The 144,179-nt window shown below is 38.3% G+C and overlaps 11 protein-coding genes and 2 long non-coding RNA genes across 17 annotated transcripts in view; 7 read left to right on the forward strand and 6 right to left on the reverse strand.

The window, feature by feature from the left end:
* Positions 1 to 472: 472 nt before the first annotated feature.
* LOC106167992 (uncharacterized) lies at positions 473 to 36,386 on the reverse strand. Its single transcript, XM_087011741.1, has 6 exons — positions 35,643 to 36,386; positions 28,300 to 28,369; positions 26,234 to 26,377; positions 2,573 to 2,748; positions 1,702 to 1,765; positions 473 to 1,285 (listed from the first exon to the last, which is right to left on the reverse strand). Exons 1-6 carry the CDS (start codon positions 35,643 to 35,645, stop codon positions 1,257 to 1,259), a joined length of 486 nt encoding a protein of 161 aa, XP_086867867.1. The 5' UTR covers positions 35,646 to 36,386; the 3' UTR covers positions 473 to 1,256.
* Positions 36,387 to 45,997: 9,611 nt separating this feature from the next.
* Positions 45,998 to 55,113, reverse strand: LOC106167976 (uncharacterized). Its single transcript, XM_087011813.1, has 10 exons — positions 54,983 to 55,113; positions 53,603 to 53,740; positions 52,201 to 52,654; positions 51,483 to 51,715; positions 50,965 to 51,166; positions 50,185 to 50,374; positions 49,626 to 49,820; positions 48,776 to 48,927; positions 48,065 to 48,257; positions 45,998 to 47,357 (listed from the first exon to the last, which is right to left on the reverse strand). Exons 2-10 carry the CDS (start codon positions 53,687 to 53,689, stop codon positions 46,646 to 46,648), a joined length of 2,418 nt encoding a protein of 805 aa, XP_086867939.1. The 5' UTR covers positions 53,690 to 53,740; positions 54,983 to 55,113; the 3' UTR covers positions 45,998 to 46,645.
* Positions 55,114 to 56,951: 1,838 nt separating this feature from the next.
* LOC106167996 (WW domain-containing oxidoreductase) lies at positions 56,952 to 61,578 on the reverse strand. Its single transcript, XM_013546912.2, has 8 exons — positions 61,290 to 61,578; positions 61,051 to 61,109; positions 59,772 to 59,823; positions 59,330 to 59,481; positions 58,875 to 59,070; positions 58,284 to 58,469; positions 57,651 to 57,912; positions 56,952 to 57,252 (listed from the first exon to the last, which is right to left on the reverse strand). Exons 1-8 carry the CDS (start codon positions 61,409 to 61,411, stop codon positions 57,067 to 57,069), a joined length of 1,215 nt encoding a protein of 404 aa, XP_013402366.2. The 5' UTR covers positions 61,412 to 61,578; the 3' UTR covers positions 56,952 to 57,066.
* Positions 61,579 to 62,233: 655 nt separating this feature from the next.
* LOC106167763 (mdm2-binding protein-like) lies at positions 62,234 to 97,597 on the reverse strand. Of its 5 annotated transcripts, none has more exons than XM_087010470.1 (20): positions 97,397 to 97,597; positions 96,976 to 97,142; positions 96,343 to 96,485; positions 96,016 to 96,059; positions 95,336 to 95,384; positions 94,824 to 95,028; positions 94,243 to 94,404; positions 93,753 to 93,841; positions 69,406 to 69,481; positions 69,077 to 69,185; positions 67,966 to 68,505; positions 67,413 to 67,577; positions 66,557 to 66,688; positions 65,929 to 66,014; positions 65,560 to 65,663; positions 64,554 to 64,967; positions 63,885 to 63,993; positions 63,268 to 63,381; positions 62,667 to 62,732; positions 62,234 to 62,419 (listed from the first exon to the last, which is right to left on the reverse strand). In XM_087010470.1, the coding sequence occupies exons 1-20, from the start codon at positions 97,437 to 97,439 to the stop codon at positions 62,375 to 62,377; spliced, it is 2,862 nt and encodes a 953-aa protein (XP_086866596.1). In that variant the 5' UTR covers positions 97,440 to 97,597; the 3' UTR covers positions 62,234 to 62,374. The 5 variants fall into 5 exon arrangements, with proteins under 5 accessions (XP_086866596.1, XP_086866595.1, XP_086866594.1 ...); XM_087010469.1 differs by having other exon boundaries at positions 67,966 to 68,508; positions 96,976 to 97,139; positions 97,397 to 97,596; XM_087010468.1 differs by having other exon boundaries at positions 67,966 to 68,508; positions 96,343 to 96,482; positions 97,397 to 97,596.
* LOC106168000 (E3 ubiquitin-protein ligase TRIM56-like) lies at positions 69,421 to 72,037 on the forward strand. Its single transcript, XM_013546917.3, has one exon. It carries the CDS (start codon positions 69,833 to 69,835, stop codon positions 71,720 to 71,722), a length of 1,890 nt encoding a protein of 629 aa, XP_013402371.2. The 5' UTR covers positions 69,421 to 69,832; the 3' UTR covers positions 71,723 to 72,037.
* Positions 80,676 to 86,720, reverse strand: LOC147762052 (uncharacterized). The gene is made up of 3 exons (XR_015333779.1): positions 84,997 to 86,720; positions 83,488 to 83,580; positions 80,676 to 81,420 (listed from the first exon to the last, which is right to left on the reverse strand). It is a non-coding gene; the product is annotated as an uncharacterized LOC147762052 (long non-coding RNA).
* LOC147762053 (E3 ubiquitin-protein ligase TRIM56-like) lies at positions 90,120 to 92,160 on the forward strand. Its single transcript, XM_087010505.1, has one exon. It carries the CDS (start codon positions 90,193 to 90,195, stop codon positions 92,158 to 92,160), a length of 1,968 nt encoding a protein of 655 aa, XP_086866631.1. The 5' UTR covers positions 90,120 to 90,192.
* Positions 97,598 to 97,758: 161 nt separating the features above from the next.
* On the forward strand, positions 97,759 to 100,964 carry LOC106168002 (1,5-anhydro-D-fructose reductase-like). Its single transcript, XM_087010473.1, has one exon. It carries the CDS (start codon positions 97,783 to 97,785, stop codon positions 98,704 to 98,706), a length of 924 nt encoding a protein of 307 aa, XP_086866599.1. The 5' UTR covers positions 97,759 to 97,782; the 3' UTR covers positions 98,707 to 100,964.
* Positions 100,965 to 109,411: 8,447 nt separating this feature from the next.
* On the forward strand, positions 109,412 to 112,098 carry LOC106167993 (uncharacterized). Its single transcript, XM_013546908.2, has 2 exons — positions 109,412 to 110,402; positions 111,381 to 112,098. The coding sequence occupies exons 1-2, from the start codon at positions 109,577 to 109,579 to the stop codon at positions 111,998 to 112,000; spliced, it is 1,446 nt and encodes a 481-aa protein (XP_013402362.2). The 5' UTR covers positions 109,412 to 109,576; the 3' UTR covers positions 112,001 to 112,098.
* A 5,178-nt stretch (positions 112,099 to 117,276) lies between these two features.
* On the reverse strand, positions 117,277 to 119,213 carry LOC147762054 (toll-like receptor 4). Its single transcript, XM_087010589.1, has one exon. The coding sequence runs from the start codon at positions 119,211 to 119,213 to the stop codon at positions 117,975 to 117,977; it is 1,239 nt and encodes a 412-aa protein (XP_086866715.1). The 3' UTR covers positions 117,277 to 117,974.
* A 5,653-nt stretch (positions 119,214 to 124,866) lies between these two features.
* LOC106167998 (actin, cytoplasmic) lies at positions 124,867 to 129,676 on the forward strand. The gene is made up of 2 exons (XM_013546913.2): positions 124,867 to 125,101; positions 128,208 to 129,676. Exons 1-2 carry the CDS (start codon positions 124,976 to 124,978, stop codon positions 129,210 to 129,212), a joined length of 1,131 nt encoding a protein of 376 aa, XP_013402367.1. The 5' UTR covers positions 124,867 to 124,975; the 3' UTR covers positions 129,213 to 129,676.
* A 4,153-nt stretch (positions 129,677 to 133,829) lies between these two features.
* On the forward strand, positions 133,830 to 136,752 carry LOC147762055 (uncharacterized). The gene is made up of 3 exons (XR_015333735.1): positions 133,830 to 133,951; positions 134,453 to 134,573; positions 135,469 to 136,752. It is a non-coding gene; the product is annotated as an uncharacterized LOC147762055 (long non-coding RNA).
* Positions 136,753 to 143,725: 6,973 nt separating this feature from the next.
* LOC106167995 (uncharacterized) overlaps positions 143,726 to 144,179 on the forward strand; it is a 38,723-nt gene continuing 38,269 nt past the window's right edge. The window contains exon 1 of the mRNA XM_087012021.1: positions 143,726 to 144,179. This exon is cut by the window's right edge and continues 70 nt beyond it. The gene's annotated coding sequence lies outside the window, so the exon portion shown is untranslated.

Below are 144,179 nucleotides of genomic sequence, written 5' to 3' on the forward strand. Positions count from 1 at the left end.
GAAACATGAAAAGTGTAGCAGGATGAGTTGTATTTGTAAATGACTCTATGATTTACAGTAGATCAAGATGAGAGACAGAGAGAGAGAAGGACTTGGTGCAATTACAAAATGGAAAGAAAAATAAGATACTAATAACATGTATGTATAGGACACCAAATGCAATGCAGAAGGTGATGTTTTACAGATAATTACAACTATCGCGATCGCTGTGTTTTGTTTACCAGGTAAATTCTGGAAGGCCATGGAAACTACTCAATTGTCATTTTCCTTTAACACATGAAAAACATGGCATGATGAGAGGCGTAAACGGAATTATGTTTTTATGATTTACAGTAAACGAGAGAGATAGAGAAAGAGGAGAGAGATTGTGTCATGACTAAAACAGTGTTTTGCGATTTATTTTCTTTCAAATAGAGAGAGAGAGAGAGAGAGAGAGAGAGACAGAGAGAAAGAGAGATTGTGTCAACAAAAATTTTAACAGCTTAATGAATTATTTTATTTCAAATATCACACTTTGTAAAGAGTATATTTACAAATATGGGAAATGGCACTTGCATTTGCTTGGGTGCTCCAGTATTAGTCAACAGAATCACCGATGACGGTTCCGTGCGTCAGTCATTAACAAATACACTGTAAAACGCACACTGAAGAAGGCAACATAATGTAACGTTGAATTTTAACTCAGTGCAATATGTATTATTTCATTGTTTTTTGGACTTAAACCTAAAGTGAAGCCTGTGAATACCGAAAAAGACCGAAGAGTGCCGAGTACGACCAAGGGACCATGCGATGTCCTGTGATACCACTTCGTATTTAATAAAATAATAAGTTTAAAAAATAAGTAACTGTCTTTTTGAAAGGGTCTGCACGATGCGTTCATTTAAAATGAATTTTCTTGAGGCTCTGTAACAAAAAAGAACATGGAAAATTAACAGAAAGTTGATATAGACGCTTAAGTGCCATAAGTCGGGTCAGACTTGCACCGTCGCTGCCTCTTGTTTCTTTACTGGCGTTTTAAGACACGTCGTTTTTTCTGCAAACCTTTTGAATTCTTCACAGACACACTTGGTGCATGATCTACAGAGTCGGGCCGGTTATCTAGTCTTGATGTTTAATAAGAACCCAAGTTTTTATTGCATAAAGTCGTTTCTCCTGCCTGGCTCAGTAGGGGGCCTTTTCGTCACGTTTAACGTTGCGCAACTCCAACGCCACGCCAGTTCCCAGAATCACAGATGATAGTCAGATATTGGGTTTACTTATTTCGCCGTCAGAATCCTTTTAAACTCTGAAATTAAGGAGGCACAATAATAATATTATGTTTACTTCAAAAAAAGCCGTATTTGCATAATTGCAACAATACGACACAGAGGTCTTTTAAAAGTGATATTCTTAGATGACTTTGAAGTTAGGCGGTGACGTCAACGGGGACAGGAAAACTAGCAAGAAGCTTATTTTATACCAGGAAATTATATAGATGAGGGATAGTAGGATGAATAGAGAAAGACTACCGAAAGAGGATGTGGGTTTCTTCATACATTTTCAAGGTATTTTCGGGGTTTCTCTTAGACAATATTGTATTCATCACGATATGTTGATGCTAGTAGGGTTTCGTCATCCGGCTCCAAACTCTTATCACGAAATGTTGACGTTAACTCAGTAGATAAGGGAATTATATATAGCGTCTTGTGCAACATTATTTACCTGTAAAATTTACTGTGCCGTCACCGTCAACGTCAGCTTCTTGGATCATTTCACGAACCTCAGCCTGGAAAAGACAAGAATAAAGAGGATAAATTTTAAGACTGACACTGCATATCATTTAAAACATAAAATTCCTTAGGCCAACCTCGAAAGATTTTAAACCTATCTAGGCTGCCGTTAACTGATTTTCCCAAATGAAGGGAAAAAAATACAGTCAGTTAATTTATCACCAATTTAATTTCAATACCGAATCTCTACATTCATACCAGTTATGGCCTTAAGCGCTAAGTTTTTTTTTTTTTAGTAGTAGTATTTCCACTCCCGAATTACATAACACGTATTTTACGGACACTATTCAGACCCGTGACTAGAATTTTAATTTGGGGTGTTTTAAAAATAAAAGGTGGACCTTTTGTATAATATGAGAGTACTTAGACTATTTAGCTCTCCGTCAAAATTCTCAATCTAAAATTTAGTAAAGAAAAAGCGAAGTTTTTATACCAGCCACGGTTGTTAGTGCAGACGGAATGTTGATGTGATCCAAAATGACTGCCTCCCCCGGCACCCTTCGACCCTGGCTAAATAGCTGCCGTTTTTTTTTTTTTTTTTTTTTTTTTTTTCAAAGACGTGCTGGCTTTTTCCCGTCAGATATCTGAATTAAGTATTCTCAGTTGTATTTCTAGTTTCGCCAATTTGTTAGTCTCGCCATTAAACAGATTGTCCATATGGGGCATTTATTACTCTCCGATATCGATTCCAGTGTGCAATATTAACTCTGCTCTACATTTTCACTATGCTGCTGGCGTTTCAAAGCTGAAAACAGACGCTGTGTACAGCGCTCGACTTAACAGTTCACTTACATGTAACTCACCTTTGTTATGACTTCTCCTATTTTTGTTAAGACGTCGTAAAGTTCGTCTGCGTCTATGTGCCCGTCACCGTTTTGGTCGAAAACGTGAAACACGTCCAACAATTCTTTCTCCGGATCCCTGCTTTTGTTTTTTGACATCATACTTAAAAATTCGTCGAATTCTATCGTTCCGCTTCCTGTGGGAAAAAAGATGAAAAGGAAACTATTAGAAGGTTTGTAAAAATGATAGATTTTTAACGATAAATATATGGAAAGTAACCCCTAGCGGATTGTATTTTAACCTAGGCGTCTGCACTGTATATCCCCCTGCGTCGTTAAGTACAGTCAGTATATTGCACGTCAGTAAACGCCAGCATGATTGTCTTGTGATCGTCTGCAGAATACATTTCAAACCCAATGATACCGAGTGCCGCATTTTGCCGTAATTTAGTTGATCTAACGAAGAATATAAGATATGAAAGCTGAATCTATTTTTGTCTCACACCTTCAGTCTGGCATTTCGTCATACCGTTGAGCTACGCGTGTAGATGCTATAACGTTTAATAAGAAGATAAATATGTAATTGTGCTTGGGTAGGTTTATCGGCGATTAAACAAAAGACATGAAGATCGCTATAATTTCAGTTCTCTGGTGCGTGCTGCAGTTTCCCATACGTTTTAACAATGTGAAAATCGTGACAGTTTTAGATACCTCGTGCGAAAATTCATAAAACAATGCACGGTGCGTGTTAAACTTCGTGTTTGATATTAGATTACGATTTATTTAATCACGATATTGCTTGATACATCATCGCTGCGTAGGCGTCAAGCAAAAAACACACGCCCATGTTTGTTACAGTCGATTGTATCAGCAAACAAAACTAGATATTGCCTGTAAAAAACTCGTCGACATGATCCTTTTGACATAATATTCAACATAACAACTAACCTATCAATTTTTAAAAAATATATTCTAATTTTTTAAAAAATATATTTTAATAAATGTTTTAATTGGATAACCGAGAACAAATAACCCCCACCGATAATGCTTCGAGCCACGCATACGCGCACGTTTTCTTTGCCTCATCGTTTTTGCCAGAACATACCTGGTTTAAGGCACTGTCGCTCTCTCCAGCATTTAAAACTAAACTGTCCATGTATCGGCATGATTGTCGCCGAGGTCGTCATAACGCACTCCATTTCTCTAGATGTAAGTAATGTCAGTGTACTAGTACTTGGTAAATAGCTTGCTTCGACTTGAAGCGCCACAGAGAAAATGTGACACTGTCTAAAAGTGACTAAGTCCACTAACTCCAATGTGTAGCTTAACAGTAACTGAGCACCTAAGCTGCAACTAAAGGGTCCTGGTTCTGATCAGTGGCAACTGTGATCTGAGGGAGACTGGCTGGGCAGGAGTTTATATACCGTAGGAAGCATGCGCAGAAGGAGGAGATAGCTGTCTGTAAATATTCAGAGAGGCAGCCTCGCTGCTTGTGTATTCAGTGGCAAAGACGGAAGACTTGCCTTGAGATTATTGGCTCCGATGCTCTGCAATTGACGTAGGCGTCTCGCGAGACTCCTGACAGAACCATGGTTACACGATAATCGACTTGCTCAAATCACTTTCCGTCGTACGCCGCAGTACTGCAAATTAATGTCACCAGATAATTTGATTTTGGCATCGTCGTGATTGCCATCCAGATTCCTGGCCCCTGCTGTTGGCGAGACCACAAGAACACTTGAAGGCATTACCCAAAGGCTTGCCTCGGGGAAACATTCCCAAAACGATAAGTGGGATTCATCTTCAAGAAACCTTTAGCAGGGGATCTGATCGAGAATTTGTCGTCTCCTTCGAAGTAGAGGCTATCTACGTGAAGAACACTTGTGACCAAAACTTAACACGTACAAACAGACACCGTAAAAATATGTGTACATCTTCTCGAGATACAATCGGTGCCATGTAAGTATTGCCAAACAATCTCATTCTCCTTGCTGTTTTTACCTATGCAGATTCCAATTAACAGATACAGAAATAAACACAGTGATTGTTTGTTAATTATGCACACTCAGTTGTTTGTTTATAAAACACAATCCACTATCCTCGTGGCCTTGGTCCCCACAAGTGCAGCCGCTGTTATGAGCATTAAAATTGTCAACAAGACCATTGGGTTTAATTAGAGATCAGATCGGAACCACATGTATTGGCACATGTTTATTGTGTCCTCCCATGTCGTTTATTGTTAACAGATCTCTTGGAAGCAAGGAAAAAAGGAAAATGGCACACGTACGTAAATATCATCACTGTAGTCAAATAAGAAACCCCCTCCACCATTGTAACCGTCAATTATAAGCTTAGGGAACACGAGGGCTAGGATGACCCCTACCCCACCCCCCACCCCCCTGTCGCAGATTTCTCCCTGAATAGTTAACCTCCCCCTCCTCCCAGTTAAAACTGACATTCTACGCACTCCCTAATTAGTGTAATGCATCGAGATGCTTGAGACATCAACATAGATTTTTTACATGACTGCATCCCGCTACAAAGACGCCGTATAGACTTTACGTATAGGTAACGCCGCATAGCATTGTCGGTAAAAAAACGACTTCGTAGGGAAATGATGACGAAGAAACATAGACAAAAAATAAGTTAATAATAATATAATAGAGATAAAAAAAGGATAAAACTATAAAAGATATCACAACTTTCACAGCATATACATGTAGTCTATTGTACTGGTGTTATCGTAATTGATTTGAACGCTATTAATTGCTTTTAATCTCTGTTGTAAAATGTTCGTTGTCCGTTCTGGCCATCGATTATTTTTCTTTTATGTTTGAATAGCTGAACATGTATTGCATTCTTCTTTTGAATTTTGTAAACCAATTATTTGTATTGGTATACAGTATAAAGGCTGCTTCTTTCCTTGATAATGTGCTATAATCAATGCCCGTTTAGTTGCTGATATAAAACCACCCAAGACAACAAAATAATTTCGTCACATTCCCAAACCCACAGGGGGTTTCAGTGACTGTTGCTTCCCTTGGTTTCGGTTGTAAGAATCGACAGTGCGTCTTTTTCCTTCTCCCTCTGGATAGCGTGTTAGTTTGGGGCAGGTCAATTGCCCTAAAGAGTTATGGAACATCTTGTACGACAAGATATTTTTGTTTGTGGAAAAACACTTTAATTGGGGGGAAACAGGAAACGGGAAATGCGTCACAGAAATTATATAATTGTGGCTTTTACAAAGGACAACTTTGTGGTGATGTTGGTTTTCACCCAATTGGTGACATGCGTCCGAGGTGGGTAAAATCTCGATTTTTTATGGTGCTTGCGTGGCTGTAAAGTCAAGAGGTCTATCTCCTAGTTTCACATCGAGACAGCAAGTAAAACGAAGCGCAGCATTTTCCAGCTAATAAAAAGATATTACCACAAACACGACTCGTCGTAAAGCTGTAGGTTGAATCATTTAATTCTGGATCGAGAACATACGGGTATTTAGTAAGAGGAGCATGGTCAACAAGCAGTGGCAAGGATTTTCACTTTCTAGCCCAAACAACCATTGAAGACCACTTTCTTGTAGAGACGAAAAACAATCAAACCTTGAAACAAAATTGCTAAAAGCCAGCAAATCACTGGTTCTATGATGCTAGTTTTGCTCAATTTTCTTCCATTTTCTACAGAGATAAAGGTTTTCCTGTCTGTTGCGGTTAACCACACCTAGCCCTGCTATTTAACGACAGGAAGAACTAATGAATAAAATTACAGAAATCAAGGCCCAGAAAACACGAAACATCCACCAAGAAACAATATTTTCTTCAAATACAATTTTCGCGATCTTTTTAATTGTTTGTTCATCATCAAGCTGCAGAACTCGACTGCTCATAATAAGAACATTGGAGTGACCTTGGGGAAACAATCACAACGATTTCAAAGTTATTAATTGGGAGATATCTGTAATTTAACCAATTTTCTAAAAACACATATAACAACCGACCTTGATGAACTGTTAGTGTTATCATCGCTGGCAAACCACAACAACACGAAAAGAGCCCAGGAAATAAATGCAAGATTTGGGAATCTGATCAGACTTCTTGGATTGGATGAAGATTGATAGGGATAATCCTTAAATTTTACTTCACTTTTAAATTCTGTACAACACAGGAGAGGGTGGGGTACACACATTGTAACAAACTTCAATTTCAAGTGACTCAACCAGTCCAGCCCAGCCCTAAACTCCGTGATTTTGCGATATTTTGCGTTATTTGCGTTATTTGAAGAATTTGAAGTTAGGCGGGAGCAGGCCACAAACACAAACACACACATGCACACACACACACGCACATGACATATTATTCACGTCTTCATTCTAGCAACTCCATGAAACCTGGTTTTTCATACCTTTGCTGTACGGGGCGGGCAGTGCGTCGACTCACTCTTACTTTCAGAAACGAAAACTCTGATAGAGAGAGACAACAAGAGAGAGAAAGATGGAGAATTGTTTATCTAGCTGAGAGCAGGTCATTGTGATCTAGCTGTAAAGCCGGCGCCATGACGCGGTCAGATGAAGTGTTTGGCAAATAATCTTTGTGGTTACCGTCAATTTTATAAGAATTGCTAGACAGCATTGACATCAGAGTGTGTGCTACTTACAAGTCATGATTTCAATTCAAGGACATTTCCTTCAAAACAACCGCAGAGGCATACTGGAGTAAAAGCATCCACGGCAAGCAATCTTGATCAAGACAACCTTTCCAAAGTGTCGTCTGCTCACAATGAACATCCCGAATGCCTAAATTGACTAAAATTACACCAGCGTTTCAGATAAGATGTTTCTATATATTAATGTTTTTGTTTTGATTGCTTTGGTCTGGTTTGACACGGCACTACACTAAAAGAGTTGATTTCCTGTTCAAGGAATAAATATTAAAAAGATAAGATTACCTTTACGGTGCCTTAGTGCAGAGCGTGCCCACTTTGAGTGGACAACAACGGGGCGGTCCCTTTTTTACTACTTGAGTGAACATTTTGAATTTATTGAAAAACAATAACCACAATTAGTTATTTTATCTGTGATATGACAATATAAACCCCCACGCTTGCCGCGTATAGCTTATTTTCGGGTCTAGCTCTTAAGCCGAAAGTGTGATCTTTGTCTAGAGGTCATTATAACAACTGAAAGCAAACTTTAGACGCCTTCTCGTGACATTGGATGTTTTCTTTTTCAAAAAAATCTTTGCACGAAGTGATCACGCGCAGGTAGCTGACACTGAGACTTGCTTCTCCTGTTGTGTTTGTATCTGTCGAGATAAGAAATATGATCTATCATGAAGAGGGATATCGTCTTCCATCCTGACAGGACAAGCATGCTACTTGTCATCTTAAATATCCAAAGTGCTATAGCCTCTACAAATGTCACGGAATTCTTTTACAAAGTGTTGATCATGAAACATGTCGCCAGAGAGCGATTCTATAAATAAGTCTGAGTTCAATTGTTCCCCACCTTGAGCAAATAACCCCCAACTCGCTCTCAAATTAATATTGTGCACCTTTCCGTTCAACAAATCAGTTTACTTCCTTTAAGTCCAATGCAATTAATGCCGCAATACCGGACGCTACAGTCGTTTGGGGTTCTCAGTTGATTTAATCTCGTAGGTTGATGGAAATTATTCGTTTATTGTCTTCGTTATTTCTTTTATTTATTTATTCTATTTATTTATTTATTTATATTTACATTTGTATTGAAAAACAAAACATATTTGGACAGGCAAACTTATATCTAAAAGAAACGACGGAGTGAGGGAGCGAAGAAGGGAAGAGGGAAGAAGAGATACAGAATAGAGTAGAGTATTCCATGCCATTAAGTCAAAAAAAAAATCTGGGTCTAACGGGAAGCTTTTAACAAAACTCTGGATATCCAGGGAATCATTGAATCACTAAACCACATCCCCGTAAGGTTTTTATTAATGCAGCACATTCGATTGTATAATAAATTAAAGCCATGTTCTGAATCAATACAGTCGGAGAATGGGGGAGGGGGTGAGAGACAAATTCCTGAAACGTCCGTCTCTGACATTGCCTTCACGTGTCCCAGACGTCTATATATATCAGAAAAAAACTGCCAAAAATTCTAATTTCTAATTCTGGTCTTAAAATATTTCACATCAGCGAAAATAAAGAATTAAGGGGCAAATTACACTGCTTAATAGTCTATTACTGTAGCATGTGCGTTTGTAAATCTTAATTCAAATGCTTTGGTTTTACAGATTTTTGGTACATACGGCATTTCAAGTCCTTATACGTGTTTATGTGCGGGCGGGCGTGTGTGTGTGTGTGAGAGAGAGAGAGAGAGAGAGAGAGAGAAAGAGATACCAACAAATTATCGCAACTTATCCCACCTTCAAACCGCCTACATTTACTTACCAGGAAGCTTTCAACAAAAACCATACCGCCAACTATTACAAACCCCGTCGTCATAAAATATGTATATATTAAGATTGAAATCTCTTTAATACAAAAAATGAGCATTATTGAATTCCTATAGGTTTTGTTTATGTAGAACAATAACTCGAATGATACAGATTTAAAGTAGCATTGTTTTGAGTCAGCGTTCCACAGCGTATAATCATTAGACGAAGCATGGGGTAATTGCTATCCAACCATTAATATAAAGCCTAATCAACTCAAAGCATTTTCTCTGCAGAATTAAATCTCTTCCTCGTGGCTAATGCTCACTGCTTACTCACCCCCCCCCCCCCCCCTTGATGTGCACCTATTTGTCTTCAGTTCTGTTTTACAGGCTGACCACCTTCCCCAGTACTAAAATCCCAAGACTCAAAGGCGGGGGCGGGGGCGGGGGAGGGGGAGGGGGAGGGGATGGGGGCAGTTATGAGGGCTTGACGGAAACAGTGAGAAAAGGTCTGCCTTAAACCAAACTGTGACTTTTCTCTATACCATATATATAATTTTCAAGTTGTGTGAAATGCACCCTTTGCAGGAAAAAAATAAAAAATAAAAAAATCGCTCTGAAAATCCCTTGTTTACTGCTGTTATTGTGCCTCTCAAAGTTTGTTTGGAAAGAAAAAAAAGACGAAAATATGATACTTAATTTGGTCTCTACTAGCTATATAGTTTTCTAGTATCTTACAATGTGTGACGAAAAATACGAAGAATACGCTTTCTTGTGACAAAGTGGAGTTGTGTGCCTAAATGTCGGAACCAATTCCACTTCTCAATCAAACCAGTGCTGCAAATGCTTCTTAGAATGAAAAACGTTTTAAAGTGTTTTCAAATGAACGGGTCGGGAAAACATAATTACTGGTACGCAATGAGGTTTTCGAAGAAACCAAATAAGACCATAAACATCTCTCATGAGAAAAGCTGTGCACTTTAATCAAATGAATCGCAAGAAACATGAAACCACAGACTCAATTATACCACAATTACAAGTTGGTATCTGCTACATCCATTACTGTGCCGATTGAAGGTACAGAATAATGCAGAGACAATTGAATGAAACGCAATGTTTCATGTTTTTCATGTTACACACAAGGTATTTCAGCCAACTAGATGATGATAATAAAAATAATGATGATAACAATAACAATAATTGATAAAAGCAATAATGCAACAGTTAATTTATTTCTTTAAACCGCGTGAGCGCTTGTATGAGCGCTGTTTACATATACACAGTATTATCCTCAAACCACTAATATTAATCGAAATATCATAAAAAGGGAATAAAAGCTAAAAGAAACCTAAATTGCCCATAGTATTATAAGCAAAAAAGAGAGACATTCACGTTGTTCATAGCATTTAAAATAAAATTGTTGCAGCAATCTTAAAATTCCAATGAGCATATGTTTCTATCACACCATGGTACATGCATGAAGAAATGTGAAAGTTTACACACATTTTGCTTTCATTGGACGTCTTCATTTCTTCAGCGACAGGTATTTGCAAATACTACAACCCTTAGAAAATTAATTTTAGGAACTCATCTTTTTTTGATTAACCAAACATCCAAATCTCAAGAAAATATTTGGCGACATTATTCACTCTCGGGAGGTGCAGGATACATGTGTAACTTCCTGGAAAACGCGAGCTGTTGAGTAATTTGACTAGCTTATCTAAACGTCCTAACGGTTCTGCCGTTGACAGCCGTTTTGTTCGGTCCTCAGAGGATTGTTCCTGGAACTTCGCGTGGTAGCTTCGGTGAATCAAGGTAGTTAATGAGCAGTGACCCTGCTTCGGAACGGCGCATGTTGACATCTCTTGTTCTAATTTTGAACCGACGTTTCTCCATTACCTTTGACAGCGATCGATACCATTAGACAAGCCACGTCCGGATTTTCTTCATCAAAACACTCTTATGAAATAATTGAGAAGCAGTTTAGGTGTTTTGATCATCTTGTAACCTTAAGGACTTCTGTCTTCTTTGATTAATTACTGTCTAGAAAAACACAACGCATTGTAAAAGTACAGTGAGTGTAAACAGGCTTACAGTGTACTTTACATAACAATAGACCGTCAGTGGAAGTAACATGGAGAAAAAAGCATACAAAATACGAGTGATTTTGTCTTTACTTATGTCGGCCAGTTCATCGAACGGGGGGGGGGGGGGGGGAGGCATACATATAATGAAATAAAACGACACAATTCGTAGGACGACAGACAACAAAGAAGATGACGTTTTCTTTCAATTGTCCCCCAGGATTTCGCAGTGGCCTATTGGTGACATCAAACATTAGCGTCGATCACTGTTAAATGACCAGTTTGAGTTTTCCTGGAAATTTTAGTCATTCCGTTTATCAGCAAGGCACACGTTATCCACAACCGTTGAGAAAAGTATTTTGTATTTTCATAAATCAAATTTCCGAGTTCTTAATTTGTAATTACCTCCGCAAAGGAGGTTATGTTTTCACCCCTGTTTGACTGTTTGTTTGTCATCAATATAACTCAAAAAGTTATGGACCGATTTTGATGAAATTTTCAGGAACTGTCAGAAGGGGGCCAAGGAAGAGATGAATAGTTTTTGGTGGTGATCCGGATCAATAATTAATCAATAATCAATAAAAATAAAAAAAATTGCTGCCTTGGCGGAGGTCTGCGCTCTCGGAGTGCTTTTCTAGTTCTTTTTGAAGTTACAAGTGGAATTCACACACTTCCTATACAAGATTGACTCAAGATGTGAAATTTTATAGCTAAAAAAAAAAAACGATTCATAGATCGTAAATTGGCCCACGGTTTTATGTGTAATATACATTTGCAATAAGAAAAGAAAAGAAAAGTGCTATATACCCAAGAGAATTTCCAAGAATCGTGCTGCACAGGGACGTGTGGCCTTAAGTCCCATGCCTGTGGGTTGGGAACGCCACGAGATATCGTCTACACGTGCAGATTTACCTGTCATGCCGGTATCTCTGATGACGATGTTTTGAAGATACTGATATCTCTGATGATGATGTCTCGGGGATGAGTGTTATGGTAGGCGTCTTCTTAACACCTCAATATACAGATCTGCAGGCAACTAATTCACATTAAGTTATCATTATCATCTCGTTATGCTTTCTCTCACTAAATCAAGTACTGACTCGCTATTAATGAGTTATAAACATTCGAACGCATCCCTCTATAATTATGCCCTGTGGCTAATACACACCTTCTAGTAAAAGTTACGTGGGTACAAGTCGCACATCTTCGAGCAACATTTCAGTACACTACAACTTGAAGACAGTTAATTGGACAGCGTTTATTCCTCAAAGCTATAACAATTTATTTCTTCTGCCCTTTGTCACGTAGCGTAACGATGTCTTTGATTGCAGGGTCACAGCAAAGCTTTTCAATTATTTTCTGTACTGAATTCAGGACACTATTCCTTTTATCTATGTATGCCGTTAAAAGAGTCTTATGGCAAGAATGCCATCAAGTTTGAAGGATTTTAGAATTTAAGCCTAGATTTCATGTATATTTGCAACGCGGTAGCCGCACGTACGTAAATCCTTTTCGTGCGGCGTCTTTGCGGAGGTAGGCGTGCGGAATCGTATAATAAAATAATATCATATTATATTAATAATATATTATATTATAATATCATAGCAAATAATTTGGGCCCTGATTTCATAGCATGAAGTTTTATAAAGGTCCATTCCTAATGTAACTATCGTTCTACATGGATCGATACAACTCTGCGCGGACTCACGCTGAACACAACCAACCTCCCCACGCGTCGAATCTCGACCGGATGAATTGAGCCGAGATTTAATGATTGTTCCTCCGCAGGGACAACGCGTGGGGAGGGCGTGTGAGAGGCAGAGAGACCATTACAGGATTACGCGGTCTTCCTTTCATGTAGGTCCGCCATATTTAGGTCGCGGCCTAGCTAGCACTCGGCTCTTCTTGACCTGAATGGAGCCATACTAGTATGTTGGAAATTTGTTAATCTGATTGCATTCAGCGACAGTCCCCTCGGAGTTGAATAGATATACATGTACGTAGAACGATAGTTTCATTGGGAATGGGCCCTAAAACGGCTTCTACATTGAGCTGATCAACTTAAAATTGTGTAGCAGTAGGCCTACGTGCGTTGACAATGGCAATGCAACATTGGTCAAAAAAGGTTGTCCCACCTCCAGTATCATGCACTTTTATTTATAAATGGTCGCATCACAGGTGAAAATTATTATAAATACTAGTAGTGATTTTCATTCCAGATACCATAACTGATTAGTGAAACAGAAAAGACAAACTAGCGGTGAAGATATCAATAGTTCATACCATTTATTCACATTCATTACATGTATACCCCCTCAAATCCGAGTTTCAACGTGATTTTCACATAAGTAAAGAAATGCCCATTCAATTGAAAAGACACCACCAAATGTAACCAAATTTGCACACATTTAGCATTAAGGTGTGCTTGTTAAAGGCCACGTGTCTTATAGCGTGTGTGTCTACCGCGTACTGTAATTATCTCCTGCAGGCGACGCGGCCTGCTTTCAAGCGATATTATCCTGCACATATATACCTTCCAAAAAGCATTCTGCAACATGTCTACGGGCCCTTATTTGACAATCGAAGGCATACAAGAAAAAATTCCTTGATTCTTCAGCAAAACCAACTTGTTCCTACTGTTGGTTGGCCAAGTTCTGGCAGTGCTGGGGTTACTGAACCTAACATTACCAACTGATACCTCATTCCATCTGCAAGAAGGGGCTTGGGGGGTGATCCAGGCTTCACCATGACAGCACACTTGCACACAGTTCTCGTCTGGTGAGTGATTTGTTGCAGAAACCCAATGTTCTGAGGTTCGAGAAACCATCTTTGGGTCCTGATAATAAACCTACTGAGCACCCGTGGCATGAATTGAAGTGTGCAATCCAGAGAAGAAACAAACTCCAAGTAGTCCGGACCAAAAAGCTTTTTAGGAAACATGGAACAATATCCCACGTAATTACTGGCAGCGCCGAGAATTAATTACAGCTTTGGAAGTAACTGGCTCGCGCTGCCCGTAAATACGCCGTGGGGTATTCCGGGCACAGACCGTGATCACAAGATACCGAAAACAGATTTTTAGATCTTTAGAAAATAGATTTTTCATGTGAACGCAGCCTTAGACGACTTTTCGAAAATAGCCGAGAAGGATTGGTCTATCTTTAATGGGTACGCGCCGTAAATAATCTGCATGTGAGCTGTTGACATTGTCGATGGATGACAAAGTAATTTCTTTGAGCAGCAGCTTCTCTCATGACAAGTAAAGACAAACATAATGGCGATGTAGGAGGCAATACACGTCGTTTGGCATGCATTTCTTTATGACACTTCTCAAAATAGCCGAGCTTTGAAAGGCAAAACTCGTAAACACAATTAACGTCCGTGGGAGTCTCAGAAAAGAAAGGTTTTGAGTTGCAAGGGTTATTCTTATTTTGTTTGTATTGTACAATTGTATTCTTGGCCAATTATTTCTGCCTGCCCTGATGCCCGTTTGTTTTCCTGCAATTCCAGACACCTGCATGCGTGAGTATGTGCGTGTGTGCATGCCTCTTCGTCCGCGCGTCTGTCCTTCTTTATCTCTCTGTACTTGTTCACCTGTGTGTCTACCTGTCTCCCTCCCACCTGTGCGGTGGCGTAGGTGTGTGTGCATTTGTATGTTTTGTTAGATGTACATATTAAGGCACGCTATTCACGCAAAAGATTATTCTTGCTGGTTCTATTTCAACTAGCATGTTTTACATGTATGTTTTGATATTTTGGTGAGGGGACTTGTGAAGAAAGGAAATACAGTCCACACCAGGGGCGGATTTAAGGCGTCTTCTGGGTCTTCCAGAAGACGGTAAGATTTTCAAGTTTACATTGACGGGTGTCTAACATTTCCTGTCGGAAGACCGTCAGACTGTCAGATAAAGTCTCTGAAATCGCTCCTGCACACCACCCAAGTGTTGTATTAACCAGGTATGGTTGGCACTTCACACCCAGACTGCCCATGCAGGCCATTGACACAAACATGTAGCTTTTACGCTATACTGCTGCAAGGCCATGACATGTGTACCTTAGCTCCGGGAATACCAAATGCTTTCAAGCATTGGTTTGGACAGTCTAAGACCCCATTCCCGTATCTAGATCGATCTAGCAAGATCGGTCTATCTCCGAGGGGATTCTCGCTAAACTGCACTGATGTTGCTGATGTCTGACACGCCTACTGAAGCTGTTAGGGGGTAATTAACTATCGTTTAGCACATTCAGTGGGCGTGTCAGGCATCAATCTAAGGATTCCATGAAAGCAACATTATATATATATTCAATACAAGTTGTTGATCAAAGGAGTGTACGCACTACACACCTATTAACGGACTCTTGCTTTAACAGAGGCTTGTAGCCATCTGAGAAAAGAACGGTAAACAGTTTGTTCAAACAGGCTTATAGTACTAGTGATTGCCACCACGATTTTCATAAGCCCCAACTTTGATAAGTGGAAAGAAAATCGCTGAACAGTACTGCAGTAAGGTTACTACATACAGCTGATCTTATCTCCATATCTTTTTTTTCTTTTTCACATTTTATCATTTGGTTTTGCACTGGAATGGATATTGATTATGACAACATATGACAAAAATGGTATTTCTTTGGTGTGCTTTAAGTCCATTGTCATTAAAACAGAATGCTTTATATATATATGTTGCCTTGTGCATGTGTAACCACTACTCGGCTTTATACCCAATTTAACATGTATATGTGTCCCCTTGGGAAAGAAACCGGCTTAGAAAGAGATACACAACAGAAACCACGAGGCTTATAATCATCTTTCACACAAAGCAACTATGCGTAATACGGTATTAAATCTATAAACTCTCTAACCTTAGACATCTAATTATATTGGTCGTGTGAGGTACGTTTTACAAAATCTGTAATTACAAAGCTATTTATTTTATCCTTTTGTAAGAAAATAAAACCCTTTAATTGCGTGGATATACCGGTTTGTATCCTCCGGGGATTCATTTAGTCGACTAATGGAATTAAGTCAACCACTTTTAAGTGGGCTTGACGTTCGTAGAACGACTTAAAACGGGCACTGCTAAGCTGACCTCAACTAACAAGCTATCTGAGGTTAATAGGCTTATGGAGCATACTTTTTTAAGAATCGGTTTCGACAAAAGGATCTTTGATACTGCGAGGCACGATTCTTTTAATACTCGACCCATTATACACGGTGATGCATAGGGGGAACTCAAGTTTTTTCGTTAATTCAAAGCTCGGCTAATCCCACGCTTCCTCTGGCAGTCTTTGAAAGCGACATCCGAACGCTAATCTTCCCCATCGACGTGTGGTTATGTGTTACTGAAATCAGATTAATTTGCGGTTACGTGAAGCTTCCGCTTCAATATCATGAAAAGCGGAACGCTAGTCGGCTGTGTTGGCTCTGAAGACAATGCAGGTCTCTGGAAATTTAATTATGGATATGTATATTGTGTGCAGCAATATTAGCCAATGGAAAGCGTGCTCAAATTCTGTGTAGGCCTCCATGGTCTTTTGAAATGCAATAAATGGTTTCTCGTTACAACAAAGTTAGTAATAATGCTTCATGAAAACTGGAAATCCATGATAATTGCAGCATGTTTGTGTGTCTGGAGACAAGGCGTGACTTTTGAATTATAATCCACATTTCGTGCTGCAAATTAATTAAGACAAAACGCATAGCTCGCTTTATGTTGGTTTCTACTTGCATGTGTAGATACGTCAGAAGAGACAGTATCAATATTTCCAGGGATTGAAACATTCTAGCTATCATTGATTTTTTTTCTAGCACCTTCCTTGCATTTTGGTTAAACTTGACTAGCTTCATTTTTTCGAGTTCCAAATACTTAATTCTCTCAAACTTGGACGTAGCAAGTAAAGGATAACTTGTGTTGCTAGCACGTCCATTCAGCTCATCAATTAATTTTGTTATGGTTTAGTGATACTCATAAAGGATGTAAAGCAAATCCGACGTTTACTGAAAACTGAAAATATTAAGACAAAACACCAGGATCTTTCAAAGCCTTCCTTCCCCTTAGAATTATTTATCTCTTGTGTCATAAACCCTTTATCTAGTTGAAGGAAAGTCTTGGGTCACAGAACGAAACTATGCCTTGTGGAGGTTATCGTGGGCAGATAGCAAATCGCACTCAATAATGCCATGGAGCCTTCAAGGTATACCCGGTGTAACGAAACTGAGGGTCAGTGTAACAGAAAGTCCGCCCTCCGTATAGTTATAATGGTTAGGGTTAGCATCACCTAAGTGGGTCAAAATCTAGGGCGAAGCTTGCCTCTACAAATGAATGTGAAGCGGACTCCAGGGCCGTAGCCTGAGCAAAATGCCAGGGGGGGGGGGGCAGTAAGCGGACACGAGGGGGTGAAGCTACCGAGGGGGGAGGGTGTGGTGTGTAAAATTCCAAATTCCAGGGGGGGGGGCAGCTGCCCCCCCCCCCCTGCCCCCCAGGAGGCTACGGCCCTGGACTCTCTATCATGTCTATGGCAACATTCAGAATAGGGGACTTTCTAGGCCGAAGGTCAAATATGGTGACCTGCTACAAAACTTGCCGTCTAATTCGCTAATAGACACTGAATAGAAGTATTCAAGTAGGTCGACCATATTTAGCCCTCCGCCTAGTTAGTCCCCCATTCTGAATGGCCCCTATCACGCTACATCGGTGAAGCAGGCAGGGACGGTATAAATCTCCTGGAACCGTTGTCAGTTTCCCATTACTTTGTACAGGTGACACAGCCAGGTAACTCAAACCTGCAGTTATCACACGGGGCCCGGACGTCCATTCCTAGGGTCACTATTCCTCCCACAACCTTGCTAAATTCAAAACCAACTTCCGGTCGTATAAAATTGAAGATGTTGTTGATTTTTCCATTGAACTGTATAGGGGATTTTTTTTTTTTTTTTTTTTTTGAAAAACCAATGAATATTTGTTTTATCTAGTATAGGTCACTGAAAATGGGTGGGTTGCTTATTTTGTCGAAATAAACGTCGCATTTACTAATTTGAGATATGTATTTTGAAATATGAAAGACATGCACAACAAAAGTGACGTCTAAATCATTTTTCTAATCTAATCACGATATAACTACACAAGTTGACAGAAAAAATCGATCCCTCAGGGAAACAATTAACAAAAGCTTTCAACCAAAATAATTTTGTTCTACTTGCAATGGGATATGTTGTGTTAGTTTCCATGGGAACCTTCCAAGCTATCACGCCACGTTTGGAGCACGTGTTTGCCACGAGGCAACAGCTTGGCAACGTGGTAACAACAGCGTGGTTGACATATGGGCGGGTCCCAGTGTACGTCTCACTGCATATGTGTCTTGATGGTAATGTGACGAAGTAGTTGGCATTATCTTCTGCTGTTACGCGAGGTAGCACATACAACGCTTTTACCGTATATCCTTTCATGTTATTTATTAACTACTTTCTAGTTGGTTCCCGCGCCACTTTCTTTCCAGTTCTATCTCTACCTCATGCAATCTCTAGCAGCCTTCCCTTCGTTTACGTTACACGCAGTTGTATAAGCATCATAAGAGCATGTTAATCAACTCAGTTACTCTACAAAACACTCCCCGCTCCTTATACAACCATGGTTATCAATACATCACCTAACATTATGGTTGTATATAAGACATAACAAAGTTAAAAGATAAATGTTGGCTCCGTGGACAAATTTCAAAAGTCACGTTGAGCTCCATGCCTTCCTGCAAATCCCATAAGGAAAACCTCAGGTAAACAATTTAAAAATGAAATAAAAGCTCTTCCTCTCAGAGGTATGGTAATTATTTAACCATATCTTCTTACCAAAGATAAACTGCTTAGTACGCTCATTTTACTCCCGAAGGGATGTACGGGTTTAAGGATTTTATTTCTGTGAAAGGAAATCGTGAGATGCAGGTTTCTAAATGAAAGTTGTCATGTCCAAATGCTGGATAGAACACGGACTCCTATGTAAGGAACCACGGTATTCAAGTTTGAAACACATAAAATGTTACGGTTAAAGTCATGCTAATTAATCTCCGGCACCATCGGTTTATTGCATACAGAAGCTGATATGCATATATTTCAAACCTATTGCGCGCTTTGACTCGTTGATACACGTGGTAGATGTTTATAAACAACAATACAATATACATATTGTGTTGTTATATCCATTATGGCGGACCCTGGGAGAGTGAGCAATGCCCCCCCCCCCCCCCCCCCCCAAATCAATTTACTTCCTCCTAAAACTAGTTTTCAAGCAAAACGAGACAAAATTAAGCATCCCTGGACTCTACAAATCACACACAGCAAAACTGTCCTCGTCTACTAAGCTGCTTTCCTCATGCTCTGCTCAGCAACCTCCCAAAAGAATATAATAATTATAATTAATCCTGACCTGCCAGTGTTTACGGTCATAAGTCTGCTAAGATATACAGTATTACGTAGATATAGAGGTAAAATCGGCAGAATATTCAATATGATAAAATTTTTATGAGATATATAGGAAAAACAACCGACGTGAACAGGTGGATATACCTATGTGTATCCCATGCCCCCCCCCCCCCCCCCCATCTGAATATCTTTTTAAATCTCCACACATATCTCCACGTGTCTTCCACGATGTCAAACACACATCCCGTCCACGTGACTTCCGGTGCCTTCCTTTGGGACAGCCGCCATGTTTGATACGAAACCTCCCAGCAGATTAATCCAACCCAGGCAAATGGAGGAAACTGTGTGTGTCCTCACTAATAACAATATTAAGAACCATTTATGCCAAAAATATCTCCATTTCTCATTTCTGTAGTCAAACTATGGATCATTCTTGGTAAACACTCCGGGAAAATTGATGTACGGTAGTCAACTTAATACACCGGAGACTTCTTCAAAGCAATGGCCGGCGGCTAGTTAGCGACCGAGGACACAGGCTGTCCGCCCTCGATATTTGAATTCTCGGTAATCTTGCTTTGGAATGAGCGTCTGTTATCGTATGTAACGTTGCGGCTGATCAAAATTCCAGGAAAAGCTCTTGATGCACGTATTAGCACTAGTGTACTGTCATCAACCCAGAGGATTGTTTTAATTCAGAAGAACGCTGCTTAATCACAAAAGCAAGTGACGGTTAAACGATGTAGGCTTCACTTCGATAACAAAGTAATAAAGCAAAAAAACATACTATTTGGCTTGTGCCAAATGATGCAATTTAAACAAAAAAACAAACGTCACATGTTAAATAATACTGCCGTAATATGATTATTCTGTAAAAGTCGTAAAACCGAATAGAACAGTTAGTGTAACGGCGTCCCGCGTGTATTTAATCAATCAGTGACCTTTACTGCATCAGAAATTGTAATCTAAGTATTGTAAACAAGCAATCATTGTTGACAACTTGTTATTGCTTTACACAACCAGGGATGAAAAGGAAAAACGGACCATGTAACAACAAGTGTGGTAGAGAGAAAGAGATAACAATTGCAACATCGCCTAAGAATTCACAAACTAAGCAATGAAAACAATTCATGGAAGCGAAACAAAAACAAATGAAATTGAACAACACGGGAAGCTTATTACATTAGACACCTCAAAGAAAATGCTTGTCTCTGTCTGAAAAACAATCCTCAATTTCAACTCCCAAATGCACGACATTTGGTCCATTTCTCTCCGAGTAATTCTGTATTCCGCATAAAGAAGCTTCGTTGAATACCATTAAACCAAAGTATCTACCTAATATCACCCAACTCGTTGATAATTCTGGATTTTATTTCAAAACACTACGTGAAACAATTACTTTCAGTGGAATCTGTGGCTTGAAAACATATTCCCTTTCATCAAGTTATAAAAATGTCAGTAACAACAACCAACAGACAATCCGGCTGACATTATCAGCAGAGTCCCATGGCTTTTTTTATAATGGAACTGATCGCTATGTTTACGTGTTTCATGAATCCCCGAGCTTTGAACAGCTCAGAAAACAGAACAACAATGTATACTTAAGATATCCGAAGGATTTATTATGGTTCAGATAACATGTATGATGTTTGCTTGATATTCGATCCAAGAAATTGTGAGTTTTAATCTCTCAAAATCAATAGATGAAAAGTTGATAGGTCTTGCAATTCGGACAAAAGCCTAGGACAGCGAGCCCCCCATTGGTGTACGTAAAACCTTAATTACCCGATCTAATATAATACAAAATGTTAAGACACGATAAACAGGAGATGGATCGTTAAAGACAATTTTTGACATGGACACTTGCAGGATTTCACGGTGACAATTAACGTGAAACACGTTTATTGTATTCAGGTTTTTATTAAACATGAATATTCTAGGCATTGGCGCATGTGAACAATTTTCATACGTACAAAACACAACTGGCTATAAAGCAAAGACAAGGTTTATGTATGAAAGAAGATTTCAGGGTCATGGTCCACATTGAGTAATTATATCCATGCTCAGTGCATACATATTCAAGCAACTATCACGTACATAAACCTTATTTTAAAGTATCTGTATATATGATAAATCGCTCGCTTCTACATATTGTTATTACTTTTATATAATCATTATTAATTCATTTATTTATTATTAGTTAAAATAACGCAGGCGAGCACATAATGCTGCGTCGACTTGCCGCCTGCTTTCGAATTTATTTATTTTGTATATTTGTTTATTATAGTAAAAGCTTCTACATACATGTACGTACCAGTAGGTATACGTACAACTTCACTGTCATGACCATAAGTTATAAAAAGCAAAGCGCATTTGCAACATTTTAAGGTTCGATTTTAGGTTCATGATCAATACACTGAGCGATATCTCTGTCCACAGTTTAAGAACTGGGACGACGGAATCAACGTGTTTGTCTGTCAACCTTTTAAACGCCGAAGATGTGAAGAGGTAATTTCCGTCTCGGCGAAAGCTTTGACGCATTTCCTGCCAGATGACAGTGAGCACAATTGTAAGATTTCAATGGTTTCCGCGTTGGATGGATTAGTCAACAAAATGTTGCGTGCACTTGAGAAAAAAACCGACCCTAAGCTGGGTGTGCTTGAACAGAAATGAACTTTACACGCACTAGTCTAAGGCATTACAACAACAGAGGTGTGCAACTTGGCATAAACCTATTCGTTCTTTTCTGCCTCACAATAAAAGTAATTTGGTTATGTCATAAGAAGTCCTGTTTAAATGAATTTTCACAAGACAGTGTATTGGTTACCCCTTATTAAAAGCAATTTTGATGACAGCGATCATCGCGTCATCTTCAAAGAACGCACCTGGTCACCGGTACCCGCGAACCATGGTTCTGACATCAAGGCCGGAGATGGTTTCCAACCCAGGTCTACAGGATGACATATTATACCGGGATACAAGAAATGAAGTTTCCAGGGCTCTATGACGGTTATTTCATTATCAACCTCGACTAAATATAGCAAATTCCATTTACGTTATTTCGACGGATGACGCATGCAGCTGTTAATTACCAAGGATAATTAGACTCACTTTACAGTATATTATCGGAATGATAATTGGTATATGCAGATACATTACCCAAATTATTGAACAATTTCTTAAAACAACGCCACTTATAAAGAAAAGCACCATAATGATGTAGTTGGACGTCTCGCTAGTTAATTTGAGAAAATCTAGACACCACAAATCCCGTTGTCAAACGATAGTCGTTTCTAATGACAATTTCAGTTTGTTTTTTCTCTTTTTAATAAGTGCTATCATACTTTGAGTGCTAGTGTATCAGTATCATTCTCTGCCTAGGAGGGGTGGAGCCTCCCCGTCCTCTTCTGCTGGAAACAATTTGCGTGTACAACACGCGGACGGAAAGGGGTGGAGTCTATCTGCTTATCGCTGTATGTCTCAATAATACACTATTTTTTTGGCACGTGGATTTTATTGGTGTTGTTTAAGAACCTGTTCCTAATAATTTAAACACGTGTTTCCTCTATCCTAAAGGCTCAGTTTTTACAATGCATTTGACGTTGCAGGAAACATTGGGTGTGTTCTGCCGTTTTTTTTTACTGGTTTTGTGCATTATTCTCGGAAATTTTTCTTCCATCAAAGTCTGAACTTTTAACGAAGGTTATAGTTTCTGGCCATGACAGCCGAATCCGATAAAAATACATTTGTAGCAATCTTATTCCACTTGTGGTTACGCGAATAAAGCAACTACATTAAATGTGTATTTTTGCGAATTATGTGCATCGAATTTTGTTACAGACGAATGCAGCTGTACGTGCTATCTTACATGTATTCTAAGCCCTGTAACCCCCCTCTCTCTCTCTCTCTCTCTCTAATATATCTAGACGTTTCTTCCTTATTTCTATTCCATTTTTATCTTCGAGGCAATAAGTAGAAGTGGGGAGGAGTCATCTCAATCTGACATTTCCCCAGAAATGGACCGAATAACTACATCATAAGCCATAATATTATGTGGAAGATTCGCTTGCGATGAATCGAACCATTTTAACTGGCATGGCGTTCATGATGGAAATTGGAAAGGGTGCGTCTGACAAGTCTAGAACTGTGTCTTTGTTTCTTTCTCTCGGTGTGCAAACTACACGTTATCTAATGATCATCTCCCACAGCAATTAAGTACATCCCGCACGAAAAGTAGCAAGTAGCATTAACGCAGTAGTGGTGTGGAGCATATTTGCAGTAGAAACGCAGTATAGCCTACTGCAATTCTACTCCAAAAAGTACATAGGTTTGTACAGAGAGGAGCATTAATGCAGTAGATTAGCAGCATGATAGAAACATGTTTCATATATGCTAATAAGCTCCCAACTCGAAGCAAATTTGAGGCATATGTGTTTGCAGTATGATTGCAGTACTTAGTCTACAGCTCTGGAGTATCTACTGCGTTTTCGTGCGGGATGCAATGGCCTTAATACACTGCAGATCTTACCTAACCTGTCTTAAATAACTGACTGTGGCATCACGTTTTGTTTTCATGCACGTGAACTCTGGATATTTTTTCCATAGATAATAAGGAGTCTCATATTTGAACTGCTTGCACTTAAATAATAAGAATTGGACGAAAATGTTGTGCTGAGTGCGCCAAGGTGAAAAATGCTGATTGTCATTTTTGAAACACAACTTTGAAGCGTGTCAGCGAGGCAGTAAAACCCAAAGAGCCACGATACCAACCCAGAATTGATGTAAGCCTTTTAAATAAGCTATTGAGAGTTGATTCAGGATATTGTCACCAAAACTCCTTACTTGCTGCCTTACATACATTATTTTGGGTAATAGATAAATCTCCAGTGTTCAGTGACTAAATTAATTGACATTTACACATTTCATCTTACGGGTGACGCCAAAAATCGCAAAAACTGAAAAAGCGGTTTCTCATAATTCTCCTTTACCTGCCAATTTAATGACACTATTTAGTACCCCCAAACCCTGCCAGCGATTTTTCTTAAACGCCTTAGTTCAGATTCTATCGTTGATAAAGCAAAACTATGCCTTTGTTTAATAAAAATCTGTAATTAGGGGATCCTAATTACACTCCACAACAAAAGTATTTAAACCAAAACGAGGCACGGGATTGCAGCACATACATTCGCAGTCAACTCTGCCAATTTTGTGATAAAATCGTGTTCAAGGAAGTTACGATTACTTTCTCACCTCAGAATAGAAAGGTGTTAAATTGACGATTAAAGCGATGAGTTACCAATGCTGATACATTGCAATAGGAAATATACCTGGGGTAAAAGCCGATCTTTTATATTTTCAAGGAGATTTCTGTTGCTTTAAATCAGCACAAAGATAGATGCATTATTGAATAATTTGATGCAGGGAAATCCTCATTTTCGGTATCTGAATGATAATAAAGGGTTACAATACCGTTAAATAGATAGCTAATCTCTTTACTGTGACCCTGTGGTGAAATATTAAGGATGATTACATGTCTGGTAATTGTTTGCATAACTACTCAGGCACTGTCACTTACGACGTCTCTGACCTCCACCGGGGCCACAGTTTGATTTTTCACGGGATATTCATAGATAGATAAATAAACAGTCATTTGATTCTTTGCCACCCTGTAATGAAATCTATGATAATTGCATGACTAGTTGTTATTTACATAACTGCTCAGGCACTGCCACTTTACAGGCCCAAGCCAAGTCCCTTTGACAACAACCAAAACGGTTAATTGCTCATCAGTGGAAATAAAAACAGCCCCTTATGTAAAGCATGTTACTTCAGTGTGCTAATGTACTTTAGACCATGTGACTTTTTTCAGCAGACAGACAAGACAAGAAAGGTTGTATAACGAGCGTTAATTATATCAGCGTGAACCCCAGCTCCCACTGAGCTCCTGCAGAGCGAGTACAATGCCATCAGCACGCGTGCGGATTTATTGCTTCCATCTGGCCCAAAGTTAGAGGTTCGCCTTAGCAAAAATATCCTTAGATTAATTACTGCGGTACTGGTAGGGGGTACCGTCATGTAATAATCATCTCCGACAACAATTAAGTAATGACCTTTATTCACTGAAGATATTTCATAAGCTGCCTAAAATAAATGACAAAATCACGTTCGGTTATCAAACACGTATACTCGGAAGATCTTTCCAGATATAATAAGGGGTATCCCAATTGCATTATAAATATATAATAGAACCTTGTCTTTATCCACTGCTCTCTTTTTCCCTTGATATAATTTCAAATATCAGTTTACGATCTTCTTGGTGCGTTCAGAATGTGGACGTGCCATCGGCTGTTTATCGCGTACGGTTGCACCAGTACATCGTAACTATTATCAATAAAAACAATCATTACCATAACAATGACGTAACCATGACATCCCATGATGTTACCATGACATTATCATGATGTAACCATGACATTACCATGATGTTACCTTGACATATACCATGATGTTACCATTATATATATATCATGATGTTACCATTACATAACATTGACGTAACCGTGATTATATCAATACGAGTCATTTATGACACTACGGACACAATTTTTGGTTTTCAATCAAATTACCAAAGCAAAATGAATTGCTATTCATGTTCTAAGTTTTTGAAAGATGTATTACCTCCTTGATTATCCATTTTTATATAAAACAAGTCTCTGTTTTTTATCTCTGAATGCATGTAAAAGATTTGATAAGATAGATATAAGATAAATAACTGAAGTACTCACGATCTCCGTCCATTGCTTCCATAGCGTCCTTGAGTTCAAAATATGTTGGTCGTTCGCCGAGCGATCTGAGAACTTCTCCCAATTCTTCCGTGGTAATCATCCCATTTCCGTCTTTGTCAAACACATTAAACGCCTCTTCAAATTCTATTAGTGTACAACAGAAAAGATTTGTTTTAATCCAGAAAAATCCCCTTGGATATGTATGTTATGTTTTGCAACACGAATACGACTTTATTGAGCAAAATTTATCGCATGTTTATATCATTAGTGTCTTTTGAATGCACTATCCGAAAACTTGAATAGTGATGAACATCTATATATGTGTATAAATTCAATAGAATGGGTTTCGTTCTTTGAAATCAGTCGTGACATTTGTATCAATAATTCGAAAAAATGTCAATTTAGTTTGATGTTTTAAGATAAAATCCTAGCACTGGGAAGACCCAAGAGGCTTCAAAGGCAGGATTATGGAACGTTTTCTGTCAGTTTTCATTAAATCTCCATATAATTGTACTTTACTGGTAACAAGCGCTAGAAGATTACACACTCTGTACTTTAACCACTGTTGTGATCAGGTTTGTCTTTATTTCGACAGGCGTTTTGGAGACAAATAACACATGAATTTATTATTGAATATATTACTGTACATACACGTAGAATGTACGTCTTGCTGCAGTCGTATTTAGCTTCTTTTAACAACTGAGAAGAGATTGCCTCTATGAATGATATTATTTTGTCTCTTGCTGGCATCCGTTTCTTCTCCGTCAAAGAAAATTGAAAACTGTTTACATGAGCCTGAGCCTGAATAGGTACGAAAGACGTGCCTCTTTAGTCTTTTCTAGAAGAATGAGAAATAAATTTGGCCGAACATGTTATATAATAACAAAAGTTGACTTTCTGCACAGAATTTACATTAATTTTAAAATCTCTTAAAATCAAAATTGTAAATAATAAGTTATCTTTAACCCAAGCGGCGAAATAAAAAACTCAGCTTTTTGGGGGGGGGAAATTACCTACTGGAAAAAACTCACATTTAATTGATACTTTTGTAAAAAAAAAAACAAACTCAAACTCAAACTCGATGAATTATGTTTATGGAAAGATATGAGAAAGCTCGTTAGGTTTGAGGACGTGAAATGATAAAATATGGCTGAAAAAGCGAACTTTCATATTGAGGTACTTCTCCAAGAAGGCAGCCTGAGAAGGCTATCCAATGTAGAGCTTTCAGAATCAAATTAGGTCAAGGTCGAGGTCAAACTAGGTCAACGTTGGCTTTACGAACAACAACTCTAGAAGAAACAACTGTGCAACATATTAGAGCATTGGATTTCATTGCTTTTGGCTACCATGGAAACATGCACTGGTTTATGACAAGAGAATTCAATTCAGAACAGATATTGTTCTTGTCTTAATCAAAAATGGAATCTTTGAAAACTTATTTTCTGCAATTATAGCATGTTGGATGTCAATCATACATGTCAGACCTCGTCTTTCTCAACTATAAGAAAATAGACTTTTGAAGGAAAACAACTGGAAACCGTTGGTCGGATGTTTACAACGTTTTCTCAAAAACAAAAGAGAAAAGATAAAGAAAACTAGAAAAGCACTCAGAGAGCGCAGACCTCCGCGAAGGCAGCAAAGCCTCCATTCAATGCTGTTTCACCCCTAAATTTTCTATATTTTTGATTATTGATTATTGATTGATAATTGATCCGGATCATCGCCAAAAACTAATCACTTCTAAGTTAACCCATTTCTGACCTACCCTGAAAATTCCATCGAAATTCATCCCTAACTTCTCGAGTTATGTTGATGACAAACAAAAAAACAAACAAACAAACAGGGGTGGAGGTTATATGAAACTGAGAAAGGATAAGAATGAAGTGAATAAGAACAAAGAAAAAGAGAGGAAAAGGCAAAGAGGCAAAGAGTGCCAAATACCCCATCTGTGACACTGCTGTTTATATATATATATATATATATAGAGAGAGAGAGAGAGAGAGAGAGAGAGTATAAGAAAAACCGTACAGTGTATCCTTGCAGGCTGCAGGTATGTCGGCTCTTACCTTTGATTTTGTCTGTGGTGAAGCCGTAGTCAGATTTGGCTACCACCGGCATACTTTGTCGTCTTGTAGTCTGAAAAAAAAAATAATAATAATAATAATGTTAATTTAGCTAATATTTACGTACAAAATATTTATCAGAAATTTGAATACCGACAAAGCTTTAAAAAGTAATTAAGATAATAATGATAAAATAGAATCCTGAATTTTATGATGAGAAATTACATATATATAATAAAATCAACCAATTCCTTGAATGACAAAGATCACATTTCATTCAAGGGTGTTTGAAATATAATAAGAATGTTGTTTAAATATTTTGATGCACATACAGTTTAAGTTTCACAAAATTATATTTCAAAACGTGGATACATATTTTAAGGCACCTTAAAGCCAGATTTAAATACTATAAGATGCGATTATGGTATTAATCGATTATATTTCCAAACGGTTTGAAGGCGACATGAAGGCAAATATTTTAATGACTAAATGGCCTCCAAACAGAAAAAGATGAAGCAAGCAGGACAAACTTTACAACATTTGACAATGTATTTAAGAAAAAAGAGCACACAGGCAGACGGTCTCAGACTGGGTTCCCATAAACCTATTGCACTAGCAGGATCGATCTAAGGGGAGGGGATTCTTGCTAAATTGCATTCAGTTTAAGAGGCTTAAATGTCTGTCACGCCCACTGAAGCTGCTAGGGGGTAATTAACTTTTTCGCACTTAAACTAAATGCAGTTTAGCGAGAAACCCCTAGGACATAGACCGAGCTTGTTAGTACCATGGGGTATGGGAATGGTCCCTTATATTTGCTTCAGATTACGATGACGGTTCCAATAACCACTAAAATGTGACTGATGCCACGGGGTCTATACATTTTCAACAACAATTGTTTAAAATTAATTTACAACGAGTGCAAGACGCTGAACCAAGCCTTAAGATAAAGAACTAACAAAAATATCAATAACATTTATACGACACCAAAATAAGAGGCCTATGGTCAATGCCGCCGCAAGCATTCTGTTTTCCAAATTGTGCTCTTTCCTGTGATGTTATCCAACCTGTTTTTGTTTTTCTTTCTATAGTAGCGAAAATGGTCTAGCTCGTTTCCATTTCCCCTTACTCTAGTTTCATAATGCTTCCAGGGTACATTCTGCTTAAAGTCACGAAAAATCATTTTATAAGTATATAGGTTCATTTTACGTGGCAGCGTCAGGCATTGTTATTTTCATTCCTACCGTAGTAACAGCAACGCGTTTGATTAAATAGATTTCACAACTGATTTCGAATCATTGTATCTTGAAAATTAAAAAAAATTGGCGTTCTTTGGACTTCTGTACCCTGGGCAATTATGGCCTTTGTTTGTGCTCAGCAGCAATGATTTTATCCAGGGGTCGATGGTATACTGAAAATGCATAACAATACGTTTGCATATTGCCAATAGAAATTGAAGTTTAATTGAAATATGTCTGAGTCAACTGTTATTTCAGAAATTGAGTAATAGGTTTTATTTTGTGTTTTTTGCAACATTTAGACGCAAATGAAGTTCCTGGAGAAGGATGCTCTTATAATTTTATGACGGCATGCCCTTTACTTAGTTTTCCTTTCATAGGAAATTGGTGTCTACTTCAAATAGTATAATTACGATCCTTCAAAGGAGAAATATTCTAACAAGTGAAAGGAAATAATACTAATAATAAAAATGCTAGAGTCCATACACGGCTGAGACCATTCCATACGCTACTGCAATGCTTGATATTGAATCATGGGTGTTATAGCCCGAATATAAGAAGAAATGGGCTTTTAATGGAAGTAGTCGCAGTAACATTAAGAGGTGACACCATAATATTGCTATTGATTACATGTAAGAATTTGTCTGTAGGGACCCGCACGGGATGACCACCTTAGAGCGACACGGCGAGTATGAAAAGTAGACTGAAACGTCTGTCAAAGCCAATTGCGTGCTTCACTGTGCGCCAAAACACAAATATTAAAAGCTTTACTTGGAAAATGCTTTTTACTGCAAGTAACGTTTTTCCTGAAGACTATCTATTTTCGGCTGTTCAAAAGTAGTTTCTAATAACACATCCTTAAAGTCAATAACCTTAAATGTCGTGTTATTTTTACTTACGTCTACTACATAATGCATTCAAAAACAACATTAAGTGGTACATTTGTATCCTTGGATGCAATAAAGAATATATTGTATCCTAAACCTTTGAAAACATCACACAAATCAAAATGGCTTTACGTTGCCTATTGTGTCTTGGTCTCTAAAAGCCAAAACTGAGGGTGGCAACGTCAATTGCATAAAGTCCACTTTCTCATCTCTCTTCCCTTAATATGCTAAATATGATATTTGAACAATTGTAACTTCATCGAACCAGCAAGCAGCTAGGACAAAAGCACAGGAAAAGATGATGATTAAAAACGTAAATTGACGTAAATAGACTGAGATAAATAACAGAGAGGTGACTGACATAAAAGCAGATGACAGGGATTAGCTGGTGATAACAGCTGTTCGAGTGCCTCCAAGTTGTTCTACATATATTCACGCACACCATACCCAGAGATATACTGTATACAAATATAATAACTTGTATTTGTCTAAGCTTTTGGTGCTTGCACATACTTGGAAGGTATGACTCGCATTGCAAAACACACAAAAATATGCGCAGACAAATGAACAGACATGCAAAAACACATATAATACAAATCACGAAGTACTATCTAACTACTCCGCGTTATGCTTCAAGCGAGCCAGTGTCCCAAAGGTGTAGCCATCTTCTCATCGTTGGAGCCAATACATTCTTTTTATTAACATCTACCCTTGCTTCAAAATGGCAGTCCACAATACAGTGTATATTTAGATTTAATTGGTAAACTCCCACAGTGTGAATGCAGCTTTTGTCAAAAAAGACAACTTGTACTAGTGACATTCAAGGTTCATGTATATGTACGCCAACGCATACTTGGAAAGGACAGGCCATAGAAGTACGTACGCAGGTGCCAAGCTTGTTTTGACAGTATAATTTGATTTTGAAGGCTTTTATTTAGCCGATTTCAACCATTTGTTTTAACGTTCTTGGCAATGTTTTTTGACTTAAACCAGGTCTAACCTGTTGTATTTCAGAATATTTCGATTAGACCTGTTTTAAGTCAAGAAAACATTGCCATTGAATTGAAATTTTGTTGTCATGTACGGAAGACATGATCTAAAGCAAAATTGGCCTTAAGAGCAAACGGTAAATATAAAAAAATAAGATAAAATAAATATCAATCCTGCCCGAAATGAAGCAGACGACGAGAGCAGAGTTCGCGGGATGAATACAACTTGTTGCACAGATATGTCGAGAAATCGAGGCGATAAAAAGGCTAGGTTGGTTATTTTTGCTAAGGTTGATCTAAAAAACTCTCCTTTTCTTCTTAACTTATTCCTGTAAGATATCCTTCGCTGTACATTCCTATATAACCGCCTATATCAGTCAGCATCGCGTATACCTACCGGTATATTAATTTGTTTGCCAAAGGCAGGCGTTCTACAATATTGATATTATTAACTGACCCTCCGGGAACAGTGTCAAAGAAATTTCAAACTAATCAGCCGTATGTTCTAAAGCACTTGTTATTTTGCAGATGAAGGCTGCGGAGACCTTCTCATAAGTTTACAGTCTATAAAAGATCATTTATGTCATCCTGCCAGAGTTCTGCAACTACCATGAGACGGGGCAAACGCTCACTTGGTCTGGAATCCCCAGGATCTGTGTCACGGCTAAGGGGTCTTTCCCAATGGAACTGTCGGTCTACGTAGTTTGATCCAACTACGTTGGGACGCTCGATTACTTCAGATTAAGAGATGCCTCCTCCTTGAGATGGTTTAAGTACAGAAAAGCTGGTGATTGCACGAGAACGTTGGGAGACTTGTTTTAGATTCAAATCATTTAATTTGATTGCATTCAGCGATAATCCCCGCGGAGTTGGATCGTTCTACGTAGACGGTTAGTTTCATTGGGAATGAGCCCAGGGGGGAATACCGTTGGCCCTTTTAACTGGATAAGGCCACCTGCAGCTTTTGCACGTCTGGCTACGGCGTTGCCAACAAACAGAGCGGTACGTGGATTTGTTTGCCTGATGCAATAACCTTTGGTGGGCTGTTTTTGCAAAGCATATGCACTGTATATGCACTGTGCTTTGTGTTTTATTTTATTTATTTATTTATTTATTTATTTATTTGTATTTTATTTGTAAACAATTGTCTACGTTTTTGGTAGATTAAATTCACTTCCAATTACTCTAAGAAAACGTCTACAAGTTCCGATAATTTGCTCGATTTAATTAATATGGCTTCATATCCATACGTATTATGCTTCATCCTTGATAAATGCGAACAATTCGTTTAAGGTTTCGTAGCTACAAATCTCTGCATATGGTGCCTGTATACAAGTAAAGAGATGGATGAAGAGCTTGACCCGTTTACTTTTCAATACCGATAAAATATAGAGAGTGATCTTAAACGGCGACTGGCTTAATCTTTCTGCAATGCACCTAACCAGTCTTAACAATTAAGTACTAAAGAATCGAGATTGGTCTACTTGCTGCGGTAATGAGCGACGTCAATCACTGAGTGAAGAAAATAATAACCATTTCATCCCAGACAGCAGCATTTATTTAACAACAAAATGGTGTTCTGGAAATTAGATTTAGCCGCAAGCGTGGGCAACATGCAGACCGAACAGACAAGCATCGGCTGCGGGAATTAATTGTTCTGATTACCAAACAAAATAGGAAACCTTATTTAAGAGTCGTTATTGAATCATGGCCATTTTTATCTTACATTGACGTGTTTACACCAAAGCATCGTCACACATGTATTTATATACCGAACTAATGAACAATTAAGCATATCGTAAACTCACAGTATTCGTTACTGAGAAAGATTTTCCCTGACATTATGTAACTGTGCACTACTTAAACTGAGGCTGCTCAGTATATGCAACGGTATTAAAAAACATACTGTTGTAATAGGCCTAGGAAAACCCATAGACGTGGCTTTATCCCTTCACACTTGTTGTTATATATCATTCATTTATTTTGTGCTATTAATCTACTGCGGTCGGCAGATCACGTTGCTCTATGTACCAGTTTATTAATCCTCCAAAAATACATGTATGATAGACTACGTTGCTGTCGGTCCAAGGTGTCGCTGCAAATTGATTATCGAATGAAACAATATCACTTTCACGGTGGCTGGCACTTTCCAGCAGCAGAACCCTGCGTGTGCATTGAAGATGTTGCTCAAAGTCGAGGTTTGCGTATTGCGGGCTCTGTATAATTGTGTGTGTGTGTGTGTGTGTGTGTGTGTGTGAGAGAGAGAGAGAGAGAGAGAGAGAGAGAGAGAGAGAGAGAGAGAGAGGGGGAACACAGCAAAAGAAAATATCACGACTTGGATACAATTAAACAGCATATCGATTTGGTGGGCGGGTGACGAGGTTTTACCACTTTCACACCAATTTAACACCAGAAACGATTATTGCTCTTTAACTGACCAAAATGCAGCTCAAACCCAATATAGTCAAACGGCCTCCATCAGCACGCTGTATTAGGAGTAATTGAGATTGAATCTGATTACCCATGCGGCAGACCTCACGGAGTTATTGTAATGGGCGGTTAATATGATAGCTCAGTGACGCCAGGGACGCCGGAGAGATAAGAAACCGGGATCTGTAGCTCTAGGGCGACCAGGGACTTGCCACGCGGTATAGAGGAGAGAGAGGCATGTCAGGAGGCAAAGTTTGCAGTATGATTGCAGTAGTCTACTGCGCTGGAGTATCTACTGCGTTTTCTTGCGGGTGGCCAATAAAAATCTTTCAGATTAGACACTGAATAGCTTCCACGCAGGGATTATGCAAGAAGCATTCGAGTGGGTCGGCCATATTTGATCCGCGGATCTGTTAGTGCGCCGTTCTGAATGCGCTCTGAGTGAAGCTATCAGCGAGGAAGACATGCACAGCCCAAGCTATGTGCCAGTGAGGTGTATGATTTGCGATTGTCACCTTGGTGGTTGCAATTGAAAAGCATATATACTACCGGTAGTTATTAGGCAGCTGAGAACAAGTTGCTTCCAGGGAAATTCCCGTTAATGACTTAGAATTTCCTTCATTTCCAGGACTCGTTGCTTTCAATTGCCTTTTCAGTTAGTTTGTTCTTTAAAGATTCATCGTAAAAGCTGTTCATATAATATGACACAATCGGTCTAAATCAAATAAAAGACAATTGATTAACACTGAATAAAACAAGAGTTTTTTCAGTATGCATGCCACAAGTTGGTTCCGAAGAGTAATTGCTTCGATTTTTATTTCATGGGGCTTTAAAGCAGTTAACGGAAGCTCCCTGTGTGTGTGTACATGTGTGTGTGCGTTCGCGCGAGCGCGCGTGTGTGTGTTAGTGTGTATGTGTGTGTGTGTTGTCGGTTGTTTAAATACCATTAATAGGAGGTGCACTCAAAAGTATTATGTGGACGCAAAAACTACGTGTCAATGATTTCTCCTAAATATATATGGCACGGGTGTTGAGATCTTGAATTTTAGTGTGCCTCAGATAAGACTCCCTACATGACACTGAATTTAATTTAAGCCCCCCTTTACACTGGACGGCGTTCTTTCTGCGTCCTTTTTGCGGCCATGAAACTGGCATCGCTATATGGTCGTAGTAAGGAGGCACAAGCATCGCTTTGGTTGCAGAATGAAAGCCCATTGACTTGCCAGTTGTCGGCAAGTAATGTATTATTATTTTTTAATCTAAAACTGGGCCGTACTACGGGACGCAGAGAGGACGCCGTCCAGTGTAAAGGGGGCTTAATTAGGGCATTCACTGCAATAAAGATCTAGGGGTAGGCCCATGCCACTCCCTTGTGAAGGGTTCGGCTAAATACGTAGCTGTGTTCTTGACTTGAATACCTTATAGAAATTAAGATTTAAAAAAAAACTCAAGGAGGTAATACATTAAACTTGCACATGTCTGGCCGAGGGCTGGCTAACCCATGTTGTCATGGTAACCAATGCTATCATCTATGATTCAGATAATAGTTTTTCTTGGACGGTTCCTTCCTCGCGTACGGATAATAAAGCCCATGCCAAGATAATCAATACTTCTTAGTTGTACCATCCATGTTCAGGGCCGGGTGGATGTGTAGGAGGGAGGTGGGAAGGAACGTGCATAGTTGGGTGCTTAATTAGCCAGGTCAGGATAGGGCAGCATCAGGGCGGTCACCGTTCATTTTCTTATTTTTATCTTTCTTCTAAAACTCCCAATTTCCTGCTAAACCAACTATGCCCTAGACTTACCATTTTGTCTCGGTCGCTATGGGTTGTACACGTGCCTTGCACCGGATACGTGGCAGCCGGGAACGCTTCCTATTCCAACCGCCTCCTGCAACCTGTTTTTTTGTCTTCGCCTCGCCTGGTCGGATGACAATGTATTCCTGATCCTGTTTCTTTTTTTCGTTTTTTTTTTCCTGAAGGCTTTTCTCAGAGCTCACAGTGTCTTGGTCTTCAACGTCTTAGAACTTCTATTGGGGTTTCAATCCGTTTTACTTGAATCCTTTCCTAAATACCAATCTGTTTTGTGATGAATAACTTCTAAGTTTTTATTGTTTTTGTATTTTTTCCTTTTCTAATCCTTTCCCTGCCAATCTGTTTCGCATATAACTCGCTTGGTATTATTCCACTGAAATAACTTGCGTTATCTCAAGCCGTTTCTCCAGATGATGATATTAAGTAGAACGACCTCTCATTACAAACACACGGTAGCCAGTATCATAACTAAACCTCCCTGAAATCTTGTAAGGTATTTGCTGGCTTTTAGCGCCAGGTGCTCTGACATACATTTGCCACAAACAGCGGGACGGATAGATATATATATATATTCATATACAAAAAGTACTTAACACGTGTTCTTTGCATCGGTACCATAGACATTCTATGTAATAAATACCTCGTCTTTGATGAAAGAAACCATTGCTTGTCTGTTTCTGGAATACCTCAGAAAAAAATGGTCTGCGGTGAAATGCCGGCTGAGAAAGTAAATATACCTTGTAACGAAAAGATCAAGATGATAGAGCAGAGAAGATGGTGCCTAATGTGAGTTATTTGGTTACCTTTGGCCCAAATCCTTTATGATAAACCCAACGTTGCCTCCATAAATCAAGTCATGCCGCTGTGAAGATATGTATAAATATATATGCATTATATACTTGTACCCAAATAGGGCTAATAATCACGTTTTATAGATTAAATCGAGAGTAAGTCTTTAAAGAAAAATCACCGAGTCTCTTTTGTAGTACATGTACTTTGTTCAAGTGTTATAATACCATTAAAAGCATGTTTATAGCTGTCCAGGAGCCTGAGAAACTCAATTCAGGAAACCAAAAATGATTTTTGCCCCAGAAACCCTACAATTACATCACTTGGTGAACTTGGAGCTGTGTTTCAAGCATAATTGGATGTTTTGAAGATACCTTAAATGAATGTAACAGGAATTAAAAAAGCCAAGACCTTTAATTTAAGATAAGATCTCCAACCTGCAGTCCGACCTTAAGAGATCGAAGCATCCACCTGTGTGCTATTAACACTGTGCTATATCAGGTACATATGTAGACTGTACTTAGAGATCACAGCCAGGTGGTGTTTGAACGGATTAGGCACATTAAATATAGTAACAGAAACACAAGTTGGCCTCGTGTTCTGTGTAACCCCTATGTTGATTTTTTTTATTTGAAGTTCCATTTACCTCTTTTCAAATTGCAGGCTGGAAGACAAGGGAATGGAACAATAAAAATGAACATTTTTTCAACGATTTGAGAAATAAATGAGACTTGAAACACAAAAATATCTGTTTGGTTTTATAAAAATAATAATATTTTTTTAATATGGCTCATTGCACATGTCATTGGAATCCACGGGCCCAGGCTTCCTAGATAAAGACGCGAGTAATAAGTGGGGAGGAGAAGGAGCGAAAGACCGCCACAGCTTTTGCTGATAATATTTTGTCCCCCCCCCCACCACCCCTAACACACACCCGTCCCCACCCCACTCGTGCATAAGAACGTGATTCTATATGGATATGTTCAATGTTCATGTGGAATACAGACAAGATTGACGTACGGCTAGATACTACACATGCCCATACACCGGGGAGATTGGTTAACTTGGCATGGCTTAGAATAATTTAATTCCCGCAAATTATGCGATTCTGCAGACCTTTAATTGATTGGAGAAATTGGATTTTGGTTTCTATGTGCAGTGGTTCTCTTACGTCAATCCTGTATGTATGATGTGCGTGTGTGTGTATGTGTGTGTGTGTGTGTGTATGTGTGTGTGTGCATGCGTGTGTGGGTATGTGTGTCTGCGTATGGGTGTGTGCGCATGTGTGTGTGAATAAGAAAATCTCGCAATCAGAAAAAGAGGACAACGTTTCACAAATTCTTCACATATCTAGCCATATCTTTTTTTTACATTTTAACATGCTGTCAAATTAAATTCTACCATTAATATGTGTGTCTATGCATTAAGGTTCCCACCACCGTTGTTAAATTGCGGTAAAGCGTTACAGGCACATTTCCTTTCATTCCGTGACATAAAATTCGGTTTCTCATATTGGCACAGGTGATCATGAAATGTCATTAAAACCCCGGAAGAAGTTGTGGTCACAAAATTTAATCAGTTCATCTAGATCAGTCATTTTCTGCACGACAGTGTATTATTATTTCCACTCCATGTCTACGCCTTAGGAAATAGGTTCGTCAAAATCAACCAGTGCAAAGTCTTATCTCTCCCATTTAGTGGTTACAAACTTGTAACAGTTAGGGTTTTTTTTCCTAGTCTGTTAAATCAGAATGAAAAAATGTGCAAGTTGGCCACAATGTGGTTTTTAACCGAGTCTTGGTTAGTTTTGGCACAGTTAAAATGATTCCAAGTTTATCTGTTATGGCACGTATGCCTTTAGTGTTCTGAGTCAGATAATCTTGCCAGGAATTCGATAGATAGTCTCATTTCAACAATTCCCCTGGCTTGTTTTAGCATTTTAGTTGATTCTAGGTTTATCTGTTATGCCACATATGCCTTTGATGTTTTATCTGAGCCAGAGTCATATTTCCCATGGATGCGGTAGATGTTCTTGCAGATATAGGCAATGGCACATTTTGCTTGCACATTTTGCTTGCATTTTTAATCTTCTCTCAAGAGTGACAGCGCTTTATTTAAAAGTATTATATCAGTTCTGGTTTGGTATCGTGGCTCTTCGGGTTTTTCTTGGTTTGACACTGCAGTTGAAACGTGACAGAGAGTCCCCCATGATAGAGAGTCCGCTTCCCATTCATTTGTACAGGTAAACCTCCCCCTAGATTTTTCCCACTTACATGTAGGTTTACCCCAACCATTATAGTTGAATGGAGGGCGGACTATCTGGGTACCGTATCTCGAAAGCATCGCGCATTGCGACCGTGCGCAAGCGTCTCGATTCCATAACTCGCCCATACCTTACCCATATAATACATTGTAGCCTCTACGTGAGATCGCTATACGCAGTACGCGATGCTTTCGAGATACGGGGCCCTGTTTCAAGGAGCCTCAGTTTCGTTACACCGGCATACTTCAAAGTTGTGGTTCTAAAATGACAACCAGCATTTTTTACTCTGTAGAACTTTTGTTTTCGTCCAATGCTTATTATTAGAGAAGCAAAGAAAATCCAGTATATATAATGACTACGGTTATTGTAAATAGAGAGCTTTATATTTGACACGCCAGCAGAGAAAATATTCTCAGCATCTAGAACTGGGCCCTGCCATGCCTGGCTTGGTTTTTTTTTCCAAGATTAAAAAAGAGACACGTGAAGAGGCTTAGTGTGCTAATTCACTTGCATGGGATTTCGGATTTCACGTGGTTAGACGCAATATGAGGTGCTCCACTTTTCAAGCGATTACGTACAAAAGTAATCACTGATAAATCCTTAAATATCAATTAATTCCATATCTTTGCTGATAGTGGATGGCAGCCCAGGAAATGTGTGGGATATCAGGCATATACGGTAACCATGCGAATTATACCACCTGCTGTACATTAAGAATACATATGGGCCAAATTCTGCATCAAAATAAAGAAAAAATTGTGATAGGTAACCAAAATATTACTTCAAATATGACATGTTACAACAGATTTATTATTGCGACTTACACGTTAAAAAAACTTGAAAATTGAGGTCACTTGCGGCCCATGATGACGAAATAGCGTCATGATGACGTGCGATTGCAGTGTATGTTATTTCCTACGGGAAGAACAGCAATGAAGAAATTTAATTGAAAAACGCATTTCAATACACTGATAAGTCCAAATGAATAAGGTGAAGTTCACATTGGATATTAAAGTGGAAAACATCGAAAGACACGATCAAAATCGGCCAAATGGAGCAAGTCAGAAATCCGTCGATTTCAAAAACTGATATGAAAAGATGATGAAAGTAACTAAAATATCTTAATCTTCTCTGCTCAGTCAGACCGGTTATAACCCCTGCCGAATTTATTGGTTTATTCAGATAAAGTTTAATTTAACAGCTGATAATACGGAAATTGGCCAAAATCAATCAATCAGGTTGAGATAAATACTGCATGGTTTGGTTGCTTCATTAATCTTGAATCTGCCGTGTAATCTGCCATGTAATCCCTGACGGTAACAACTGGTTGCCTTGCAGCAATTTTTGTTTCAGCGATTACAATAGAATGACAAGCAAGAACTGAAGCAATGATAAGAAAGCGGGTCTACAGTGGAAGAGGTTTGCCCCACTACAGTACACCTGTAACCAACCAACCCCACCCCACCCCCTACTCACCCCACACCCCACATTCCTACCCCACCCCCTACCCACCCCACATCCCACATTCCTACCCCACCCCCTACTCACCCCACACCCCACTTCCCTACCCCACCCCCTACCCACCCCACATCCCACATTCCTACCCCACCCCCTACCCACCCCACATCCCTACCCCACCCCCTACCTACCCCACATCCCTACCCCACCCCCTACCTACCCCACATCCCTACCCCACCCCCTACCTACCCCACATCCCTACCCCACCCCCTACCCACCCCACATCCCACATCCCTACCCCACCCCCTACCCACCCCGCACCCCACATCCCTACCCCACCCCCTACCTACCCCACATCCCTACCCCACCCCCTACCCACCCCACATCCCACATCCCTACCCCACCCCTACCCACCCCACCTCACATCCCTACCCCACCCCAGCTACCCCACACCCCACATCACATCACACCCCCTCCCACCCATCACCCTACCCCCCCCCCCAGCTACCCCACCACACTCCTGGAATTCATTGCATCTTAACTATGATAACATAAAACTAACGAACTTAGTAGGAGTGAGTGAATATCAGTGTTTCAGATTCAGGAATGTGCAGAACGAAAAAAAGGAAAGGCATAGCTCCTGGTACTCTTAAAAGAACACAGGCTGGTGCCTTTGATTTACAAAAATGAAGTTTAATATTATTATTATTTATCTATTTATTTATTCTATGTAATCAGCTGATTCTATGAAGAAGGTTATGTTTAAAGTAAAAACTCATTTTCCACAAGAAGAATTGATAAGGCACGTGCGTTATTTGCCACATGTTGTGAGGATTTCCGCGTGTTTTGCGCATTATCTCAACGTTTTTGATCACCTTCCGTGCAAGTTACACGCATCCTACCTCTGACTGCGTGGGTGGCTGTGTTGTTTTGAATCGTGCAACACGTGACAGTAGGTGCCCATGTGCGTGCTTGCAGTATTTGGGTGATTAACCCGTTTTTGTGGGAACGCGATCTCGTGTTTGTGTCAGGAAATAATATTGATATTTGAAACTGTCTTCACTGTGCTTAGTTGACGAACCTGCGTCATAACTTTCACATTAATCCTGTATGTATTGGTGCGTAAGGTAAATGTATATGCATGTAAATTACATATGCATGTGTTCACGCAAACACGTGTGCTTGTATGGATGTGTGTGCGTGCGCGTGACACCCACGCACAGAGAGAGAGACTAAGAGAGAGAGAGAGAGACAGAGAGAGTCAGAGAGAGAATAAGAGAGAGAGAGAGAGAGAGAGAGACAGAGAGAGTCAGATAGAGAGACTAAGAGAGAGAGAGAGAGAGAGACAGAGAGAGTCAGATAGAGAGACTAAGAGAGAGAGAGAGACAGAGAGAGTCAGATAGAGAGACTAAGAGAGAGAGAGAGACAGAGAGAGTCAGATAGAGAGACTAAGAGAGAGAGAGAGAGAGAGAGAGAGAGACAGAGAGAGTCAGATAGAGAGACTAAGAGAGAGAGAGAGAGAGAGAGAGAGAGACAGAGAGAGTCAGATAGAGAGACTAAGAGAGAGAGAGAGACAGAGAGAGTCAGATAGAGAGACTAAGAGAGAGAGAGAGACAGAGAGAGTCAGATAGAGAGACTAAGAGAGAGAGAGAGACAGAGAGAGTCAGAGAGAGACTAAGCGAGAGAGAGAGAGAGTCAGAGAGAGACTAAGCGAGAGAGAGAGAGAGAGAGAGAGAGAGAGGGAGAAATGAAGGGAGGGCGTACAGTGTATGTTTGAGAAGGTCGCTGTTGTTTTCTTTTACTCAAACTTTTTAAGGTTACGCACGTGTGCCAGATTTGTGCAAAAAACAAGATTCTCTCGCGTCGTCGACAAGCTAATAGTGCTTATGACCAAAGATCCCCTTTTTAACCTCAGAAGACCCATTTGATGTAAATTTTTTGACGACGTCTACGGTTTCACGAGTACCTTGCATGTATACGATTTCTCGAGAAAGAAAAACAGAATATTCATTAATTCGAAAAATGAAATATAAGCGCTTCTGTAGGCGGACAAGTGTTTGTTATCTATGTTGAAGTCTCTAAAATCATAACATTTTTCATTGTTAGACAAAGGAATGTCACTATAATGCATGGACGTCACACAAGTCTTTATTCTGTCATATTTCTTTATTTCTTAAACCTAATTTTCATCCATCTTCTAGATTAATCCTTATCTCCTAACGCCATTCCAAACAGTGATGTCGTGTATTCGTTTCAGGAACGTGATATTTTTAGTATTTTTCATTTCATGTTTATCCGGAATAAGCAATACCCCGCCGTGGTCAGCATCTTATCAATCCTGAACACACAATCAATTGATTTCCGACATTAGTAATAATTGACCGTGATTAGATTTGTGTCTAAATATAGTGGATTTTGTGGGAGAAATAACAAGCTGTCGCGTTATCATTCTTCCTAAAATAGGATTGCATTATTATAGACCAATTCACACCATGAAACAAGTCATCTATCCAAGGGAAACGTTTTAATTTCACATCCGTCGTAGACATTACGAAAAAAAATACCGAGATGGACCAAAGTTTAACCTACTAGTCTGTTGGTTATGGGGTGATTTTTTTGTTTCAACCTTAAAAAATATTAATTTTTAACATTAAAATAACCTTGGACATAATATGTCCAAGAAATAACTCATCCTCAGCTGGCTGTCATCGAGAAATATGTATGCATATATGATGTGGTGAAAGCAAAGAAATGGCCGACCTCTAAAGCACCCTGTATTAATACATCATGGTCAAGCCCTGAAATGAAAGTACGGGTAGTAGATCTTATGATTTGTTTGAGATCTACAAGAGAGAGAGAGAGAGAGAGAGAGAGAGAGAGAGAGTTTGTTAAGTGAATTATTTTGATTCTATGGCGATGGATCGGGAGTCTGCATTGAAGGTTTATTTGTGAAGTTTGGGATGGATTGCAGATACACCTCTGTATGCGTGTCTCGTTTTTTCATTTATTTATTTATTTATTTATTCATTTATTTATTGCAATAAAAAGGGTAAAGACAGCAAATTGTTACCTTATTGTACAACCCAAAACTAAATAACAACTAAGTAAGTTGATGAAATAAAAAAATGCATCATGTGACATTTATAAGCAGTTATTCTACTGTCATCTTTCGTGGCGATATCTTGTATTTCCAGATTATGTCACGTCTGAAGTTCACCCTTATAATTCTATAACCTGCTGCATTGTCTTGATTTCTAATAGGAAGCAGATTGACATTACAGAAAGACGCGTTTTTTGTTGTTTTCTTTTTTTTCAGTTCACCAGGCAAATACGACATCACGTGCTGCTACACGTATAGTCACAAGATGACGGCCAACTCTGATTAGTGATAGCGGCGTTGACGCCCATATCAAAATGCAGAAGTAATAATTGACGTCAGAAAAATTGAATTAGCATTTATATACCTGGGTATATTTTGCTTTGGGTGGTTTTAGTGCTGGTTTAATTACGTGTATCAGTTACAGCTCTGACCTGTTCCCCTAATTGCACGTGTAGTACATGGCTTGACGGTCGGCACGCGTTTGGCAAAGAAATCGTGTTATCTTGGGTTATTTCATGTTATCTCGGAGTTTTTTCCACACGCAAGAGTACTCTGGATGATTATCCAACTTGTACATATAATACGTCTTCAAGCGAACATATGTTGGTTTATCTCCAATAGCCGTTTTATCACCACGTGTAGATACTCCCTCCTCTCTCTGCTTTCTCACGCTCCCTCTGCTCTCTCCCTCTTCTCTCTCTCTTTTTTCTCTCTCTCCCCTTTTTCTCTCCCTCTTCTCTCTCTCTTCTTTCTCTATGTAAAATATCTTACTACTTTTCAGCCTTTTTACATTCAATGCCTTTTCAGTTGCACTGATGTCAGGGGGTAATATAAATCTTAGCTTAAAACAACTAGATCAATCAAAACTCCATTTGGAAGTCAGCTAGCTGTTTTCAGGTGCCTTTTTTTTCGTTCTTGTAGAATCTTATTTTTACTAATTATAATTATTATTAGTATTATTCAAAATTTAATCTTCTCACTCCAGCGATAAGAGGCTAGCACGAGGGCCGGTGAGATTTTGGCAAAGTTGACTTGATGTTTGTGAACAGGATTTCTATGATACGTAATCACTTGCTACCCTCTACCAGGGCGACAGATTGATTTTTCACAAGATATCCACAGATGTCTTTAGATAAACAGACAGGCATTTGATTCTCTAGCTTTTTGAAATTTTGCCTATAATACCACCCCGGCAGGGGGTAGTTCCTTGATATAGCCGCTAGGTTCATTACGGTCGATTTGGCTACAGAATTTGCAAAATCTACATAACACGTACGTCTACCTTCCATAAAGCACTGAAAGGCATTCAGGTATAATGGTTTGTAGAAATGCTGTTAGATTTATTCAGGGCCGTAGCCTGAGAAAAATGCCAGGGGGGGCAGTAAGCGGACACGAGGGGGCAGAGCCCCCGAGGGGGGTGGGTGTGGCAGGGGGTGTCCCCCTCCCACGGTGTGGAAAATTTTTTAAAACTGTATGTATAATACTGCATTCTGGTGCATTTTAACTGTTATTTATTGCTAAATCAGAAGTCAGAAATTGTGGGTTCATTTTGCCATAAGTACAGTCATTTTTTCAACACAACACGCCAATTGGACTTTTAGGCATGAACTGAGTTGTCTAAAAACAGTACACCTTTGTAAACAGATTGTTGAATGATTGTCTAGTGGCCATGAGTGCATTTTCTCACAGAATTGATACCAACTTTGCAATTATTATTTTTTTTTACCTTTGCGATTATTATTATTATTTTTTTTTTTTGCACCTCAAATCCCAGGGGGGGGGCAGCTACGGCCCTGTTATTATATTCGTACGAATGAAGCTTACCAAAACTCATATCTGTTTGATAAGAGGCAGAAATTCTAGCTTTATTAACGAGGATAGTATCAATGGTTTCCGATGTTAAAAATCTGCACTGCTGTACAAAAGCATTTCCTTTTAATGTATTGCTCTAAAATTACATAGCCACACGAAAAGCAGTCGAGCACTCCAGTGAAATTTCTTCATTGACTTTTCTTTTTTGTCAAAATTCATGAAACTTTCTCTAATACATTTCCCACAAAATAGCAATAAATACTACATATCAATATTTATTTTCACGTTTTAAAATCACTTAATAATTTTGAACTCTTCAAAGAGCACAATAAAGTAAAGTCAAAATTTTTAAGTTTGAACATTAGTCTTATGTATTATAAAGATACATCTCAAGAATTGTATGTGACAAGTGCATTTCACAGACAAGAACAAGCTGTGGTATTGTCATTCCAGACAGCTTTAAAAAATTGAAATCGTTCCAAATTACGTCGTCTGCAAGACGTTTTCTACCGTGCCCAACCACGACCATTTATAAAGCATATAAAAGTTCGAAAATCAGACAGTAAGTTTTCAAAACTACATTATCTTTTCCTTAAAAAATGTACAAAAGTATGAAGAGGCGCAGAGACAGTTGAATCAGACGCTAGAGAAATTTATTCCAAAATTGCAGAAAAAAACTCTTCTGAGAAATTGTGTATATCACAGGCATGAATTGGGGTTGTAAGAAATTAGTAGGAAGAAATGCTTTCCAACTGGGAGTCTGAGGCCGCTTAGGGCACAAAAACACCAAAAATTGGTTTCTAATTGACATTTAATTTAAATTCATTTCATCCAATGAAAAATCAACAGCCAACATAAAACTTGCATTCCAACACTTTATCATATCAAGTTCCGAAGTTGTATATGGCACTGTACAGAATAAGGTCCTTTTGTCATTGTTTTATTTATTTACATTTTCATTTATTTACAGTCAAAATAATAATAAAATGGTGTTTCTATGCTCTCCATTCTCATCCACATCCAACACAATTCTTTTTTTGGTGATCTGTCAGTAAATCCTATCCTGATAAGATTGAGGGCACCTCATCAGCAGAATGGTCAAGAAAGATGCTACATTTTCATCGTTCAGTTTGTATTTACTGTGGGATGAACCTTTCAGTAAAATATACTAGAAAAGCACTCGTAGGGTGCAGCTCAATTCTAAATATCAATGAAAATTCATTTTTTCATTAATGGATGACCACCAACATTTAATGGATTGTAAGTTAGCCTTTTGTCTTACCCATCCTGAGAATTTTAACCAAAATCCATCCTTTCATTTTAGTTAGGTTGTTAACTAACAAACCAACATTGTCAAAAACTGAACCTCCTTGGAGACAGATTTAAACAATTGTCACTTTTAGGCAAATGCAACCACTGAGCCCAAACTCCAGAGGGTTCAAGCTGAGATTATATGTGACCTAATTCCAAGAGATGGGGGCACAGGTTCTTGTAGTCTGTGAGTAGAAGCAGGGCTGGTAGACGGAGACTAGGTGGCACTAATAATCAGTCAACAGGTACTTTGGTATTTCTTTACTCCACATGTACGGGATAGACAGTGACAGCATCAGGTTCCTGCTGCTCCTCCCCTGCCGGCTGGAGGGTCATCAGGATAGGGGACTCAGTGGCGCCCCCTGGCAGGTGAAATGTGATGGTGTGGGTTGACCCCTGGTCAGTGGTGCTGGACACTACACTCGTCTCCACATTCTGTAATATCTGAGCACCAGGAAGCACCTGAGCCTGGGATGTGGGTTGTCCTGCTGAAGACACAGCAGCCCCCTGGTGAGCGTTTTGCTGAGAGATGGCATTCAATGCTGAGTAGATCAACTGGGCCGCAGTGAGATCACCACCGCTGAGGCCCTCAATGTTGGAAATTTTGGCCAGGTCTCCTGCGCTGATTTCCTGCACGCGGACCGACTGTCTCGGGATCTGAACTTTGCTCTTTTCTGGGAGCGGTTTTAAAGACTTTTCCACCATGGACTGTGTGTCAATCTTCCCGTTCTGATGGTCCTGCACGTGGTAGTCGTAGCTCTGTTTGTTCACGGTACGGAAAGGGCACAAGTTACAGTTGTAGACGCCCTCGCTGTACCCCGGGTGTTTGTTCTTCATATGGGTCTTATAGGAGATGGCCTGGATGCAGGAATAGTTACAGTAGATACATTTGTATGGCTTCTCGCCCGTGTGACGCATGCGGTGACGGCGTAAGGAGTTGTGGTCACCAGTTGCATACGGGCACATGTCACATCTGAAATACAATTATTATGTATTAATATAATGTAAAATAATTTCCTACCTACCAGAGATGTATATATTCCACTGATTATCTATTAAAGAAACAATTATACATGTTCCCTGATATGTTTATATATGCAAGCAGCGGTATTTAATTTATTACATTTCAATAAATATCTTATATTTAAATGAAGAAAGCATTCATTAGGATGACAGAGGGTTTGGATTGAGACATTGCATCAGGTGTGACGACATGAATAAAAAAACACATTGTAAGTGCTGTAGGTGTGACAGAACAGAGACAACAAACCCTGCAGTATAATTACAGAACTTAGCAATGAGTACCAGTACAGTTCATATCACTTAAGTTTGGTCCTCATTGTGAAAAAGGGCTTATAAGAAATGTCCATTGTAAAGGTTGAACATAACATTGTTTACCAAATTGTGAACACATTCTACTCAGGTCAAGCACTCCAATATTTCATAAACAATTCAAAAATTCATACTGTATCTGCTAGCCCAGACAGTTCAAGACTGTAAAACTTGACACATGTATTCAAATTGGGTACTATTCATATTTATTTCAGCTAATTCCATAGAAAAATAAACAATTTCATAAGATTGGTTCCAGACAAACAATAACTCAAATGATAAGACAACCAGTGATACGGAGCCTACTGTACTGTCATAACACATTTTGGACAAAGGCAAAAACCTCACTTGAAAGGTTTCTCTCCCGTGTGAACTCTGAGATGGAGCTCCATCATTGCCTTCCTGGCCATGGACTTGCCACAGTACTTGCAGACATAGGGTTTGTGGTCACTGTGAACAGTCTCCATGTGTTTCTTCAGACACTTCATGTTAGCTAAGATGTGACCACATTCTTCACATTTCCTTTTCATGTACCACTTGTCTGAAGATGGAGAAAAATAATCAATTACAGTGTCATTTAAAGTGTAATTAGACCAGAGGTACTGAGCCTAAACATTGTCTAAACTTTGAGAGCAAAATGTTACTCTGCTTTGACCCAAGATAAATCCACAGAAGTCTAATAAGATGAAATATTGTAAAAACTATTTGAAATTAGAACAGACATGAAAACTATTATAATGGTTTAAGGAAATAGTAACTTTATTTCATATGACAACTGTACTACTATTTATCTTGAGCTGAAGTTAATTAAAATTCAATACCATCACTTGATCACCATGAAGAGCCCTCATGGACCCCCCCCCCAAAAAAAAAAAAAAAATTGGTTGTGGAAACATTAAAATAAATAAATAAAACAGTTAATAAATAAAAAGAAAAAAAATCCCCTAAAGGTTAACTCTATTAGAAACCTTGTTATTTATTTCACAGAAATTACTGAGGGCATTTTTTTATCTAAATTCAAAATTCAAGTCATCTAAACACAAAGAGATGGTTCCCTACCATTGCCATCCTTGCTGTCACTCATGTGGATGGTTCGGTGGTTCTTCATCTGCCTCTCTTGTTTAAATGCCTTGCCGCAAATGTCACAGCAGTAGGGACGGTCGCGGCCGTGGATCTCTTTGTGATTTGCCAGCTTTGACAGAGATTCAACCCTGAAGTAAAAAGATTTTGTTTATGATTCTGATGGTGTTTTAGGAACTAGATTTAGATTTTTTTGTAAGGAAGTTGGCACTTTCATTTATATGAAAAAATAAGAAGTGATAATTTGTTGTGAAGAATGTTGGTGCATATTATCTGCTTTAAAATTAATAATTGAAAAATTTGATGAAGACAAAAACATAAAATTTTTAAGGCAGAAAGAAAGAAGAGAGAAGCCACGGAAAGATTCTGGTGAAATTGTTAAATTTTAAGTCAAGTCTTGTGCCACCTGCATATCATATCTTTAACTATGGGTGGATAAAAATCAATAAATACTATTATATATTATTATTAAATAGTGTGGCAACTTGTAAACAGTTGGATAAATGCAATGACATAATGCCACAATAAGATAAAATACCTAATTTATAAGAATAAGCATAGTAATGTCACAATTTTAATGGATGGTCTCCCCGCCTCCACACGCGCCATTGCTGCAGGGGCTTAGCAATTAAACCTCAGAGCTGAGATTTAATCTGTTTAATGGCGCGTGTGGAGGCGGATAGACCATCAGGAATCAGCGTCATCACTTTTGAAGTGTGGTCGGCCATATTTAGTCCGCGGGTCAGTTAGTACTCGGTTCATCTATTTTGAAGAGCCCCAAACATATCTTCTCTCAAACTACAGGTTGATACAAGTCAACAATACTCACTTATAGCCACACTGTCCACAGGTATACAGGTCAGTGTCCACTTTGTGTTCCTTCCACAGGTGTTTTCTCATGGCCTTCCACATACTGTACTTCACCTGACAGTTCTCTACACAACACCTGTACACTGAGCTACCCTCCTCTTCACCCCCTACGTGACAGCTCTCGTGGACCTGCTGGGCCACCTCTGTCTTGAATCTGGAAAGTTGAGTATAAATATAATTTTATTCCTATCAGAATTATATAGGTCATTTCCCACTGAGTTGAACACAACAGAGGAAATACTGTATATTTATAACAAACTATAGGTATGTTTTTTATTTATAAATATGAAATTTCTGCACAGAATTATTTAGGATATTCACTTGGGTTGGATGCAGAGGAAATATGTATGATTTTTTAATTTATTTATTATTTCAGAAAAATAATTGTCTTTTAAAAAACTTGGTAAAATTTGAATTGTAAAAATTTCCAAAAGGTAATACACTACAAATGCTTGCAAGTATGGTTTGTGATGCGTGCATGCGTATGTTGGGGGGGGGGGGGGATTTAAAACCCATACCTAGCATTACACCCTGACTCTGAACATGTGATATCATAGCCTTTGGTGAGTTCCCGTCTCTCTTCCTGAGACAATGTCGCTCGTGGTCGTTTGTACATCACGTAATCATGCTCCAGCATGCGAGGTGGTCTGATACGACGACGTCTAGGTGCCTCATCGTCATCATCTTCCTCTTCTTCATTTTCCTCATCTGTGGTGAGAACAATTTAACGTCTATTAATCTGACGTAGGACTGTGAAATGAAAAAACTGCAAATTTTGCCTAAGAAAAAATGTGTAATTTTCTTATATGATATGTCCAATAGAAATCAGTTGGGTTGAAAAAGAAATTATAAATAACATGATTTTGTTATTACTTTCAATCTGGATAAATAAAGACCTGAAAGCTTTAACCAAAAGAAAGAAAAATCTATTCATTGCACTAAGGCCCGAAATTTGGAGTTTTCAGGTATTTTTACTTTTACTGAAAAGATATGATGAAAATTAAATTATAAGCATTAAGTCACAATAAATCCTCAAAAACTGTGTCAAATTGTATCATGTAAGATATAAGTTATAACTTAGATGAAAATTTATTCAGCCAAAAAAATATAAATATGCAAGTATCAGAAATTGTTTTCCTTTGAGAGATAAAAACTAAAATAAACACCTTCATATTGAAATATTTATGAGTTAGGCTTAAAGGTTGAAATAAAATTAGATACTCCAAAGGGATAAAAACTACCACGCTTAAAAATATTACTGCCCTGAACTGTCAGAAGTCGTCATGTACCCAACCTACCGGACTCTAAATCCCGCTCAGGCTTCGGTTCCTCCTTCACCATGGACGCCGTGTAAGCTTCAGGTGCTTTCTTCTTCCGTCCTGGCTTCTTCCTCTGGACCTGAGTGGATGCGTCCACTCTATTAGTGCCCACTCCAGTCTCATTGGTTTGAGAGCCGGATGACCCCTGAACGCCTGCGTGGAAGTTATTGTGGTCCTGGACCTAAAATATCGATTTTTAAAAATCTGAGTAATTTTTGGTCAAAAAGTTTATTTATTATGTTACAAGAAATGGGGAGAATACCATAAGTACGTGAGGGTAATCTTCTAATGAAGCCAGCATCAATATATCCCAAGTATGGTCTGTTAAAATCTGATTGAATGTTTCATAAAAGGCAGGTTATAATTTACCAAAAAAAAAAAAATACCACTACCGACTTTCAGAAAAATATCCATGACCAATTTTTCTTCATTTAATTTACCATTTTATCATTAACACGGGGCTTAGATAGTAAAACCAGTGTTCCCAGCCAACATACCATGTGAGTTTTACATTCCTCTATGGAGCCAAATCCCAGACTGCACTGGCCGCACAGGAAGAGCTCTTTAGTGAGTGGAGACTCAGAAGTTCCAGCTTCTCCAGTCGCTGCAAGTTCTGCCATACTGGCCTCAGCGAAATTTGTGAGAAGTGAAGCGTGAAGTGCGGAAGGTTGTTGGTCTTCTAATTGTCTTCCTTCCTCCTCTGAGCTCCCTTCAAGAACACTTTTTCCCACTAAAATGTGGTGTTAAGAAAAGGCTTGCTGTTAGTTTATTTTGTATTGAAAACTCTACAGAGTCATCCAATATGAAAAGCGAGTTGCAGTGCAAGATATATCAGGGATCAATTTTGCAAATTAGGGTCCATTCCAGAATTATCCCCCTCTGTCATCTTATATTATGACTTACCCTTCTACATCAAGATAAATTAATGGAAGGAAGAAAAGTGGCAATAATTTTAGATGTCGGGTTAAAGCATGTTGTGTTGCAAAATAACATATTACAAATGTACAAGTTTAACTTCCCATATAAATAAAATCAAAATGTGATACTTAATTTGAGCAAAAGAAAATACTCCCCCACTACTGACCCAACTTGAGAAATGGCAGAGAAACTAGATCAAAGTTCCATTCAATGCAGACCATATAAGGAAAGTTTGTTCAAAAGCCCTTAACTACAGGCCTTTAAACATCATTGACTCACAATCCATCTATTACATACCGGCAGCTGCCATAGCCTGCTCAACTATGTGGGACGTCCCCGTCTGCTCGTCTTCCACCTGTACCTCTACCTCACTGGTCCCTGTCTCTCCCCCACTCCCTGTTTGTTGTTGTGGCTGGTACTGTAACAGTCCTGATTGACGTTGCTGTAACAGTTGAGTGTTAATGTCTTCTAGCTGTTGTTGATCTTGTTGCTGTTGTAATAGCTCCACATTCATACTGCTAACTTGTTGTTGCTGTTGCTCATGCTGATACTGTTGTTGTTGTTCTTGCTGTTGTTGCTGTAACATTTGGACATTGACATCGACTTCTTCTACGTCCATGCTCTCAGCTTGTTGTTGTTGTTGTTGTTGCTGAGAAGGTAATTTCATGTGAGCCGTCCTCACGTGGTGTCCCATGCCTTGAGGACTGTGAGCTATAAAAGGGCAAAACTTGCATCTGTAAGAGGTGACAACCTGGAAAACCAAGATGAGAGTGATTAGGGTGGATGGAGGCCATCTTCTGGGTCTTCAGTTAGACCCCATTCCCAGAGATTAGATCGATCCAAACTAGATGGACTTAACTCCCTGGGGGTTCACGCTAAATAGCTGTCAGCCAAGCGGGCACAAAAGTTAATTACCCCCTGACGGACATTTAAGCCGGATTATCTGACAGTAATCTAGTGAGGCTCCCCAAAGGGAAAGATAGATCTAAAATCTATGGAAATACGCCCTAATTTTTCAAGTTTACACTGGCATGCAGGCATATAATTTTTCTGTCAGATGGTCAATAATGGAGGATGGACCAACAAAGAATTTGGAAGACTGTCAGAAAATGTCTCTGGATCCATTCCTGAATGTCTTTATATATTGATCACAATATGCAGTCCGTTCCAAAGAAAACTTGGTGTCCTGGTCCTTCAGAAATATAAATGAACATATAAAGACAGAAAAAAAAATTGACGAAATAAAACATTAATTCACTGTTGATTCAAACTGTGATATGTAAAGTTAGCCGTTAGCCAAGTGTCAGATCTTAAAGTGATAATAACTCTGCGTTTTGGCCAAAAAATGAATTTTCCTGGAGTAAACAACAATTCCCCCATACTTACCAATGGTTATGAATGCATTTTTACATTCAAAGTTAGTCCCTGGTTTTTTTCTAAAAAGTTTGGTTTTTTGTTAAAATCTCTTAAGAGATTTTAACAGAGTATAGCCATCAATGGAGGTCACGTAGTCTAAGACAAGCTCAGATATCAGAATAATAGCTATAACTGCCATTTTTGTGGTAAAACAGAATATATTATATTTCTGAGTTATTCACAATGTTTTTATTGTAAAATATAGATCTCATACGAAGAGTTATTATCTCTTTAACTACATATAATACTATACTTTCTGCTTCAATAAATTTTCTAACTCTACCTCCATAAAATCTTCCAGATTCAGCTCCTCATCATCGTTGTCAGTTTCATTTCCCTTTGGCATCCCAAACGTCCCATCCATGTCCATGTTGACTGGGCAACAGGCCCCTGATATGTTAAATGTATTCTGATAACGGACCTGTAGTGACAAAATGGGAAGAAATTAGGAAATAATGTAAATTTTAATAAGACACTGTGATACTTAAAATAAGATATATGTCAGATCATCATGCAGCTATCTTAGGGTGTATTCCCAGAGCTTTTAGATCGATCTATCCCTGCGGGAGTCTCACTAGATTACTGTCAGATAATCCGGCTTAAATGTCAACTACAAGCTGTAAGGAAATAATTAACTTGCGTGCCCGCTTGGCTGACAGCTATTTAGCGTGAACCCCGAGGGAGTTAGGTCGATCTAAAGTAGATCAATCTAATCTCTGGGAATTGGGTCTTACATATCTAACATTTGGATATGTCCAATGTACAGTATTCTGTTAAAGTGCCTAAAGTGACAATGGGAAAATAAGGAAATGGAATATATTATAGTCCAAAATTCATCTCTGTCATATGTACAATATCCAGCCATTGTTTTTCTTAAATGGTTCATTTCCCCATTGATATACATACAGCTACCAGTGACACCCTTCTCTCTAACAGCTAGTGTGGGGAATATTGAACTGTGAACAAGTGAGCAAGTGAGAGGAAACCAGAGAGACAGGGAGAGAATGTGTAAGCAAGTGTTTGTGTGGAGCATACAGTATTTGAAGGTGAAGTCTTCATCCTTCCAACATTTAACTGCACAAAAAATGTAACACATTCAAATTGTATTACAATTTTTATTTTCTCCATTTCCCATCTGTTTCAGAGACTGATCTTACTGGTACAGCACTATGAACTGCAAGTGCTCTTAATATGTTTGGCAATGCTGAGAAACGAAGAAATACCTTCATTTCCTATAACTTAGTTTGGGTTGCAGAAAATATTGTGGCCATCGAGCTCTCAAGTTCTTTCAAAATCAAAATTTATAAGAATGACCAAAACCGACGACAGTTGTAGGTTAAAGTTAAGATGTCAAATTTTAAATGTACATATTTCGAGCACGAGCACCGTGATACTTAAATGACACCATGCCGTATATTATTGAAATGAAGAAGTACACACAAACGTAGTTCATAAATATTGCCGCCAGAGATTTGCCAAAGCTTTATCCTCTACCCGATATACGAGTTAGAAAAACCTTCTTAACCCAACCAAATGACACATATTTCTGACATATTAACGCATATCTAATACAAATTGAAACTATGAAATAAGTCAACTATTACCATTATAACGTATCGTTCATATAATTTGTATTTTGAAGCTAATTTTTAATTATTTTTACCTCGAACCAGTACACCCTTTGTACAGCCGCAGAAATGATGTCCTTCTATTTGATTGGCCAAAATTCGAATCTCACCTAACGCAATTCGAGCCAGGCTTCATCATAGATGGTTCATTACAGTACTTGTAAGGCGCATTCTTCTTACTGATCAATATGGGTAGTTTGTAAGAAGAAATATCGATTACATTATAATTTCTTCATTTGCAGTTTGGTTTCATTTGGTTTGCTTGCTCAACATCATGGTAGTTTTCCCTTTTTAGCCCGTGCTTCAGAGGTCATTAGTAATAACTTTCACAAACCTGACAAGCAGCGTATACATGTAGGCCTACATCTCGCCAACATCTGCATCCCATATATTTGTAAATAGTGAATTTATTTTCCTTGAATTATAGGTTAACTTTTGCATATATCGCTTAGAGCAATTTAACAGCTGGAGTGACTTAATTAAAAAAACAAAACAAAACAAAAGCGTAGTCGATCGCGAGTCGCAACATGGTGATAAAAAAAAAAAAAAAAAAAAAAAAAAAAAAAACGCGCGAAAGCTATGGGCGGCCAAAAGGGCAAAAATTCATGTCGTCGATTCAGTTATGTTTCGTCGATTCACTGCCTTCCCATCGATTCAGTTTCAAGTTTAAACGATCCTGTCATAAATTCAACATCTACTTTCGTCAATTCAATTGTCAAACATTTCTCATCTATGGTGTATTAAAACCAATGCTGTCACTATTTTCGTCGATCGTGTAACTAATCTCGTCGATCGTCAAACTGTTTTCGTCGATCGTGTAACTATTCTCGTCGATCGTCTAATCTCGTCGATCGTGTAACTATTCTCATCGATCGTCTCATCGATCGATCGCCAGAGGGCGCTGCGGTAGCAACACGTGCTTCTGTCTGTCAATCACGCGGTAATTTTTAACTCGGCCAGCCATGGTCAGAGTTAAGCACAACTAGAAAATAATGTCCCTACAACCGAATATCTTTTAATTATTAACAACTAAAATTGAAATTGTTGAGAAAATGTTCTTATTTCACTAGCAATCATTTTGTTGTCTGCCATTTTGATAGTCATGTGATAGGCCAATGTGCTACCGCAGCGCCCTCTGGCGATCGATCGATGAGACGATCGACGAGAATAGACGATCGATGAGAATAGTTACACGATCGACGAGATTAGACGATCGATGAGAATAGTTACACGATCGACGAGATTAGTTGGACGATCGACGAGATTAGACGATCGACGAGAATAGATACACGATCGACGAAAATAGTGACAGCATTGGTTTTAATACACCGTAGATGAGAAATGTTTGACAGTTGAATTGACGAAAGTAGATGTTGAATTTATGACAGGATCGTTTAAACTTGAAACTGAATCGATGGGAAGGCAGTGAATCGACGAAACATAACTGAATCGACGACATGATTTTTTGCCCTTTTGGCCGCCCATAGAAAGCCATATTTAACTTTCATGATTTGAAATTGATCTTGAACTTTTTTCACATAAAACTGCAAGTGCCAAAAAAGGGCTCCTAGTTGGCTCTACAAGGCCAAAAGTGTCTAACTGGGCCAACTAGCCCGGTCTCCCCCAAACTAGGGGACAAATGGTCGGCATGATGATAAAAATGAGATAATTTTAATTATAAATGTCCTAAAAGGCACGGAGCAAGGTCGCATCTATGCTTGTTTTTAGGAGACATCAGCTGGACCTTATTTGAACTAGCGCTTCATATCACAATGAAAATACAAGAACGGCTCTGCCAAAATTTATTTTTATGATAGAACACGACAAATAATTATATTAGATGCGAACTTATTAAATATTTTTAGAATATCTCCGAAGATGAAAAGTGAATAAATTACGTATGCGGTAAGTAAACGGGCACCGAACTGACATTTGGCACAGCCAATGTAACCTAGACTAAGTTTTCAAAATTAAGTAAAAATTTATGTATTTTTGGAAGTGCTTCTATTTTTTAACGTCAGCGGGCGCCTCTGGTTTTATCTATTTCTGTTTTAAGTTTTCTTGATTGTTTTACATTTATTACTTTTCATGCGTCATTTCAAACTTCAGGTCACAATACTTATACGCTGTGACCGCGATCGTTCAACATTTTCTCCGATAACTTCCAAACTTCTCTCGCCAGTTCTGGATCGACAGCAGCCTCTGACTTGGGCTGTGCTGCCTGGCAGTTATCAAAGTAGAAACCTCCCCGACCCTCTAACTCTTCTGCAACGGCGCAATACGCACTGGTCGCTGCACCCTGCTCCTGAAACAAAAATGGGAAAGGGATATAACTTATTCTGTTATTTGATACAGTACATAATAGCGTAAGTAGGCCTAAACTGCAGGGATTACATTTTGTTTTTAATGCGGGGAGGTAAACGGGGGTAACATCTTAAGCAGCCATTGTTTTGTTAACTTGAATAAATGAACGTGGTATATGAAAATACTGACTTTTCCTGGCTAAATTTTACATATATACCGCAGGAACCGACGTCCTTTTACCCATACATACATCAGGATATGTGGGACTATCAGTCAGAAAAACTTCCAAATGGTTTGCTGAAGGGAAGGGGGTGGGAACAAACCTGCCGAACTCAGTTTAATAATAATTCGTTTAAGCAAGTAAGTTTTATATTTGATATTTCAATATGTTATACGTACAACAGTTTTCGTAAACGGTTTTGTCATTACAAACAAAACCTTGGATAACCACCAGTGTCGCTGAATATTGGTGGATATAAAACCGCCAGGGTGCAGTACGTTTGCAGTTACGCCATGACGCGCCAGCTTCAAGTTCAGCTCCTTTGCAAAAAGCAAGTTGCAAAGCTTTGTCTTGTTATACGTCGAAAACCGTGAATAACTTGATGCATCGGGACTGGATAGTTTACTTTCTGACACGTTGCTCATTTTCAAATCGGAGAGTCTGAAAAATGACATACTTTCAAACTTTGACACACAATTAAAAACTTTTATATTTATTAGGATCATGGATTACATCAAGAATTTTTGATCACATGAATACTAGCATTTACATTTCCAAAGTTTGAAATCCGTTGGATGTCCAGAATTCCATAAACGCAAGATTAATATTTAAGAGTAACATAATGAGTTACATAACATTCACTTGAGGCGATATAATGAGAAAAAATTCTATAAAACAAAGGCAATATGTCCTTGCGCACTTACACTGGTATATGAATTCTACCGCGCGTACAAGTATTCTGAAACTCAATAAAAACTGAGTAACAACTTTAAGTTTACATCTTTATAAAGTTCCTGACACGCGGTACTCACTGCAGCCCTCTGGAAGACACCGAGACCACTCGGGCGGGACTGGAGCGTCTTAACACCTCCTCTAAAAGCAAAGTGAGGTAAAAGTGACCCAGATGGTTCACTTGGAAGGTGCTCTCTAATCCGTCCTCCGTCAGAGAGAACGGCACGGACGCTATGCCGGCATTTAGTATCAACATATGGATGGGCCTGAAATTGAATTATAATTGATAAATATGATTTTTACCCTCCTTTCTAAAAAATTTGTTGTCTTATAGTGGTACCATGCATGCTGTTGTTGAACAAGTCCCTGTCTGAGACTTGTATTTGAAAAAAAAAATACTTGGGGTTAAACTGCGTTTTTAATCTTTATCTATTTTAATATAATTTAATTCATTTCATTTATTATTGTTTTTCTACCACCATTTAACTCCTTTCAGCGACAGTTAAAATTTTATTGGTCACACACTGCAGCAAAAGTGAACCTTTTCTTGAATGGTTTTTAACCGTGCAAAGATTAAAGATCTTCTTTAATAATATTCTCAATCAGCGATCATTAACCGAGAATACATGTACAGCTGAGCTACATAGCGGTGAATTTGAAACGCATCTTACCAATTTGTCTTCTTGTACTCTTCTCCAAAAGCTTTAACGCTCTTCAGTGATGCCAACTCCAGCTGCATAACCCGGATTTTTACCGAATCTTTCTCGGCCCGGATCATATTGGCACTTTCCTCGCCGCGGTCCACGCTTCTGCAGGCCATCACCACGTGCGCTCCGTGCAGCGCGAGAGCGCGTGCGGTCTCGTACCCTAGGGTAGTATTAGAAGGCATTAAGACAGATAAAAGTGTTAAATTCGGTTCTTATTCAGGTATGTAAATCAGGTATGTAAATCTTGGGATAGATTAACGGAATCTATTATTCTGTTACAATCCACGTTAAGAATAAAACAATCATAGATTTTACAGGCATTCCTTTGAAGATATGATAAGCCCGTTGTTAAGATCTTTACAAAACCTCAGGCCATGCCAGCTGACTTTACGGTTCTTCATTTCAAAGTCAGAACTTACCAATTCCACAGTTGGACCCAGTAACTATGGCGTATTTCCCCGTCAAATCTTTCCCCGCCATGACCTCCAGAGCCGTGGAGTAGGAGTTAAATTTGGAGACGATGTCCACTTTCCCCTTTCCCTCTACCACAGCAGACGACAGCGTCTGTTCACTGCAACGCATTAATATAGGCACTGTACTCGGTGTGCGTTAGATTTTACGTGTAAATGACGGATCTTGTGAAAAATTAATTAGGTGAACATTCATTTGTTTCGTACATGAAACGACACAAAAAATTAATGAACGGGTGAATGACTGAATTTTTTAAATTGTGAAAAAAATATGCGTGGAAACTTGTGAAAATTATACACAACTTTAAATCATAACGATAAATAAATTTACACGATAAATTGAATACGTTGAAAGCCATGTTAGACCTGTTAAGGAGAAGATAACACGTACTCAATTTTGTTGTCATTCCCGTCTCCTGTTTGAAGCTGGGCATCAGTGCCCTCTGAAAACGAGAAGAAAAAAAAATTAATGTTAGGTCCAGCCGAACTATTGTCGTCCATATTCGAATCTCAAGTGAGCTTTCAACATAATAAAGGGCGAAGCAGAGGGATCAAGTTCAAAAATATTTCAGCCTCAAAGTATATGTAAAACAAACTTAAGGAACTTGTAATTACATTCAGATACGTGAAGGACTTGAATATGTTTGGACAAGCTGTCGGCTTTTTTGTCTCATTCTCGAGTTTTAAATTAATATTTTTAAAAATATTAAAATATGAATTCAACAAATTCAACATTTTTCTGCAATCGTTTTAACAATAGACAATTCAGCTTGGACATAATCTAAATCAGAGAGCCATCGGCCTTTGATTACCAACGAATCAAAGTCCTATGGCCAGTCACACCGTGCCCCATCAAAAGCATTGTGTTCATACCCCGCTATCAATACTGGTTTGATTCCACAAATCTGACCTCGTCGTATTGGTGTTATCGGTAATGAACATGACCTCCCAATATGTTACACTGAGCTATTGTTGAGATACATTTGGGCTCATTGCTAATAAAACTATTACATCGTTTTACAGAGAAATTAACTAGCTTTACAACCCTAAAACATAAGACAATGCATATTACAAACTATGGTGCCTTAAATTGTCGATGGCGGCACTCTCGTTAGGGCGTTTTGTCTGTCATTTTGAAAATTGCCATTTTATCGTCCTAAATGACTGTTGTGAAAAAAAAAGCTGATGTGAATTTAGCATCAATTTCTGCCATAGAAGTCACCTTTTATTCAGGGTCACAGTAATTAAATCTCGGTTCAATTCAACCGGTTGAGATTCGACGCCTGGGGAGGCGTGTGAGAGGAGGAGAGACCATTACAGGACTAAGTGGTCTTCTTTTCATGTAGGTCTGCCATATTTAGGTCGCAGCCTAGCTAGCACTCGGCTCTTCTCGATCTGAATGGGGCCTATCTCATGATAACGTAGAATTGTTCCAATTGGTAACAGGTAAACATGAAATTTCAGAGGGCCAAATACTGGTACACAGCCGTGAGGAATACCATACAAAAGTTATGAAAGCACTACAAAAACAGTAATAATAATAATAATAATAATAATAATACTAATAATAATAAATTTGCCTCAATTTGCCTGGTATATTATGAACGCAAAATCTTTTAACATTAAACACCCAACCCCTTCTTTCTGGGATCCTCCCCCAACAGTCTTACCAATTTTAGATATTTCTCCGGTTAGAGGGTGTTCCCATTGAGTAGTGCGCGCTTTTGTGCTAAAATAAAAGACACTTAATGAAAAAATACCGAAAAATCTTATGATAGCGAACAGGTCTACAAATACCGAGCTCAATTTCTTATTAAAAATTTAATTTATTATCTTACACAAGACTTGCAGACGTATATTTACTCAAATTACATTTATTTCAAGGAAATCTAGTTAAAATTGACCATACTTTACGTAATATACCCGTCCGTTCGCACAAACTCTTGCCTCCCAGCCGACGGGCAGTGACATTTTCCCCTGGGGCTCAGCACCTTGCTCGCTGGAAACACTCGCAGTCCGTTCTTCAGACATTCTTAGTATGTACCGTACAAAGATATGACTTAACAAGATCAAATCCCCACGTGCTTCTCTGGTGACCCGTGTCCTCAAATCACATTGTCTTTGTGCTCGTGCTTGCACAGCCGAGGCGAGATTTCTACCCAGAATAGTGTACTGTGTGTCGACAATATCACGAGTTACTCGCGGTCGTTATCAGTTTTAGCCTGCAAGTTGTGCAAATATCGATACTGATAACAACAAATCAGCCTAAATTTTTGAGTTCTAACAGTGGCATGTACCCAGTCCTTCGTTATTTATAAAAGCATTAAAGCACTAAAAGAGAAAGTGTGCATGTTAGTAAACTTAAGGTGATTACGGTGGGGTTCGGCAATTTTTTCGAATTATTCGAGTACAAAAATGTTTCTTTACGTTTGGTAAATATTTTACTAAAGATGCGTCCTGAATTATGACCGATTCTGCCATGGTAAATTGCATACTTGTATTTCTATGATAATAAACTAACGAAGTCATGGATGACATCAACTAACGTGCACAACCGAGTTAAAATTAATATCACAGATGACTGTCACAAAAAGCGTGGATCATCATGATATGCACATTTCCAATATTATTTACAGCTTTATTACAAACGATGAACATCAAATTTTATGTTAAAAATCCAAAATACCAACGCCAACAATAAAAGTCATTTATGCTTTTTATTTCTTTCAAACTTCTACTTAACTTCAATTTTTTGCCCCCCCCCCCCCCAAACAAAAAAAAACAAAAAAAAAAAAAAAACCCAACAAGTCAAGATTACACACCCAGTTAGATCTGCCTTGGTTACGTCACAGTTGTACAAATTCAGCCAGACTCACTAACTGGAGTCATTGTACAGTTAATTATTACACACTTGTTGCTCATTTAATCATCTGAGGAAAGTCATTCCTGAATTCCTTGTACACTGTGCCTGAGTTTAGAATTGGTCAGCTGTTATCATGAAGCTGAAGGGTCTATTCTTTTTGTTTCAAAACTGATGACCTGCAAGGCAGATAAAAAATTAATTCACAAAAGGTGATTAAAAATTTTAGTAAACGGTCCGAGTGCACGTCCCACATTCCATGAATTTTAACAAGAATCAGCAAAAGCAAAATACAATCTTACTCAATGACAGAGTTTTTTTATCATATGATTTTTTTCTTAAAGCAGCTAATAGCAAATATTTTCTGATGCACATAGAATTCCTTCCATATGTAATTAAAAAAAAAAAATGAAAAAAAAAAATCACCTGTTTCACGTGATCTTCAGCAATTTTCTTCATTTCTTCCTTCAGATTTCTCGAAGTGGTTAAATCCTGGAAAAAAAACAAAAGAATGTTAACATAACAAACTGTAAAATAATACATCTTTAAACTATAAAGCATAATGTTGATCAGAGTGATAGAAAGCATAAACATCTTTGAAATACCTAAAAAGAGATGAACATCTCCTTTAATTAATTAATATAAAATTGGAAGTATTGTAAATGATAATAATGTGACAGAAAAATCCAACCATCAACTTATTATTTATTGGGGTTCAATAAATCAGCTGGACTTTTTATAAGAATCAGAAATTATGCTGCGTTAGAGATGGACAGCTGACAACTTATAGCATTGTTCTATATGAAACTTGCCGACATATTTTTATTATTGCTTAACAGGTATAAAGTTATGGCAAAGAGGCAATAAGATGGTGAAATCTGGACAAAATATGGGTTAACATGGTTCATTTTCACAAATTAATTCAAACTCTGAAATGCAATGGTTTATGTCACCTTCAACAAACACTTAGCTGACGAAGTCTCCCACAGACGGTCAGTAGGGGCAGCTGTCAGTGGTCAGTACTCACCATAACGTACATCTTGGTCAGTTTATAAAGCCGTGTCTTGCAGGACGCATAAAGAGAGTGGTCAGCTGTTATACCATTAGCTACCAGAGTGGCTGTGACAATCTCCTCCAGTTTCTAGGTGAATAAATGAAATGGAAAAATGTACATCATTAAAATAACTTTTTCCACAGGTGGTCATCATGAGAATTGGACAGGTATAAAGATGTTGCATTTTTTGACATATTTATCCCGAAAGAGACTGCAAGTGAGAACTACTTGGAAGCCACCTAAACTTCACTGCTTTTCAAACAAAATATTTTGTTTTGAAAAGCGCATGAAGAAATATGTTAGCAATGAAAGTAAAAAATCTAGGTCTTTTCATTTTTTTTCATTTCTATTAATTTTTATCCACTGAAGTACTCAGATAATGTGATGCATAGGAAGTAACAGAGATTTTTTTTCATTTTTTAAATATATGATTATAATTTTATTTATTATCTATTTATTTAGTTATTTTTGCAAACAGTTTCCAAAAAAAGAACTTCTAACTAGATGTCCAAATTGTACCGACTAGTATTGTAAATTATTTTGACTAACACAAAGAAAATGACAAAAAAAAAAAAACAAACATTTCTCACCCTCCTGTGTCTCTCTGATCTGGACTCTCTACTGACTGGCTGGGATGATGACTGGGCTTTGGCAGACATCTTGGATTGTGCTGCCAAATCTTCTCTACCAGAATCTCCTCTGGAAAATGCCAAAATTATCAGGTCTTATGATATAAATATCCTATTACTAATCTCAACCTGGCATAAGCAATTTTCAACACTAAAGAAATATAACTGACCTTCTATTATTCAAGAGACACAAATTTTATCAATAAAATGCACTAGTGGGCTGGATTTGGTCTTAAAGTGCAATTTAAGATCACAAATGATCTAACATCTACTTAAGTAGTCAAGCAGCTTCCTCCCTTCACAAAGGGGGATACCTCTCCTTACAATAGAGGACACCTATGCTCACAATAGGAGAATGTGTAAGGGGAGACAACTTAATTGGCTGTCAGTGCAGAAATGGTATTACTCATGGTTTAAGATCATGTAAGACTATTTGTGATCTTAAATTGCACTTTAAGACCAAATAAAGCCCACTAGTGATGGTATGTGTAATTTGATTGCACAGTTTATTTAAACTATTAAAGGTAGCCATAACTAGTAACAGTCAAAAATTGATAAACATTTATTTTTGATTGCTATTAGCTCAAAAAAGATCTTGAACTAAATTTGGTTCAAATGCATTTAAAATACCTTCTCGTATCCTTTGGTTGACATGCAGCTTTCTTTCTGTCAGCTGCTTTTACTGGCACAAGTATCTTTCTCTTTCTTGCAGACATCTGCACAGGATCTTCCAAGGCGCCGCCATCTTTGCTCTTTCTTATGGACTGTCTTACTGCCTGCAGGCCATTTTTATCCATACTAGGAGCAGCTTCCCCAATCTGCTTCCTTTTTCCTCTCTTGGTAACATCATTTGATAACTTTTCTTGCTCCTTTAGGTCTCTTTCTTTCTCTCTCTTAGCTGCATTGGTCAGTTGAGCTATGGTGACCGGCTGACTTCTCTGATGGACATTGCACGTTGATCCAGTTTCATTCCCGACATATCTGCTCCGAATACGATTTGCTTTCTGTTCTTTCCTTTCTGCTGTGGTGTCATCGTTGTTGTAACTGTAAGAAAGGCAATAAAGATAAGTTTGCTCTCTCCTAATAAATAGAAATTCAATTTGCAATGTTAGCTGGAATAGGAAGATCAGTTCTGTCACAAAAAATAGTACAGTATCTTCCCCTCAGTTTTTGCTCTAATGAAGGTCTTCATGACCATTTCTTCTATTAAATACACATAACAGAGGACTTGGCATAGCTCAAATATTTTGAGAAAGGATAATTTTTTCAAGTTGTACAAAGATTTAAGTCAGGTATAATGTACGCGTTACTAATTATAACTTTTATCTAATATTAAAGAACAAAAATTATTCCAAAAGATTTGTTCACGGTAAACAATTATTAAAGTGTCAAATTAATCAATAGGAATGTTTTACTTTAAGAAACTATGACTTAAAAAACAGTATTTGTGAAATTCACAATTTTCCCCATTGAAAAATGGAGTCACCACCATATATTCAATATTGATGATATACTGACTACATAATACAAAAATTATTCCAAAAGATTTGTTCACACAATAAACAAAGATCAAGGTGTCAAATAACAGGGAATCTTCTGTACAAAAGGACATATTCAATACTGATGATATACTGACTACATATCATGGAAGCATCTCCTCTTCACCTCCGGCCACCTCATAGTGGACACTGTGTCAGGGTCCAGTGACCCATCCACCTGGTGTGACTGCTTACTTCTACCCTGAGATTATACATAGGTACAAGTTAATATATCACACTTAGCAAAATATTCACACCCATCTTTCCATAGGAAATAATCATAGATTTGACTACAACAAATATGGATATAATGGGACCTCAGTTGAAAATATTCTGTGAAATGAAATATTTACAATCATGCTTGGAACAACCTGGCAGTTTAAAAACAACGTGAAATAAATAAATAAATAAATAAATAAATAAATAAATAAATAAATAAAGGAACTATTCTGCAAATATTTACTCACAAAATGTACTGGCTTCAAGTTATCAGCTACACTGCTGCCATCTGCCTTGAAATATTTCAGGAATTCACTCACATCTAATGTCACAGCTGCAAATAAAATAGAAGTATGTGAGTAATGTGCCTGTCCTTCCAAACATGATATCCCATATTTAACTTTTTTTTTGCATTTGGTGAAACCTTTTTTTTCATATTTATACCACTCAATGACATATATTCTGTTTGCACAAAATAATAATAATAATAATAATAATAATAATAATAATAATAATAATAATGATAATAAAATAGAAATAATATATATATACATATAAATAAATAAATAAATAAATACTGGAAAAATACCAGAGCTGGTAAAAGTGAGAGTTACATTTAGATCTCAATAAAATGTTTGTATAATTGTAACTACAAATATGCTGACTTTAGCCTAGACTAAAAACCAAGCCACCCTTAGGCTGCTTTCAGAACATTGGACTAACTAGTCCGAGGGTCAAATATGGCGCCCCACTACAAAGCTTGCCATCGAATCTGCTAATAGACATTGAACAGTTTCCCTGTGGGGAAATATTGAAGTGGGTCAGCCATATTTGACCCTCAGACTAGTCAGTACCCTATTCAGAATGGAGCCTTACAGTCATCTTTGGCAGGTGGCATGAGTCCCCCCAGACTGTCTGTTGACTTATATCTCTGTATCTTCTTCACAGTGTCTTCCACATGGAGCAGAGCTTCTTTCTCTAACCACTGATCAGGTTCAACAGCCAACTCTGAAACAAAACAATTCCCCTTTAGAAAAATGAAACGTTTGCAGCAATATTGCAGCAAAGCTGTAAACTAAAAGTTTGCCGCAACCAGTTTGCGAGAAAAATTTGTGTTGCTGCTACTTTGCAGCAAACTTGCAAGAGCATCCTACATTTCCAGTAAGTTTGCTGAAGGTCTATAAATTGGACAAAAAATTAAAACAAAGTTATTTGCAGGGGAGAAGACAATCTTCACTTTCAAATGGCTTCAATATAAATTTTGGAGTCAAATTAAATAAAAAAAAAAGAAATCTATAATGGTAAAAATGTTAGTGTAACATTATAACAAATCTCACCTCACTATCATCTTTAGTTCCTTCAATGGCCATTAAAATTTATTTTATCAATTCTATTGTAAAATTTGTTTCCTGTGATGAACTTACACAGTACAGTATGACTCCATTTTTTCAATGGACAAAAATTATGAAACTGTCAGGTATATAATTTTATTATCAAAAAATTACATTTCTATAAAGCATTTTTTGTGGTGCTTTTGCTGCAGAGAAAAGAACTATAGAGTAGCCTGCTTTTTTAAGTTGTTGCTTCCACTTAATAGGAGTGAGAAATCTATTAAGAAATTATAACCTTAAAACATACACTATATATAAAATACACAATTTTCCCCCACTGAAAAGATCGAGTCATTACATATATGCGTGAAAAGAAACAGAGCAGTTGTTAGCAAAATTACCTGAGAATGAATCTTTGGGAAGAAGTTTCACATCTTTAATAATTGTCCTGGGGAAGACACCCTGCTGGCTGACAATACTGAGACACTGTTTTCTCACTTCAGAGAGCAGCTTCAACAGCTCTGAATAAGCCATTTTTGTCGACTGTCCTTCTGCTTGCCTGAACTCTAAATCAAAATGAAGAGACTTTGTTATTGGATCAGGGCCAAATTCTTGGAAAATGTACTGCAATAACATATTTTTACAATACGTGTCTACAACAATTGTTCCTTTTATTAATGTTCATGTTACTATAAATACCTGTTCCAATTTATCAAAATTTCACGTCATGAATTACATCAAGTATTTTTAATTTAATTTTGTCATGAACATATGATACTAGTCACTATGAGTCTACATTTTACTGTTCTTTACTGGCATAATATTTTTGACACTTTGTTCATAGTCACCTTATATCAGTTTTTAATCATATTATTTCAGAATTGCTGATTTACAAATATGGCATAATTTTTCATCCTTGCCCCTCCCCCCAAATCTGGGTGTGCCTTTCCTCACCTATCCACTGTTTCAACACCGAAGCCTGTGCATCCGCTATCTTGGTTTCAATTTTGACCAGTGAATCTGGAGAATACTTGGGCTGACTTGATAACAATTCTTTCACATGTTGTTCAATTTCAGGTGAAATCAACCAGTATGACCCAGTTTTGCTTTCACTTTCATTATCTGGTGTCTTGACATTGTGGGTAATTCCTCTTCCTGTCTGGGAACTTTTACCAGCCACTTTTCTGACATCTTGAATAATTCCACTTTTCCTTAATGCATTTGCAAAGTTTATTTCAGTCCCTAAAGTATCTGATATTTTTTCCTTAGCTTTGTTATCTTCATTCTGCTTGCGATTCATCTGCCTGTCTATTTTAATTAAATCATCTACAATTGCTCCATTGATGTCTGCAGGTTTTTTCATCAAGTAAGCAAAGCAATAGTCCATATTAAGAGTGTCGTCTGCTGAGTGGCTACAGGATGACCCATCCTCTGCAGACAACAGGAGGAAGTTGTGATAGTCTGTGCTGCCTGACAGTTTGACTATGCTATCTTCTGCTAAAATAACAAATTAATTAATTATTTAATTAATTAATTAAAATTCATTTAAAAGGAATTCAAATCCAACTAGATAAAGTAATTTGACTAATTTAAAAGAGACTTGGGAAAGGAAAGGTGTTAATTGACATTACGGTACCCGTCACACTGTCACGTTACCTGTCTCACTGTCATGTCACCTGTGACATTGTCACATAATCTGTCATACTGTCATGTTACCTGTCTCACTGTCATGTCACCTGTGACATTGTCACATAATCTGTCATACTGTCATGTTACCTGTCTCACTGTCATGTCACCTGTGACATTGTCACATAATCTGTCATACTGTCATGTTACCTGTCTCACTGTCATGTCACCTGTGACATTGTCACATAATCTGTCATACTGTCATGTTACCTGTCACACTGTCACATAATCTGTCATACTGTCACATTACCTGTCTCACTGTCACGTTACCTGTCATGTTACATTGTCGTGCCCCTGTCACACTGTTATGTCACCCTGACATATTACCTGCTCCATTCTCATGTCACCTGACACCTTATCATGTTACCTGTCATCTTACCTGTCACGTTGTTGATGACTCTGTTCATCCAGGTCTGGGTGTCCACTCTGAGGTCATCAATGGGGGGGTCAGTGCTGTGGCCAAAGGTCAGACGTACTATTGTACCAAACTGAAATGAAAGTAATGGGCAAAGCTTTGAAATAAAAAGTAAACTAACTGGCACGCCATGATTTTTTTCTTAAAAAACGTGGCACATGTAGAAAAGAAATGTTCATCTTACTTTACTGGGTATGTATGCATGATAAGCTGTATTTTCATAATAATCTGAGTAGGCATTTACTTCACGTTAACGTTGGATAAATACAAGTCAAAGTATAATGGATGCTCACCTCTTTTCTTTTATTGATCCTCTCTAGAAATGCCTGAGAAGAAGAGTTGGCATCAGAAATTTTGGACATTAAACTTCTGATGGAGCATGTTAAGGTTATCAAAGGCAAAGTTTTCAATAAATACATTAAGTGGCAGGTTCTAACCCCCCAAACCCCAATGGCTACCAGCCTGAACCTGAACTGACTACCTACTCCAGTGACTAAAATCTTTACTGGTGAAATAAAGATAAACACATTCTTGACTCCTAATACATAGTGAAATGCAAAAATAAACTGCTGTGGCCTTAGACGAGAGACAACTGAGTCACTGATAAGATAACTGTTATAACTCTGCTGAACACACATTCATAGGCCATTCTCTCCAACTAGTTTACTGCTGAAAAGAGATAACTGCTCTACATAAAACAGTTTGCTACACGCCCCCAAGATGGCTACAGCTCGTGATGACAGAGATGAAGAAGAAAGCCTACGGGCCAAAATAACTGAATATTTTGTCAGCTGTCCATTATGCCTTGAGGAGTATAAGGACCCGACAGATTTACCATGTAAGCATACATTTTGTAAGGGTTGTCTGAAGGACTATATTCCTGACATAACACCAGGAAGTAAATTCAGATGTCCCGTGTGTCAGAAAGAAACTGAAGTTACTAAAGATGGACTTGAGGGCTTCACTCACAATTTCTTCATTGAAAGCTTGCAGGACACTGTACTTCAGTCAACACATAAGAAAAAGTGCAGCTCTTGTGCTTTGGTGTCCCAAACTGAAACAGTGGCTACTTCAAAATGTATCACCTGCCATGACTACCTATGTGAGAGATGTTCTCCATTCCACTGTGGTAGTAGACTCACTAAAGATCACAGGGTACTCACTTTTCAACAACTTCGTAGCAGTGAGTATCAAAAAGAAATCCAAGAGCAGCAGAAGATTATCTGCCCAGAGCACAAAGGTGAGATGATACGATACTTTTGTTCAGACTGCAGTGTCCCCATTTGTCGTGACTGCAAAAATCTACACCATGATGGCCACAAACTTATCTCCCTTGAAAAAGCTGCAGAGATGGTTAAGCCAAAACTTGAAAACAAATGTCATAACCTTGAAAGAAAATTAGCAACAGGAGAAAAAACATTAGTTAACACTGACAACACTCTGGCAAGCCTGCTAGAAAATGAAAGCTCTGTTCAGCAGCAGATTAAAGCTCATGCATCTAAAACACGTCAACTGTTAGATCAACAAGAGCAGACCTTACTACAGGAGCTTCACAAAACCAGCAGCAGTCACAGGAAGAATTTACAAACTTCCTATGAGAACTGCAGTGCCACTTGCTCCTCTATCAAAACCACAACAGATGTAGTAAAGAACATCCTTCAGCATGGTGCCCCCATAGATGTCCTAATGTTACAACACCAACTTGGACAGAGACTAGATGAGCTACAGTCCGCTTTAGCTGTGGAAGAAACTCCTGAGGAATTAATCCTTACACTAACCACCGACACTGAAGTAGACCAAGAGATATCCAGTGGGGCTGGCCTGGGGAATGTGAAGGCTTTGCCCAAGATCAAACCACAGGCTGAATGTATGCTGGAGTTTGACACTGGCTGTGAGAGTCCACTGGACATTTCATTGAGTCCAAACAGGGAGTATGTTACTACACATGGCATCAATAACAAGGTCAAGGTTTTAAGTTCAGATGGTACATCAAGGCAAGAGATCACAAGGGTCTCAGACACACAGCTGAAATGTCCAGTAGGGATCTGTCACTTCCCTGATGGAAGGATGGTTCTATCTGATGTAGACAATAACAAACTGTTCATCCTGTCACCACAGTGGGAAGTACAACAAACTGTAGATGTCAGCAGCCCATATGGTGTGGCTCTCAATAACAGCTGCACTAAGATTGCTGTGGCACAGTTTATAGAAAAGTCTGTGAGTGTGTTCAGTATTGACATCAAAGGGAAAATAACTTTAACTGAAATGATAAAGGATAAAGAAAAAGAACAGTTGTTTGATAAACCATATAAAGTGGCACATATGAGCAATGGGTGCCTTGTTGTTAGTGATACATCACCAAACAAACTTCACATCCTAACCCCATCTGGTGACCCACTGTATCAGTACACAGGACCTGATAACAAGTTAGGTAACATTCGTGGTATCTGTGTTGATGCCTATGACAACATACTGATTACAGATATCATTCACCACTGCATACACCTTGTATCCCCAGATGGAAAGTTCATCCAGTACATAGCAACTGAAGCTGATGGACTAGAATACCCATGGGGATGTACCATCAACCAAGATGGAGATTGGTTGTGACTCAATGGAATGGGAAAGTGAAAGTATTCCAATACCTTGAAAAATGACGTTATTTAAAATGCTCAGAAACTGAACAATGTTCAGTTTTCTGTCATGATTCTAATTTTTCAAAGAAAAGAGTACATAATGACATACAAATCCAATACTGACAGAGACTTGTTTGTAATCAAATATTCAGCTTTTATATCATGAATGACAAAATATAATTACAGCATCTCATAATGAATGAAAAAGAAAATAAAATGACCACCCTGTAATACAAATACAATTTTTTTTTATCTAAAGGGACGGATGTACCCAAATATAGCTAAAAATGGTCATTTTTGTTTTTTTTGTCTAATTATTGGTTAAATGTGTATCTAACGTTTAACAGAATAAAATTTTTACATTTTGAACAAAAAATAGGTTTTTCCTGAGGATTCTGATGCTGCACACATCGGCACTGATGGCCTGGTCAATGCCCCGCCTTCGTTGTCAAGGGCCGTTGACAGGGGTAAACTCGGTGGGCAGACCTTAGCAGTATCAGCTCTACTAGAGAAACAATAGAACAGGGATGCCTCATAACCCCTTTGTCATAAACAGCGATTGGCAAAGCAGTGCCTATTGTTCTGCTTAATCTGTTTTGATAGTCACTCTTGATTGTGATCACGCTAAGATTAATCTTTTCCGACACATTGGATTTGCTCGAAATATGTGTTCTCCTTGAATTGCTTGTTGTTACATGTGCTCTTATGATTTTCTTGTTAACTTTTTGAGATATGCAAAAAAAAAAAAAGAAAATTCCTTTGCTTGCTACCCGTGACAGCAACCGTCATACTGAATCCAGGGGCGTAACCAGACCTTAAAAAATTGTACGCACAGATTTTAAAAATTCCCAGCAAAATGTAGACTAACGCATGAGATGAAGGACAGCGTAATTACAGCATATCAGGGCCGTAGCCTGAGCAAAATGCCAGGGAGGGGGGGCAGTAAGCGAACACGAGGGGGGAGGGTGTGGGAGGGGGTTTCCCCCTCCCATGGTGTGGAAATTTTTTTAAAACTGTATGTATAATACTGCATTCTGGAGCATTTTAACTGTTATTTATTGCTCAATCAGAAGTCAGAAATTGTGGGTTCATTTTGCCATAAGTACAGTCATTTTTTCAACACAACACGCCAATTGGACTTCATTTCCTAAGGGAGGGTGAGCATTTTGGCATGAACTGAGTTGGCTAAAAACAGTACACCTTTGTAATCATATTGTTGAATGATTGTCTAGTGGCCATGAGTGCATTTTCTCACAGAATTGATACCAACTTTGCAATTATTTTTTTACCTCTGCGATTATTATTATTATTAAATTTTTTTTGCACCTCAAATCCAGGGGGGGGGCAGCTGCCCCCACTGGCGGCTACGGCCCTGCATGTGTACGACACATCGCAGCTTAATTTCCATTAATAATAAAATCATCATTTAGTCAGAAATATTCTCGCAATCAAAAAAGTTTCAATATTCTTAATACCCAGAATGGTATATTTATTTAAAAGGAGGCTAGCTTCGCATATGTGGAACCCCCTTCGAAAAATCCTGGATCCACCTCTGAGTTGAACCAAGGAGTTATAACTCCTTGGTTGAACTAACATACGGTTTCATTCACCTTACATGTGGATGCATGGCTCCCAAAACCAACCAATTGTACGACACGACAGAGCTCTGATACATCTAAGTTTAATTATTTGTTTGTAAAAATTGCCCATGTCACCCTGTTAGTTTGGAGGGGTAAGCTGGGTCAAGTCCGTGTCAAAATTCTTTGAAGTTTTGCAGGAAAAATTCTTCCTTTGTTTCTCTAGCTCCTTCTTAAACCTGGTGTCCAGATTTTATCTAGTGTCCTCAGGGTTGCGGGATCGAGCTGCTCTTTGAAAATAACACTCAGGCAGATTTTTACCTGAGATAAATATCGCCAGTGGTAATGCGCTTGATATTCTGAAGAAAGATTGTACAGAAGAGTTGAGGGCCACTGAACCCTCCAATTAAGAGGTAAAGGAAGTTCCAGTTATATGGATGATTAAGATAGGACTTGTTAAGGTTACAGGCATTGTTAACCTCAGTTTGCAAGACAGGGAGGGGGGGGGGTGTGTCAGAACAATTGTGCCTATACAATTGATACAGAGGATTTGTACTTACAGGTGACTTAAATAAGCAGAGGATTTTCTTTTATATTCCGTGAAAAATACATTAAATTTATATAAAATAATATCATGGTTGGCCAAAAAATTGTACGCACAGTGCATCCGTGCATATGCCTAGTTACGCCCATGGAATCTATGCAAGTTGGGCAATGTGGTCCGATCGGCATCCTGTAACATGACCGTGTTTTTTAACCATTTTTCGCTTGGAGAATGTGGACAAGACCGCCTGCCATGCTGCTATTGTGTGCACATCCTAGAGCGCATCCCTTACACTTGCCCCAACAGCAATTGACGTGGCCACTGATTGCTTGAGACATTAGGCCTTACTTGATTGCCTGTCAATCATTCTGGTAGTGCTAGCGGTAAACCCTTGAAGTTACTAACAGGAGGTGAGATTGATACAAAAATAAGATTTTCTGACATCCAAATGCATGCAAACAAGCTAATTTCAACCGGCAATAGAATACCCATCTTTGCGATCGTCAAAACGATAACAGGTAACGTTATCAACAATTTAATTTGCTATTTTGGACAATTAACCTCCCTGAAAGGGTTTTTGCTCGTTTTCTATGCTTTCAACAATGATGAGATAGCGTTATCGTAGCAAGCTATAACTGTCTACCTGTACACCTGAGGGAGACCAAATTCACCATGTTAATTATGAAAAGTATGCACTAAAAGTGTTTTTTAAGAAATTTTGATTTATCATCTCTTTTCTTATTCATAGACTTTGAAAGTGAAAATTCCCTAATATTTTGATGTAATTTCACGTTTTTATAAATAAAATCAACAATAAGTTTCTAAAGAAAAATCCCTGACTCTATCCTGTAGTACTTTGTTCAAGTGTTATAATGCCATTAAAAGCAAGTTTATAGCTGTCCAGGTGCCTGAGAGAATCGTGTTTTTGTCCCCAAAATCCCAATATTACGTCACACGATAAAGTTGGAGCTGTGTTCAAAGCATAATTAGATATTTTGAAGATACATTTAATGAATATGACAGGAATAAAAAAGCTAAGACCTTTATTTAAGGAGAAAATCTCAAACCTACATCCGTCCCTTAAAATGATGAAATACTCAGAAGTGAAAATGAAAGAAAAGACAGAAGCAAAAAGAACAGTTTGTGATATGTGACAGGATCCAGAGATGTTTTCCGAGTCTTCCATATTATATTTGCTGATCCATCCTCTATTTTCTACCATCTTCCAATAGAAAAAAAACAGATACCCGTCAATGTAAACTTGAAATTCTGACCGTCTTCCGGAAGACCTAGAAGACGACCTAAATCTGCCCCATGTGAAGTAGCCCATGTTTAAAGATGTTCATTTTAAGGACATTAAATAAGTTATGGAAATAATAAGAGAGCTGCCTGTAATACCAGGAAGAACTGATATTTTGTTTACTATCATAAATAATATACTTAATGTGTAATGATAAATGACACCTGCTTTAAAGAATAGGTGTCAATTATTCTCAAAATAAGATAAGGGCCCCATATCTCGAAAGGTTCACTATGTTGCGCAAATGCGCAAGTGTCTCAATTCTATAACACATTCTATTTTAAGATACGGTGAAATGGAATCGAGACACTTGCGCACATGTGAAAGTGTCTGACTTCTCTTACTGTACACCCACTCCTGACTGTCTCCCTACATAATACTATAAACAAAATATTTCTAGCTTTACTAGCAGTTCCTATATATCCATACCTGTAGCTGTTTCACTAACATGACAGAAAAGTTGACAAAATATTTTCACACTTAATACAAATTTCTATTATGCCCAGTAGTAGTTTTACTATAAAATCAATAACATGAACACAATAAAGATCAGAAAAAAGCCTGACCCAAATTCCATACAGGTAACTTATAGAAAAGAACTGAGTAGGTCAAATAAGGTGAATGCAGAGAGACATCTGCGTATGAAAACAACTTTGTAACAAATACTGAACAATGCCCTAAAGACGGAATCAAAAAGGAAAATGTAAACTGCAGACCCCAAGGGTGTAACTGAAAATCCACAAGCAGAAAGTTTAAGAACTGTGATAGTTAATTACTTTGTGAGCTGTGTTTTGTGCCTTGAGGAGTATAAGGACCCAACTAATTTACCATGTACATGTAGGCATACATTTTGTAAAGGTTGTCTGAAGGACTATATTCCTGACTTAACACCAGGAAGTAAATTCAGATGTCCCGTGTGTCAGAAAGAAACTGAAGTTCCTAAAGATGGACTTGAGGGCTTTACTTACAATTTCTTCATTGAAAGCTTGCAGGACACTGTACTTCAACACATAAGAAAAAGTGCAGCTCTTGTGCTCTGGTATCCCAAACTGAAACGGTGGCTACTTCAGAATGTATCACTTGCCATGACTACCTATGTGAGAGATGTTCTCCATTCCACTGTGCTACCACACACACTAAAGATCACAGGGTACTCACTTTTCAACAACTTCACAGCAGTGAGTATCAAAAAGAAGTCCAAGAGCAGCAAAAGATTATCTGCCCAGAGCACAAAGGTGAGATGATACGATACTTTTGTTCAGACTGCAATGTCCCCGTCTGTCGTGACTGCAGAGATCTACACCATGATGGTCACAAACTTATCTCCCTTGAAAAAGCTGCAGAGATGGTTAAGCCACAACTTGAAAACAAATGTCATTTTCTTGAAAGAAAATTAGCAACAGGAGAAAAAACATAACTTAACTTTAATAACACACTTGCAACCTTCCTTGAAAATGAAAACTCTGTTCAGCAGCAGATAAAAGCTCATGCAGCTAAAACACGTCAACTGCTAGATCAACAAGAGCAGACCTTACTACAGGAGCTTCACAAAACCAGCAGCACTCACAGGAAGAATTTACAAACTTCCTATGACAACTGCAGTACCACTTGCTCCTCTATCAAAACCACAATAGATGTAGTAAAGAACATCCTTCAGCATGGTGCCCCCATAGATGTCCTCATGTTACAACACCAACTTGGACAGAGACTAGATGAGCTACAGTCCACTTCAGCTGTGGAAGAAATTCCTGAAGAAATACACCTTACACTACAGACCAGTGATTAATACCCCGTTCACACTTCAATCTGAAATATCCGAATTTTTGCAATGCGAATTACGGGCGAAAAATCCGATTCGGTTTTCTGGCCACACAGCAAAGGGAAACCGAATCGCGAACTGAAAATCCAGGTGGAGGTTCCGGTTTGAAAAATCGCCCATGCGCAGAATCCATGAAAACAAATATATGGCACCAATCATTGCTCTTCCCGCACTCTTTTTTCTCGCGTGTTTGTTTTTGGAACCTCAAATTTATCCCAAAGGTCGTCAAAGGAAGATTCAAGTAAGAAGAGGAAGGATTCTGCCTCCATATGTCAATTAAACAAGAAATTTCTTTGTGGGTCCACTGAGCTGGCATGTTGCTTTTCCCGCGAGATTTGCTAGTGCATGCGCAGTGCGATCTATACAGGTGGCCCTTCCAGTAAAGTAACCGAATCGCTGGAGAAAATCCAGCTCGCTAGTAGGATTTTTAGAAACCGGTTTACAAAAATCCTCATGCGTTTAGACTACCGCAATGATTCGAAGCTCGACCTAATTCGCTATTTAACCGGTTAAATGACTGCAGTGTGAACGGGGTATAAATAGAGGACCCTGTTCAAGGAGAGCTCATCGTCTCCCAGTTGTATCATCTGCATAAGATATAATAAGAAACTCTGTATTGTTAATATTAATTCCATTTACGTCAGGGTCTGTCTTAACTGTGGCCGAGAAAATTTCTAAACAAAGAATAAAAAGATATGGGGACAGGGGGTCTCCCTGTCGTACACCCCTTTTTACCATAAAGAACTCCGAAAGATGGCCGTTATTTTGTATTGTAGAGGAGATATCAGTGTATTAGGTTTTAACCCACTGTATCATGGTGCGACCAAAATTAAAGAAAGATAAAGTTTCAAATATGAAGTTCCATTCTAAGGAATCAAAAGCCTTTTCGTAATCGAGGAGAAGTAATAATCCGGGAATTTGTTCATTTTCTGTTCTTTCTATTAAGTCATATACCAGTCTGGTGCATTCACCCATGAATCGGCCTTTTACAAACCCAAGCTGTGTGTCACTTATCAGTTTTTTCAAAAAAAGTTTCATACGGTTTGCAATGCAGGCTGACGCAATCTTATAATCAACATTTAGCAGTGAGATTGGTCTCCAGTTATTTAAATAGTTTTTATCTTTTCCGGCCTTAGGGAGACAAGTTATATGTCCTTGCCTGTGGCTTATTGACATACATTGTCTAATGAACGAAACGTTGAATGAGCGTACAATGAACCCAGACAGCCTCAGTGATCTGGCCCACGTCTGGCCCAGATCTGGCAACGTCTGGCAATGTCTGGCAAAAGGTATGGCTTGCCACATGTGGGCCAGATGTGGCAATGTCTGGGCCAGATCTGGCCCAGACATTGCCACATCTGGCCCAGTCCACATTTGCTCATATGGCCAGATGTCGGCCCAGATCTGGCAATATCTGGCAAATGTATGGCATGCCAGGTGTGGGCCAGATATGGGCCAGATCATATTCAAATGGGCCAGATTAGGGCCAGACATGGACCACATATGGCCCAGATTGTTTTTTTTTATTATTTCACATTTGCTCGTGTGGCCAGATCTGGCCCAGATCTGGCAATATCTGGCAAAGGTATGGCATGCCGGATGTGGGCCAGATTAGGGCCGGACATGGACCACATATGGCCCAGATTGTTTTTTTTTTTTTTTTCTTTTTTTAATTATTTTTAATTATTCAATAAGATAACTATAAAAAAAGACATACAAGATTCAAGATTCAAGTATTTATTCTGTGCTAAAAGCCTAAACAAAATTATTACACATTATATAACCTTGCTGGCAACTAACATGCAACAAATTAAGGGCCACTCCTTGTCTTTTTGTACAAAACAATTTGTATGTTTGAAAAAAAAAAAAAAAAAAAAAAAACCACACTGCAAAAAGGCAAATATACAGACACTTAACAGGAGGAAATGTCACTTACATACATGTAAAGAAAACAGTTATAACAACAATTTTTTTTCAACACAAAGCTGCTCATCGAATCTGAATTAACACAAATTACAAAAATTGTAATTAATTATGCATGTACATGGGGGGGGGGGGGATTTGAGGGGGAAATATTTTTGCACACCTCAACCTAAATAATATTATACATTGTCATTTTTAAACTAATTCAAACATATCATTAATAATAATAATCACTAATGAATATAGTTTTGTAATGAATAAATCTTGAATAATGAATGAAAAAACATTCTTTTTTAGATGATGGAGAGTTATAACAAAATTATAAATAACCATGCAGTAACTGTTTCAATTCAACTTGCATGCTGGCTACAGTACTGTACATACATGTAAATTCTGAAAAAAAAATATGTATACTCCAGCACAGATATAGATGTACAATTAAAAGAGAATTACATGTGCACAAAAACAAACCCCAGTATCAATGCTTTTGAATTAAATCACATCACGAATCAAATCACTCAATGAATTGAACCAGTTTGCAATGCTTGCGCTTTTTTCAAATCCATAACACTAAGAAATGATACACCCGCCTCCTTGACAAGCTTATAATTATTAAAGGAATCAACAATGGAACAAGTAACTCTACCAAGTTAACAAAAGTTCATTCAAATGTCAAGTCCAAACACAACATCCCTTCCTTTCTTGGAGAGAAACGGTCCTTTCAAAACATGTTAATTGACAGTTCAGTCTTTAAAATGTCTTTTCAAACATTTGCAGAATAGCATATGAACTCCAACTTTTATTCCTTAAACCAAGGAGTTATAACAGAAGGAGATTACACGCAAGCCTTTCTATTGTCCGATGTCTGTTACGGTGGGCGGAGCTAGCTACGGGGGGCCTCCGGTCTCAAGGTTTCGTCTGCGTCGCTCTCCTCAGCTTGGAGATAAATTTCATATGCGTTATTTCGCGTTAGAATTCGAGATCAGAAATGTCAAAGCGCCGCTGTATGCTGACGATTTTTTTCACAGGTAATTATTTGGACGATGTGCTGGAAGGGAACGATATCATAGAAAGCGATTATAAGGTGGTGACTGAGGATGGTCGCCATGAGCTTTTTTTTAGTCGGTGATAGATGGCTTTTTTATGGCACAACCCGGTGAAAAATCACCAAGGAGAAGTCAAAAGAAAACGTCCCAACTGTGGTTTGTGAAAATGACATTCAAGTGAACGTCTGTCCTCACTGCCAAAGGACATAATATTAATACATTAACGTTTGGACCCTCCTGCCCTTGGGTCCCATAAACATATACATTGTGACAGTGCCTACGCTTTGTGTCTGGTTTGAAATTTCTTAAAGTATTTTTTCTCTCACTCGGTATAATTTTAATATTATAATGCATTTAATTAAAATTTTAATCCAAGGTTGAGGCAATGCCACGACACGTCAGTTTACTGAATACTCGTTATAAATTTCTTTATCTTGGAAATTTCCCTTTTTTTCAGGATTATTTGACACGTACTAACACTGTTCATATTTGTCGGTAAACAAGTGCACAGTGCTATACATTAAGAATAATTTTTATTCATTCATAAATATATTTATGTACAAAATATATCAGAAATTTTAGTATTCACTGAGCTCTTTAAAGTGAAACAAATAAAGATGAGAATATTGAATTTCAAACTATTATTTACTATATTAACTTAAAATATCTTTAAAGTCAACTCTATACTCAAGCGCTCTATACTCATGAAAGTAGCATCTGTGAGTAAAACCATTTTATTATATCAATAGAAGAACAAAAACAAAAATTTTACACATAAGCAGTAATAAATGAAGTCATAAGAATGATTAAGTTGCTACAGTTTTCCAGTTTTATGCAGTCTATGATGGCATTTTTTTCAACCGTGCAAATAGAAATAATTATATTCTTTTTTATTTGACTTGCTGATACAAGTCTGTGCCAGATACTATTCCACTTACAGGCCAGCAAGGTCTGAGAATCTAATGGGCCGAATGAAAAAAAAAATCCTAGAAGATGAAGTGGTTAATTCTTACAAATAGGATAAAAAACATGGGATTTTCAAAAGGTTATTTTAGATCACGACAACACTTAGTAAGAACATTTATAAAATGTAACAGCTGAAAAAATTAACTGGTAAGTAAGCAGTAAGTGACTGCTTTAAAGAAATTTCACTGAAACAGAAATTTCACTGGCAATCAGGTAGACTGTTATACCATGGCACTCAACAATTTATATATATAGGTTTTGAATTTTTTTCCACGTAACAGTAACATAAAATGTATGTCCACTTTTGCAATGTATAGAGTCAGTTAGGTGACTGAAAATATTTTAAAATGTCATAAAGGAGCACTATTAATTAAATGCAATCTCTGTTGGCCAGTCTTATCCAGTTTCTTCTCCAAAAAGGACAACACAAGTGAGAATTTCTTCAGGGCCTTTTCTTCTGCCTTGCTAATGCCATGCCACTCAGAAAAGAGAGAAACCTGTAGGTTAGAAAAAAAAAAACATAAAAATAGCATTATGAACTACTAGTATCCCAGTGATTGCGAAAGCCGTCGGACCACGGCCATATGCCGGCAAAAGTTCTGTGGGCTGGAAAACCCTTTTAACTCATCGGCCCACATGTCCGACGGACTAAAGTCAGTTTCTTTAACAGACACCTCACCTCATATTTGAATTTATCGTAAAGCTCTAATTACGCACTATTCGCAAGTAAAACTTTAACTTGCGCCATACTGGCGCGTTTTGTAATAAAGGTCTACGTACATTATGATGTCGCTTGAAGTGTGCGTAGCGATGGTGTGAGGGCTGACATGTGACCCGTTTCACAAAAAAATGTATCAAAACTGAAACAACTACAGGTCAACGTACTGCTCAAGACTCTGAAAACAGGCCGCTCAAACTGCTTACGACTGGCCACGCGCGGACCTGTGAGAACACCTAACTACACGTGCTGGATAAACAAGTATGGCTTCCGTCGGACTGCATGTTGAGTAAACGATAAGTGAAAAGGAGAAATATTCATTTGCTTTTTAGATGGGTGCTCTTAACTAATTTTAACGGATATTTTAAGTCATATTGCGCCTTTAGCGGTGCTATATGTCAAAATGAGGGACAACATCATTTTCCATGCGGAAAATCCGCAATGGCACAGTCAGGGTGCAAAACTGTCCATTACAGTATATTCATCTAAACTTTAGTCTTAGATATTGAATAAAAATTCTTTTCAGACTCTGGCCTGTAGCCAGGGATGGTTCAGGGGTTTCGAAAGAACCGCCTCTTATGCTGACAAAAGGTCCACTCTTGGTAAAATTTGATCTAGGTACATGGCGTTTTTATGGAAAAAGACCCTCCCCCCCCCCCTTTTAAAATCGCTGGCTACGGGCCTGCTATGAGAGCAATAGTTTTATTTTACAATAAAAATGGGATTTGTCTACCTTTTCCATGTAGTGCAATTATTTGGCATAGTACAATTATCAATTCTGAAGATTTTTCCATTACGTACTGTACAATTTTTCAGACAGTATGTTTATTTTGGAAGATTTTTCCACACACTAGTGACTACAATTATTTAGGACTTCAGAGTAGTAGCATTAAGCCTTTTTTCATTGATTTTAATCATATAAAAAAATATTGAAATACAATGAATTTTCTTTAAATAATTCACGGCACACATTTTTAAAAAATGGCACACTTTTTTTGACCAAGTGGGCCAAAATGGCCCGACCAGATTTTGACCCAGGACAATCCCTGCTAACAGGCAAGCATTTTTCCAAGAGTGAAAATCTAAAAAAACGTTACAAAAGTTGGAAGCTCCACTTCACTATGACTTATGTTTTAATTTAAGTCAAAAATTGGAATAAAATTTACAAAGGATACATGATCTTGTGTTAAAAGATTAGAAATTAAGATAGGCAACCCAGATGTAAAAAGGATAAAACTTAAATGCCAGAAAGCAACCAAAATGAAAGACGTTTAAACTTAAACCTTTAAACATCATCCTATTACATCTGGCCTGAAAATTAAAAAGCAACGATTTAAAATGCCAGACAATAATATTCATCAAAAATGAAGTGAAAATATACAGCTTGATTATTTTGTTGTGGGCCGGTAAAAAAAGGTGTGGGCTGACAAAATTTAATTTGCTCCAGCCCACATGTCTGGTAAGTTTTCAATCTCTTTCGCAATCACTGGTATCCATGTAGACATTATGGAATTACGCAGTGAAGTTTAATGTGTCTTGTTATGACTTGACTGAAATAATGTTCACCACATAAATGAACAATTTACAACTAAATTTATATAGTACATCAAGATTCATGATCACAAGCTAATAACCCCAAGAAATTGAAAGAAATTGTACTTATTACAAGAAATTATTTAAATCCGCCCTGGTTCCTACTCTTCTGACAGGACAAAAAGGGGATTTCAGAGAGCGGGTTGCTAAAAGGAAAATGCCCAAGGTTGTTGTATTTTGAAAAAAAAATTAAAAAGGGTACTGTTGTTAGTGAATGTTTAATGCATCTTAGGCATTATCAAAAGTAACTTACCCCAGACACACTGACCTCCTTTTTTCATTGACATATTTTAATTTTTTCCAGCCTGACCATAATTCATATATTCAATGCAGCCTTCTCCCATATCTATAATAGAAAAAAAAAAACTTGAGTAGTGTTAAGATATGCATGTCAAATTCATTATCAATTTTGAGAGAATTTCTGTTTCAACACTACAAGATGAAATATTTAATTTCAAGTAATGAATAAACCTTAATAGAGTTCTATTCTTTTGTAACCACCAAGGCAAAGCTTCTTTCTTAAAATGAACTGAAACATCCAAGCTTGCCACCTAACATGCCAAAGTAGTGAAGTATAATTTAAGTAGAGAAGCAAGTACCCCTTAATTATAGAGGTGTCTCACACAATAAGGTGTGTCTTACACACCTTGACTCAAAGAGAGATGTGTAGTGAGATAACAGGTAAAGTAATTGGTGGAGCCTAGGTGAACTTAAAACCTTAAGACTTTAAATTAAGAAGCACCAGGATTCATGTGTGTTCTTTTTTTCAATAGTTTAATATGAATTAAAACATATATATGTAAAAAGAAGACTAAATAAGTTAAAAATAACTATACCAAAGACACTGTGAAGTCAAACTTCCTGTTAGACCGCCATGATGGAAAATGCTTGGTGGAGGCAAAATTTTCCAGTCAAAAAAACTGAGCACTTTACATTAACAACAAAGTTACCAGTCCAAAGCCACCCACCATGGTGAGAAGAAAAATGATGACCAACTGTCATGATAAGTCTTTTTAGATTTAAACATGAAAAAGGTAAAGGCCAAAATGGTACATTTACCCATAACACTAGAGTAAAAAATTGGTATTCTGAACAAATCAGGTTATTTTTTTCAAGAAATATTGGAGCAGTATCCATGCAATATATACCACGCCACGACCAAGATGTTCAAGAATCTAAACACACCAAATTTTTTTATAATCTTGCATTTGAAAAGTACAAAAAGCGGTAAGGCTTTTGGCCGTAACAAGCGTAACACTTTTTGATCGGAACTCATGAAAATTGTCAATTGTCGTATCCAAGCTAGACCACATGTAAAATCGCAAAAAAAAACAATACTGCTCAAGCAAGTGTGTTGCACACATAACAATTAGTTAAATTTTATGACTGTCATGTGACACAAGTTTCAAAAAGTAGGAGGAAAATGTCTTTTGGAGTAATTTTTTTTCGAAATATTAACAAGATGGCGGCTTAAGCATCTGCTTGTTATTCGGCTACTGAAAGTGCACCTAAGTTTTACTCTTTGCTATTGCCACAAATTACTTAACAATTGCAACTGTATAAAGACCAAACTTTCTTCATCTCATACTATATTTATAGGCACTTGTTATGAGTGGGAAATATTTTTCGTGCAATATTTATTCTCCACACACCACCTCGCGAGATCAACATGTAGCTGGACACTTACACAGTGAGACCCTACGACATAAAAGTTGCAATTTATCTTCATATTTCGTGTAGTTATGCATTTAAAAGCACTTACCTGTTTTTTGAAAACCTTGTCCAACGTAATATCATATAAATTCTGTATTTCTCTCATTTTTTAGAAACTTGGGACTCCGTTTCTGTTTCTGACCTCAAAAATCAACAGACGAAGGCACAGATACTAACAAACGAGATTTAAACGAGAGTAGCAATTAAGCGTAACAGAGATAGGCATCCATTGTTCTCTGGGTTCTATTCATTCCGACCAATGAGAGACCGTAATACGGGCTCCGCCCCCACGCGTGTAATCTCCTTCTGTTATAACTCCTTGCTTAAACCACACTGAAAATTCTCAAAACTAATCAACTCATATCAAATCCCATGTCCTTTCACTACTACTGGTCTCTTCCTTTGCTTGCCTTTACGTCATATTCAAATGTTCCCTTCACTTTTAAAGATTTCTCAGACGTGTACATGAATAATACTGTTTGTTTTCTGGTCCTCCACAAGAGCCACATTTATTTTTCTTGGATTTCAGCATTCTCCATGTATTTTCATCAATGATATTACAATATGCACCTGAATCTGGTAATACACTGAGATTAACACCTCCTCTATTTCCTCCATGTCTTCTGTGCATTGGTTCCCACACCAAATGTATATGCACTCCTGGATTTTCATGTTCAAAGCTGTCATTTACATGAATAATAGTTTCAGTTTTGCAGAGTTTTGCAAAGTGATCCAACGTTCCATGTTTTCTCAGTCAGGGAGTATCTACTTCGTTTTTCATGTCTAAACTCGTAATGTTTAGACTGGCTTGGTTTGTCAAATGACTTCAGTTTCATCATACTCAGTTTCTGGTGTTCCAATTTCATTCAAAGCGTTAACTGTCTTATGTATATTCATGTTTCTAACCTGTGTTTGGGAGAGTCCTGAAAATATCTTGTAAGTTGTACACCTGTCCCTGCTGAATACAACATAAGCGCGCGTCTCCTTTGTCATGTATTTTTAATTTTCTATCTTTGGTCATGTATTTTTAATTTTCTATCTTTGTTCATTATTCATGCCGTTCGTTGGTTTTGAAAAGATCAATCTTTTTCCGTCAGCGAAAAGTTTAAACTGTCTAGCCATCGCGTCGAGCGTGACCCAATGTCTCCGGACTTCTGTACGGTTCGAATTCCGTAATTTCACATTTTTTCTCCATTTTTTTCAAAGAAACTTGACTCACAGTTTTGCACTAGTGTTTATCCTCGTCGCCAGTGTTGATGCCTTCGAAATAAATCGCACCACGAATCAAATCACTCAACGAAATTGTATCAGTTTGATACGCTTGTGCTTTTTTCATATCCATAACTCTAAGAAACGCTACATCCGGGTCCTTGACCGGCTTAGCATAAAAAGCGGAATCTTACAACAGCGGAACGAGTAGTCCAAAAAAGTTTTAGATCAGTGAATTCATTCAAATGTCAAGTCAAATTAAACAAATAGCACACTTATGAGGGGACTTTGAAGAAAAAAGAGAGAGATAAATTAAATCAAAATTTATCAAATGACGTCAGTTCAATGCATTCAGCTCACTGGTCAATAAAAAATAAATAAATAGAAAATAAAAATTGAAAATGAAAGTACCATATCTGGCCCAAGTCTGGGCAGCATCTGGCAAAATGTGGCGTAAATGCCAGACTTTGCCAGACTTGGCCCAGATCTGGCAAGTGTCTGGCAAAATGTGGCATAAATGCCAGACTTTGCCAGACTTGGCCCAGATCTGGCAAGTGTCTGGCAAAATCTGGCCCAGATATTGCCAGACGTTGCCAGATCTGGGCCAGACGTGGGCCAGATTATTGAGGCTGTCTGGGAATTGTTTCAAGTCGGACCAAAAGAATTTACAGAATTCCACTGTGTATCCGTCGATACCAGGCGATCGGCCATTCTTCATGTTTTTTAAAGCATTACGACATTCCAGCGTAGTAATTTCTTTCTCCATTTGGTCGCGTTCTTCATCTGTTAATTTATCAATATGGGGATTGTCATTTCTCATAAATATCTGCCTGTGTACTTCAGTGAGTTTTGTTTTATCTGTGGAATAGAGGCTTTCATAATATCTTTTTTGTTCCTTAATAATATCATTCAATTTTGTCAGTTCTGTCTTATCAGCTTTGACTAATTTTGCATTAGTTTTTTCTGTATAATTTCTCTTTTCTAGATTGCAGAAGTATCTACTACTTTTTTCTCCTTCAACTTTCCATCTGGATTTTGTTCTGATAATTATTCCCTTTATCTTTTTTTCTCTAAGTTCTTTCAGTGACATTTCTAATATACCGATTTCGTCTCTTATGCTATCATAGTTCGGATGTTCAAAAAGTTCTTTTAATTGATTTTCTATTACTTTTTCTTGATTATTACATTCTTTCTTTTTGTAGGCCGAGTATTTTATTGTTTCTCCTCTGATCATTAGCTTCAGTGTTTCCCATTGGAGCTGATCATCAATACTATAATCAACTTTTTCTACGTCGCCGTTTCCGTTGACTTGGTACTGGTCTACAACGTCTCGTATACATTTTTTCACTATCTTTATATATTCTTTCATACTGGAAATCTGAGGCTCAGGATAGGAAACAATGGAAAAAGCATGCTGAGGCCTTTGTCCAACAGTGGAACACTATAGGCTCTAAATGATGATGATGATGATGATGATATATTCTTTGTCTGTAAGAAGGCTGTTATTAAATTTCCATGTTCCAGGTCCGCGTTCTTGCTTTAAAAAATTCAATTCAAGAGTTACTGGAGAATGGTCTGATTTATATGCAAAATCAATTTCTGCCTTTTTTAAATAATTCTGTAGATCTGAGGATATTAAAAAATAATCTAGTCTAGCCCGTTTATGGGATGGCATAAACCATGTATATCTTTTTTCTAAAGGATGAAGTTCTCTCCACACATCCGTCAGATCAAAAGTATACATAATATTTTTTATGGCTTCATTTGACTTCGTATTATTTTTATGTAGATAGTTCAGAGTATCCATTTCATATTCCAAAGGGACATTCCAGTCACCTGCAATGATAATTGAAGTACTGTCTAAAAGCTGTAGTTTATTTTGAAGATTCTTAAAGAACGAGGGCCTATCATTGTTAGGTCCATACAAGGCAACTAGCGAGATTTGTGTGCCTTGCATAAGGTTGTCTAAAATAAGAAAGCTTCCTTCTGATCTTTTATCTCATTAAGTATCTTGTATTGAAAGGTGTTTCTGAAAAGATTTGCCACCCCCCTACTATTTGACATGTATGAGCAGAATCTGACCTCTGCGCCCCACTCTTGCCTCCAAAGTATTTCATTATTCTTTGTGCTGTGAGTATCTATTAGGAATGTTACGTCATACTTTTCTCTACTTCTGACAAAGAAATCCTGTCTTTTAATCGGGTCCGAGGATAAGTCCCTACAATTCAAGCTACCTATTTTAATCGAGTTCATGTTTAGATATTGGGGACGAAAAGTGTAGCAGAATATTTATGTTGGGTCATTTGTTCTGTGTAATCTACCATCCAGACAAACTTGTCAAACTTGGGATTTTCTGCCGCATATTTATATCCGGCAGAAAAAATATTACATTTTACAAAAAATAAAATTATGTATACACAAATGTTTTATATATACTGAATTATTTATACTGAGTTATTATCCCTTTAAACCATATTGAAAATTAAAAAAAAACAGACACCACCCCCAGTATTGTGCTTGACAAGCTCAACAAAATGCAAAAATCAAGAAGTCTCTAGCAATTACAGTCCGAGAATTAGAGAGAAAGTTTTCAGTTTTGGCACCTAATTGCTGTTTTTCCCATGAAAATGCACAGATTGTAATCCCCTATTGTAATATGAGAGCTTGGGTCTGTGTAGTTTCTGAAAATCAGCACAAACAATTGAATTAAAGGTCAAATGTCAAATCCAAGGGCATATTTGAAATTTCCACATATGACATTCTGTTAAAATCCAATAGTAATTTTTCCCATAATTCCTTCAGTTTGGGAAATATTTAGCATTGAATTTTCAAAAATTTTCACAAGGGTGCATTTCAACAAATGCAACAACTAAGACAAGCTGAGATTATATGTGAACTAAATCCAAGAGATAGGGACACAGGTCCTTGGGGTTGAGGAGGAGAAGCGGTATCTGGCACCAGAATGCAGAGCCGATGGAGCCACAGGAGCTGGCGGAGAAGTATGAGACAGGTCGGGACTAAAACCATGAGTACCACCAGCTTGTACACTATCTGTAGATTTACACAATATATCACTGAACACAGCTGACTTCTCTTACTACACCCCCACCCCATGACTGTCTCCTTACATAAGACAAATACCTGTAGATTTACACAATATATCACTGAACACAGCTGACTTCTCTTACTACACACCCACCTCCTGACTGTCTCCCTACATAAGACAAATATACCATATACCTCCACACTATCTGTAGATTTACACAATATATCACTGAACACAGCTGACTTCTCTTACTACACACCATTGACTGTCTACCTACATAAGACAAATATACCATATACCTCCACACTATATCTGTAGATTTACACAATATATCACTGAACACAGCTGACTTCTCTTACTACACACCCACCTCCTGACTGTCTCCCTACATAAGACAAATATACCATATACCTCCACACTATCTGTAGATTTACACAATATATCACTGAACACAGCTGACTTCTCTTACTACACCCACCTCCTGACTATCCCCTATATAATACTATACACAATAATATCTGTGGCTTTACTAGCATTTCATACCATAGTTGCCTTACTCACATGACAGAAAAGTTGACAAAATATTTTCATAATAAATGCAAATTCCAATTATGCCTATTAGCAGTTTTAATATAAAATCAATAACATGAACAGAGTAAACATCAGAAAAAAGGCTGACCCAAATTCCATACAGGTAGCTTATAGAAAAGAACTAGGTCAAATAAGGTGAAATCAAATGGGGGCGTCTCGATAGTCCGAAGGTTCATTGGTCCGAAGGTTCATTGGTCTGAAAAGTGGTAACATTTTCATCGATTTTTTAATCAAGGGTTCATTGGTCCGAAGGTACTATAGTGAACATTCGGACCAATGAACCTTCGGACTATTGAACCTTCAGACTATCGCTACGGCCCCAATCAAATACATCTGCAGAAAAGATCAATACTGTCACAAATACTGAAAAACACCCTGGAGACAGGATCAATAAGGAAAATGGCAACTGCAAACTCCAAAGATGTAACTGAAAGTCCGCAAGCAGAAAGTTTAAGATCTGTGATAGTGAACTACTTTGTGAGTTGTTCTTTGTGCCTTGAGGAGTATAAGGACCCAACTGATTTACCATGTAGGCATACATTTTGTAAGGGTTGTCTAAAGGACTATATTCCTGACATAACACCAGGAAGTAAATTCAGATGTCCCGTGTGTCAGAAAGAAACTGAAGTTACTAAAGATGGACTTGAGGGCTTCACTCACAATTTCTTCATTGAAAGCTTGCAGGACACTGTACTTCAGTCAACACATAAGAAAAAGTGTACCTTTTGTTCTTTGGTGTCCAAAACTGAAACGGTGGCTACTTCAAAATGTATCACCTGCCATGACTACCTATGTGAGAGATGTTCTCCATTCCACTGTGGTAGCACACTCACTAAATATCACAGGGTACTCACTTTTCAACAACTTCACAGCAGTGAGTATCAAAAAGAAATCAAAGAGCAGCAAAAGATTATCTGCCCAGAGCACAAAGGTGAGATGATACGATACTTCTGTTCAGACTGCAATGTCCCCATCTGTCGTGACTGCAAAGATCTACACCATGATGGTCACAAACTTATCTCCCTTGAAAAAGCTGCAGAGATGGTTAAGCCAAAACTTGAAAACAAATGTCACAACCTTGAAAGAAAATTAGCAACAGGAGAAAAAACATTAGTTAACATTGATAACACACTGGCAATTTTCCTAGAAAATGAAAGCTCTGTTCAGCAGCAGATAAAAGCTCATGCAGCCCATTTACGTCAACTGCTAGATCAACAAGAGCAAACCTTACTACAGGAGCTTCACAAAACCAGTAGCACTCACAGAAAAAATTTACAAACTTCATATGACAACTGCAGTGCCACTTGCTCCTCTATCAAAACCACAACAGATGTAGTAAACAACATCCTTCAGCATGGTGCCCCCATAGATGTCCTCATGTTACAACACCAACTTGGACAGAGACTAGATGAGCTACAGTCCACTACAGCTGTGGAAGAAATTCCCGAAGAAATACACCTCACACTACAGACCAACAAAGAAGTGGACCAAGAGATATCCAGTGGGGCTGGCCTGGGAAATGTGCAGATATCTAGACAACCAGCTTTGCCCAAGTTCAAACCAAAGGCTAAATGTATGCTGGAGTTTGACACTGGCCGTGAGTTTGCACTGGACATTTCAGAGAGTCCAAACAGGGAGTATGTTACTACACTTGTCTGGGATCACAAGGTGAGGGTTTTTAGATCAAATGGTACATCAAGGCAAGAGATCACAAGTGTCTCAAACACACAGCTGAAATGTCCAAGAGGGATCTGTCACTTCCCTGATGGATCGATGGTTCTATCTGGTACAGACAATAACAAACTGTTCATCCTGTCACCACAGTGGGAAGTACAGCAAACTGTAGATGTCAGCAAACCATATGGTGTGGCTCTCAATAACAACTGCACTAAGATTGCTGTGGCACTGGGTGGCAGAGAAAAGTCTGTAAGTTTGTTCAGTATTGACATCAAAGGAAAAATAACTCTAACTGATGTGATAAAGTACAAAGATGGGAAACATTTGTTCAATTATCCATATAAAGTGGCATATATGGGCAATGGTTGCCTTGTTGTTAGTGATGAAATACCAAACAAACTTCACATCCTAACCCCATCTGGTGACCCACTGCATCAGTACACAGGACCTGATAACAAGTTAGGGCTACCCGGTGGTGTCTGTGTTGATGCCTATGACAACATACTGGTTACAGACTGTGATAACCACTGCATACACCTTGTATCCCCAGATGGAAAGTTCATCCAGTACATAGCAACTGAAGCTGATGGACTAAAAGACCCATGGGGATGTACCATCAACCAGGATGGAGATCTGGTTGTGACTGAACGAAATGGGAAAGTGAAAGTGTTTCAATACATTGAAAAATGATGCCATTTAAAATGCTCAGAAACTGCACAATGTACAGTTTTCTGTCATTAGAATATTTCAAAGAATGTAGTATATATTGACATAAAAACCAACACTGATGGGGACTTAGTTGTAATTAAATATTTAGTTTTCATATCATGAATGACAAAATATAATTACAACATCTCATAAAGAAGAAAAAAGAAAAATAAAATGACCACCCTGTAAAACAATAACTTTTTCATCATAAAACGATGAAAGACTCAGAAGTGAAAATGGAAGAAAAGACAGAAGCAAAAGGAACAATTTGTGATATGTGACAGTGGCAGATCCAGAGATTTTTTCTGACAGTCTTTCATATTATATTTGTTAATCCATCCTGCATTTTTTTACTGTCTTCCAATAGGAAGAAATAGATACCAATCAATGTAAACTTGAAAATCTGACCGTCTTCTGGAAGACCCAGAAGTCGACCTAGATCCACCCTTGTGTGAAGTAGCCCATGTTTAAAGATGTTCATTTTAAGGATATTAAATAAGTTATGGAAATAGTAAAAGAGCTGCCTGTAACACCAGGAAGAACTGATATTTTGTTTTGTATCATAAATAATATATTTAATGTGTATTGCCTAAATGACACCCCCTTCTTTAAAGAAAAGATGCCAATTATTTTCAAAATAAGATAAGGTCTGAAAATCAAATGATTTGTAGTTGAACTATTATTCCTTGTTAGTGAAAATCACATCTCTCTTTTTTTTTTTTAGCTATGTCTCTATTTTCTTCTTTTTAGGGGGTATTGATTTTAGGGAGGTTGCATAAGCTTTAAGACTGAAATAATAGTGTAGTAATTGTACTTAAAATATGAAGGTGGCACCTATAACTGCAACCATATCTGATTTCAAACTACCAGCAATTTTTTGCTGCTGTAAATACCTGATGCCAAAAGGATATATTTTTCAACTGACTCAGAGCAATGATTTAATTAATTGTGGTTTGGACTTAACAAATGATGTTACGCTGTAGTTATTATATATAAATATTTACTTGATACAATGACTTGAGTTATCATGCAATAAAATAAGGAAAAAAAATCAAAATTTCATATTGAACAGTACTCATTTATGGCCTTTTGTGCTTGACAAGCTTAACAAAATGCAGTAAACAAGATTTCTCAATATTTTTGTTGAAAATTACAATTTAAAACAAAATCATGGGGAAAAGTTAAGTTTAAATCCAAATTTGTGAAGTTGCTCATGGCAAAAAGTAGGTTAAAGGTCAATTTCAAGGCCACAGTTGAACTGTCAGTATATGTCTTCCTATCCAAGTTCAGTAGTATCTCTGCAAGTTTTGGCGATATAAGAGATGGAAACCTTGCCATACAGGAGCTCTTGTAGTGTAGGAGGAGAAGTGGTAACAGTGACATTGCAGCAGAGCTGTCAGACGATACTAGTCAAGACTAATATCATCTGTTCCACCAACACCGCATGCACTGGTGGTACAAATAAAGTGGCAAAATACTTTAAAATTGTCACCAAAAAAGCAAGAAAGCCGTATGCATATGACATACAATAAAAAACAACCCTAGATCTAATTATCTGGATCATGAAAGGATACAGTTTTAACTTGCTGTTAGACAAGACATATGTGGGAATGTCACCTATGTATACTTCATCCAGGAAAACCAGATGCGGAGACATGGCCAGCTGAAATAGAAAGAATACTTCATCTTAGTTATTATAATAAATGAAAATTTATCCTCATTGGTGCACTGTTGAAACTGAGGAAAGTAGCTTTTTACACAAAAATATAGTCCAGCACTCTCTACAAAAAGAGCAGATAATGGTTTATAACTGTTAAACATATCATTTTACCTCCATAATTCCTTTTACCTCAATTCTTGCTGTTTCTATTCCAACCAAATTTGTTAATAATTTTTAAGATAAGGTAAAATCATTCATCTCTTTTTTTTTTCTTTTTGTCAGACTATATTGGATATTGATCTCTCTGTGCACCACATTTTTCACCACTACAGGATCATCTAAAACTCATCCAAAAATAAATAAATAAATAAATAAATAAATAAACAAATAAATAAAATACTTACAACTGGAGGCTGTCTCTTCTTTCTCCTGCTCACTGTCCCATAATGTTGTCTAGTCAGGTCACTTACTTTCTGGTCACTCTGTACTATACTGTACTGACCAGTCAACACTGAGCCTGTACTGGGACTCAGTGACAGGTTTGGTACGCTGAGGGTGTCTCCTGTCTAAGAAAAGAATAACAAGCACTACAGTAACAATCAGCTGCCAAATCAATCACAGAGCCAATTAAGAACGGATGATCCTCGGATTTACTGATCTACGATTTAAATATGGCAGACCCTACGTGAAAGCAAGTCTGTTAATCCCTTAATGGTCTCCCTGCCTCTACACGCGCCATTAAGAGGAATAAAGCTCAGCTCCGAGGTTTAATTGTAAGGCCCCTGCTAAGACCGCGCATGTGCAGGCAGGGAGACCATTACTTTTATAAGTGCCAGTACAAAGCTTCTAAAAAGATATGCCAAGTGAAAAACTTGTGACACAGGATTGAAATGCTATTTTATACCAAAAACGTAGTGACACAAAACACCCACATGTTTACCTTTTGGAAATAAACACTTTCATAACACATATTTCATCATCTCACCTTGATATTGTGAAATGTCACACTTCCCCTCCATAGCGTATCCACGAGCAAGCGAGTGCTGCCACCTATTGAGCAAGAAGTGCCCTGTAACGCCTCTACCCAGGCCCAGCCTTCTGCAGACAGGGTATTTTCATACAACAGTGTTACAAACCCATTGTGACAGGTGACTAGTCTTTGTAAAGCACCATACAGCCCTAGGTTGGATCTAGAGTGGAAAAATAGTGTCAGCAACTTTTTATAAAAATAATGAAAAATTTTGGAAACTTTTCAAATAGAGAGTATAACTTTATAAATAAAACTTGCTTCAGGCAACTTGTGGAAAGTTTCATATTCACTTCTCTGGCTTTCAGGCCTAGCACCAACAATTTAATTTGTTTTTCACAAATCTAAGTTACTTCTGTGTGAAATTTATTAACTCTCCATTCAAATTTATCAAGTATCTGAGATCTGGGGAGAAAAGTTGATATACGAGTAGGTCTTTTACAAAATTACACTTATGTATATTTACTCACTCAATACTGAAATCCACATTCCCAAACCAAATGATGTCCAGCAAGAAACCTACAAAAAATAGATCAAATAAATAAATATCTCATTTCAAAACCAAATCAAGAAACACACTTATCACAGTATGTACACTTACATTTGTATATGCATGTTTACTTCAGCAATCATGTGTGTATATATGTTTATGTGTTTGTGTTATGAAAAGAATATATACAACTACCTGTATATGTACCCTCTACTAGGGCTGCAGTTCTTGTGGACATTATTGCTGAGGTGACCCTGTAACATTTGGCCAGATGGGAGCAATTAAATCTGCACGTGCACAGAAGGCTTTGTACCTGCTCTGCAGGAGCTCAGTGAGAGATGGACTTTGCGCCAATGTAATCAACGCTTCTTACGCAACCTGCCTTGTCTTTATTGTCTCAGATGAGCAATTAACTGTCTTGATTACTCTCAAGGGGCCTTGGCAGGGACTTGTTAGGTGGCAGGACCTCAGTAGTTATGCAAACAATTACCAACCACGTAATCATCCTCGAGATTTCAGCACAGGGTCACAGTACAGAGATTAGTCATCTATTTAACCAGAGACATATCTGGTAATATCTAGTGAAAAATCAATCTGTGGCCCTGGTAGAGGGTACAGTATATGTATATGTGTTTGTGTTATGAGAATATATACTAGTACCTGTGTATGGTAGAGCATCTGCCATTAGGTGAAGTTGTTCTGCCCTAAAAAAAAAAAAAAATAATAATAATAATAATAATAATTTTTTCTGCTGAACAGTCAGTTGTCCAATCATCATGTTTCTTTCATATTATACATATATAACTAATAACCATCTCTCCCAATAAGTTAAAATAGGTTGAACATTTCAGTACACTTACAATTTGGGAGAAAAATAATTCTGCTCCATTTCTAGTATTCTACATAACAAAAAAAATACAAAATTGAATAAGAAGTTTGATTTTTGAAAAGGGTAACTTGTTACATGACTATTATTATATAACATACATAAGATCAGTGTTTTCACTCTGTGCAACTGGGCAATTTGTCTGTTTCCTGTGCAATATTCCTTGAAGTGTCTCACAGAATGTGTCAGTGTTCGTAAAAGCCTCCCATTTGATATTCTCATAGTTGGACTTTGTCCGTTGCTGCTATAATAAAAAGCAAAACAGACTTTAGAAGGGAGTAACTTTGTATGGCACTCATACATAATTTTGGAAAATTTGTAGAAAGTTTGTCTTCTGGAATAAATTATCTTGTACTCATACAATATGAATAAAGGGACGTTACAATGTCTATCACAACCCTAGTGAGTTATCCTTCAATTTTGGTATAAATCCTTACACCTATGCCTCAGTAGATTATGAAATTCAACATAAAAATCTGAAGATCCGTTCTTTACAAATAAATACATACACAACTGGGATAAAGTTGACTTTCAAAGCAATAAAAAAAATATAAAGTTTTATCTGTCAAAGCTATTTAGCAAAAAAATAAATGAAATTAATATTGGCTGGTAATCCTCAGTTAATTTTTGTACAGCTATTGACAACTTTAACTTAATCTGTTTATCAAAAACACATAGTAAATGATACTGTCCAACAATAAAAGATATGTATTAATAAGGTATTAATTTGCAACCTTGTGGTCAGCTATAGGGCGTCCATCTTGACCAGAGAGGGGGTGGACAAAAGCAGTGTACACTTGCTGGGAGGCCTCTCCAAAATACGTAGTGATGGTAATTTCTTTATATCTGCTGGCGTCTTCTGTAAGCTTCTGCAGCACAGCAGGTAGCAGTGTACTGTCTTCTGAAATAAATAAATAAATAAATAAATAAATATAATCTTTGTCCAACTTCTAATGATTTAAACACTAGTATAAATGGGTTAGTAAGATGAGAGTGATTAACTCTTAAAGTTCTTATGCAGTATGATACTGCATAAGAACTTTAAGAGTGAGGATGCCTCCCCCACCCTCCTTTAGTCTGAATTTTCAGCAGCATTTCCATATCCTCAATCAGATTTATACCGGTGTATGTATAATTTTTCCCAAAGGTACTCACCACTGATGATATCGGTACACAAAACTAATACATAGCGATCCATGTTTTGTCTCTGTATTGTGGGCAATAATCTATGGACATGCCAAGTTTGTGAAATATAAGCTAAAGCCGAAGGACGAAGTTTGATGTCTCTAGCACAGTCGAATATTACGAGGTTAATTTTGTTAATTTCCCGCTGCTGTCGTAAAGGGATACTTACCAGAAATTACGACATTGTAACCACATTTCTACCCCTGTCCCGCTATTCAATCTCTTTTAAGACATGGGTAATAAGAACAATTGACAGATGCTTTTTGAGTATTTAATATTTTGAGAAGATATATAACCAGTGAGAGATTTTCTTTGTCGTTGTTGTTTATTTCCATCCTAGTACCACTTTGTGTCTAATGAAAGGTGTGTCGCGATTTGTGCTTCTTAACACAGGCGCTCGCATGCCGATTATAGGTCTAGGGACGTACAAAGCTAGTAAAACACAAGTCGAGAACGCTGTAGCGTTTGCCTTGGGTGCAGGGTACCGCCACATCGATACTGCTGTTAGTTACGAAAACGAAGACGCCATTGGTGACGTTCTCCACTCTGTGATCAAAGCGGGTCAGCTCAAACGAGAAGATGTTTTCATCACGACCAAATTGCCGCCACCTTACATGGGGAGAGAACACGTTAAACCGTGTATAGAGGAGTCCTTAGAGAAATTAAAAACCAAATACGTAGACATGTTTTTAATTCATAAACCTTGGGGAGAAGAATTCGTGAAATGGGGACAGGTCCGCGACTGTGCAATGCACCACCACGATTTCTTAGAGACGTGGGAAGTAATGGAAGAAATGTTCGATTCGGGTCTTGCAAAAGCCATCGGTGTTTCAAATTTTAGCATACAGCAGATCGATCGAATTCTGTCCAAGGCAAATACAAAGCCTGCAAATTTACAAAGTGAATGCCATGCTTACTATCAACAGAGGACGCTGAGCCAATACTGCAAGCAAAACGGAATAGCATTTACTAGTTATGCAACTTTGGGCGGCGCACGGTTATACGGTGGCCCAATACTGTTGGAAGATCCTGTTATTTTAGATATGGCTGCATCTTACAACAAGTCTCCAGCACAGATACTGCTGCGTAACCTCGTCCAGAGGGGGGTAATTGTAATCCCAAAAAGCGTAACACTACAACGAATCGTTGAGAACTTTTCAATATTTGATTTTAATCTGAGTGATAGAGATATGGACAGGATTACAAATCTTGATAGAAATATCAGGTTTTATCCTTTTACCTATGCACAAAATCACCCTGAGTTCTGCTTTGAGTTTTGACCGGAAAGATGGGCATCATGAACAGGCCCCCAGCCTAGGAGGAGGGGAGGCAGGGTTTCCAAAGAACCACCCTTTTTCCTAGGAAAAGGTCTCTCTGAGCTAAATTTGATCTGGGTACAGAAAGGTTTAATTGCAGACTTGACGAAAGGCCAAAAAATCTGTCAGACATTCGGTCTGACAAGCTTGAAAATTCTGTCAGACCGAAACAAAATCTGTCAGACCGAAGTAAAATAATAGAAATATGAACCATTATTCATCTTTTCATGTGTATTTTCTAATGTTTTAAATCATCGACATTAAATCAAATATTAATTTTTTGATATATGTTTATTTGTAAAAAAGTAAAATAAGAAAGAAAAACAAAACAAAACAAAAAAATAGGCAAAAAATTACTTGCATAACAAGTTGTTTTTTATTTAATGAAAAAGACGCTGTGGAGTGACACAAGGACTAAAAACAATACAAGTATGAAAAATGTGTAGCTAGTAATATCAAATGTATGTCCATAAAAACGTCTGTTAATCAGATAACCATTTCACACATTGTTTTTGGCAATAACATATGCATTTTGAAACAGCACAGTAAGGCAGTCTCTTTCATCCAATTGAAGCTTTGACAGGGACTGTCCTGTCCGAGTCTAAGTTCCTTCTTCATTTTATTTCTTTTTTTATAAAAAGAAACTCAAACTGTGAGCTTTCATCAAGTTCATGTGTACTTTCTCCAACTCGTGATGAACGGTACATGCAAATACGTACATATGTTCCATAATTTAAGAACCCGTAATAAAGCTGTAATATTTATGTTGCTTTTGATCAAAATGATAACTTAAGTACTCCTGACACTCGGCACACACTATTTTCCTCTCCTACAGATCATAAGTTCGCCAGGGCCTACCTTCTTTCCAATTTTATTAAACTTCCGTTTCTCTTCCTCACTTCGTTTTCATTTTTGCCACGCTTTGCACCAACGAAGTGTTTAAAGTTCAACAACGTCATTTCTAAGCAAAAGGCTTATCCATGAGTACTGTGTACGACTGATAATGAAGAAACAGAGGATCAAGTCTGTAAAAACGCAAATAGCACGAGCACATGTGTTGCGGCCATTTTGTTGTGTAGGGGTATTACGAAAACGAAAACGAGACTGTACATTACATCATTCAGGAATCCCCCAACCTCAGCCAGTCACAAAATAGTATTTGTGGGTGAAACTGAGGTTAATAAATTATGTATAATTAGCTGGGAACTCCCCGAGATTTCCACCCCGTCTCTCTTTTTGAATGAAGTAAAATATATCGTCCAGAAAAGAAACAACAACGTATTTCTTATATTTACACATTCCCAGTCAGTTTGAAAACTCGCCGGACATAAGGTCCGACGATACAGGATTTTTTATCGGACCGAGACGAAATTTGCCAGGCATGTCCGACGGTCCGACGCCTTTCGTAAAGTCTGAATTGAAAAAGGCCCAATTTTTTGGAAAAAGAACCCCGTTGCGATCCCATCACCTGGTCTGTCTGTGTATTTTTTTCCTGACATTTGTGCATTGAATCAATGTTGCTGGGGTTTCTTTGTGTTATAAAAAGACAAAAAGCTGTCTAGGTGTATTGATGATCTACGAGGGTGGTTGATAAGAAATAATTTGAAAATCAATGATGGAAAATCTGTACTTGAAGTTGTAACCCAGTCACATAATCAGAAAATATCAGAAAAAAATTAACTCAAAATTGGTTCCAGTATCATAAAACCAATGCCCCATGCTAAATATCTTGGTGTTTTTTTTTTTTTTTTTTTTTTTTTTGTTTTTTTTTAGATAGAACACTTTCTATGAATAAGCAAATTGCTAGCATATGCAAGTCAGCAGTATATAACCTTAGGAACATGGGGACAATTCGTAATCACAACATCAGAACATCTCAGCTATATTATTAACCTGTACATCTGTGAGTAACCATATCACCCCAGAGTTACATTGGCTACCTCTGCACCTCTGCAAGCCAGGATTTTATTTAAATTTCTAGTCTTTGTTCATGATGCTTTTTACAAAGTTGCACCAATATACTTAAGTGAATCAGTCACCCATTTAGTTTCCAGCAAGAAACCTGCGGTCTGTAGACAAATTGTTACTTAAGCCAGTAAAAATGCGCCTAAAATCTTACGGTGACATTTCTTTTAAATCAGCAGGCTCAAAGAAATGGAATATATTACCACTGGAAATCTGATCAATTGAGTCTACCTCAAGCATTTTAAAAAAGAATTGAAGACATATCTATTCAGGAAATTTTTTGACAAATCAACTTTTAAATTGATTTTACAAATGTTATAGTAAATGCATTTTTGCACTGTAAGAAATAAGGCTGTACTACCCATTATTTTTTCTGAGTGCAAATAAGGCTGTTTTTTCCTAGAATTGATTATTTTTTCTAACATATTTTAGTTTTGTACTGCAAGTGCTTTTATGTGAGAATCCGTATGTTTTATCTAGAATACTCTTAAATTTTTTTGCCGTTACGCACTGTAATTATATTTTTCTGTTGCTAATAATTGATGACTTAAGTAATTGTTTTATGTAAATGTAGTCTTCTGAAAATGTTATAATAAACTTTAGACTCAAAATAAATTTTATTATTATTATTATATTGATTACACTTTTTGATTGTGAGGGTCAATTGGTGGCACTGTTATGTCCAATAATCAATATAGGTGCCCCAAGGAAAAATAACATTTTTTATGTGAGGTTTACTTTTGCGCTTAGAATGGAGGAGAAACCCTGATCTTTTTTTATGAGCAAGTGTTTTAAATTACAATTTATTTTTAATTTAAATTTAAATTAAATCATAATACTTTGATGATAATCTAACTTACTGCTTTGTATTTATTTTATTGTGAAGAAGTGGCTCAGTTTTTGAGAACAAGGATATCATGGCAGTATGGCACATTGATAATTGTTAAATTACAGAAACTATGACGTCATGAGTCCATCTAGTGATATGTGTACAGCAATAAGTAAATATAACATGAAGCAGTTATGTTTGGGATCAACTCCTGGCGCCATCTCGGTTTGTGCAGTTGCAGTCCCTGAGTTAAGCCGGGGGGGGGGGGGGGGGTCGATACACTAGGATTTCTTTATCTGCTTAGATATAGCAGAGATAAAGATTGCCATTTAGTGTTATTGGACTATCGTATAAAATAAAAACATCGTGTCGACTTTGCTAGCGTGAGCTGATAATTTTTTTTTCGAGGGGGGGGGGGGTGATTAGTGAACCTGAACAGCTATTGATCAACGCTGTTGAACGCCTATTTTATCACGACAATAATTATATTTACTACAATCCATTGGATGAATAATGTCTGGAAAGGCCTACTTATGACTGCATCATTGAATGGGCCAAAGAATTTCTTTGTTTGGTCGAACGCCGTAATTAGGGGCGCTTGTCTCTTGAAAATAAAAATAATAGCAAACGCTTGCGAAAGGTTGTAGTTCTCACCTTCGTCGACGTCCGTGCCAATTTCCATGACAACGTCTAAGGTACAGAGTTACGTCGGGAACCGATTAGTATCTTACAACAAAGTTGCAAAACCGTTAAATTGCAGACCCACGCTTGCAGGGTGATGGTTAAGGCCCCTATTTCACACAGACCACGAATCCCACGAATCGCCAGGAATTGACAAATTTTAGGATTCGTGAGGATTCGTGAGATTTTGCCAATTTTCTGGTCTTATTCGACACGCTCACGATTCACATGCGATACAGGTACGATAGTGTTACGAATATTCGTGGGATTCGGCTGGAATCGTGAGATTTTGCCAATTTTCTGGTCTAATTCGACACGCTCTACGATTCAGTTACGATACAGGTGCGATAGTGTTACGAATATTCGTGGGATTCGGCTGAAATCGCACGCATATTGTCCAGAAATTCACTACGATTTTTTGGAATCGGGAGTTCGTGGCCAAAACTGTGAACAGCTCAAAATTTTTGCCACGAATTCCCGATTGATCAAGAATTGCAAGAACTTACTACGATTATATACCGCCATGACATGAAGCAAACAAACACGTCTTTAGTGTCCAAATCATATACCTCAAGTGCCGACAAGGCACTCGGCGTTTATTTATATGCAAATCAGGCAGATGACTAAGTGTCACTGCTAGAGGCAATTACGTACTATACACCTGTGTTTACTCGTTACAATCGAATGCACTTTACATAATACTGGCGTAATCACTTTTCTTTCTCTTTTTCTTTCTTTCTTTCTTTCTTTTTTTTTTTTATAAAAGGATTAAATAATGTATAATAACGGCAAAATCAATACAAAAACATTAGTGCAGTATGTACAGAGGTGTAACAGTAGAGTGTCAATGTCAAAGGTACATGGAAGTCTCCTCTCCGTTTATAGATAACTGAGTGTCAGATTCATAGGTATAAACTCTTTTAAGACATTATTACAAAACATAATCAGTAAGATATCTGGGAGTTTGTCTTTTTCTCGTAGAACGTCTAAGAGTTTGAGCTGGTTGTTCACATAGATCTGATGGAGTTTCAACTTCACCATTTTCGTTGTTTTCGTCAACTTGAGGCTGAAATTCATGGAAAGAGTCAAAGTCATTGTAAGGTTCCTTGTCGTTGTCAGCAGTATTTACGTTTTCATAGTCTGACAAAGATAAGTCCGAATCATCGGAGTTGTCACTACATAAATCGTTGACTTTTCTCCATTTATAAACGGGTACCTTATAACAGTCTGATTGTTTAACTCTATAAGACATAGATCGTAGCTGATTTCCTATGAATTTTTGAACATTGCACCAGTGACCGTCGACTTTTACCACCATGTAGCGATCTCGGTCGTAATTCTTGGTCTTGTCGTGATGTAAATAAACGATATCTCCTACACTGAGATTGTTATCGTTGGCGCTTTGTTTTAAAGGCGCTTTAGATTGCATACTACTGTCGTGGTTTTTCGCTCTTATAGAATACTGATCAATAATCAGTTTTCTATCTGAAGTGGGAATTTGTTGACAGGTGAATTGATCCCTCTGAAAAAGCATTTCCCTCGCAGACAAACCTCCTCGGCGCATTCTAGAATTGAGCTGAGCAACGCACAGGCTGAGAGTAGTTTGAGAAATAGAATCACGCGAGGGATCTTTGCGCAGAATTTCGTCTTGAAGTTCCTGAACTGCTTTTTCCGCCACTGGATTTTTATTGATGTTTTTGGGACGTCCTATTTCGATGACTAATCTAGACGATCGAAGGGACTCATCTGATAGTAATGATTTGAATCCAGGAGCAGAATCAGTGCGAATGACAGCAAATGGACCGTCAAGTGGTCGCATTTCTGCACACAGTTGAATGAGACCTTCCCGTAAACTATCCTTAGTTTCGTCCTTCACAAAACACGCGGTTGTGAAAGAAGTGACCGTTTCTCTTACAATCAGTATATTTTGTGAGTGTCGTTTCATAATATCAGCGGCAAATGATGCTCCAACTGTAGGTGGGGGTTCTTCTGAAGACTGTTCCTGTTGAAGATGAGGAATTTTTTTCAAGGAAGCACATCGATGGCATGAATGCGATGTCTCGTCGGCTTCTTTGTCTAAGTTCAACGCGTAAAAGTAGCGTTTTACTACGCTCTTAAGCTGATAACTGGACGGATGTTCTAGACGGATGTGGAGAGCAGTAAGAAGTCCGCTTAACACCTGTCTGGGAACTACTATAAGATCACGTTCGTTTTCCAAAGGTGATTGACGGCGTACTACTAGAAGACCGTCTTTTGCGATGGTAAGACCCTCAATGTGCAGATAACGTTTCACGTTAGACACTCCGTTGTTTTTTTTACTAGGTCGCGTACCTTGAGATAAGTGGGCCTTAGTTCGACGTAGATCGTAGCATTCTTGTTGAATTTGAAGCCATGCTTTCCGGTTGGTGAATGGTAGCTGTTTGATCTCGCTAAGAACATCGTCGGTGGAAACACTAGATACCACGCAGTTTTGTAGGTCATAGACAAAGCTGCAAACTTGACACTTCTGGCTTTGGCATTCTTTTGCGTTTCTACTTGCGAAATCAGTTGGAATATTATCTGAACCTGCCAGGTGTTGCACAGAAACGTGATATCTACTGGCTAAAGAGAGAAATGTGGACACTCGTGGACTTGCAGAAAACTCTCCTCTGCATAATTTAACATGTGCTTGTACGCAAGGCTTACTGTCAGTTAAAACATGCGTTTGGTGACTTGACTGTATAATATAGGGAGCGAAGTGTTTGATCGCAGAAGCTATAGCTAACGCTTCCAGCTCACACGGTATCCAAGTGACCTGATGTTTTCGGAGTTTTGCGCTGAAAAATCCAGATAAACGAAGCTTATCTCCGCGTTTGGCGTACAAAGTTGCAGCAAGACCAGAGTGTCGAGAAGAGGCATCTGTCACAAGCCAAAGCTCATCGTTGATCCGAGGAATCATAATAGAACGATGGTTGAGTAGAGCTTTCTTTGAATTTTCGAAGGCAACAACATTCTCCTCCGTCCATGACAGTTTATCTTGGGACTGTTTTCCGGCAGTCATGCTATCTAGGGGAGCAAGTATCGAAGCACAGCCAGGTAGTACGCGTGCGAATGCTTTATAGGCACCAATGAAGGATCTGAGCGCGAAAACTGTCATGGGGCGGTCGCAGTTCGACAATGTAGATATACGGTGAGTGTTGGCAGAGAGAAAACCACTTCTCCAAGTCCATCCGAGGATTGTTGTTTCCCTTGGACAAATCACGGTTTTGGTCGGAGAAAGACGGAGATCACACTTGCTGAGAGCTCGTAGAACCTGTCGGAAATTATCCATCAGTTCTTTTACAGTTTCGCCGCCACAGTAAAGATCGTCGGCGATCTTACAAACGACGCCTTTCATTATAAGATCACCAAGGACACGTGACATCATCTCTTCTAATGCTGTCTCCGACCCGGGCATTCCCATTGCTGAACGTGTGTAGACTCTTACTCCCTTGAAAGGAGTAGCAACTCCACAATATTTCATAGAATTCTTATCCAGTGGAATCTGATAAAAGGCACTGGATAAGTCAGTGGTAATAATGTGTTTCCATCCTCCAATGTTACGTAATGTTGAATTTACGTCAGGTAAAAGAGACGGTTGAGGTTTGCAATATTTTCCAACTTCGTTGAAAGCAGTAACCAAGCGGAACGAACCGTTGCTCTTTTTTACCAGAAATGAAGGGTTCAGATATTCGACATTCACACCCACATCTTCCGGTTTTGCGAAGACGCCAACACTCTCCAGAAAATCAAATTTCTCTTGTAGATCGACAAGTTTGTCTTTGCTATACTGGGGAATCCTGCCCTTCCTCTGGGCGGTTGAGTAGGACCCATGTTTACCACCGATTTAAAAGGTCCCATAGCACCGTTGTATCCGGGGATTGACGGGTTGAAAACATTGTCGTATGACACAAGTAGTGTCTGAAAATCTTGTTTGTCCCCTGATGTTAACAGAGAATCTGGATCCAACTTTACGGCAGCAGAGTGAAGTACTGGTGACGCAATAGAAATGTTGGCAGGCGAAGTATCCAAAGTGGATGGCTGGAAATCAAGCGATTTTTCACTATCGCTCACTGGACAGACAAAACCAATGTGAGAGTTGCGTTTCACAATACATGGTAGTCCGGTGTCGTTTGTAAGTCTTATTTTGTTATGAACTGATCTTACGACTTGCGGATTTAACCACACAGGCGAAGAATCATTGCCATAGACACATGGTTCAACGGCGAGTTCCTTCTCACCAATCAAATTATCAGGAATGACAGTTTCAATATAGTCTCCAGGCCAAAGCGTGGAATTTATTGGTCCCGCGCGAAGTATATGAGACTGAGTACGTTTGATGTTTGCTGTAGATCGAACGTTTTTTCCAGCATCATACGTAATAGAAGAGCCATCTGAAAAAGAAATCAGCTTTCGGGCTGGTCTTAAAGTAATATCGTTCATCTCTAAAAATGGAGTTCCGGCCAAAATTTCGGTACTCAACTGGTCTACTACGAGAGCCTCCAGGAAAAACGATCTCTCATTTCGAGTGAGGTGTATACGAGTTTCACCTATAACGTTCAAGGTGGATTTCCCGTCTGCCTGGCTGGCTGTTTGTGACTTGTTAGGTAAGATGGACGCTCCTATCTCTATTGCAGTAGTCTGACTTATCAAATTAGACTCGGCACCACAATCGAGTGTTAAATGAACCGGGTGTTGATTGTGATAAGCATCGAAGCATGGCGAAGGACTAATGCGGACACGTTGAACCTCTGCGCTGGGAATCTCAAAATTTGAGTTGGTAGACACGTCTGCTACAACAATTTCCTCATCAGAGGATGGCTCTTCATTGCACATAACCTGGTGAGTCCTGGTGATGTAAAGTTTATCTTGCTCGGGTAAAAATTTGCAAGTGCTGAGAAAATGATCGTAGCGTTGTCGACCGGCCTGTTTACAAAGCGGGCAAGAACGTTTTTTTTGCGTTGAAAATAGGAACGTGCTCCTTCACGGGAGAGAAAATTTTGGGTTTTTGCTTTGTAATTGCTCTCATGGCACGAATTTCCTCGTGAGAATTCAATTGATCCAATAATGAATCTAAAGCTTGAGATATTTCAGGTTTGATTGAAGCGAGAGTTCGAGATCGTAACTCCGTTCCGTATCGCTCTTTCACTAGCAAGGGCAAATCTTTGTGAATTAACTTCAACCAGGTGAGTATGACAAAGTTTTCTAAAGAAGGCGAAATTTCTTCGTCGTCTGTCATAACCTCGTTGTGATGAGTAATACCACCATCGGCGGTGAGCAAATTGTCTTCTACAAACGCCATTAAACGCTGATATAAATCCTCCGGCCTCTCGTCGGGTTCAAGTTTTATTTGCGCAAAGTCTAGAAAGTGAGCGACGGTTGATTGAAAACCAAAGTGTAACCGAATAGACTGCCAAACAGAATTCAGACTGGTAGAGCTTTTCACAATTGATCCACGTGAAATTACTGGACAAAAGTTGGCTATTTGATTTAGCATAGACTCTAATTGGGTTACCTTTTGTTGTGCTGTGCGTCGTTGTCTCTCAGAAATGGTATCGTCGTCGTCGACAAATCCGCGTAGAGGATTTTGTTTGGTTTTCTTCAACCATGTCACACTACTTGACAAAAAGTGTGAAAATGTTGCATCTTGTGAGAGCAGAAACTCGAGATTTTGCTTCCACTTCTCGAAGGATCCTATTGTCTCCGTTTTTGTAAGCACCCATTGCTTTGGTGCTCTAAGTGAACTTGTATTTGTACTAGCCATTTTCAAATGTATCTCTGACGTACGTAGTTACGAAATTTTAAAAATACCGCTGCCACCACGCCATGACATGAAGCAAACAAACACGTCTTTAGTGTCCAAATCATATACCTCAAGTGCCGACAAGGCACTCGGCGTTTATTTATATGCAAATCAGGCAGATGACTAAGTGTCACTGCTAGAGGCAATTACGTACTATACACCTGTGTTTACTCGTTACAATCGAATGCACTTTACATAATACTGGCGTACGAATCTGTTAAGAACTTCACGAACTGATTACGATTCAACCAAATTTTCAATTCCTGGCGATTCGTGGGATTCGTGGTCTGTGTGAAATAGGGGCATCAAAGTTTTTGCCACCCATTCCTGTTGGTCAAGAAGTGCAAGAACTGACTACGAATATATATGAATCTGTTAAGAACTTCACGAACTGATTACGATTCAACCACGAATCGTGAAATTTGTCAATTCATGACCATTCGTGGGATTCGTGGTGTGTGTGAAATAGGGGCATAAAGCAACAAAAAGCAACCATTTTGCCTTTAATAGTATACTTATCGCATCTCTTAAATGTCCTATTTACACTGTGGGTAGGTTCGTTAATTAATCGATTGATAACATGGTCTCCCCAAATTAAATCATATACTTCATTTTTTAGCCATCACACTTTGCCCCCCCCCCCTCCCCCCCGGGTTTGGGGGCTTAATCTATTACTTTCTGTTGTAATTATAAAGTATTATAATTTATGTATTATAATCTCTTATTCTATTGTTGTTCTGTCTAACAAATATGGCTAAAATAGAAATAAACTTTTATTGGGTTAAGTTTAAAACTTATTTTATAATATGAAAACAACTAATGTAAATGTGTCACATAAAATGGCTGATCTCCAAAGGATTATCACTAATAATTCTATTCGCCATTGTTGATTATTACTGAGCGACGAAAGAGATACTCATATCAGTAGATTTTGTGCTTCAAAGATAAAAGGACATTTTTATCAGTTTTTAAAGTAGTGTGTGTATATTATGTGCATTTGAACAGACTTTGGAACCGGCAAATACGCTTGGCATGTTTATACTGAAGTAGGTTTTGTCACCCTGAGTTTCTAAGGGCATTGAAAACTGGCCTCTCTACCTGCAGCATGAAACTAGAAACTATTTTATCATATCCTAACTTATTTTATCCTACCCTACCCTATCTTATACTATCCTATACCATCCTATCTTATCCTATCCTATATTATCCTACCCCATCCTATATTATCCTACCCTATCCTATATTATCCTACCCCATCCTATATTATCCTTCCCTATCCTATATTATCCTACCCCATCCTATATTATCCTACCCCATCCTTACCCACCCTTTACAGTCCACCGTGAGGGCGCCACTTTTGGAAACGGCAACTGTCTGTTGAAATGTAGTAGAGAGATGAGTTTGCTATGTCCCTTGAACCCCAGGGTGGTTTCAGGAGACAAGTTAGTTAATGTTTTGCTTGACTAATTGGTATCACTTAAACAGTAACGTGTGAAGAAGACCGTTTATTAGCGTCCTTTAACATTAAGTCTTCCGAGATGATGAAGCGCCGGGTTTCGATGGCAAAACAATTTGGCATTTCGACGCTACTGCTCCTGTTCTTTTGCCAAGGATATGCTGAATCGGTTTTCGAGGGTTACTGGAAAAATATCCAGACGAGCTTTTATGGGTCATTACCAGAGCCAGAATGGGGTAACTGCACACCTTCCGATTATCTGAAGTGTACACAAATAAGAACAAACGAATCGGCGACAACTGCAAAGATTCGCACTTATTATTTCAACGGAACTAATTACGATCACGCTGCTCAAATATCGGACTATATCCGTTACGTTGGCCGGCCGCTTATTTATTGCATTGGGTTGATTTGCAATACACTTACAATATGTGTTTTTGCCAGAAAAGAACTTCGCCGTGTAGTGACCTGTCAGTTTTTGATCGCCGTAGCGGTGGCGGACATACTGATCTTGATAAATGGAATTTTTTACTGGATTGAATACGAGCTCTTAATTTCTGTGATGACTCTTGATAAACATATATGTAAAATAACTGTATTCACGGTGTATTGCGGACCTGAAATTAGCGCGATTACTTTGATTGTCATGAGCATCGAGAGACTTATGAGAGTCATTGACGCCCCAGCCCATTACAGGTGGTTCTCAATTAAGAAGACGCGTTTGTATATCGTGGTAATTGTCTTGGCTATGGTGTTCTTGAATATTTACGTATTCTTCACCGAAATACGCTTTGACGAATGCTGTAAGAAGGTTTGCTGGAATATATACCACGATAGCATCGATATACTGGCACTCCACGATGAAAGATGCAATAACTGCACTTCTGACTGTGATGACTGTGGTAGTGGTAAGTACTTAGGTTCGAGTGCGTATTGGAAGGTTTATGTATACAGTAGATGCAATCTAGCAAAAGATAAACAGAGACGAATTATATACAACAATGGCCAATAAATCTTAAATTCGTCATGAATTTAATTACATAAAAGCAATAGCATCTTTACTTTTTCAATTTATTCAATAATCTGGAGACTAACTCGTTTTTTCAATACCGTATCCACCCCACGGTCCACACCCCGTTTTTTCAAAGCAAATATTAAAGGAATAACAACTGTCCGTATGAGCTTCATATTTCATAAAAAATACATTTTAAACAAATCTAAGAAATATGATAAACTCCATTTTACCACGTGCACCCAAACAGCAGTTACCGCAATTATTCTGGAATCTGTGCTTGCCAACAGAACACGTGGACCTTCGTAGATAGCAATACAGGGTACCTCCTTAATAATTTCTTAAGAGGTTAGTGCAAAAAAAAAAGGTTTAAGAAAAAAAATTCATCGACTAATTAAGGATGTCGGAATGGATTCATTTTCCATAGGTAAGTATGGGAAATTGTCATTTACCCCAGGACAATCCGTTTTTTTTTTTTTTTTTTTTTCAAAACGAAAACGAACAGTTGTTATCCGTTTAAAATCATCCCCTCCTCTGTCTCGAAATTAAGCAGAACCATTGACCATTGAAACAGCAATAAAAATGGCCAAATTGGAAATATGAAATAGTATTACGGTAGAGTAATTATCGGGAAATATGTCCTTGTAAAATTGCATATTCCACCAAAAAATAGTGGATATTTCAGTCACAAATTACGATATTAGTATAACTGTTTTATGTCACTTTAAATGCTACTGATTCTTTTCCATTTCGGAGGGTGGCCTACTATAGTAAATGTAAGCTTCTACAGCGAAAAAATGCTGGGACAAATGAGCAAATATTGTACAAAGTGAGTGCGTGTCTGACCTTGTTATGACCTCGATTTAAATTTCAGGCGTACGAGGGATGTTGGAGTTCTACAAGGTCTACAAGTGGGTAGCATTTGTGATATACTGGGCCTTACCGTTCTGCAGCCTTCCTGTTATCAACGGTTGGTTAGTGTACGAAATATACTTAGCAAGGAAACGATCGCGAGGAACTGAACAAGAGAACAGCTTGCCCATCCATTTCTCCGGGTCTAGTGATGATGGTGACTCAGAAGGTGAAGAGGAAAGGAAAAAAGCGGAAAAAGAAGTCACCATAATGTTGATCCTGGTCACGGCATCGTATTGTATTTTGACAACGGGGTTTAATTTTATACAGATTGGAGTCATTGACGTTTACGGCGCTGAGAGTGAGGCAGATCTAATTAAGAATTCTTACGTGTTTTCTGTTTTCATTCTTCTTTTTTACTTGAATCATGCATCAAATTTTTTTCTCTACTGCATTAGTGTCAGGCCTTACCGCGAGGAATTGAAATGTATGTTGAAGCCTTTCTACGAGTGCATCACGAAGCCTTTTCGTAAAATTTCATGCGGCATCTGTAGACGGAACGATGAAGCTGAAAACGACACAGACGAAACCCCTATTCAAATGAGCGAAAGTAGCAGAAGTTCCTATGGGGCGTGTGATTAGGCGAAATAGTGATCACCTGTTGTAAAAGCTGAATAAGTAGTAAATATAAGGATAGGTGATGGGAATAGTTTCATTTAATAATAATAATAATAAAAATAATAATAATAATAATATTTATTTCCTAAAACTGCGCTACTAAATTATCAGAATAACCAGTAATTATATAAATAATAAAATTTGAAGTGAATAAAACAATTTTTAACTTAAAGATTGATTTACATGTTTAAAAATTGATTAATGCTGGTTATAATAGTTACAGTCTACATAATAAAACTTATTAAAATTAATTGAAGTGCTGTGCAAATAGAAATGTTTTCATGTCTATTATTTTGTATTTTGAACAATTCCTATAAATATGCGGCCCTGTAACAATTTTGAATCACGTACGTATCCTAATCATACACGACCAAAATAACACAATGTTACATAGATTCAGAACTATGTATAGCCTTCTCACAAAAACATGTATGACTGATATGCGAACTGTTTGTATCTTAATATTCGGGTTACGAAGATTAATAACTGATTGCAAAGACACTCGGACTTTGAACTTTAAATACAGTAGAGCGCGTGACTCTATCAGAAAAAATTAATGTTTAACCTGATTAATGACGTACATGTACGCATACCATGAATAAACCACTATGTCACCTAATTTCAATTTTTCTGATATTTTTCTTATTTATATATCAATCTATCACTCTGCATATTGTAAATAAATATAACCGGTTAAAAAAGTTAAAATGCTGCGATTTCTTCTTTTTTTCCCCCAGTTGCGAAGCACAACGAATCTTCCCCGTTTGTCCCCGCCCACCGTTGCTAACGGAGGAGTGGAGATAGTGTCACGTGACGTTATAAATTTTCAGACACGAGCCCAGATAAAAGATGTATATTTTATAGATATTCACCGAATAAATTATCATGTTTATCAGTTTAACTGTTGTAAGTTTTAATCACGTCCGTGCCTGTCGGTCTTTGAGTTAATGGAATCTCGGAGTAATGTAGTCAGCAAAAGGCGGGATATATGTAGGAAATCTCAGCAGGACTAATATCTTCGATGGAAATATATGTAATAGCAACGAACCTTGGGCCCTCACTTGACTTTAAAACCAGTGTAGCTAACGGGACAGAGCGCAATTTGAGGTCATGCACTGCTGAATTTTCTTTGAACTCTCTATCGATGAAAATTGTGGATTCTATAGCGAAAAGGAAAAAGTATTTGACCAAAGGCATTTACTACTGCACATTTCCCAGGTCCAGAGAAATGACATCTTTGAACGTATTGCCGAAGCTTCCCGCCTTGCCCAATACAACAAGAGTTCTACCATCACCAGCCGTGTTCCACCACCACCAGAGAGGTCCAGACTGCTGTCCGTCAGCTTTCCAAGCACGCTTTCATGAGGACACAAAGGCCATCACTAAGTGCAGGCATTAAAACAGATCTTTTAGGACTAAAATCCATATTAACCACCCAAACCCACAAAATAGCCAGGACTACCAGAGCGGACGAATGCTATTGCTAGGTATCGCTTTATTAGTGCTAAATAATTGTAAGGTGTGTTGGTTAATTCTGTGGGTAGTGTTAGTTAACGCATAATCCGTTTTTAAGGCCTGAAGTACACCAGTTCCAAGTAAATCAACAAGTCATTATCGAAATACAAAAACGGTCCTTTTCAGGACCAACCCTATCTTTCCAGAAATGTTTGCGGCCTGGTCGTATAAACACTGTATAAATGAGCCCCTAAGAACCCACAGTTTCTCATGGGTTTGTTTTACGTTTTATTTTAATGAAAAGTATATAATCATCCGAACTGGGAATGAATGAAGACATTGGCTGCTCTCCATAAACGTTATTTGCTTCTTCCATCTCCAGTCCCCAAACCACAGAAAGTGAGCAGAAAACACCTGTGCAACATTCTTTACCGAAAAACAAGGTACCAAACCTCTAGTATTTCTTTACGTTTACTACTATATTCTAAATAAAAATAAAATGACCTTGTCAAGTCGCAGAATTTTTCTGACCCTCGGTTAGTCTTCAGGGGTATATTTTCCAAATTTCAGCGACATTTGGTCAAAATAGAAACCCTTAAGGGATAATAACTCTTTGTATGCGATCTATATTTCACAATAAAAGTATATTCAGTTATACTAAAAAACGGCAGTTATAGCTATTATTCTGATATCTGAGCTTGTCATTAGACCACGTGTTCTCCATTGATGGCTATACTCTGTTAAAATCTCTTAAGAAAAAAACCAGGGACTAACTTTGAATGTAAAGATGGATTGATTAACCATTGGTAAGTATGGGGAAATTGTTGTTACTCCAGAAAAATCCATTTTTTGGCCGAAACGAAGAGTTATTATCCCTTTAACCTCAGTTCCAGTTGTTGTCGAAAAAATAAGAAAAAACTGGGGCAAAGGGAATGTCCAATTCCATATCCCAAAGCATCCATATTACACAACATGGAGAACATCAAACTCATTGTGATCTCATTTCTCAACCGTCACACTAAGCATTTACTGTTAAAAGTTCTGTTAAAAATCAATGCATATAAAACATGTAAAATCTACGGCAAAACACACAACGACAATTAACTGACATCCATTTTATTTTGAGAGCGTTCATTTAAACAAACTCAAGGACTTTGTTTATAATGCTTTTGACACGCTTATTCAAGTACTTTTCAATGACTTTGAATGCAAATCAGGGCATTATTATACAGCAGTTGTACAGGGGTGGATCCAGGAATATTTGAAGGGGGGGGGGTTGCAGATGTGAAGCCGCCCTGTCGCCCCCCCCCCTCGTTGGCGTGGGGTTTGGGGCCCGCTGAAGGGTCCCGAAATTTTTTGGCATTTTAGAGGACGAACGAAGCCATTTGGTGCGGTTTTGAAAGTTCTATAAATCAGCTAGTCCAAATTATAATTCCATAAATAAGTGGGGAAAATTAGTGTGATTTTTTCAGAGACTGAAGGGGGGGGTCAGGACCCACCTGACTCCGCCCCCCCCCCCCTAGATCCGCCACTGGTTGTACCTGAACCAGGCTGAATAAGTTGCCCCTAGAGCTTCTGAGCGCTCTTTTTTGTTCATGCAGTGTAACGTTTTGTACGTTTTTTCTGTCGGAATCGATCATTTTACAAGAAGCATTTTCTTCTGTCGGAATCATTACAAGAAGTATCTTTTTTCTGTTGGAATCACTACAAAAGGTACCTTTACCAATAACGTATATATGTGGAAAACACTGACAATTTTTTTAAATAAAAATCAGTTTAGTTATCTACATACTTCTATAGCATTCCATACATATACGGCCATAAAATGCCATTTCAGAGGGCTGCGCTTTTAATTCTATTGAGTATGATGTCAAAGCTAACCATATGCAAAATTTGGTACTTTTATCCTCCGTGTCACAATTTGGCCATTTTCTTTCAATGCGTGGTTACTAGAGAATGGGGTGATTCCTATTACTATTAGCAATGGAACACCTGGGGAGGAAAGGAAGAAATTAACAAACGTTGTAAAAACTGCAAGCAGGATTATCGTGCAGGATCTCCCCAAGCTGGATGATATTTTTAAAGAAAGAATGGAGAAAAGAATTGTCAACACCATGAAATACTCTTTCCATCCTGCATCATATCTTTTTACGTTTTTACCAAGCAACAGTAGACTTTTAACTTTTAAAGGCAGTAAACGCTTTTTAAACAGCTTTTATCCAAGTGCAATGATGCATTTTAATTTGATCTCAAAACTAAATTCTTAATTTATTTATTTATTGTATTATTTTATTATTTTACTCTGTATATTGCTCCAAAAGGAAATGATTTCCGATTTTTATAATTGGCTAAATAAACTCTTATCTTATCTTAATGCTAACAACGGCTACTGCTGACATTGACTTAAAAGAACATAAAGAAAAATAATTTTTCTTTCCACTCGCTCCATTTTTATGTTTAACATCATCAAAACAATTATATAGCAAAAAATAAAAAGAACTATCAACTGGTAATAAAGCCTCAAACAGTAAACGTTTTTTTTTTAACTCTAACCCCCCCCCCCCGGGGTTAAGAGCAGCTGCCCGTGGGTTAGATTTCATTGCAGCAAGGATGTGTCGACACAGAGTTCGTACTATGATTTCAAATCCAACTTCAGCTATAAGTCAGGATTTTGCGGAATACAAAACTGATGTTTAAATGATTATCCTAATAAAGTAACATCACAAAGTGAAAATGTGACTCAGACATTTCATGGCTGTTCCGGGAGAATTAAGGTCCGCTTTCTCAGCTGGCTCAAGTGATGATGGTATTAACTAGGACATCCGGTTTCGTATGTCCTAGATTCAAAAGAGGAAGTCTAAGAGTAAAAGCAATTATTATATGCTGTATTTCTGTTACCATGGCACTAAATTATCACTTCTATATCTCCACAAACGTGGTTCTGATTTACGAAATATTGCATGCAGCTTCTAATATCTTTCATAGGGACCTTAAACACACTTTATTTCAATAAGATGTGTTCACCCACTTTACTACTTTTGCCTGACTCTCTCGTGGACATGCAAATAAATGCATATAAAGATGACACAAACTTAAGAATTGTCGAACTGTATAAGACAACATATATTGTCCATTTTGATTAAATCTTTTTATCTTATTGCAAAGAAATTCAAATTTGGCCGACTTCTTAATCTACATGTACATGTAGGTTCTATTTATTTCAACCAACTGATTGGACGACAACGCAGACGGCAATGTAACAAAAAAAGAATACACAGGGGCGGATTCAGGATTATTTGAAGGGGGGTCCGCGGATGCTAAGCCCCCCCCCCCCCCCCCAACTTTGCGTGGGTTTCGGGGCCCGCTTAAGGGCCCTGAAAATTTTTGGTACTATAGAGATCGCATGGTGCCATTGGTACGGTTTTGAACTATGATTCAGCTAGTCAAAATTCTAATTTCAAAAGGGGACCAGAAATCGAAAGGGGGGGGGGTGATCGGAATCACCCTGACCCCCCTTTAAATCCGCCACTGAATATACACATTTAATTATAGACAAAGTTTTAGTGAGCCGGCCGTGTCCATGGCGACCGGAAGTTGTTTTGACCCCCCTTTTTTCTGGTTATTAGGCTTGGTGGTCAAATTATCACAGTGATAAAGATCATCCCTTTTGTGTAACTTCTCTATCAACACCCTTTGGCAGAATGATACACTATTTATGTCTCCTTGATCTAAGCTGATGTAAGAAATAGGATATGTCATTTAAAAGATTGGAACAAACTCAAGTGTGATGTTCGAAATTTGGCCGATGATGGTCGCATTTATTGGAAGTCCCATTAATAAAAAGAAATAAAGCATATTAATAATAAACATTGAATAATGTTGATAAATGATATAAACATTATGTGGGCAGAATGATACACTATTATATAAGTGCGTACATTAAATCCAGGAAACTTGAGAACGTCAACTTCATCAGTACTCAGTATATATAGAATTTGCATTACATGTACAACCTTTGCAGATGATATACAAGCTCAAAGACATATAAATGCTGTTTTCATTTATTCGCTAATTTTGATAAACCTCCCTAAGAAGATATCCCTAGGTTATTGAATCTTTTTTGAAGTATATACAGTGTAATGTACTCGGGGATCGTTATGAGTGTCACTACTAGGCTCCACTATGAGACCAAGAGGTGTAAGTTAAAAATGCTCAAAAGATGTCCTCATCTACAATGAGTTTCTCACATACATTATAAGTTTATTATCATTGGCGAGTGTTATATATTGTATAAAAGTAACGAGCACTTTACTAAGTGGGTCAGCAACGAAAGTTAATCGATTGCCTTTACTAATATATAACGCTCATCACCTTATTCACGGTAGCAGTCATCAGCAGTTTGGCATAACAACAGTTTTCAAATAAAAAAAGAACGAAGGGAAATAAAACAAAGGCACCATGTTCAGACACATAAAACAACCAATCAATTATCTTTTGGCCTGGTATCCAACAAGGCCAGCTTCAGTCTTTTCCAGAAAATGTCCCTTTTGCGCAGCCGCAGATCTGGCCAATAAAGACATTGGCAATGTCGTATCATAATCCCCATTGGCTGCGGTAGTTGGGTTTTATCAAAACGTTCTTCAAATATGAAAATAACCGAGCGAATGTTTCCTTCAGAGAGCTTGGTCTTGGCCAAATTCAGTTCAAAATCACAATCATCGCTTTCCAGAAAGTTTTGAGTAATCCAGAAAATGACACTGTAACTGCAATCCATGGCTCCTTCAACACTTTCTACAATAGAGTTGCCGGGAAGGAAATTGCGCTCATGGATACAAAGACGAAAATTGAACTGCTCGTCATTTTCCAGATTTGGGATCAGCTCGGCAACAACCCAGGCCGTATCCAGTAAACTATAAGATACAAACGCGTCAAATATCTTCTCAAGGTTGACGTCAGCATCTTGTGGTTTCTTAGTACAACATTGCCACCCGAACCTGACGACCAAAGCGAATCTAATGTCCCATCTTGCATAGTAAGCAATACCAGCTATAAAACACATGAATAGTACCACCCCAAGGATACTGACCGCCACCTTCGTCGTGTTGTTATCACATTGCCACCAGTCAGGTTTGAATTCAGTGATTAGAATTCTCTTTGATGTAGTAGTACCAAAGCAAAACTCTTTCGAGTCCTTTTTGACAAATCTCTGAAAATATTGCTGAAACTGCCGTATATTGCAACCACAAATAAACTTATTATTACCCATTTTAAGTACACGTAACGATACTAAACCATCGAAGGCGCCATCTTGGATGTTGGATATGAAATTAGAGAAGAGCGCCAAGGTGTGGAGTTGATGCAAGTTTCTGAATAGACCCTTAGGAATAGTCCGCAGTTTGTTTCTTGACAGAGATAGACTTCCAAGGCGCACCATAGAGTCAAACATTCCCACTGGTAGTTCCGATAACAAGTTACCACTTAAATCTAAATATGTTACATTCTGAAGGGATTGAAACATAACAAGGAGTATAGAGACATTTGTAAGTGACAATTTGTTGTCATTCATTCGTAAAGTTTGTAGATTTGGCATTCCTTTGAAGTAATCTGCGCTCTGTATATCACAATGTAAGTATGCATTGTTTCTGGACAGGTCTAAGCTCTGTATTTGTTGTAAATCCTGAAATTTTAGCTTTTTCAAATTGACGCCGGTATTCTGTAGCATATTGAATCCCTTGAGGGTAAGCTGTTCCAAGGACGACAAATTTTTAAAGACAAACTTTTGAATTTTCTGTGGTTTACTAGGCCCATATTCCAAGATCCTTATTCTTGAATGATCCTTCAAGTAATAACTTATTTTCTCAAGCGACGCAAAGCGAGAATACCACTTGTTCATAAAACGGAGCTCTTTTAGGTATGGAAATGCGTTTAGTGTATCAATAAGAATGTCTGTATTCAAATTATTAAAACTTAAATCTATCTTTTTAAAACTGTTTCTGGGGGCCTTTAAAGCTGCTACTAGCTGAGACTGTCGAATCTCACAATGATCTAAATATAACTCGGTTAGATCGGTCAAGAATTGAAAAGTTAATGGTTGCATACCCCCTAAATGATTCTTTCCTATATCTAATTTTCTTAGAGATGCATTTTGAAGGTGAAAGAATGAAATCGGATCTAGTTTATGAAAGAACAAGCCTATACGTCGCGCATTCAAGGTAGAAATTCTACTCTTCCTTAAACTGTAGGTTAAATTCTGAAATGCTTTGCAGCTAACTGGCCCGACTGGATGAGTAGAATGCACCAGTGTAGTTTTGCAAAGAGGATTAAAGGAAATAGATAGTTCCCCGATATTCCATATATCTGTAAAAGTGTTGTCACATATCTGTGTTATTTTGTTCCGTCCCACACCCAGACTGAGTTGGCCAAACACTGACAGTGGTTGTAAATCTGCTCTACATAAATTAGAAATTCGATTGTAAGACAAATCCAGGTCAAGTTTTTTGCGAAAGGGGCTTTTTGAAATATTTAAGCGAATAGTGTGTATCTGATTAATTTTAAGACTGATGGTCCTGATTCTTGGGCTGGAGAAAATAGCCTCTGGAACATTCTGGAATTTGTTGTTTGAAAGAATAACTTCTTTTAATTCAATATTTGTGTCAAAAACACCTTCCGCAATACATTGTAACCCAACATTCCTCAAATCAATGTGGCTCAACCGTTGCAAATTTTCAAAGAGAGGTGATGTAAGTGACAATCCAAAAATATCTTTATTATAAGACAGATTGATACTCCTGAGAGACTTCAGCGGTTTAAAGATTTGTTCAGGTGGATGTCGTAGATGGTTGCTGCTCAAATCCAAAATTTTCAGAAGGTCGAGACCGTAAAACGCGTCCTTATTCAGGTATGATATATTGCACGATTGAAGTAGCAAGCTTCTCAGCTTCGACAGGAACTGAAACTGTTTATCATGTATGAGCCTGAAATCATTATATGAGAAATCAGCAGTAGTTGCTGTTATCGGGAGATCGACTGGAATCGCTCGTAGATGTCGTTGCCTGCAGTTCACAAGTGTATCGTTTTTTGGTCCATACTCCACGTGGATGACACACTTGTGGGTTGCAATTGCTGTCGTGGACAACATGGCCGCCCAAAGGGAAACCAAAATACATGTGCGTATGAGTAAGTATCTCGTGTGAAGACTGAGTCTAGTCATTGTTATACTGAAAGTGAAACAAACATGCCTAAGTAAACGTTTTACGTTTTCCACTTTTGCTTTAATTTCTAGATAATATATCAGAAGTAATATTTTCAAATAATGTTTTAGTAGATTTAAATGCAGCACAACAGAGCTACGTTTGCCAAAAATCAAAAGGGAGAGAGAAAATCAACAAAAACTTATCGTTCTTCTATGAAGGATATATGAAAAAGAGCGAGTTGTTCTTCCTGTCGTAACTTAACAACTGGTTTGATCAGTAATTCCAAATGAAATATTCAAGCCAAAAATATATAAATAAGACTTACCTCAGTCGATTTTCTCACAAACTGTCCAAAACTGTTTTGTTGGGAGCGAAAATGATTCTCAGTTTAGTGCTACAAATGCTTTTAAAGTAACTTCCATTTCCTATCCTCTTTTATCATGTGACAGCAGGGGTATACTATGAAATTGGACGCGCTGTGTTTTGGATTCAACTGAATTTCCGCCCACATTACTATTGCCAAATGTTCTTTCTACCCTGAGTTTTAACTTGAAACAAACTTCCGCACTTGAAACGGCAAGGGTTGCTTTGGTGTAGAGGTTTGTTTCAAGTTATCTCTGAAGCTCGGGGTGGTTCTCTCCCGATAAGATAAACAATTTTTTCGCATTCACTTACATGTAAATGTTTCTCCAGCAGGACACGACTACGGCAGCGATATTCACTATTCAGTGGTACCATGGAACCATACAGTGCCATGGTGGTACCAGCCACGAACAAGATAACTAAATCCGTTTTCAGAAATGTAATAAACGTCAGCCAGTTAAAGGTTGAGTCAAGGAGGTGTCAGGCGTCACCATCTTCTTAACTTAACGAAATATACCAACACGTTGCATATCAATATAAAGCTTATTTTAACAGTTATTTATTGTATATCATTATCCTATATAACGCTTGTTCCTTATAATGCATGTTTACGTCATCAAGGTCAAAATCGTGTTTTTGTGAAGGTTACATTAATAACTTTCACTTTTAGGAAGTATTTCCTCTTGATTTTTTATGCATGTAACTTATTTGCTCTTCTTGTTTGTTAATATATTCTAAGACAATCTCAGCTTAATCACTGGGTGATCAGCTAAATATAAGCGATTTATCTGAGTGTACTCTAGCCATTATCACTTTAGAAATAGAGCCTAGACTATTTTTGATTGTTTTTTTAAAATTATTTTAAGTACTCGAATTTATTGTGCTATAGTAATACACGTAATAACCGAACTCAACCTCTTGAATTTAATAATAGAAGGTTTACTTTGATACTACATTTGTACCTTAACCACGGATAAAGGAATAGCCAATGTAAAAAACGTGCATATATCATATCAGAAACATTAGCAGTCTGCGCACCAATCTAGCACCCCATTTCCATAGATTTTTATATCGATCTATCCCTGTGGGGAGTATCACTAGATTACTGTCAGCTTGGCCGGCTTAAGCGTCTGTCCCGCCTACTAAAAGCTGTAAGGGGGTAATTAACTATGGTGTCCGCTCGGCTGACTGCAATTTAGCGTGAACCCCCAGGGAGTTAGGTCGATGTAAATTTTAATCTTTAGATCGATGTAAATCTCTGGGAAAGCACCCTTATGCCGCCGCCACATGTCATCCATGCCTTAGTAACTTCAAGGCTTGAATGCTGCAGCCTCTTGCTCTATGGTCGCAGCTTAGTAAGAACAGAGCAACCCCAACACATCCAAAATATTTCAGCTCGACTCCTTACTCGGAATTCTTTAGGCAATCACAACACACCGATTTAAAAAGAAATTTACTGTCTACATGAACCTGTAAATGCAGGTCCGTAGCCAGAGGGGAGGTTTGGGGGTTTGAAAGAACACCTCTTTTGTCGGAAAAAAGGTCCCCTCTTGGTAAAATTTTACCTGGGTACACAAAGGTTTCATGGTAAAAAGTCCGCTTTTTCAGAAAACGAACCCCCTTTTGAAATTGCTGTCTACGGAACTGAAGTGGGTGGGTTTATTCCAAATTTTTAATATAGCTACTCGAGTTCCCTGTTCACCTGTATAAGCCAACACTACTATGATGACTATAACGTAGAACCGTCACGTTCACGCGAAATGTGATTTTCTTCTTATAATGCATACAATAAGTATTTCAAAAGAAATACAAAGGCATTTTATTTTATTTTATTATATTTTATTTTATTTATTATTTTTTTTTTTAAAGGACGCCGAAATTGAGTTTGCACGACCACATGACCTGGAGCGTCATAGACGACCTTTGGTGAACAATAAAAGGGAATTAAAGCATTTTAATGGGAGGTTTTTAGAGTATTGCTAACGAAGGCTACTGTTGACAACATCAAGAAAAAAATAACTGTTCTTTACACTTGTTGCTTTTTTATGTTTAATATTGTCAAATCAATTGAATAAGAACAAAGAATAAAAAAGAAATATCCAGGAAGTTGATGCTTATTTGGTTTACAGGGTGATGTTAAAGGGATAATAACTCTTCATTTTGGCCAAAAAATGAATTTCCCTGGAGATAAACAACAATTTTCCCATACTTACCAACGGTTAATGAATCCATTTTACATTCAAAGATAGTCCCTTTTTTTCTCTAAAAAGTTTTTTTTTTGTTATAATTTCTTAAGAGATTATAACATAGTATAGCTATCAATGCAGGTCACGTGGTCTAAAGACAAGCTCAGATATCAGAATAATAGCTATAACTGCCGTTTTTGTGTTAAACAGAATATATTATATTTCTATGAGTTGTTCACAATTTTTTATTGTGAAATATATATCTCATACGAAGAGTAATTGTCCCTTTGGAGTCACCGTTATTTCTCCAACGCTCAGTATAATCATTCACGAACATTACATCGGAATAAGGTCTCTCAGTGACCTTGACACGGGATGACATTTTATTGTCAATTTAAAATGTTATAAGGATAATTTAGCTGTCTCCATGATTGCGCACACACGTGCACATACACGCACACAGTCATGAAGACTTTGATGTGCACGCCACTGCTGTGCCTCGAATTTACACCCACTAGCCTTTCCCGCCTCTTTCGCGCTTGTAATACCCCTCCCACGCTCTCTCCTTCTATATCTTCCAAACGCACACTTTTTCTCTCTTGCACACTCACTCTCTCTCTCTCTCTCTCTCTCTCTCTCTTGTTCTTCCCCCCTCCCCCTCCCCCCCTCCCTCTCTCTCTCTCTCTCTCTCTCTCTCTCTCTCTCTCTCTCTCTCTCTCTCTCTCAGACAACTCCGCTAAATGTATCCGAAAACAGCACTTAAAGCATACACCACGCAGCGTTCAGGCTCCTAAATTAAGAACAAATAAATAGCATATTTCCACGTGCTGTGCTATTAAGCTATCTATCGTCATGTGTAACGCATTTTCTCGCTTGTAAGCAACAAATACACAAAATAGGAAAGGCATGGACACTGCATGTCTCGTTAAGGAAGTCTACCGTATTTCTTTGGGACCTTCCGCGTTTCAGTGAGGCGACCCATTAGACGAGCTCGGGGTTATTTTAAGGGGCTTCCTTTTCTCTGTATTAACCTGGGAAAGTGGTGACAGGCTGTGAATTGGATCAACCTGTGATTCTAGTGGCTATGAATTATTCAACAGCAGCTTCGGCTGTTAGTCATGTAGGAAGAAAATCTATGTCGATTTTATTGCCCTCCACAGAGCTCAACGCAATGTTACTCCGCTGACTTGTATGGGCGGAAAACATTTCGACGACATTAAAAGATATAAATATCAACATAAAGCAACAAGGCGATCCGTGACATTTCTTGCTGTAATACACATCACTCCAGTGTGCTATGATAAGATTAGATGGTAGTACCCATAATTCAAGACGACTGAAGAAGCTTTAAGACTGGCCGATGCTTTTTTTTTTAAATACCTTCATTCTACACGTGAATTCACTATATAAAGGACCTTTTATTGCCATTGTCATCTTTCTTTGTCAAATATCATTTACATGCCTGGTATAAATGCACCAATTTTGTGCACGCAAATGTGGTAAGGCGAGCTGTGTCATGTGCAGCTGCTTGTCGACGAGGTTACTATGGGAAGATGGGGCTCTGCAGCCTATTTAGGCTATAACCATATAAGGCAATGAAGAAAGCTGCCTTTCTGGGCGTGACAGGCTATTTCAATAAGCAGGCCACTGGCATCCTCACTATTTGCAACCGATCCCTACTGTACAGAGGTGCTTTTTAAGCTTCAGTTATTTTTTAACTCCGATAACACTCTCCCTTCACAATGTGTGACGAGGACGTCGCCGCGCTGGTCATTGACAATGGCTCTGGCATGTGTAAGGCCGGTTTTGCTGGGGACGACGCACCACGAGCGGTGTTCCCGTCCATCGTTGGACGCCCAAGACATCAGGTGGGTGACCGGATCGTCTCTGGGATTGAATTTATCCCTTTAAGTAGTAATCATTAAGTATAACGGTGAGAGCCACCTGTGCTATGTAAAAAATTGGCCGGCCACGTTGTGTATTATCATCATGGTTGCAGACAGAGTAGATAGTTTTAGAAAACATTTATCTTTATAAATAATGATTAAGTAGGAATTCGGCCTAAAGAAAGAACGATTCAATAATAATAATAATAATAATAATAATAATTATTATTATTATTATTATTATTATTATTATTGACCTTTTAATCCAAGATCTATCAACCTGTATTAATACTAGCAATCAAATAAGATTCAACATTCTTCATCATAACATTCTTCATCAAACACTGAATATATCGGTCCTTGAATGGCTACCTCACTAGATTAATAAGGATGACTAGTCACTCGATTATGAATTATGAATCACAGCATATACATTAATTAATATATTACTGCATATGAATTAAGTGAAATCGTCTGCAGATGCTGACATTTACTGACAGAAATGAAGCATTATTAACGGCAACTATACCATTGAAATAGTCATTACACTCAGTATGATCAACTACAATAACTGCTACCTGGGTATATTTATTAATAGATATTAACAGATTCATTGATGGTTTCCAGTATCAACAAGGCGGTGCAAATCGACAACGCCCCCTTTTTAGTCAGGCCCCGCCTTCCACAGCTTTGCCGGGGGGGAGGCCCCGCCTTCCACAGCTTTGCCGGGGGGGGGGGGGGGGGGGGGGGGGGGGCGGAGGGGGGGGAGGGGGGTCGTTTGCTCAGTAAACTGTTTGTTGTTGTGGAGATTTGAATACACAAGAGGCACATACTATCGAATGTAACAGAGTGACGGGAAATATTTATTGAGACGTGCCTTGATATAAAATGTCATCCAATTTATAGAGACTTAAACTGAGAAAATAGTTCAAATCACACGCATTGTGCCACTCGCTGCTTTTATTGCACGTTTGTGTAATAGATAATAGAAATCCTCTCTTTCTCTCTGTCTCTCTCTCTCCCTCTCTCTCTCTCTCTCTCTCTCTCACACACACACACACACACACACACACAGACACACACACACACACACACTGGGGGAGAGAGAGAGAGGGGTGGTAGGCGCACAGTAACTTTCCCCTCTCTCAGAAACAATTTTGCAGCATGTACACAATGTAAAAAAATAATAACAAGATCCCATCATTCTATGTCCATGAGAACATTACATGCCGAGTCACTTAAAGGTTAGCAGTATATGCGCCATGCGTCAAATCCTCTAGTTAACGCGACCTTTAGCGACATCAGTACAATGTGCCGGTTGGTCTTTTACAAACCTGTGACCTATTTTGCTCGGTTTGCCTTTTATGGGAATATCCTGCAGTAGTAGGCTTGTTGTTGACAATGATGAGCACATTATCCGACAAGCGACATGCCCCTAACCTCTACAATATAATCCCTGGCGGCATATTAAAGCTAGGTTTGCCATATGCGCGCTAGGTCCACTGAACCATTGTTTTTAACCTTCAGATTAACGTTGCTAAATGTTGTATTGCTTTTGTTCTAAATTAACATGTATAAAACCAGTTGTCGCATGTAACTTCTGTCCGTTAGTGGCCCCGCATGGCGGTATTATGACACAGACGGAAGGCATTTAGTTATAAGAGCTAGGAGCATACATAATGAACTGCTGTGTTAGTGGAGTGATGTGTGTACAACTCGTCGCTTGGTGGATGGGATAGCGGTTAAGAGGGTGGGCACTGAAATGACAGCCATTGACTGTCGCAGACACTGCACTCCGACCAGCTGTCAGGGGGCTCGGGGCTTTAGGGACGCTCTCTTTCACACACACACACACACACACACGTGCCCGCGCGCTCTCGTTAGCTCTCTCTCTCCCTCCCCCTCTCTCGCTCTCTCTCTCTCTCTCTCTCTCTCTGTCTCCCTCTCTCTCTCTCTCTGCCCATAAAGGTTAGCTGAACCGCACCGCCCCCATCTTGTCAAGCCGCTTAATAGACACAAGCATGCAAATTTGAAAATGGTCCGAGTTTGAAAAACAACTAGAGTCATCTGAGGTGAAACCCATTTCAGGCAGAGATGCTATGCAATTATAACAAATGTGAATTATGTTCGAAAGCCGTGGTAATATAAAAATGCCCCTCGGCACCCGTTTAGTGTATTGAGTGCTGAATACGGATCACATTAATAAAATAATGTTATTATTTTTTTCTTTTTTGAAAGTAATACCCTTATTAGGTCATAGTATCTATGACCTTATCAAAAATGAATCATTTTTAAGATGAAGAGTAAAAAAAGATAAGTGTTTACAGTAAGTTGTATGACATTGCACTTGACATTTTATCAAAGTGAGTCACTTAACGGGATGCTAAACAATAGAGGAAGTAAAAATACACATTGTTATCAGGAATTGTGCATACTTACGCTAAAAAGAAAACGAAAGAGAACACGTTTTCTTTGGAGAAAAAGATACCCTTGTCAGGAATCGTGTATACTTAAGTTAAAAAGAAAACGTTTTTCTCTGGAGAAGAAAGGCCCTTACGGGATGCTAAACAATAAAGAAAATGGAAATAAAAATTGTTATCAGGAATCGTGCATACTTACGAAAAAACGAAAGAAAAAAAAAATATATATTTTTTTTTTGAGAAAAAAAGATGGCTTTGTAAATTCGTCTATATTTTGAATTTGTATAAACATTTCGTTCCCGGTAAAAAGTTTTCTTTTTCTTTAAGAAAAAGTTGTTCATTGTCGCAGGCAAGGCAATAAATTGGTATTCTCTTTATGAGTTTGAAAAACTATCCTTTTTTTTATTTAACGCACCGTTGTGAAAAAATAGTTGATCTGGCAAATGAAATTTAAGGTTGACAAAGGTGTCAGATTTTTAATATTGAAAAAATTTTTTTCCTGAAATATTCAGCCTTATGATAGACGTTTTTTCTCGTGGTTTTTATATTAACGTACAATGTTTGTTTACTTGCTTATTCTTCCTCTTAGCAGGATATTAAACAGACGGACATTTAAATATTAAATTAAAATATGATCATAGTTATAAATTTTGGTTCATCTGTTTCAGGGTGTGATGGTTGGTATGGGTCAGAAGGACAGCTACGTCGGCGATGAGGCCCAGAGCAAGAGAGGTATCCTCACCCTGAAGTACCCCATTGAACACGGCATCGTCACCAACTGGGACGATATGGAAAAGATCTGGCATCACACCTTCTACAACGAGCTGCGTGTGGCCCCCGAGGAGCACCCAGTCCTGCTGACAGAGGCTCCACTGAACCCTAAGGCCAACAGGGAAAAGATGACCCAGATCATGTTTGAGACCTTCAATGCTCCAGCCATGTACGTCGCCATCCAGGCCGTGCTGTCTCTGTACGCCTCTGGTCGTACCACCGGTATTGTGCTCGACTCCGGCGATGGTGTCACCCACACAGTACCCATCTACGAGGGTTACGCCCTTCCCCACGCCATCCTCCGTTTGGACCTGGCTGGTCGTGATCTCACAGATTACCTCATGAAGATCCTCACCGAGCGTGGCTACTCCTTCACCACCACAGCCGAGAGAGAAATCGTCCGTGATATCAAGGAAAAACTGTGCTACGTCGCCTTGGACTTCGAGCAGGAGATGCAGACGGCCGCTTCCTCCAGCTCCCTGGAGAAGAGCTACGAGCTGCCCGACGGACAGGTCATCACCATCGGCAACGAGCGGTTCAGGTGCCCGGAGGCCATGTTCCAGCCTTCGTTCCTTGGCATGGAGTCGGCCGGCGTGCACGAGACCGTCTACAACTCCATCATGAAGTGTGACGTGGATATCCGTAAAGACTTGTACGCCAACACCGTGCTGTCTGGAGGCAGCACTATGTACCCGGGCATTGCCGACCGCATGCAGAAGGAAATCTGCGCACTGGCCCCACCGACCATGAAGATCAAGATCATCGCTCCACCAGAGAGGAAATACTCCGTATGGATCGGAGGCTCCATCTTGGCTTCTTTGTCCACCTTCCAACAGATGTGGATCAGCAAACAGGAATACGACGAGTCCGGACCCAGCATCGTCCACCGCAAGTGCTTCTAAACCGTGAAACCCTGAACCGCTAGAATTCATTCAAAAGACGGAATGACCCCCCATGCCTCGTTTTAGCTAACCCAAAGAGACACATAGAATAGAGGTGATCAAAACCATATCATTGAGACAATGCTTGAGCTAACGAGCCATGTTTTCTTGTTGCCATATGAGAGAGGTTGTTTGAAGTTTTCTGTGATTTTTATTTTTTTAACCGAAGCTTAGAAAGGACTGATCGTAGACGCAGCCAGGGTCGTCCAATGCAATCTTGCCAGAGAGATAGCTTAAAAACACTTTGCTTTAGAAAAAAAGTAGAAAGATAATTTGCATTTTTAAAATAAACGGACAGAGATGTTTTTACTTTATAAAGACAGTTTTTATTACACATAGAATGTGTTCGTATGTTGTTGTAAAATAAAGTTAATTGTTTTCTTAAGGGAACAAAGTAATAAAATTTTGAAATGTTTAATAATCTATTCTGTTTTAATGCGTTTAATAATTTATTATGATTAGCAAGCTCTCTCTCTCTCTCTCTCTCTCTCTCTCTCTCTCTCTCTCTCTCTCTCTCTCTCTCTCTCTCTCTCTCTCTCTCTCTCTCTCTGTATTACCACTCTTACTTAAAAGCAGCACTATTTTCCCTAAATGTTGCACGCAGTTAGGAGTTTTTTTCTTTTCCAAGTCACACAAGCTTACTGTTACTTTCTCTGCCCTCCCTTCACTGAAGGCATAGTCCCAGTTTCATGAAAAAAAACGTAAGACAATTCACTGGGTAACATCCTTATTACCAAGGTAACATGCATGCATCTCAGGTGCGGATTTCGACGGGGGGGTGGGGGGGGGGGGGGTCAGAACCCCCCCCTTACTTCGATTTCTGGTCCCCTCTTGAAATTAAAATTTTGGCAAGCTGAATCATACACATGTAGTTCTAAACCGTACCAAATGGCACCATTCGCCCTCTTAAATACCAAAATCTTGGGGTCCTTCAGTGGGGGTTTGGGGGGGGGGAGGGTCGGTCTCGCATCCGCAGACCCCCTTCAAATAATCCTGGATCCGCCCCTGCACCGTATCCTATCAGAAGCAGTGTTAGAACACTCTCTTGGACACACGCACACGTCCTAATCAACTAAGGATTTTAAAAAGGTTCTTTGTGAAACGGGGCCTGCATTGTTAAGACATCGCTATCGCAATATTAGTCCTCTGTCATTTATAGTACATGTATGTGTTTGTGGTTTATTATATGTGTACAGATAAGTAATATTCGTATAGGAGTTATTTCCCTTTTTAATCCGACCAACTGCTATTGCTATTTGACATAGAAATTAAGAAAAATTCTCAAATACAGTTTATTGAACAAAATTACTAAGAGAATATAATTTGAGCAGTGATGACCCGTGATCCTTTTCTTCTCGGCGGATTTTTAAAAGTAATTCTTAAATAATGTTATTTCTTTATGGCCCTTTCTTCCTGGGCCCTGCTAATTAAACCCTTTTATACTCATTTTTCGAACCAGCCAAAGAGAAGTGCTCAGAGAAATAGCCACATTCTTACCCAATGAAGCCCTTCTTCTAAGTTACTCTTAGACCCCATTCCCAGGGATTAGATCTATCCAACTAGATCGACCTAACTCTATGGGGGTTCACGCTAAATAGCTGTCAGCCGAGCGGGCACGAAAGTTAATTACCCCCTTACAGCTTGTAGTAGGCTGGATGGACATTTAAGCCGGATTATCTGACAGTAATCTAGTGAGACACCCCAAGGGGATAGATCGATCTAAAATCAATGGGAATGCGCCCTAAGGTAGCCAGGTGGACATAAACCGACACACTTGGCTACACTTGTTCCCATTTCTAATATGTGATCTACATTTTTATCAAAAATAAAGTACCAAGAGTAATTACCAAGACTTGCTTTTTTAGTCCCCTGAGGTGAAACCCATTTCAGGTAGAGATGCTATACAATTATAACAAATGTGAATTATGTTCGAAAGCCGTGGTAATATAAAAATGCCCCTCGGCACCCGTTGACATGTTGAGTGCTGAAATGGGATCACATTAATTAAATAACGTTATAAATTGTTTTTGAAGGTAACACGATTATTAGGTCATAGTATCTATGATCTTATGAGAAATGGATCATTTTTAAGATGAAGAGTAAAAAAATGATAAATGTTTACAGTAAGTTGCATGACATTGCACTTGACATTTTATCAAAGTGAGTCACTTAACGGGATGCTAAACAATAGAGGAAGTAAAAATACACATTGTTATCAGGAATTGTGCATACTTACGTTAATAAGAAAACGAAAGAAAAGTGTTTTGCTTTGGAGAAAAAAGGATGCCCTTACGTAATGCCAAACAGTAAAGGACATAAAAATGCAAACTGTTATCAGGAATCGTGCATACAATGTTTTTCTTTGGAAAAAAGATGCCCTAACGGGATGCTGAACAATAAAGGAAATGAAAATAAAAGTTGTTATCAGAAATCGTGCATACTTACGTTAAAAACGAAAGAAAATCTTCTTTGGAGAAAAAAAGATGGCTTTGAAAATTTGTCTATATTTTGAATTTGTATAAGCATTTAATGCCCTGTAAAAAGTACTCTTCTTCTTTAAAAAAGGTTGTTCATTGTAGCAGGCAAGGCGATAAATAAGTATAGTGTTTATGACTTTGAAAAACTTTCCTTTTTATTTAATGCGCCAAACCTTTGAAATGATTTGGAATGCTGATTGTGACAGAGAAGATACAAAACACATCAGGTGCAGCTAATGCAATCAAATGATTTTAAACCTACTTTTGCTTGAGAGACGTCCACATTGAATATTGGCCCCATTTAGTTAACACTGATAATATGAATTTTATGGTTTTTGTGAAAATTGTGTTTAAAATGGTTCAACTAATGTATAAATATTTATCTAGGCTAATTTCCGCAGCGGAAATAACAAAATAAACAGGAAAAAGTGAAACTATAAATAGGTACAGATGAAGGGAAATATGCATTGTAAAAGCATACGTGTGCGCATATGTATGACGTCGTACGCACTCAAGATTAAGTTATCATTCTTTTATGATGTGGTGATGTGAAGATAAACTTTCAGTGGCGGATTTAAAGGGGGGGTCAGGGGGGTCCTGACCAGTGGCGGATTTAAAGGGGGGGAGTCAGGGGGGTCTTGACCAGTGGCGGATTTAAAGGGGGGGAGTCAGGGGGGTCTTGACCAGTGGCGGATTTAAAGGAGGGGGTCAGGGGGGTCCTGACCAGTAGCGGATTTAAAGGGGGGGAGTCAGGGGGGTCTTGACCAGTGGCGGATTTAAAGGAGGGGGTCAGGGGGGTCCTGACCAGTGGCGGATTTAAAGGGGGGGAGTCAGGGGGGTCTTGACCAGTGGCGGATTTAAAGGAGGGGGTCAGGGGGGTCCTGACCAGTGGCGGATTTAAAGGGGGGGAGTCAGGGGGGTCTTGACCAGTGGCGGATTTAAAGGAGGGGGTCAGGGGGGTCCTGACCAGTGGCGGATTTAAAGGGGGGGAGTCAGGGGGGTCTTGACCAGTGGCGGATTTAAAGGAGGGGGTCAGGGGGGTCCTGACCAGTGGCGGATTTAAAGGGGGGGAGTCAGGGGGGTCTTGACCAGTGGCGGATTTAAAGGAGGGTGTCAGGGGGGTCCTGACCAGTGGCGGATTTAAAGGGGGGGAGTCAGGGGGGTCCTGACCAGTGGCGGATTTAAAGGCGGGCCAGTAGTCCTGAACCCCTTCGGTTTCTGAAAAAAAAATAACGATAATATTTTCCTCTTTGAATTAGAATTTTCACTAGCTGATCTATAGTACTAAACCGTACCAGATGGCACAGTTCGCCGTCTAAAATACCACACCGGTAAGTAAACGTCAACCGGGGTGGGGGTTGGAGTGAAGGTCGGCTTTGCTTCCCCCCCCCCCCCACCTTCAAATAATCCTGGGTCCTCCTCTGGTCCTGACCCCCTCTTCTGTTTCTGAAAAATATATATCACACCAATATTCCCCTCTTGAAATTGGAATTTTGACTAGCTAAATTATAGTTCTAAACCGTACCAAGGGCACTGTTTGCTCCCCAGAAAACCAAAAAAAAACTATTGAGCAGGCCACAAACCCCACACCAAGTGGGCGATGGTCGGCTTCACATCCGAGATCTGTCGTTCCGGACCCCCCCCCCTTCAAATAATCCTGGATCCGCCCCTGTTAATAGTCTAATTGGTAAATAAGTAAGTCGACAAAATAAATAAAGAGACCAAACGTGTTTTTCAGTAGTCATACTAGAACCCACCAAACTGTATTCGGTCCTTACAAGTTGCATGTACTTATTCATATTATTCATATGAACCTTGACATTTCATCAAGGGCCTGGCCACATGAAAGATCCGTTGAAAATCTATATATATATGAGAAATTCAAAATGGTATGATTCATGCACCATTGACGTCTCGTGTCTTTTCTCGAGTTATAAACCTAACTTCTGATTCCATGAATGGCGTACGTGGGCTTGATGCTGACAATTTTTAAATTAAAAATTTTAGTCAGCAGGCCATTTCCTCTAACTGAGCAAAATGTATCGTAGCATGGCAGAAGACCTCATCGATTTTGTGCGCGTGTGTGTGTGTATGTGTATGTGTATGTGTAAAGAAAGACACACAATGCTGCTATTTCAGAATAATTTTCACATTGGGGAAACAGGTGTAACAGGAATGGAAGTCCTAGGAATGGAAGCCCGGGCACTCATATGATTAGTACAGGTAAGGGTTAATTGACGTAATGAAGTATTTTATGGACGACTGTCACCGGTACAAAGAAATGGGGAACGGACTACGGTTCATAGCAGACTCCCATTCCTGTTACGGGCTACATGTGTAGCATAGTAGGCGCAGTAAAACATTTCCCTAACTGAGCAAAAACGGACTTGTAGAGTATCGTATGTGACATCGAATATTTGCACGACTTAGAGCATATGAAGGTATCACCACCGGGTTTATTGAACATTCGTTAACAATTTCAGTAACAACAGGGGCGGATCCAGAGATATTTTCTGACAGTCTTCCAAATTATTTTTGTTAATCCATCCTCCATTTTTGACCGTCTTCCGACAGAAAATATTAGATACCCGTCATTGTAAACTTTAAAATCTGACCGTCTTCCGGAAGACCCAGAAGACGGCCTAAATCCGCCCCTGAACAACCTCTCACCTGAAATGAGCTATACCTGATGTTATTTGCATAACAACAAGTTGTTCATCGTAGCGCGAGCTGTCTTCCCGAATGCTCACTTGGCAGTTAGACAGAGTCGGGTGTAGACGCAACAGTATGTGTGGTGCAGTCAGAAGGTCGAGCTTTTATAAGGCGTGGAAGCAAATGTATATTTGTGAGTATCACTTTTTCTTCATCAACCACAGCCATTAAATACTAAAGGCGCAAAAGAATGAGAAAAATAGTTACGGCAAATATATATGACATGGATTCTTATACTATATTCTCATTGTTACTAGTATGTCACTCAGAATGGTAGAAATTATTGCTTACAGTGCACTGGAACTCCAAATGTTCAGAATAAACGGCGCATTCATCGGATTTTTGATGATAACCTATGTTTGCTTGAAATCCTCTCCACTTTAGAACCATCTGTTAGAACATTTTGTGTGCCCCGGCCTTGACAATTAATTTTAAATATTTTGACCTAATTTAAAATGTCGTGTGTTTAAATGTAAGTATTACCATGCTTGGCACAGTTCGAAGCTTCTGATCCAAGGATTTCGTGTGCTCATTGCACAATGATTGACAGATACATATTTTACACAGCCTGTCGTCTCCATTGTGCCGTGTGTTGTCCATCCATTACAGGATTCTCTGTAAAATTATCACATATGTGCAATATATTTGTCACAATTTTGGGAGAGAATTTGTAAATGATCTCTTTCTCTGAAATGGGTCAACATGTACTACAACACGTGTTATAACTGTTAATATCAAGAGGAATATATTAACGGTCGTAGCAATAACCTCGACCACCCTGCAAATGAAACGGGTTGTGCTATCAGTGTTACTTTTTTAACAAGAGGCCTCAAATATTTATATCATTAACTAATTCCAGATCATAATTTTGGTTTTACGCTAGCTGAACCTGAACTTGAGACTAGTTAATAAACGTGCACGCCATTCCATTTATATGTACCCTCTGCCCTGTGATATTACATGCATTATAAGAATGTACAGAGCCTGTCTGTTTAGTTCAAGTTGTAAGCATTGTTTTATCTTTTCAGGAGCTGAAAGAAATTCTGCACAGCATCCGCCTGAAAGCAACCTATGAAGTCTAGCCTTTGTTTCACACACAGGAACCCACGCTCCTTTGTATATCTATTATATGAAAACTCAATAAAACTTTTGTAATTTTTTGGCTTTTTATTTTTCACTATGTTATGAAATTATTATGAAAAGGATAGTAGTAATCATAATGGAAAATCTGTTATTTTTAGTGTTTGAGGACTTTCAAATTAAATCTGAACGGTAAATAATGCCAATTAATGTTTCTGTGGTTGACGGTTTTCTGTGGTACCTAAATTTTAAATAGTTGTAAAATGACCAGTATTTTCTAAATAATCCCTCCAAGCTGTTTTAGCGCACTGAAGTAAAATGGTTTCCAACAACCAACATTTCTTATAGTTCAAATTTATATAAATTTACAATCTTGCTTTTTAAAAAATTATTTGGATATAATATTTTCTTATATAGAGAGGGTCCCATTTTGACGGGTTTTGGCTTTTGCTATCGTGAATTGCTTCAATTCGGCGGCCTATTTTTAGTATAAATACTTTATTTGATTTTTGAAATATTATATATAATAATGAAAAGGTGGGATGATTCTGATTTTAACTGGCCAAAAATTTGATTTCTGAGAGTAAAACGGTACAATTTCAGTTTTTGTTCTCTGCAGCTAATTTCAATTCTCGCCCCACCTGTCACCCCTTTATGTAATAAACTCGCCCCACCTGTCAGCCCTCTAATGCAATGGAATCGCCCCACCTGTCACCCCTCTATTGCAATGGAATCGCCCCACCTGTCACCCTTTCATACAATGGACTCGCCCCACCTGTCACCCCTTTATGCAATAAACACGCCCCACCTGTCACCCCTTTTAGCATTAAACTCGCCCCACCCGTCACCCCTTCTAATGCAATGGACTCGCCCCACCCGTCACCCCTTTTATTCAATGGACTTGCCCCACCCGTCACCCCTTTTATTCAATGGACTCGCCCCACCCGTCACCCCTTTTATTCAATGGACTTGCCCCACCCGTCACCCCTTTTATTCAATGGACTTGCCCCGCCCGTCACCCCTTTTATTCAAAGGACTTGCCCCACCTATCACCCCTCTAATGGAATGGAATGGCCACACAATAACACCTCTTTATTTGGAATGGAGTCGCCCCACCTGACATCAGATGTAACTCCTTGATGTCATCAAAATAGGATTTACTGACAGAAAAAAAGAATTGTGTTGGATGTGGATGAGAATGGGGAGCATAGAAATACCAGTTTATTATGATTTTGAATTTAAATAAATAAAGCTGTAAATAAAAAAAAACAATGACAAAAGGACCTTATCTTGTACAGTGCCATATACAACTTCAGAACTTGGACCTGATAAAATGTTGGAATGCAAGTTTTATGTTGGCTGTTGATTTTTCATATGATTAAGTGAATTTAAATAAAATGAAAATTAGAAACCATTTTTTGGTGGTTTTGTGCCCTAAGCGACCCCATGCCCAGGGCAAAGCGAATCTTTAATAAAGCTAGAGTTTCTGTCGCTTATCAAACAGATAAGACGTTTTGGTAAGCTTCATTTGTAAGAATATAATAAATCTAACAGTATATCTGTGAACCATTATACCTGAATGCTTTTCAGCGGTTTGTGGAAGACAAGAAATAGACGTACATGTATAGTACATTTTGCAAATTCTGTAGCCAATCAACCTGCAATTGCCGAGATGAACCTAGGGGCTATAGCAAGCAAATTAAAAAAAAAAAAAAAGAGAATCAAATGACCGTCTGTTTATCTATAGACATATCTGTGGATAACTTGTGAAAAATCAATCTGTCGCCCTGGTAGAGGGTAGCAAGTGATTACATATCATAGAAATCATCTTCACAAACATCAAGTCAACTTTGCCATAATCTCACGGGCCCTCGTGCTAGCCTCTTATCACTGGAGTGAGAAGATTAAATTTTGAATAATAATAATAATAATAATAATTAGTAAAAATAAGATTCTACAAGTTGACCCAAAGAACGAAAAGAAAAATAACGCACCTGAAAACAGCTAGCTGACCTCTAAATGGAGTTTTGATTGATCCAGTTGTTTTAAGCTAAGATTTACATCACCCCCTGACATCAGTGCAACTGAAAAGGCATTGGGAAAGGCTGAAAAGTAGTATGAGATTTTACATAGAGAAAGAGAGAGAAGAGGGTGAGAAAAAAGGGAGAGAGAAAGAAGAGGGAGAGAAAAGAGAGAGAAGAGGGAGAGAGCAGGGGGAACGTGAGACATCAAAAAAAAAAAAAAAAAAAAAGAGAGAGAGAGGGGGAAGGGATTATCTAAACGTGGTGATTAAACGGCTGGTTTATTGGAGATAAACCAACATATGTTCTCTTGAAGACGTATGTACAAGTTGGATAATCATCCAGAGTACTCTTGCGTGTGAAAAAAAACCGAGATAACATAAAATAACCCAAGATAACACGATTTCTTTGCCAATCGCGTGCCGACCGTCGAGCCATGTGCTACAGGTGCAATTAGGGGAACAGGTCGAGCTGTAACATATACACGTAATTAAACCAGCACTAAAACCACCCAAAGCAAAAAACCCATGTATATAAATGCTAATTCAATTTTTCTGACGTCAATTATCACTTCTGTATTTTGATATGGGCGTCAACAACGCTAACACTTATCAGAGTTGGCCGTCATCTTGTGACTATACGTGTAGCAGCACGTGAGAGCGTATTTGCCTGGTGAACTGAAAAAAATAAAACATGTCATTTTGTAATGTCAATCTATTACCTATTTGTAATCAAGACAATGCAGCAGGATATAGAATTATAAGGGTGAACTTCAGACGTGACATAATCTGGATATACAAGATATCGCCACGAAAGATGACAGTAGAATAATTGCTTATAAATGTCACATGATGTATTATGTATTATCATAACTTATTTAGTTGTTATTTAGTTTAGGGTTGTACAATAAGGTAGCAATATGCTGCCTTTACCCTTTTTATTGCAATAAATAAATAAATAAATAAATAAATAAATAAATGAAAAAAACGAGACACGCATACAGAGGGGTAACTGCAATTCATCCCAAACATCAGACATAAAAACCCGAATGCAGACTCCCGATCTAAGGCCGTTCAATTAAAATAGTTTACTTTAACAATCTCTCTCTCTCTCTCTCTCTCTCTCTCTCTCTCTCTCTCTTGTAGATCTCAAACAAACTATAACGAAGTCTACCGGTGCTACCCCTACTTTCATTTCAGGGATTGAGCATGATGTATTAATAAAGAGTGCTTTGGTGGTTTTCAAATCGGTCCATCTCTGTAATTTTTTTTTCGTAATATCTACGGCGGATTTGAAATTAAATTCCCTTGGATAGATGATTTGTTAAACGCTGTGAACCTAGGGTTTGGTCTATAATAATGCAAGCCTATTTTGGGAAGAATGATAAGGCGACAGCTTGTTATTTCTCCCACAAAGTCCACTATATTTAGACACAAATCTAATCACGGTCAATTATTACTAATGTAGGAAATCAATTGATTGTCTGTTCAGGATTGATAAGACAGTGATCACGGCGGGGTATCGTTTATTCCGGATAAACATGAAATGAAAAATACTAAAAATATCACGTTCTTGAAACGAATATAAGACACCACTGTTTGAAATGGTGTTAGAAGATAAGGATCAATCTAAATGATGGATGAAAATTAGTTGTATGAAATCAAAAAATATGACAGAATGAAGGCTTGTGTGACATCTACACATTTAAAGGACATCCCTTCGTCTGACAACGGAAGATGTAATTGTTTCAGAGATTTTTCAACATGAATAACAAACACTTGTCCGCCTACAAAAGAGCTTATGTTTCATTTTCGAAGAAATGAAAATTTTGTTTTTTTCCTCGAGCAATCGTATACAAGGTACTCGTGAAACCGTTCACATCGTCATATAATTAACATCAAATGGGTCTTATGGGGTTAAAATTGGATCTTTGCATTGTCATAAGCACTATTAGTTTGTCGACGACGCTACAGATTCTTGTTCTGCCACAAATTTGGCACACGTGCGTTTCCTTAAAAAGTCTGAGCAAAAGAAATCAGCAGCGACCTTCTCAAACATACACTGTACGCCCTCCCTTCATTTCTCTCTCTCTCTCTCTCTCTGTGTGTGTGTGTGTGGGTGTCTCTCTTTCTCTTTCCCTGTCACGCGCACACGCACACACATACATACAAACACACACGTGTTTGCGTGAACACATGCATATGTAATTTACATGCATATACATTTACCATATGCACCAATACATACAAGATTAATGTGAAAGTTATGACGCAGGTTCGTCAACCAATACAGTGATGACAGTTTCAAATATCAATATTATTTCCTGACTCAAACACGAGATCGCGTTCCCACAAAAACGTGTCATCACCAAAAAACTGCAAGCACGCGCATGGACACCTACTGTCACGTGTTGCACGATACAAAACAACTCAGCTACCCACGCAGTCAGCTACAGGGTGCGTGTAACTAGCACGGAAGGTGACCAAAAACGTTGAATTAATGCGCAAAACACGCGGAAATCCTCACAACATGTGGCAAATAACGCAAATGCCTTATCAATTCTTCTTGTGGAAAATGAGTTTTTACTTTAAACATAACCTTCTTTCATAGAATCAGCTGATTACATAAAATAAATAATAATAATAAAAATAATAACTTAACTTGCTCCATTTGGCCGATTTTGATCGTGTCTTTCGATGTTTTCCCTTTAATAGCCAATATGAACTTCACCTTATTCATTTGGACTAATCAGAGTATTGAAATGCGTTTTTCAATTAAATTTCTTTAATTCTGTTCTTCCCGTAGGAAATAACATACACTGCAATCGCACGTCATCACGACCCTTTATCGTCATTATAGGACCGCAAGTGAGCTCCATTTTCAAGGTTTTTTTTTAACGAGCAGTAGCACTAATAAATTTGTTGTAACATCTCATATTTGAAGCAATATATTGGTTAGCTGTGACAAATATTGCTTTATTTCGATGCAGAATTTAGACCATGTCTTCTTAATGCACAGCAGGTGGTGTGGTTCGCATGATTGCAATATATGCCTGATATACAGCTAAAACCCCACACATTTCCTGTGCTGCCTTACACTATCAGCAATGATGGAATTAATTGATATTTAAGGATTTATCGGTGATTGCTTTTGCACGTAATCGCATCGAAAAGTAGAGCATCTCATATTTTATCCAAACAGGTAAAACCCCACGCAAATGAAGCACAATGACCATCTGCACGTGCCTCCTTTTTATCTTGACAAAATGCAAGACGAATGATGTTCAGAATTATCTCATTGCTGGCGTGCCAAATATAAAACTCTCTGTTTACAATAACCATAGTGAGAAATGTAAGATACATGAAATATTGACTGTGAAAAATAATAATCAATATAATTATATATACTGGATGTTTTGTTTCCTTCTCTAAAAATAAAAAAAATTAGACGAAAAAATGTTGTACTGAGTGAGCCAGAGTGAAAAATGCTGATTGTCATTTTTAAACCACAACTTTGAAGCGTGCCGGAATTGTCAAACCAAGAAAAACCCGAAGAGCCACGATACCAACCCAGAACTGATTTAATCTTTTTAAATAAGAGCTATCACTTTTGAGAGGAGATTAAGAATGGAAACAAAACGTGCAATTGCCCTACAGGGAGAACATCTAACACATTCATGGGGAAATTGGTTCCGACTCAGATAAAACACCAAAGGAATATGTGTCACAGCAGTAAGACTGGGATTCCATGCCTAGATCGATCTAACTGGATCGACCCATCTCCAAGGGGTTTCTCGCTAAATTGCTTTAAGTGTAAACGGCTCATATGTGTGGCACGCTTACTGAAACTGCTTAACGATAGTTTTAAGTTAACTACCCCCTAACAGCTTCAGTGGGCGCTCGACACATAGTGAGAACCCCCTTGGAGATAGATCGATCCAAAGTTACTACCTATTCTCTGGGAATGGTCTCTCAAACATAGAAACAACTAAAATATGTCAAATGAGAATATCTATCGAATTCCTGGCAAGATTATCTGACTCAGATGGAGTACTAAAGGCATACGTGGCATAACAGATAAATATAGACTCAATTAAAAAGTTAAAACTAGTCCGAGAAATGGCTAAAATGAGAATAGCTATCGAATTCCTGAAGATTATCTGACTCCGATAGAGCACTAAAAGCATACATTGCATAACAGATAAACTTGGAATCATCTTAACTGTGCCAAAACTAATCAACACTCGGTTAAAAACTACATTGTTGCCAAGTTGCACATATATTTTCATTCTGATTTTACTGACAAGAATTAACCCTAACTGTTACAAGACTGAAACCACTATAGATGGGAGAGATAAGATTTGGCAGTTTGTGCACTGGTTGATTATGACGAACCAATTTCCTGAGGCGGAGACATGGACTGGAAATAATACACTGCCGTGCAGAAAATGACAGATCTAGATGAACTGATTAAAATTTGTGACCACAACTTATTCCGGGGCTTTAATGACATTTCATGATCACCTGTGCCAATATGAGAAACCGAATTTTATGTCACGGAATGAAAGGAAATGTGCCTGTAACGCTTTACCGCAATTTAACAACAGTGGCGGGAACCTTAATGCACAGACACACATATTAATGGTGGAATTTAATTTGACAGTATGCCAAAATGAAAAAAAAAGATATGGCTAGATATGTGAAGAGTTTGATCTTTTTTGATCGTGAGGTCTTCTTATTCACACACACACAGACACACACATATGCATGCGTGCACTCAACTCACACATACACATGCACAGGCACACGTACACACACACACACACACACACACACATGCACATCATACAGGATTGACGTAAGAGAACCACTGCACATAGAAACCAAAATCCAATTTCTCCAATCAAGCACAATTAAAGGCCTGCAGAATCGTATAATTTGCGGGAATTAAATTATTCTAAGCCATGCCAAGTTAACCAATCTCCCCGGTGTATGGGCATGTGTAGTATCTAGCCGTACGTCAGTCTTGTCTGTATTCCACATGAACATTGAACATATCCATATAGAATCACGTTCTTATGCACGAGTGGGGTGGGGACGGGTGTGTGTTAGGGGTGGTGGTGGTGGGGGGGGGGGCAAAATATTATCAGCAAAAGCTGTGGCAGTCTTTCTCTCCCCCTCCCCTCCCCACTTATTACTCGCGTCTTTATCTAGGAAGCCTGGGCCCGTGGATTCCAATGACATGTGCACTGAGCCATATTTAAAAAAAATATTATTTTTTTAAAATAAACAGATATTTTTGTGTTTCAAGTCTCATCTATTTCTCAAATCGTTGAAAAATGTTCATTTTTAGGGTGTCATTCCCTTGTCTTCCAGCCTGCAATTTGAAAAGAAGAAAATGGAACTCCAATAAAAAATATTAACGCAGGGGTTACACAGAACACGAGGCCTACTTGTGTTTCTGTTACTATATTTAATGTGCCTAATCCGTTCAAACACCACCTGGCTGTGATCTCTAAGTACAGTCTACATATGTACCTGATATAGCACTGTGTTAATAGCACACAGGTGGATGCTTCGATCTCTTAAGGTCGGACTGCAGGTTGGAGATTTTATCCTAAATTAAAGGTCTAAGTTTTTTTATTCCTGTTGCATTCATTTAATGTATCTTCAAAACATCTAATTATGCTTGAACCACAGCTCCAACTTCATCGAGTGACGTAATATTGGGAATTTTTGGGACAAAAACATCATTTTTGGGACAAAAACATCATCTTCACCCCGGCATCCCTTGATTTATGGAGGCAAGGAATTGAGTTGGGTTTAACATAAATGATTTGGGCCAAAGGTAACCAAATAACTCACACGAAGTACCTTCTCTCTGCTCTGATCATCTTGATCTTTTCGTAACAAGGTATATTTACTTTCTCAGCCGGCATTTCACCTTTTTTTTCTGAGGTATCCCAGAAACAGACAGGCAATGGTATCTTTCATCCAAGACGAGGTATTTAATACAGAAAATGTCTATTGTAACCTGGTAACCGATGCAAAGAACATGTGTTAACTACTTTTTATATATATATATATATATATATATATATATATATATATATATATATATATATATATATATATATATACCCGTCCCGCTGTTTGTGGCAAAGCTATGTCAGAGCACCTGGCGCTAAAAAGCCAGCAAATACCTTACAAGATTTCAGGGAGGTTAGTTATGATACTGGCTACCGTGTGTTTATAATGAGAGGTCGTTCTACTTAATATCATCATCTGGAGAAACGGCTTGAGATAACGCAAGTTATTTCAGTGGGATAATACCAAGCGATTAATATGCGAAACAGATTGGCAGGGAAAGGATTAGAAAAGAAAAAAAAACAATAAAAACTAAGAAGTTACACATCAAAAACAGATTGGTATTTAGGAAAGGATTCAAGTAAAAAAGATTGAAACCCCGTTAGAGGTACATGTACCAAGGCGTTGAAGACTAATATAAGATTCTGTGAGAGATAAGAAAAGGCTTCAGGGAATAAAAACGAGGAAAAAAACTCGGTTAGGAAATACATTGCCATCCGACCAGGCCAGGCGAAGACAAAAAAATAGGTTGCAGGAGGCGGTTGGAATAGG

Source organism: Lingula anatina, chromosome 4 (genome assembly GCF_051362555.1).
Source record: "Lingula anatina isolate TDL-2025a chromosome 4, LinAna3.0, whole genome shotgun sequence".
Classification (NCBI taxonomy): Eukaryota; Metazoa; Brachiopoda; class Lingulata; order Lingulida; family Lingulidae; genus Lingula; species Lingula anatina.

Excerpts from the sequence above, each read along its gene's own strand:
- LOC106167992 (XM_087011741.1), bottom strand. Across the intron at positions 26,378-28,299 it reads CACCACAGACAAAATCAAAG|AATTTGAAGAGGCGTTTAAT; the intron begins GTAAGAGCCGAC and ends GTACACTAATAG. Across the intron at positions 1,766-2,572 it reads TAGGAGAAGTCATAACAAAG|GCTGAGGTTCGTGAAATGAT; the intron begins GTGAGTTACATG and ends TGTCTTTTCCAG.
- LOC106167976 (XM_087011813.1), bottom strand. The coding sequence starts at position 53,689 with ATGGACATGGATGGGACGTTTGGGATGCCAAAGGGAAATGAAACTGAC. Across the intron at positions 49,821-50,184 it reads GAGTCAGGGTGTAATGCTAG|ATTCAAGACAGAGGTGGCCC; the intron begins GTATGGGTTTTA and ends TCAACTTTCCAG. Across the intron at positions 48,928-49,625 it reads TGTGGACAGTGTGGCTATAA|GGTTGAATCTCTGTCAAAGC; the intron begins GTGAGTATTGTT and ends TTTTTACTTCAG.
- LOC106167996 (XM_013546912.2), bottom strand. The coding sequence starts at position 61,411 with ATGTCTGAAGAACGGACTGCGAGTGTTTCCAGCGAGCAAGGTGCTGAG. Across the intron at positions 58,470-58,874 it reads GAGTACAAGAAGACAAATTG|GCCCATCCATATGTTGATAC; the intron begins GTAAGATGCGTT and ends ATTCAATTTCAG. Across the intron at positions 57,913-58,283 it reads GTGTCTTCCAGAGGGCTGCA|ACTCTCCGATTTGAAAATGA; the intron begins GTGAGTACCGCG and ends GTCATTTTTCAG.
- LOC106168000 (XM_013546917.3), top strand. The coding sequence starts at position 69,833 with ATGGCTACAGCTCGTGATGACAGAGATGAAGAAGAAAGCCTACGGGCC.
- LOC147762053 (XM_087010505.1), top strand. The coding sequence starts at position 90,193 with ATGGCAACTGCAAACTCCAAAGATGTAACTGAAAGTCCGCAAGCAGAA.
- LOC106167763 (XM_087010472.1), bottom strand. The coding sequence starts at position 97,439 with ATGGATCGCTATGTATTAGTTTTGTGTACCGATATCATCAGTG. Across the intron at positions 69,482-93,752 it reads TCTAACAGCAAGTTAAAACT|AAGTTTAATGTCCAAAATTT; the intron begins GTATCCTTTCAT and ends ATGCTCCATCAG. Across the intron at positions 66,689-67,412 it reads TCCCAAAGATTCATTCTCAG|AGTTGGCTGTTGAACCTGAT; the intron begins GTAATTTTGCTA and ends GTTTTGTTTCAG.
- LOC106168002 (XM_087010473.1), top strand. The coding sequence starts at position 97,783 with ATGAAAGGTGTGTCGCGATTTGTGCTTCTTAACACAGGCGCTCGCATG.
- LOC106167993 (XM_013546908.2), top strand. The coding sequence starts at position 109,577 with ATGATGAAGCGCCGGGTTTCGATGGCAAAACAATTTGGCATTTCGACG. Across the intron at positions 110,403-111,380 it reads CTGTGATGACTGTGGTAGTG|GCGTACGAGGGATGTTGGAG; the intron begins GTAAGTACTTAG and ends TTTAAATTTCAG.
- LOC147762054 (XM_087010589.1), bottom strand. The coding sequence starts at position 119,213 with ATGCTACAGAATACCGGCGTCAATTTGAAAAAGCTAAAATTTCAGGAT.
- LOC106167998 (XM_013546913.2), top strand. The coding sequence starts at position 124,976 with ATGTGTGACGAGGACGTCGCCGCGCTGGTCATTGACAATGGCTCTGGC. Across the intron at positions 125,102-128,207 it reads TTGGACGCCCAAGACATCAG|GGTGTGATGGTTGGTATGGG; the intron begins GTGGGTGACCGG and ends CATCTGTTTCAG.